This window comes from Anastrepha ludens, chromosome 2, assembly GCF_028408465.1.
Source record: "Anastrepha ludens isolate Willacy chromosome 2, idAnaLude1.1, whole genome shotgun sequence".
In the NCBI taxonomy this organism is placed as follows: Eukaryota; Metazoa; Arthropoda; class Insecta; order Diptera; family Tephritidae; genus Anastrepha; species Anastrepha ludens.
This window is the reverse complement of record NC_071498.1, coordinates 9,215,684-9,330,777: the sequence shown is the minus strand read 5'-3', so window position 1 is coordinate 9,330,777 and position 115,094 is coordinate 9,215,684. Positions and strand designations below refer to the sequence as shown.

General features: G+C 36.4%; 12 protein-coding genes across 15 annotated transcripts; 9 read left to right on the top strand and 3 right to left on the bottom strand.

The window, feature by feature from the left end:
* Nucleotides 1-1,201: 1,201 nt before the first annotated feature.
* On the top strand, nucleotides 1,202-9,723 carry LOC128862913 (thiamine transporter 1-like). The gene is made up of 6 exons (XM_054101741.1): nucleotides 1,202-1,896; nucleotides 1,987-2,572; nucleotides 2,638-2,720; nucleotides 8,335-8,636; nucleotides 8,703-9,279; nucleotides 9,348-9,723. The coding sequence occupies exons 2-6, from the start codon at nucleotides 2,447-2,449 to the stop codon at nucleotides 9,604-9,606; spliced, it is 1,347 nt and encodes a 448-aa protein (XP_053957716.1). The 5' UTR covers nucleotides 1,202-1,896; nucleotides 1,987-2,446; the 3' UTR covers nucleotides 9,607-9,723.
* A 3,909-nt stretch (nucleotides 9,724-13,632) lies between these two features.
* LOC128856386 (thiamine transporter 1-like) lies at nucleotides 13,633-17,883 on the top strand. Its single transcript, XM_054091686.1, has 5 exons — nucleotides 13,633-13,981; nucleotides 14,047-14,129; nucleotides 16,502-16,803; nucleotides 16,863-17,439; nucleotides 17,508-17,883. Exons 1-5 carry the CDS (start codon nucleotides 13,856-13,858, stop codon nucleotides 17,764-17,766), a joined length of 1,347 nt encoding a protein of 448 aa, XP_053947661.1. The 5' UTR covers nucleotides 13,633-13,855; the 3' UTR covers nucleotides 17,767-17,883.
* Nucleotides 17,884-25,105: 7,222 nt separating this feature from the next.
* LOC128862907 (transmembrane protein 141) lies at nucleotides 25,106-25,607 on the top strand. The gene is made up of 2 exons (XM_054101729.1): nucleotides 25,106-25,332; nucleotides 25,411-25,607. Exons 1-2 carry the CDS (start codon nucleotides 25,218-25,220, stop codon nucleotides 25,605-25,607), a joined length of 312 nt encoding a protein of 103 aa, XP_053957704.1. The 5' UTR covers nucleotides 25,106-25,217.
* Nucleotides 25,608-25,639: 32 nt separating this feature from the next.
* On the top strand, nucleotides 25,640-28,875 carry LOC128862887 (putative GTP-binding protein 6). The gene is made up of 4 exons (XM_054101695.1): nucleotides 25,640-25,992; nucleotides 26,976-27,575; nucleotides 27,637-27,916; nucleotides 27,986-28,875. The coding sequence occupies exons 1-4, from the start codon at nucleotides 25,640-25,642 to the stop codon at nucleotides 28,445-28,447; spliced, it is 1,695 nt and encodes a 564-aa protein (XP_053957670.1). The 3' UTR covers nucleotides 28,448-28,875.
* Nucleotides 28,876-28,977: 102 nt separating this feature from the next.
* On the bottom strand, nucleotides 28,978-39,267 carry LOC128862876 (dihydroxyacetone phosphate acyltransferase). Of its 3 annotated transcripts, none has more exons than XM_054101672.1 (6): nucleotides 39,081-39,267; nucleotides 32,823-33,401; nucleotides 32,207-32,754; nucleotides 31,541-32,125; nucleotides 31,283-31,447; nucleotides 28,978-30,308 (listed from the first exon to the last, which is right to left on the bottom strand). In XM_054101672.1, the coding sequence occupies exons 2-6, from the start codon at nucleotides 33,376-33,378 to the stop codon at nucleotides 29,955-29,957; spliced, it is 2,208 nt and encodes a 735-aa protein (XP_053957647.1). In that variant the 5' UTR covers nucleotides 33,379-33,401; nucleotides 39,081-39,267; the 3' UTR covers nucleotides 28,978-29,954. The 3 variants fall into 3 exon arrangements, with proteins under 3 accessions (XP_053957647.1, XP_053957638.1, XP_053957657.1); XM_054101663.1 differs by having other exon boundaries at nucleotides 39,190-39,217; XM_054101682.1 differs by lacking the exon at nucleotides 39,081-39,267 and adding an exon at nucleotides 38,581-38,794.
* A 116-nt stretch (nucleotides 39,268-39,383) lies between these two features.
* On the top strand, nucleotides 39,384-41,610 carry LOC128862896 (fatty-acid amide hydrolase 2). 2 transcript variants are annotated; one of them, XM_054101716.1, is made up of 3 exons: nucleotides 39,384-39,537; nucleotides 39,615-39,684; nucleotides 39,816-41,610. In XM_054101716.1, the coding sequence occupies exon 3, from the start codon at nucleotides 39,881-39,883 to the stop codon at nucleotides 41,450-41,452; it is 1,572 nt and encodes a 523-aa protein (XP_053957691.1). In that variant the 5' UTR covers nucleotides 39,384-39,537; nucleotides 39,615-39,684; nucleotides 39,816-39,880; the 3' UTR covers nucleotides 41,453-41,610. The 2 variants fall into 2 exon arrangements, with proteins under 2 accessions (XP_053957691.1, XP_053957682.1); XM_054101707.1 differs by having other exon boundaries at nucleotides 39,615-39,747.
* Nucleotides 41,611-43,972: 2,362 nt separating this feature from the next.
* On the top strand, nucleotides 43,973-46,573 carry LOC128862844 (transcription termination factor 5, mitochondrial). The gene is made up of 4 exons (XM_054101618.1): nucleotides 43,973-44,377; nucleotides 44,696-45,674; nucleotides 45,733-45,957; nucleotides 46,013-46,573. The coding sequence occupies exons 1-4, from the start codon at nucleotides 44,167-44,169 to the stop codon at nucleotides 46,326-46,328; spliced, it is 1,731 nt and encodes a 576-aa protein (XP_053957593.1). The 5' UTR covers nucleotides 43,973-44,166; the 3' UTR covers nucleotides 46,329-46,573.
* LOC128862849 (putative tRNA (cytidine(32)/guanosine(34)-2'-O)-methyltransferase 1) lies at nucleotides 46,555-48,124 on the bottom strand. Its single transcript, XM_054101631.1, has 3 exons — nucleotides 47,621-48,124; nucleotides 46,910-47,565; nucleotides 46,555-46,837 (listed from the first exon to the last, which is right to left on the bottom strand). The coding sequence occupies exons 1-3, from the start codon at nucleotides 47,739-47,741 to the stop codon at nucleotides 46,646-46,648; spliced, it is 969 nt and encodes a 322-aa protein (XP_053957606.1). The 5' UTR covers nucleotides 47,742-48,124; the 3' UTR covers nucleotides 46,555-46,645.
* A 600-nt stretch (nucleotides 48,125-48,724) lies between these two features.
* Nucleotides 48,725-49,965, top strand: LOC128862857 (ribosome production factor 2 homolog). The gene is made up of 3 exons (XM_054101643.1): nucleotides 48,725-48,857; nucleotides 48,913-49,128; nucleotides 49,181-49,965. The coding sequence occupies exons 1-3, from the start codon at nucleotides 48,838-48,840 to the stop codon at nucleotides 49,887-49,889; spliced, it is 945 nt and encodes a 314-aa protein (XP_053957618.1). The 5' UTR covers nucleotides 48,725-48,837; the 3' UTR covers nucleotides 49,890-49,965.
* Nucleotides 49,905-51,121, bottom strand: LOC128862868 (uncharacterized). The gene has a single exon (XM_054101651.1). It carries the CDS (start codon nucleotides 50,680-50,682, stop codon nucleotides 50,017-50,019), a length of 666 nt encoding a protein of 221 aa, XP_053957626.1. The 5' UTR covers nucleotides 50,683-51,121; the 3' UTR covers nucleotides 49,905-50,016.
* A 122-nt stretch (nucleotides 51,122-51,243) lies between these two features.
* LOC128862836 (ralA-binding protein 1) lies at nucleotides 51,244-55,121 on the top strand. Its single transcript, XM_054101606.1, has 6 exons — nucleotides 51,244-51,389; nucleotides 51,494-51,611; nucleotides 51,690-51,828; nucleotides 51,889-52,440; nucleotides 52,501-52,809; nucleotides 53,024-55,121. The coding sequence occupies exons 1-6, from the start codon at nucleotides 51,342-51,344 to the stop codon at nucleotides 53,973-53,975; spliced, it is 2,118 nt and encodes a 705-aa protein (XP_053957581.1). The 5' UTR covers nucleotides 51,244-51,341; the 3' UTR covers nucleotides 53,976-55,121.
* Nucleotides 55,122-57,398: 2,277 nt separating this feature from the next.
* On the top strand, nucleotides 57,399-66,769 carry LOC128862829 (malate dehydrogenase, mitochondrial). Its single transcript, XM_054101594.1, has 4 exons — nucleotides 57,399-57,600; nucleotides 57,854-58,061; nucleotides 65,659-65,855; nucleotides 66,019-66,769. Exons 1-4 carry the CDS (start codon nucleotides 57,535-57,537, stop codon nucleotides 66,556-66,558), a joined length of 1,011 nt encoding a protein of 336 aa, XP_053957569.1. The 5' UTR covers nucleotides 57,399-57,534; the 3' UTR covers nucleotides 66,559-66,769.
* Nucleotides 66,770-115,094: the final 48,325 nt, after the last annotated feature.

Genomic DNA, 115,094 nt, shown 5'->3' with positions numbered 1-115,094 from the left:
AAAACTGTATTGTATGGGCTCTTAATAATTATAATACTCAATACATTCAGTAAAATGTACATATAGTCACCACCGTTAGCTATAATGGCTTCACATCTTCGTTTCATACTTTGTGTTAATTTCTGCGAAAGCTGTGAAGGTTGATTGGCTCCAAATCAGCCAAATTTGCCTTGATTACTGTTTTATCGTCCATATTTGTTTTCTTCTAGATTTTTTCTTAACTATTCTCCAAAAAGTGTTCATCGCGCTATTGTGAATGCCAATCCCACATTTTAATCCCGTTTTGTTGCTTCCCCTCTACACACCTTCGGCTTCGATGCTTGAGATCGTGGTCTTCTTGTAAAATCCGAGGTTGGCTAGTCTTCCAAACATCTTCGCAGCTGACAGCAATAATGTTCACACACTTAATGTAATTTTATTTATCAAAACTGCATTCATTATGGCGGTAAACACAAATAAATAGCCAAATCTTATTTCGAAAGAAGCAGCCCCAAGCATGAACCTTAACAGGATGCTTAACAATTCGCTGAAGTTGTCGATTACCAGCAGTACACCAGGCCGAGGTATGCAACTATTCGTCCAAAAGGAAGATTCATCCGCGAACATTACGTATGCCCAATTCCGTTTCGAATTTGCCTAAGCCCATGTAAAAGTCTCTTTTCAATGTGTGATAATGGGAGCGGCGGTTTTTTCAATGTGGTCAGGAATTTTAGATCTTCTGCACGTGGGCGTACTCGAATCGTGTTTTCGGATACATCAAATCCACTTTTCCTTAAAACTGCCTATAAATGCACTATTGCCATGAAAAACGACAGTTTTCCCCCGATTTTCTGTGCTAGTTTAACTACGGTGAATATTTGAACAGCAAAGTCAAACTTGTACTAAAAAACTAGCACTAAGTAGTGTAAAAACGAAAGATTTAAGCGACAAACTAGAAATTATTTTTGTCCTAGGTCAATAGTAAAAAATCGACTGAACCAAATCAGTAGATCAAAACGTAACGAGTTTTTTCTTGGAAGCACAAATTGATTGATAAAATTAAACTCGCCGTCATCTTTTCTTATATTATCTTATTTTCCCCACTTTAGGGGATACTATTTTTTCAATTAGGTTAGGTGGATTCTACGAAGCACGGAATCGATACAAAAGACAGTGTCCAGTTGTGCCCAATATAGCCGAGTCTAATATTTTTCGAAATAATCGTATTTATATTCAACCAGAAATTGTCACTGCAGCAGCTTTACCTTTAAGGGATATTATCAGTGCTTTATAACAACAATAATATACAGTATGAAGTGCGCATGGCGCTTTCTGCGAAAGTTGTTTTGTACGTTACAAATCCCAAAGTAAATTTCCGTGAGTCACAAAAAACTTAATGAATTTAGGTAAGCCTAAAAGGCCAGCGTTTGCAACACTGCTTTTCATATGAAGTGAAAAGAAAAGAAAAACACTCTACTCGCCAATAAAACAAAACACTTTCTACAACAAATTAGTGGAGCCGAATCTAACCAACGGACTGGAGAAACACGTGAGAAGAGCAAATGAGAGAACTTTTCCCAATTTACCTTTAGCAAAGTATCGAGAATAAATAAACAATTTCCTAAGAACAAAACTCAGAGAGCAATGTGGTACATGCAGCTGGCAACCGTCACTGACATTTGTTATCTAATGCAAATTAGCAGCGACGGCAGGAAAAAAGAGAAATGCACTTCAATTGGTAACTGAAAAGTTCTGACTTAATCAAAAAAGTAATGCGAAAGTATCTTAAACAATAATAAACAACGTCCGCTCTAAAATAGCACAAATTACCTGATTAAAGCGCTGAAGTTGCTACATTCAATTATCAGCCAGACATCATGTCATCTGTTAAATTATGAAGTGATGTGAAGTGTGCAGGTATGTACGCACCTAAATAAACAATATATAATTCAAGTACTTATATTATGTTTGGCATTAAAGTATGAATATAATTCTATTTTAATATAGACGTGGTGGATAGAGTTTTTTAAGTATCGACGATATGCATTCATCTCCTTTGCACATGCACATTTCACAAGTGTACTGAGTCAAGTAAAAAGTAAACTAAAGTAAATTTAAAAGTAAATAAATCGCAAAACCGCTGAGCAGTTACTTTTGCAGCGTAAAAGAAAAAACAATGCTAAGTGTGAATATATTCTCATTATTTCACTTCTGGGAAGTAGTTATAAATATCTGCTAACGGATAAATAAAAGTGTGACATTTCGTATTCGTCTATTGACGCTAACACATGACAAATTTCCTTCCAAACGACACACTCGGCCGATCGCTCAATTCATTATTCATTCACACGCGGTCGATTGATTCAGTGATCGACGGTGGCCTTGCGGCTTAGGTATTATCTTAGCAGAACGGACTCTTGCGGTTACATATACAAGTACATAAACAACATAAACACAGTACGTCATTATGAAGGAGTGGTTGAGAATTTCGTGCCTATTGTGCATATGTGGCTTCGTACGCGAGATTCGTCCTTCCGAGCCATACATAACGGAGTATTTGCTAGGTGATGCCCGAAATCTTACACAGGACGAGGTAAAATATTGCAATTTATACAAAATATCATCGTATAGACTAAATTTTAATAATTCATTTTTCAGCTTAGCCGTGAAGTTTATCCTGTTGCAACCTACTCGTACCTTTCGACACTTGTGGTAATGTTTCTCATCACGGATTTTCTTAGGTGAGATTACTTTTTTTCGTTAACTAATACACTGGCCAAACAAGTATGTTTCAAAGCAGTAAAGCTGTTATATTTATTGCCATATATGTACATATACATACATATATGATAAGGCATAGATATTCGTATAAGGCATAGAGCAATATTTAATTCAACATTTTCTTGGAAGCTTTGTTTCCAAATAAAATATTTCGTTTTTAATTTCGCGTGAAATAATAAAAGTTTGTTGAACCTAAGTTGAGACTTCAAATATAGGGTGTTTTTTGAATGCATGAGAACTATTGTTATCGATAACTCTGGCTTGACGGTTGTGTATGACAAACTGTGTTTTCAATTCTGTTCCGCAAGGTTTGGCAAGTCATCATGAATCGTTTAACGCCAGAACAACGTTTCCAAAGTGTGGAAATTTACTTTGAAAAAAATAAATCTGTTCGCGAAGTGTTGAAGGAGATGCCGAAATGTCGATTCGTCGTCGTTCTCCACTTGTTGGCATTTGTCCTTCGACTACGTAGATAATTTTACACAAGGATCTTGGCCTATGTAGAACATGCATTCCAACAATATTTCTACTTTGTATTACCATTTCAAGCTCCTATACAATCTTGCTAAATTGCATTTTTCTGTTTGAAAATATTTTCTGGCTGAAAATATACGAGATGCCATTATCAGGCAAGTCACATTTCGTTTAGTCCAAAAACTACTAAAAAAACTTTTCATAATTTATACAAAATTTTATGGTGCAGCATTTGTGTGTCTGCGCAACGCATATTTATAAATAAAAATACCAAAAAATTTTATAAAAAAAATACAAAAACCAAAAGTATGTTGACATTGAGCTGTGACCTCAAATACATTCTATTAATTTGCAATTTGCTTGAGATCTCATTAACAGTTAAGTCGAATTTTATTTAGTATAATCTTGTAAAATACAAATAAACAAATACGGTGAAACCTGGATATAACGAACTTCGTTATAAGGAAAAACTCAACATAACGAATTTTTCTTTAAGTCCCTTGAAAAAACCTCGCTCTTACGAAGTTTTTCATACAAAAATGCTCTATAGTTATAACGAAGAATTTCTGAGTCTGAAAGTCTCTAAATAGCGAAGCAATTTTTGGAGCACCTCTATACAACGAAAATAAAATAAGGCAAAATCAAATTTGTGGCAAGCCGTTAAAGTTCCGTTATCCCAAACCTCAGCATAACAAAGTGAGAACAAAGCAAAATAAGCAGAAGTCCCGTAATTATGTTACGTGTACACAAAAATGTGTGAAATTGTAGTCACTCGTGCCTTGACTTTTGCCAAAATGAGTTCATTAAAACGTAATTCAATTTCTATTCACGAGAAAAAATTAATAATTGATGCCGTTGATCAAGCTGATAAATCGAAGCAAGAAATTGCTAAACAATTTAATATTCCGCCGAGTACTCTTTCAACAATTTAAAAAAAGGGGGATTATTTGAAACATAAAGGCATTAAGGGGTTATATACCTTGTGTTTTTCAAAAAAATCAAAATAAATTTTATTTCTTTATCGTAAAGTACAATCCCTTGAGAACATTTTCCAAAAATTTCATAGAGATCTGAGCAATAGATCGAAAGTTACAGCGTTTTAAATTGTGCGTCGTCACGTCCTGAGCGTACGGCCTCATGCGGCGCTTGAAACTTTAAACGCGATTATCTCAAAAACGTGTTTTTCCAAAAATGCTTTTGCGGTGGACGCGATTGCAAAAAAAGTATTCAACCGATTTTTATAATTTTTTTTTTAAATTGTTCGTAATTGATGTCGCCTCTTAGTGAACGATCAACTTTTTATGTATAAATTTTTATTTTGCAGATATGAATTTTTTAATGCCAATTTTAGGACTGTAGAAGTGGAGTTTTTTAAAAACATGTTCCTATTTTCACAAAAATCAAAATATTTAATATATTGATCGTTCACTAAGAAGATATAACCCTATACTAATGAAATCTTTTCGATTTTTTGATTTCAGTTGACTTGGTGGACTTGAATCGCGTCCACCGCAAGCCTCTTCCAAAAAAAGGGTCTTGGGGGAAAACGCCATAACTCCGCCATTTTTAAATATTTTTACACAAACAAAGCCTTTTTTTTTCTTTAAACATTGTAATATCCAATAATAAAAACTTTTATACAATAAAATTATTGCTACATATCTTTAAAAAAAACCCAACTTTCGCTAATTTCACCGGACCACAAGGTATATAACCCCTTAAGGGGAGCCTGGTTTATAAGGTCAAAAAAATCAATTTTTTTTTTCGTTTTAAGCAATTCCTAATATATTTCAGAATATTCACACAAAGTTACAGAGCCTAATTCTCAATATTTCCGTAGATACAAAGCCAAAGGTAGGCGAGCGTTAGGTAGTTTCGCTGTGACCGGGCAGCTATACGAGTAGTACAAACTTTATCTTCTTTTCTCGACTTTTCATTTTTATGATTTCTTTGAATTGGCGTACATGAATGAAAAAAAACGAATGAACCTTTTGAAATGAATCATAGCTTGTTCCCTTCAGTATTAAATTCTCTTCTATTTGAACTAACAAAATAGATAAAAAAAAATGTTTCAAGATTTTTATACCAAGTTGAAGTGAATTTTTTTTTTTATAGAAAGGCATTTTTTTCTTTAAAACCTCCAAAAAGTTGAAATTTTGGAATTTCTCTCAGTTTTCTTAGTTCATCTAGAATAAAAAATCATGATAATTAGAAATCCATTTGAATTTTTTGCTTTATAGAATAATTACGAGCTGTATCTTGTACGCCAGTTGGAAACTCCAGCGTTGCAGCGCTCTACTGATTTCTATGTTAAACATTTTTTTCAACTTATTTTAACCAGTACAAAAAATTTTTATACTTTTTAAATGTTCATTAAAAGATAGAAAAAACTTTGCAGTGCTAAATTAATTTTTTCCTTAAAAAAAAAAAAATCGCAAATAGATGCAATTTTTATACCTCATAAACCAGGCTCCCCCCTTAAAGATGAAAAGAATGCGGGCTGCTGAATATGGAGACATTGAGCACTGTTGGTTTAAATGGTTTTCACAATGTCGGACTCAAAACATTCCTTTAGGAGGTTCGTTAATTAAAGCCAAAGCTGAAGAATTCGCTGTACGTATAGGGCACAAGGAATTTAAGTCTAGCAGCGGATGGTTTGAAAATTTTAAAAAGCGCTATGATAACGGATTTCGAAAAGTGAGAGGGGAAAGTGCCAGTATAGGTGACCAAGTTTGTTCTGACTGGTAAACGTTTATACCATGTCTGTTGGCAGAATATCAGCCCCACAATATTTTTAATGCAGACGAAACTGGGCTATTTTTTAAATGCGCACCAGATCGAACAATGGCACTTAAATCTGAGAAATGTCATGGCGGAAAATTGCTGGCTAATCGGTTAATCCAAGATGTTTTAAAAATATTAAAAACTTACCAGTTGACTACCTTGCGAACAAAAAAGCTTGGATGACTACTGAAATATGGTGGATTACTTAGAAAAATTTGACAACGAAATGACTAAGGCTAACTGCAAAGTGTTATTGCTCGTTGATAACTGCATGGCGCACAAAAACCCTACATCACTGAAATCTATTAAATTACAATTTCTGCCGCCAAACGCAACATCGAAACTACAACCTCTAGATCCGGGAATAATTAAAAATTTCAAGCAATTCTATCGCAAAGAGATCGTCAAAATTTTAATCAATGATATGGAAGAGGGGCGCAAGAGTAATATCAACGTTCTACAAGGCATCAAAATGGCCCATAAAGCATGGGAAAACGTAAAATAACCAACGATTGCCAACTGTTTTGCGACATGTGGCTTTGTCGACAGTCCAAATATTTTGACCATAAATGATTGTGTTCAATACAGCGAAGAATGGCTTGTCGTTAAAAACCATTTCAATTTGGATGAACGATTTGATGATTTTGTTACTTTCGATGATAACGTCAGTACTACGGGTCTTATTACTGATGATGACATTGTTGATAGTGTTTTGAACAGAAATACAGTCGACATTGTTGAGGAGGATGAAGAGGTCGAGAACGTTATCACTGCCACAGAAGCTAAACAAATGGTTGAAAAGCTCCAAACTTTTCTTGAGGCACTGGAAGCTATACCAAAAAGTGCATTCGATAGCTTAGCATCTGTTGAGCGAAGTATTGATGGCTGCATTCGAAACTTGCACAAACAAACAAAAATAACCAATTATTTTAATAAAATCAAATTGAAAAAATGTATTGTATAACTTTTTATTTTTTATATCCACCCCACTTCAGTGCAGTTTTATCATAATTTTGATGTAAACAGGTAAAAACAATATTTATAACGAATTTTCTTTCAGATTTCTTTAAATTTCATTTTACCAAGCTTTTACCAATAAGCACCTATAGTGAATAAATAGATATAACGAAAAATTTTCTGGTTCCCTTCAGATTCGTTATATCGACTTTTCACTGTAAATACTAATCATTCTAGTTAATCGGGTATACATATGTATATATGTATGTACAGTCTGAGTTAAAAGAAAAGAACCGGTTTTTTTCTTGTAACTTCAAGATATATTTCGTTCTGTTTTTTCCCCGTAAACGCAATCAAACAAAAATGAGAGAGAAGTACGCGATGCTTTTCGAGGCGGTATTTTTATGCACGCATTCGAAGGGGCCGAAATTATCTTACGCCGCTGCTGCAAAAGAGAGTAAAAAATCAAAAAAGTTTGTTGTGATGTGGAATCAGCGGTATAAGATGCTCAAAAATGTTGATGACTTTTTCAAGCGCGGCTTGAAGCGAGTGACGACAAAAAAGCAGAATAAACTGATCGTCCAACTTTTTAAGCGGAACCCTTCTTTGTGACTACGACCAAGCACGATCAGTTCTTGCTAAAAAGCGAATAGATGTGAGTATCAACACCGTTGAACGCCGACTGAAGTAGGCGAACATATCCTACCGTCCCACATCATCAAAACCACTGCTCTCAGAAAAATACATTGAAAAGCAACAAAACAAAAAAAGGCGTCACAGTATTGGACTGGCCTTCCCAGTCCCCAGACGCCAACCACATTGAAAATGTGTGGGGAACTATGAAAACACATCTTGCTGGAAAGCCAGTCCATGATAGAGCAATTCGTGCGTTAAGTTCGCAAAATCTGGTCCTGTTTGTCGACGAGCTACGCAGAAGAGCTGGTTCAAAGCATGAAGAAGATGCCAGGCTATACTGGAAAACGATGAAGATTACGCGGCTTATTAGTAATTGCGACTCCTAGTTTTATACATACTTTCATGAAAAAAAATTTTAATATATATCTTGTATACTCCATGGATAATCGCGGTTCCTTTTTTCTGACACAGACAGTATTTTAAGTGAAGCATATATTTGCTGGAGTCATAAAATCTGGCGTCTTATCACGCTCCAATGCTTTTCTCAGATATCTTATCAGAAAATTTATTGTATTTTGTATTTATTTAACACACTTCGGTACTTGAATATCACGTTAATCTTTATGCAATCAGGTGTTTTGTGTATGCAAGCACGAATTTTGTAACTTTCAAAAGAATATGAAAATTAAACGACTTATTGAATTCTCTTATCTTTTCAAACAGATACAAGCCCTTGATCATTGTAATGGGTGTTTGTGGCACTGTGGTGTTTTCTATGTTGCTCTGGACCAAATCAATTGCCGCACTACAAACACTTGAGTTTTTCTACGGTCTTTATATGGCGACTGAAGTGGCTTATTACACTTATATTTACGCCAAAGTAGATAAACAGTATTATCCCAAGGTCACCGCCCACACACGAGCCGCTATGTTTTTGGGCAAGCTAGTCGCTGGCTCTTCCGCACAGATCCTAATTAATTTGAAACTAATGACCTATAAATCTTTGACTTACATAACACTAAGCAGTAAGTGTGTTAGTTATTATGTCAAAAAAAAAAACAAAACACTGAAGCTGATTGTTATTTTTACAGCTCAAATTTTTACCATGTTGTGGGCCTTCACTTTGCCAAAAGTCGACAAAAGCTTATATTTTCACCGTAAGAATTACTTCGATAATGCACAGTCAACGTCGGTTGTAGGTTCCTCATCAACGGATTTGCAGGACACAAAGTCAATTAAAAGTGGGATCAGTGAAAATATAACCCCAACCGAACCATTTAAGTTGCTCTGGTCACATTTCTACAATGCATATAGCAATTTGAAGGTGGTTCAATGGAGTATTTGGTATGCAGTTAATTTGGCTGGCTACTTGCAAATCATTTCATATATGCAAGTGTTGTGGATAGAAATTGAACCGCATTCGGAAATCGCTTGGAACGGTGCTGTAGATGCTGTATTGACTGCGTTGGCGGCGCTTATGGCTTTGGCAGCTGGTTATATACATGCCGGACGTTTGAAACCACTGCAGAGTTTATTGGTTTTATCCATTTTCGCGGCACTTGAGGGCGGCGCAATTTTGCTCTGCTGTCGCACATCTAATATTTATGTTTCTTATGTTGGTTATATTCTTTTTGGAGCGTTATATGCCTTTAGCATAACAGTTGCCAGGTATGTGTATTCCGTTAATTGTTGTTGCTTCTTAATTATTGATAAAAAAATATTATTTTTCCACTCAGCTCCGAAGTGGCACGTCACTTGGAAGAGGAAAGTTTTGGATTAGTTTTCGGAGTTAATACATTTTTGGCGCTCGTAATCCAAACGCTGCTAACGATAATAATTGTCTCAAACTCTGGTTTTGTTTTGAACACACGCGGTCAGTATACTGTGTATGCATTTTACTTCATTACGGCGAGCGTCATCACATTATTTTTTGTGGCTGTGGAATACTTAGTAAGCAGAAAATCAGAAAATCGCACAAATTTAGTTGTAGAGTAGTTTAAGTGATTGTTATTAAATAAAATATAAGCAAATATTTATGAAAAAAGTTGGCATTGTCTATATCTTTACAGTAGACTTTTAAATAAAGTGAGGGGCTTCCCTTCCCTAATAATACTTCATTATTTTAATTCTCGTCACTTGTTTTAATTCTCGTATAGAGTAGTCAAAGACAAACTGGTGCTAATATTGTTTAAAAAATGTTCACTATAACTTTTGATAGTGATAGTTCTTGTCTGAATAAAAAAATTGAGCTGTTGCGGTAACTTAATTTAGACTGTAGTCAAAGTTCGTCACTGATTTATGCTTAGTTGTTAATATCAGATCGACTAACCAGTTAGGTTGACAAATTTCGACTATACTGGAGAGTCTATCACAGAAAGTTTGAGTGACATACACACATACATACATATGTGCCGAGCACAATAAAGGAAGCGCATACAAAACACACATCTTAAAGTACGTTCACATATGTATTAATCAGCAATAAATCCACAAAATTACTCTAACCGTTCATATATGCCAGATAACGTGCAAAATTGACAATTAGCTGTCAATACTGCTTTGAGAGGTTTTTCTTCATAGAAATTATTTTGGTGGAATATTTCGGCGTTTTTGGTTTGGTTCTATTATTAAAAGATTAACGATTGCTAATTTAGAAGAAGATTGACCGCTAATAATAAACAGTTGGAGGATATACGTAAACGACGTTTACTGTGGTTTCAAAAAATTATGGCGGCAATACGCATTCGAAATTCGATATTACATTTTATAATAAGGTTTCTTTAGAGAGCTGGGTCTACATGAGGTGCAGTTACTTTTGCACTTTTGTCAGCATTAAAGAAAAAACAATGCTAAGTGAGAATATATTCTCATTATTTCACTTATGGGAAGTAACAGGTCAGTCCATAAGTTCGTGCGTTTTTTAAAGGTTGTTTTAAAATTAATAAAAAAGATGTTTAAAGTATTTATTAATCAATAATATATTTTCCTTCATTACTTACAATGTCTTCCCAACGTTTAGGCAAATTTTTAATTCCTTGCTCTAAAAATTTGTTTGTCCTTGGAGCCAAAATACGCTTCGATATCCCTATTTATAGCTTCTTTTGAGGAGTAGTTCTTGTTACTCATATTGGATTGATGTCCACGGAAAAGGTGATAATCACAAGGTGCAATTTCCGGAGGGTATGGTGGATGCGGCATTAGCTCCCATCCGAGCTCGTTCAACTTGCCTAATGTTTGCCTTGCGGTATGGTGAAAACAAAACTTTGCGTCTATTCAGTAAAGACGGTCGATTTTTGTTAAGTGCCTCCTTCAGGTTTGATAGCTGATGGGAATAATAAAATCAGCAGTTATCATCTGGTATGGTTCCAGAAGTTCATAATAAACAATCCCACCAAATAGACAGGAGAATCTTCTTAGGGAGTAGGCCATCTCTAGCGGTTGGTTCTGGTGTTTCATCTTTATCTAACCATTGCCGTTTGCGAACAGGATTATTGATATGGTTAAAAAAACTTTGAAACCTTTCCCAACTGAACCAGGTGCCTGTGAACTGTTCCATACGATGAATTTAACCTCTGAGCTATCATATCAACTGCCAAATTTGGCTCAACTTCCACGAGTTTGAGCAAGGCGTCGGAGTTAAACACTTCAGGACGACCAGCGCGCGGGGCATCCTCCACTTTTATAAAAAAATACAAAATATGCCTCTTATACGAGGTCGAAGATTACATTTTATTTTTTAACACCACTGTGGTTTCATCCGCGATTAAAATCACTTGTTGAATGCACAATACATCAAAAAAAATATAAATAGTTCCGTTATATTCCGCGAATAATTTTTTGTATGCAAAAATCGTACAAAAGTTAAATTATGGGTAAATTACGCACGAACTTATGGACTGAACTGATAGTTATAAATATCTGCTATCTAATAGACGGAGAGCTGGCGGCCGCGGAGGTACTACGATAACACCTGAGGCTAGAATTTTGAGAAGTGGTTGGGAGAACCATGAAACAGTGCCATTTGCAAGGATTTTGCTCAAAACCCCTGCAAAAAAGACGTCAGACGACTTAAAGTTGCAAAAAAAAGTTGCTAAAAAAATTTTCGTACCTCCGGCTGAAAATTTGTAGGCTTACTGTTTGAAGGTCACAAATGCTGTATATAAATCGTCAGACGTCTAGATCGCTGCAAAAGTAGTGTCAGACGACCCCAAATTTGTAAATTTTTTCGAAAATTTTTTTTTTTTTACCTCCGTCTGACGTTCTCACATATTATAGTAGGCACTACTTTAAGTGTATATTTAAATCGTCAGACGGAAATACCGCTGCTAAGTCATCCTACAATATCCGTGAAGTTCCGGTCTGCCTGAATTTTTTTTTTTTTTTTTCGGAATTTATTTTTGTTACCTCCGTCTGACATTTTTACATACTATTGCAAAAAGCATTTCAAGTACACATTTAAATTGTCAGACGAAAATACCGTTGCAAAATACTTATCTCAAGCTAGTATATACTTGATATAGAATGCGGGAAAAAACAGGCGAAAATCGCATTTGAAATTACGATGAAATCGTGTCAAATATATAAATACGGAGCGATAAATGTGTGTGTGTGTATATGTGTCACGAACATACGCAAATGTGTCTTAGGGCCTAGCCGCTATGCCCGCTTTGTATATTGAGACGGGGAGAGGAAAATAGGTTTGGGCACGCTTAGTGTAGAAATGTCGGGAAAAGAGAACGTTTGTCTGAAAATGGCGTCTAATAAAAAGTGTGTGATTTGTCAACTTAGTGACGAAAGTGATTCAATACCGTTACTAAATTCGAATTGAAGGGAAAATTTTACGCATGTGTCGTACATATAAAAAGTAAAAGATTCTTCGTCTGAATAAAATAAAAATGTTGATTTCGGTGTATTGTAGAGAATTATTATTGTGTGTTTCATTTATTTCCGCAGGCAAAATAACCTCACTATACTTCAATTTCAATTTTTCACGAACTTGAAGCACTTCTAGACACTTCTGCAGTTTATTCGAATTTAGTAACGGTATTGAATCACTTTCGTCACTAAGTTGGCAAATCACACACTTTTTATTAGACGCCATTTTCAGACAAACGTTCTCTTTTCCCGACATTTCTACACTAAGCGTGCCCAAACCTATTTTCCTCTCCTCGTCTCAATATACAAAGCGGGCATAGCGGCTAGGCCCTAAGACACATTTGCGTATGTTCGTGACACATATACACACACACACATTTATCGCTCCGTATTTATATATTTGACACGATTTCATCGTAATTTCAAATGCGATTTTCGCCTGTTTTTTCCCGCATTCTATATCAAGTATATACTAGCTTGAGATAAGTATTTTGCAACGGTATTTTCGTCTGACAATTTAAATGTGTACTTGAAATGCTTTTTGCAATAGTATGTAAAAATGTCAGACGGAGGTAACAAAAATAAATTCCGAAAAAAAAAAAAAAAAATTCAGGCAGACCGGAACTTCACGGATATTGTAGGATGACTTAGCAGCGGTATTTCCGTCTGACGATTTAAATATACACTTAAAATAGTGCCTACTATAATATGTGGGAACGTCAGACGGAGGTAAAAAAAAAACAAATTTTCGAAAAAATTTACAAATTTGGGGTCGTCTGACACTACTTTTGCAGCGATCTAGACGTCTGACGATTTATATACAGCATTTGTGACCTTCAAACAGTAAGCCTACAAATTTTCAGCCGGAGGTACGAAAATTTTTTTAGCAACTTTTTTTTGCACCTTTAAGTCGTCTGACGTCTTTTTTGCAGGGGCTTTGAGCAAAATCCTTGCAAATGGCACTGTTTCATGGTTCTCCCAACCACTTCTCAAAATTCTAGCCGGAGGTGTTATCATAGTACCTCCGTGGCCGCCAGCTCTTAGTCTATAATATCTTTTGTCAGCATTAAAGAAAAAACAATGCTAAGTGTGGATATATTCTCATTATTTCACTTCTGGGAAGTAGTTATAAATATCTGCTAACGGATAACTAAAAATGTGACATTTCGTATTCGTCTATTGACGCTAACACATGACAAATTTCCTTCCAAACGACACACTCGGCCGCTCGCTCAATTCATTATTCATTCACACGCGGTCGATTGATTCAGTAGTCGACAGTGGCCTCGCGGCTTAGGTATTATCTTAGCAGAACGTACTCTTGCGGTTACATACAAGTACATAAACAACATAAACACAGTACGTCATTATGAAGGAGTGGTTGAGAATTTCGTGCCTATTGTGCATATGTGGCTTCGTACGCGAGATTCGTCCTTCCGAGTCATACATAACGGAGTATTTGCTAAGTGGTACCCGAAATCTTACACAGGACGAGGTAAAATATTGCAATTTATACAAAATATCATCGTATAGACTAAATTTTAATAATTTATTTTTCAGCTTAGCCGTGAAGTTTATCCTGTTGCAACCTACTCGTACCTTTCGACACTTGTGGTAATGTTTCTCATCACGGATTTTCTTAGGTGAGATTACTTTTTTTTCGTAAACTAATACACTGGCCAAACAAGTATTTTTCAAAGCAGTAAAGCTGTTATATTTATTGCCATATATGTACATATACATATAATACATATATAAATATATGATAAGGCATAGATATTCGTATAAGGCATAGAGCAATATTTAATTCAACGTTTTGTTGGAATCTATGTTTCCAAATAAAAAAATTCGTTAATAAAAATTTGTTGACCCAAGTTGGGACTTCAGGTATAGGGTGTTTTTTAACTGCGTGAGAACTATCGTTATCGATAGCTCTGGTTTGACGGCTGAGTATGACAAACTACAAAATTCTCACACTACTCAATTCTGTTCCGCAAGGTTTGGCAAGTCATCATGAATCGTTTAACGCCAGAACAACGTTTCCAAAGTGTAGAAATTTACTTTGAAAAACATAAATCTGTTCGCGAAGTGTTGGAGGAGACGCCGAAATGTCGATTCGTCGTCGTTCTCCACTTGTTGGCATTTGTCTTTCGACTACGTGGATAATTTTACACAAGGATATTGGGCTAGGTAAAACATAAATTCCAACAATATTTCTATTTTGTATCACAATTTCACGTTCTCAAGCTCTTTAAAACAAACCCTATACAATCTTTGCAAATTGCAATTCTGTTTGAAAATATTTTCTGGCTGAAAATATACGAGATGCCATTATCAGACAAGTCACATTTCTTTTAGTCCAAAAACTACTAAAAAAAAACTTTTCATAATTTATACAAAATTTTATGGTGCAGCATTTGTGTGTCTGCGCAATGCATATTTATAAATAAAAATACCAAAAAATTTTATTAAAAAAATACAAAAACCAAAAGTATGTTGACATTGAGCTGTGACCTCAAATACATTCTATTAATTTGCAATTTGCTTGAGATCTCATTAACAGTTAAGTCGACAGTTATTTATTGTATTCTTGTAAAATACAAATAAACAAATTAAATGCTTGTCTAGTTAATCGGCTATATGTATATATGTCATAAAAGTCATAAAAACTGGCGTTTTGTCACACTAAAACGCTGTTCACAGACATCTTATCAGAAAATTTATTTGTTGTATTTTGTATTTATCTAGCACACTTCGGTTTTTGAATATCACGTGTATATTTACAATGTGCCACTTAAGTCACCGTGCTCTTGTTATATTTGCACAAATCACCCTGTAACTTGGGCAAATTTTTATTACCTATTCCCAATTTCTCGGCTCTGCTCTTAATTTTTTTTTTCAAAATATCAATATACACATATTGGTCTATCACTCCGTCGATAAATTCCAAATTTCCGACTCCTGCTGCAGCTATGCAGCCCCAAACCATAATACCTCCGCCGACGTGTTTTACGATTCTTATGGTATTTTTTGGATTTAGAGCTTCTCCTGGTCTCCTTCATACGCGAAGACGCCCGTCTGAGCCAAAAATATTGTACTTCAACTCATCTGAGAAGATGACCCTCCACCAGAAATCAATTGGTTTATCCACATACGCTTTGGAAAACTCTAAGCGCTACCTCTTATTAATTAAATTTACGTGCGGCTTCTTGCGAGGAGCGTAAGACCTAAAGTTATATGTTTTTATCGCTCTACGGACTGTTTCCGGGTGCACCTCCTTGTCAATGTTGCTACCTAACTCTGAAGCAATCTGCACTGCGCTACAAAACGGATCCTTGTCCACCAGATGCTTTATTGTGCGCCTGTCACGATCGGAAAGTGCAGGTGGCCGGCCGAATCTTTTGTTATTTTTAATGCGCCCTTCGTATTTGATTCGCCCAATGACAGTCTGAATAGTGGATTTGCTTCTACCCATAATCTTAGCTATCTCTGCATAAGATTTTTGCTCTTTTGTGTAGAGATGCGGGATCTCTCCACGATCAACGAGTAATAACTCTTCGAGGCATTGTATAAAAATCGAATATTTTGTCCAGCTCACGCAAAACACGCCAACTATAATGAATTTACTCATCACTGCACACATTTTTCAAAATCCCCCTTATTTCTAAGAAGAACGCTGGCGCTAGACAGCGCAAGAAATTAAGAGTACGTAGACTTTTGTTGATGCAAATATTTGAATATGTTTACATTCGTTAGAATAATATAAGACTAAAATTAAAAGTAATTGTTTTTCTTTTGTAGCTTAGAAGAAAATATATTGTTTTATTAGCCTACATCAAAGTTTTTTTAAATTTACAGGGTGATTTGTGCAAATATAACAAGAGTACGGTGACTTAAGTGGCCCACTGTATGCAATCAGGTGTTTTGTGTATGCAAGCACGAATTTTGGCTTTGTAACTTCCAAAAGAATATGAAAATTAAACGACTTATTGAAATCTCTTATCTTTTCGAACAGATACAAGCCCTTGATCATTGTAATGGGTGTTTGTGGCACTGTGGTGTCTTCCATGTTGCTCTGGACCAAATCAATTGCCGCACTACAAACACTTGAGTTTTTCTACGGTCTTTATATGGCCACTGAAGTGGCTTATTACACTTATATTTACGCTAAAGTAGATAAACAGTTTTATCCCAAGGTCACCGCCCACACACGAGCCGCTATGTTTTTGGGCAAGCTAGTCGCTGGCTCTTCCGCACAGATCCTAATTAATTTGAAACTAATGACCTATAAATCTTTGAATTACATAACACTAAGCAGTAAGTGTGTTAGTTATTATGTAAACAAAAAACTCTGCAGCTGATTGTTATTTTTACAGCTCAAATTTTTTCCATGTTGTGGGCTTTCACTTTGCCAAAAGTCGACAAAAGCTTATATTTTCACCGTGAGAATTACTTCGATAATGCACAGTCAACGTCGGTTGTAGGTTCCTCATCAACGGATTTGCAGGACACAAAGTCAATTAAAAGTGGGATCAGTGAAAATATAACCCCAACCGAACCATTTAAGTTGCTCTGGTCACATTTCTACAATGCATATAGCAATTTGAAGGTGGTTCAATGGAGTATTTGGTATGCAGTTAATTTGGCTGGCTACTTGCAAATCATTTCATATATTCAAGTGTTGTGGATAGAGATTGAACCGCATTCGGAAATCGCTTGGAACGGTTCTGTAGATGCTGTATTGACTGCGTTGTCGGCGCTTATGGCTTTGGCAGCTGGTTATATACATGCCGGACGTTTGAAACCACTGCAGAGTTTATTGGTTTTATCCATTTTCGCGGCACTTGAGGGCGGCGCAATTTTGCTCTGCTGTCGCACATCTAATATTTATGTTTCTTATGTTGGTTATATTCTTTTTGGAGCATTATATGCCTTTAGCATAACAGTTGCCAGGTATGTGTATTCCGTTAATTGTTGTTGCTTGTTAATTATTGATAAGAAAATATTATTTTTCCACTCAGCTCCGAGGTGGCACGTCACTTGGTAGAGGAAAGTTTTGGATTAGTTTTTGGAGTTAATACATTTTTGGCGCTCGTAATCCAAACGCTGCTAACGATAATAATTGTCTCAAACTCTGGATTTGTTTTAAACACATGCGGTCAGTATACTGTGTATGCATTTTACTTCATTACGGCGAGCGTCATCACATTATTTTTTGTGGCTGTGGAATACTTAGTAAGCAGAAAATCAGAAAATCGCACAAATTTAGTTGTAGAGTAGTTTAAGTGATTGTTATTAAATAAAATATAAGCAAATATTTATGAAAAAAGTTGGCATTGTCTATATCTTTACAGTAGACTTTTAAATAAAGTGAGGGGCTTCCCTTCCCTAATAATACTTCATTATTTTAATTCTCGTCACTTGTTTTAATTCTCGTATAGAGTAGTCAAAGACAAGCTGGTGTTATTATTGTTTAAAAAAGAGGTTGTCTGTAAAGTCGGTTTACTGACGATAGTTTAACGTGAAGAGAATACTGATGGAATGGTTGCATTTTTCAAAAGAAAATTTTAATTTTATTTATTTGATAGATATTTTGTATGGATATAGAGAAGGAGGTAAATGGAATTGATCAAGTTAAATTTATCAAATTCATGAAAGATATGTTGAATTCCGAATGTGCATCAGACGTTAATAAGTCAACAACACTAAGAGGCCCATCATCGATTAGATTTTTTCAAGACACATTACACTCGAAACACTACCTTTCATTTCCTACTTTTCCTATCATATTAGAGGTAAGATTCGTACATTTGATATGTCTATATGATTTGTATGTATCTTTACATATAGATTTGTTCTTTTTCTTTGGAAATGGCGCGAAAGTGTATATATGCATGTTTATATGTATTGGCATAGGACATATGTATATTAGACTATGAAAATTTACCCAAAGTATATGTATGTATGCATGTTTATATACATATATTAGTATAGAACAGTGGTCGCCAACCCGTCGATCGCGAGCTACCGGTAGCTCGCAAAGGCAATTCTGGTAGCTCGCGCTGCTCACGTTGCAAAAAATCCAAAAGTCTGAAAATCATACCAGTATTAGCAAATTTCAGAAATTTTCATAATAAATAGATAAACAACGGCAACACTGCGGTAAGCGATTTCGCGCCGACAAACACGACGCGAAGTCGCGTCTCCGTTCTAGGATCGGCTGGAACCGATTAGCGTGTTCGAGAATTTTTTGGCTTTATATATACGCAATGCACGTCGACATTACTGAACGGCATTATCAACGTTCTGCGTGCAGCGGTTGGGTTAGAGTTCGAAACATTATGGCAAGCAGTAGTAAGAAGGCGAAGACATACCATTTCCATTCGGAATGGGAAGAACAATACTTCTTCACAGAAGTTAAAGGCAAAAGTGTTTGTTTGTTATGTAATACATCTGTGTGAGTTCCTAAAAAAGGAAATATTGAGAGGCATCATAAAACTGTACATTCGAATTTTGAGAAGGCATTCCCGTTAAATTCTGCCACCAGAAAAGAAAAACTGAAACATTTAAAAATCCAGTTAATTGGACAACAGTCAATATTTTTGAAAACAATCGACAAAAATAAGGCTGCAACTGAAGCATCTTATCGTGTTTCCCAGATAATTGCACAAAAGAAAAAACCTTATGAAGACGGGGAAATCATAAAACAAGCATTTTTGGAAGCTGCAGATTCTTTATTCGCCAACTTTAAAAATAAAGACGAAATATATAAAATCTATGCAACTTTCTGCTAATACAGTGATGAGGCGAGTAGAAGTAATGAGCAATGATATTTTTTTACAGTTAAGAAGTGACTTAGATAACTATTTATTTTTCACTGCAACTGGATGAATCAACAGATGTAGTTGACACCTTGTCAGGATGGCTTTTAGTGATTTTACAATTAAAGAAGATATTTTGAAGTTTATTCCACTCAAAGGACATACTACTGGGCTAGAGCTGTTTTCTCATTTAAAAAATCTCATCTCTTCTGAGAAAATTCCAATATCAAAAATGGTAGGCCTGACAACTGACGGTGATCCAGCTATGGTGGGTTGTGATAAGGGGCTCGTGGCGCTATGTCATAAGGATGAAAGTTTTCCACAATTTCTTAGTTACCACTGTATTATACATCAGCAAGCATTATGTGGAAATTTTCTAAACTTGAACAACGTTATGAAACTGGTGGTGAAAATTGTGAACAAGATTAGAGCTCAAGCGTTACAAAGAAGATTATTTAAAACCTTGGCTGATGAAATTGACTGTCAATACGGAGAGCTACTTCTTCACTCTGAAGTGCGATGGTTAAGCAGAGGACGAGTGCTCAAACGTTTCAATGATGTCCTGCCTGCTATACTCCAATTTTTCAAAAAACGCGATGAACCGATTCCTGAACTGGAAAATTCGACTTGGCTCAGAGATTTTGGTTTTCTTGTGGACATTACAGAGAAATTAAATGAGCTTTACTTGCAGCTTCAAGGCAGGGATAAAGAATTAGCGGAAATGATTTCTGATATAAATGCATTTATTGCAAAACTTGAATTTTGGGAACAAAACCTAAAAAACCGCGATACTAAGCATTTTCCTATTCTTTCCGAAAAGATATCCAAAAATCTATTAGAGCCCTATGACAGTAAATATCATATGGAAATAGTTTCTAACTTGAAGGAAAACTTCAAAAATCGTTTCAAGGATTTCACCAAAATTGCTTTAGTGACGCAATTTGGACAATTTCATGGACATTGATATACAACAGTTTGCAACTTGTGTTATGAACAACTTTGGCGAAGACATTGCTGTGACAGAAATGGAACTGATTGCTTTTCAAAGTGGCTTGACTTTAAAATCTTTAGGTTCAAATACAAAATGTATATGGACTTTAGTAAGTAAAGATAAGTATTCAGTTTTAAGTCGTGTTGCGTTGAAAGTGAAAGCGTTATTCAGTTCAACTTATTTGTGTGAATCTTCTTTTTCCAATATGAAATTTATCAAAAATAAATACCGCAATCGGCTTACAGATATACATTTGGATAACTGTATTCGAATGACTGTATCAAATTATACTGCAAATATTAAAAAAATTATCGATGAGTCAGAATGACAACTTTCTCATTAAATATGCTCTTTTTAACTGTCCATATTTTATTTACAATATATAATAATGTACTATTACTGTTTTGTTGTTTTTTTAAGTCGCTTGTGATTTGCCATTATGACTGCAAAAAATTTTGTTACGATTGATAGGTGTGAACATGGATGTAGTTATGCATAAGTATAAGCACTATAACGTCCCCTTAGTATAACAATACCCAAAGTGCTCATAGGCTATTATCTTTTTATTGAATTTTTGGATTCTCCATCGCCGATTTTATATGTGGTCAAAATTTTGTCAAAATCTAGTTCCACAAAGTGGGTCAAAACGTGAGTCAAAAAATAAAAAATATTTACAGACATAACGAGATTTGAGTGAGAGCTACTTTCGACAAAAAGTTTGAAATTCATTTTCTCAAAACATCAAAAAATTGATAGGCTATTTTAATACTAAGGGGACGATAAGTCATAAGTTTATTATATATAGAACGTATATTAGTAAAATAAATACATGTATTGTAAGTCGAATATAACTGTGTATTATTTAATTTATGTTGGCTTGTACAAGTAGCTCGCTGTTTATTTCAAAATCTTGAAAGTAGCTCAACACATTGAAAAGATTGGCGACCACTCGTATAGAACATATCTTAAAAGTTATGTGGGAAATATTGCCATACATTTTTTCCTTCATATATAATAATAATTAATAATAAAAACATTAAAACAACAGGTACTATTAACAACTAGTCCTCACTAATTATAAATTCGGTATATATATATCATTATTTATATTTATATACACCAATAACCCATTATATAAATATTATTGTTATATTTATATGTATATAAACATAATAATAACATATATAAACATCATTATTATATAATATTTATTTTTATATGAACATAACAACAATAACATATATATATATATGTATATAAACATATCATTGTTATGTATATAAACATAATAACGCACACACGTACACAAACCAAAATACAGTGCACTCGCGGTAACTCGAATAGCCGCTAAGTCGAACGACGTGCTAACTCGAACACATTTTTTTCCCTATTGACTAGTTTGTAACTCGAACAATATTAAAGCGCTATAACTCGAACAAAAAAACAAATTTATTTGTACACACATTCTTTTCAAACATGTACATTTTGTACATACATACATATGTAATAGTATATGTATATAAATTATATGTATACTAGTGTATTGTCCATATGAATATTTCGACGTTAATATCCCGTTAGTTTTCTGGGAACAACATCTTGCATTGACCAAATTGCTTTAAATTTGTCATTTGTAGTGTATCAGTGCATCTTAAAAGGTTGAAGTGTTTAACATTAAAAGAGAGGGCTGAAGTCCTTAACAAAATTAAACGTGGATGTAGTGTTACTTCTCTAGCGAAGGAATATGGGGTAGCCAAGTCCACCATAAGTCTTATAAAAAGGAAAGACAAGGCAATTTTAAAAGCAGTAATCAACACGTTTTTGGGTCCTGGGAAGAGGAGAACTTTAAAAGCTTCTGAGTTTCCTAAAATGAAAGCCGCTTTATACAATTGGTTTCTGTCCCAAAGAAAAAAGAATTACCCAATAAGTGGACTCATCTTGAAAGAACATAACATGAAAAACATAATTTACAGGTCGAATTTACGCTTTATGATGTTAACAAATGGAATGATGGTGCCGAATTTACCGACACAGAAGTAATAATTGAAACTAGTGATTCTGAGTCTGAGTTTAACAACACAACTGAGACATGTGAGCGGATATCATCTGAGGAGGCAGTTAGCTCTATCAATAAGGTAATGCAGTGGGCCACAACTGAACAAGTAAGCCCCGCAAAGGTTAACACTCTTCAATTGCTGCGTGAAAAAGTCATATTCAACATTGCTGCAGGCAAGAAAAGACAAACACACATTACAACTTTCTTTTCGGCCTAACTTTTCTGTTAAAGCTGACTTTTTTTGTGTAACTGACACAAAGACTGCGAAATATTTGATGAAAAATATTGAAACGAATTAATTATTTTAAACATATTCATGTTCATATACATATGTAAATAAATAAATAAATTTAATTGAAAAAAATCGATATCGATGACTGTTTTTTTAACATAGCACACTCAATTGATAAGTCGAACAAATTCGATAAATCGAACAGCGCCTGTTTTAATTAGTTCGAGTTATCGCGAGTGCACTGTATAACAAAACACAACATAACATAACATAAGATAACATAACCATAACATAACATAACATGACATGCAGTTCAAGCAAGGTAACGCCGCATGAGCAAGATAACTACGCATGAGCAAGATAACGTATAGCAGAAATAACTCGAAGATTTGCCATTACCTGCCGAGTTATGACCTCTATTAAAAAGAACGTTTTCTATTATTCATGAGCATCGAACAGTGGACTGACTATAAGTATTTTTTTAAATAGTATTTTTTTGTTAGAGAGTTAAGGACTTCACGTAAATACACGGTGGGCCATCTAACCTTTGAAACTTTAACTACTGATTGTTTTTAATGTGTAAACTAAAATACATTGATGGAAGTCATTTGAGTGAAATAGTGTTCCAAAATTAACCGTAACGTTTGTAATTTCAAATAAAAAGACCAACATTAAAAAAATAATTTATTGAAAGTAAAAGATTGTAAGAATTTATTATCTATATATTATTCTATATATTAATACGGAGAACAACATTTTGTCGTACCTTTTTTTAGTATTTATAGTCAGAGAAAAAAGTTGAAACATATACCAATGGATAGCATATGTGGAGACGGTTTGCACAATGTATTAAAATAGAAACATAAGTGAATAGGTGCAGGTAAAATTAATCACACTATTTTACCTGTATTATGATATATCATGCTATAATATGTATCATGATATTATATAATATATGTATATGTATCATGATATAAAAGTTGATGAAACAGCTGGAAACTTACATATTATGAACCAATACTATTATAAATTTGATTGAGAAATTATGATTGTCATGGATTAATTAATGATTATTTTTTATTATGGTTTTTCAAAAAAACTTAATTTTTTTCCGTGATACATGAAATTGGAAACATTTCAATTCATGAATAAAAAAAAATTATGATATTTGAAATACACAAATATAGGATCGCGTAATACAGGTAAAATGGGATATTTTTCATTCATTTACTACATCTATTCACATATATCATTAAAAAGTTTCAACATAAGCTTTCCATTTATATATGTTTCAACTCTTTTCTGTGACTATGATTACTAAAAAAAGGTATGGCTAAATTTTGCTCTACTTATTTATATAACGTCGAATAATGTCAAAATTTCGACGTATGGCCGATCCTAGTTATTATTATTATTATAATTTATTAGCAAAATTTAATAAATTAACTTGCTAAACATTTACTAATGAGCATTAGCTACCAGGACTATCAGCTCTTCTTATATGAATATAATGCATATAATTTTTTTTAATACTAATTTTGGATTGGCTGTTAAAGCAGCTTGGATAAAGTTGTTGGTTGAAATTATGTTCACTTCATTTGGTATCTTGAGAAGTTCAATCCAATTGTGTTTGAGAAGACGGTTTCTGGTTTCTTCGAGAGCAGTGCATTCAGAAAAAATGTGCTTCAAAGTCAAAACATGTGGACAGAGCGGGCAAGTTGGGGGTAGATTGCCTCTTAGAAGGCGTTGATGGGTGCAAAGAGTGTGACCTAGGCGGCGTCTTATGGAAGTTTGAATGTGCGTTTTTGAAACTTTTGTTGGATAAGTAGGCGTCGCGAATTCTCGATTTATGGCTGTGTAATGGTGGTTGAAATTAAACGAATTCCGTACTTTTTCGACTGTGTTCTTTATTGTTACAGGTGTTGAGTTAGTCGATTTTGCGACACGATCTGCTGCTTCGTTGCCCATGATACCAATGTGTTCAGGTATCCATAGGAATTTAACGGTCTTTAACGCCATGATGATTGCGTTGCGGAGGGCGGTCGCTTCTGCGGTGAACGCAGATGCAATGTCTGGTAGTATTTGCATTTTGACCAAATGTGTTGACAACTGCGTAACTGAGGGACAAGTCTTTAGATTTGGAGCCATCTGTGTACCATAACGCCCATTTTTCCGCTTCATAGCTGGAACGTAAACCAAGAATAACTGACGAATTGCATCAGCAGAAACATCGGATTTTTTGAGTCTTGAAAGACTGAGGTCACGTGATGTTTTTTAATAATCTTTGAAATCAACAATGAAAACAAGTTTTCTATATTATTCGGGCAGTGCGCCAGTGCTCTATGTAGGATGGGTGACAATTATTTGTGATTGTTTGTCTTTTAAAATAGATAATGTAGAAGTTACATACATTTCCGGTACATACTCTTTGCACATCCGTTTAAATGACTACAATTAGAACAGCCCTAACCTTACAAATTGATATGACAGCATTGTTTATTAACATATTTTGACAATTCGCCCGTATCCGCGCATCAGCTGTTATCTGCTTTATTGCGATATAGCAATACGGACTTTGTTTATATAAAATAAATCGAACTTGCCAAAAGTATACAAAAATTTTTGTTGAGTATGAATGACATAAAACGCTTAAAGGATCAACAACGCGATATACATCCCGGATTCGACTCTTACTTGAATTGCATGACACGGGCTCTTTTCTCGGGTCTTGCTTCATTTTGCTTAAGTAAGTACCTCTGGGATAACACATATCTTTTATTAACTCCATCAGTTGCGTAATTTAAATTATTGTTATTATATCTAGCATTTTCCTGCTGTCATTTTACACAAAAGCTGTTGCGCACAAAAATCCACTACCCCGTTCAATATAGCGTGTTGGCGTCGGCTATAGTGGCAACTGGTGTATCCTACACAACCACCACAAGTCGCACTAAAGCTTGCCAAGCAGCTTGGATGGCAGCTGAGGATAAGCATACTATACTGAAAGAAGAGCATTATTAAAGCGGGGCAGTTACCACTTTAATAATTTATATATGTATATACATAGGCATAAGTGCATTATACGTAATTATATGAAAGTTAGTAACAAAATGTTGTTCAAAAGTATGACGAATATAGCAAGTTGCTTTACTATATGTCGAAATTCGCAATTAAGGGTGCTTGTTCGAGTAAATCGCTTAGAAAGCGCTTTTGAAAGTTATGTGCCCGACGTTAATAGGACGTTCACCCGTTGGAAATATATGCAGCACAAAGGTGTAAAAGGTATACGCAACAGAAAAAGTGCTTACGAGACACTTTCAAAAGAAGACAGCAACGCAGATATAAAAATGACTTCAGAAGCTGAAGATGAAGGCAATGATAATGGCTTGCTCAACTTGGATGATCGGTAAATTATTCTACATAGTACACATTTTTGTTTTTTAATTTTGATGTTGTTTGGCGGGACTGTAGATCCGCAAAGCGCCAGTGCATTATTTTGGGAAACGGTATCAAGGTTCCAACAGCGCGGAAAAAATGTGTGTTTGTTTCTTATGTGCACAATATAGGACAATTAAAAATGTGGTGAATGTACGAGTTAATTTCTCCACCAGAGCAGAGATCGATATCGCTAGCATTTATTTTTGCAAAAATAGACAGCATTATAAGACTTTCCAGTCAAAATCCTGTTAATTCTTTTCGTGGGTTCGCTGGCAGAGCCCCATTTTAGTCTAGCAAACGGGCTAGGGTGCAAATTAGAGAATTTCAAAAGGCCAGAATTCCAATCTCTGAATATGGCATTGCGTAAATTTTTCAGAGCCTCTTCAACAGTTCAATTTACTCTCACAATAGAGCCACAGTGGACTGCTTTCGTTGCAGCCAAATCAGTCCGTTCATTAAAACCGAATACCGACATGGTCAGGCGTCCAAACTATGTGCACATGTGCCCATACTCAAAAATTTTGCGACCAAAGATAGCGTCACATTTGTTAGAGACTTAATTTTTAACAGACTGTAAGCTGTTCAAGCGTTCGTAAAAATACAATTCCTTTCATATCCGCAATCATTTGCGATATCAAGAGCTTTAATAAGCGCCCAAAGTTCACTAAAAGTGGAAGACGTGCGCATCTCAGCTTATAAAAGTAATTGTACCTTACAATCGAATTACAATTGTCTCACCAATATAGACCTTCGTTGGGCACCCGTGTCTGGACTGAATTTTTCGACTTTGCACGTGAGTTTAACATATTTCTATTATAGCTAACGACTTAAGCTTCCAGATAGCTTCCTAAAATATAATTTTCTATCGATATAAACCCTTGTTCTTAGGAAAGCGACTCCTTTAATTATTATGCTATGTAATATTTATATACAATTAATTTTAAATTTTAGCGCATACGAAGAATTGGCCAACAGTGCAATGCATATTTCGCCCGGTTCCTCTAGTCAAAACGTATTCATTATACAGCCATATGTGAAATGGGGCAGTGAGCGAAACATTCTAACAACTCCCGATGGTCAGTTGGAAGAGGCGAAAGCGCTAGTGGAATCATTGCCTAATTGGCGCGTGGTTCACGCTATCAAAATACCGCTAGAAACACTCCAGCGCAAGGCTCTTTTTGGCAGCGGCAAAATTGAAGAATTAAAACAACAGTTGCAGGAACATAGTACTAAATATAAACTATCCTGCCTCTTTATTAGCAAAAGCACATTAACATTTGGTCAAAAACGATTTCTGGAAGATACATTTAAACTGCCGGTGTTGGATCGCTATTCTGTTGTCATACAAATTTTACGTCTGCATGCCTCCAGTGCGGAGGCGCGCTTACAAGTGGCCATGGCTGAGATACCGTACATCTGGTCCCAAGCCAAGGACGCGAGCCCATCGATTGCACGCAAACAAGGCTACTCATTTACTGACACACAACGAGAAATACTAAGAACACGCGAACGTAAGTTGAAACAAGAACTGGAAAGGATTAGGGATCACAGGTATGTCACATAGCGCATGTGAGCTTAATATGAATGAGAAATAAGAGAAAATTTTCAACAGGCAATTGCTGCGCAACAAACGTAAACAGAAAAACTATCCAGTGATTGCAGTAGTTGGATATACTAACGCTGGCAAAACATCACTGATCAAATCGCTAACGCAAGAGCAAAGCATGCAACCACGCAATCAGCTCTTTGCTACTCTGGATGTGACAGCACATGCGGGCGTGCTACCGTGCAATCTTGAAGTAATTTATATGGACACGGTGGGTTTTATGTCTGATCTACCCACTGGTTTAATAGAGTGTTTTGTGGCGACCCTCGAGGATGCTATGCTGGCAGTAAGTTCCCGCGTAGTTATATAGAAATAAAATCAAGTTAAATGTGTGTCCGTATGTTTTTTATACCAGGATATAATATTGCATGTGCAGGATATTTCACACACATGCAAACAAGCGCAACAGCAGCACGTAATTACAACATTGCAATCACTTAAAAATACTGTTGCTGCAAGTGAACAAATGCCACCCATCATAAATGTTGGAAATAAAGTCGATCTTATGTCGACGGAATTGCAGCCACAGCCAACAGAAAATATACATATGGTTTCCGCGACAAAGCTTACAGGTCTCAAGGAATTGCTATTCGAAATTGAACGACAAATACTAATAGCGACGGGGCGTCGTAAAATGACAATGCGTGTGCGCAATGGTGGAGCTGAAGTGGCATGGTTGTACAAAAATACTGCGGTAACAAACGTACGCGTCGACGAGGCTAGCGCTGAGCATTTGCTAATGACAGTCGTTGTTAGCGAACTCACCATTCAGAAATTTAAACGAACGTTTTTATCAACAAACCATGCGGATTTATAAGACAATAAAACGATTGTGTTAAAGAAATAGAAACTTTTTTATTTATGATTGCGGTAAAATCGTGTTATTAATATCTGTTATCTTGATATATATATGTATATATAAGTATATATGTATTTATGTACACATGTACATAAAATGGGTTGGTAAAATTTTTGATAGCTATTTGTATTTAGTACGCGATAAGAAAGTCTACAAAAAAAATGTATACAGAATTAGTAGCTAATTGCAGAAAATTACATTGCGAAAATGAAATACAAAAATCTATTTCTAAATATTTCTATCTTATTTTTCACTAAAAATATCAAAAAAGAAAAAACAACGCATTGTCTTTTTTGTACGCATTAAAGTCAACGTATTACAAAAATTGTTTACAAATTTAAAACATTTTTATCAATAAACCACTGCAGTTTAACGTGACAGAATTGCAATGGACATCAACTTTACTAAAAAATAACACTGGAAAAAGTAGCAAAACAAATTAAAACTAGGCAACGCTTTTTGGAATTTCTAAAAGTATTTTCTGGGCATATAATATAAATACGCTATTATAGCATTTATTTAACACAAAATATAGTCACTTAACTAAGCAAATAGTATAGATATAGTACGCACAGGTTATATCTGCTTGTTTTTTAAATTCGCTGCTTTATATTTTAATATACATATTTACCCCTGTTAAACAAGCAGCCAAAGAAACGTCGACATAAACTCGTATGGCACAAATAGACTATTTCAAGAATACTTATTTAAAGAAAAAAAATCTACCTTATTAGCAAGAATATGGAACGTAAAGTGTTTTTTTGTGGTGAAACATTTAGTTTTTATTTTTCGTTGACAATTAAATGCATTATTTAATATTGAACGAGTATTTGGAAATAAAATTGTGCTTGTTTCATTTTTGCGCGTTTGTTTTGGCAAAAACAATTAAGGTTCCAAAACCGATAAAAGCCAAAAATTGTCTTTTTTAAATATCAAAATAACATTTACTTAGCAGAATACTCTAATTTTTATAAGATTTAAACAGAACGTCTTCAACCAATGTCTTCAATATCTTGTTCATATTGTATTTTCAAATCACTGCTTGTTCTTCTTGAAAAGCACTCTCGATTTTTTGGCACACTTTGTGAGCGGAACCTAAACCTGTTCAGCGATTGCTCACGGTTAAGCAGCGTGTTTCCGCATTTGTCCATTCCCGATGGACTTATTTGAACAAGTTTGTTGTGCTTAGCAATAATTCACTCTTTTATGCTCTTACCCGAACACTACGCACTTTTTCCTTAAGACCACTGAGTTTTTATTTAAATGTTGCATCGCACTCAGAAGCTCACTCAACTAAAACTAACTTTCATTTTGTATTCAAGAATTTGTTTCCATAAAACTAAATGAACAAATCGATTAATAAACGCAGCATTGGTAAAACGAGAACTAACACTATAAACACAAAAGCTACGTGAAAATTCTTAGCCTGTGTTACCAGTGTACTTTTGCTACACTGTTTTAATAGTTATAACTTAGATGGCATAGAGTTCATTTGTGCACTGGCTGCGCTATAGTACTGTTTGAATGGCAATAATTCGCAGTAACGCAACATGTCCGCTTCCACTGTACGCAAAGGTTTCCCAAATGCGTGCTGTAACATGCCAGTATCCTTGTTTTTCATCAGATAGCCCACTTGCTGAAACGAGTGCAATGCAATATTCAAATTGTCTAGGGCCAGACAATAAGGATGCACATTGGTGACATGTTGCTGCTGCAAAAGTTTTTCTACACGTTGTTGCATATGTATGAGTACATCCTTCGTGCTAAATTCCTTGGATTCGTCACTTGTGGAAGAAGTAGCTAAACTGGTGGTGGGGAACTATGGAAAATATAAACAAGTTAATAAGTGCTCTTAATTATTAGGTCTGTTCATGAATCAACCAAATTATCAAGTTTTGGTTTTCATGTATCCAAAAAATTTGCAAAGTAGGGGAAAGTGAAAGAGCAAAATGACATTTTATTTTGTGGGGAAATTGCAAGTTTTGCTGGGTAAATTTTTACTTGTAAGAATTTGCAAGTGGGAACAGCTGATCGCAAAGCAAAAATAAACACAAATTAAAATTCCCACGACAGTTGGTTCTACGTAACCGGAACGACCCGAATTTATATCCGGCCAAGGACTGTCACTTCAGCAGCATTCCTCGCATATGCACGGGGAATGTTTATGCTGCTACAACAACAGCGAATTAAAATTTGCGAATTGAGCCAAAGTTCTAAATTAAAATAGAAGTGATGATTAAAATGGATAATGTAAGTAAATATATTTTAGATAAAATTTATAAAGTTTATTTGAAGTCATATATTAAATAGAGGTATGTCCTTCTGAACCACAGCGTCCAGTCATCGTTGCTGCAGTTTCCGAAATACAAGTCCAAAGGTTTGAAGGTATATTTTGTGTTTTATGCTTGTACTTTTTAGTCATTAACTAATTTGGCAATATATGTTTGTATATACATATATATATACATGCTTAGGAGGAAGCAAAGAAAGTTAAAGATGCTAATGGGATGTTCTTCATCTGACAGCGATGATGAAATGGAACAAATTATTTTGGACAAAATAAAATCATGTGATGCCTAAGCTCGTTATTTTGAATTTTATTTGCTTTATTTTGGTTTTTTATTTAATACGAGGTAGGTCATCTGAGTTTTTTTTTTTTAATTTTTGTGATTTTTCCCACCAACCATTTAATCAACTGTTCATAAAACTTGCAAATTGTTACTGACAAGTTACTGGATAATTTTTACATGAACAGACCTATTCTAAATAAGTCAAGCATTAAGATATTTTTACCTCATTGAGCGCCACAGCTAATTGATAATAGACACAGAGAAAAGGTGCTAATGCGGAGAGTATAACGTTACTGCATTCATTTTCGAGAAATGTGATTTGGCCGCCATCGGATGATATTGTTAGAATGCCAACATTTGAGAGTAGATTGAGATTTCGTTCGAACTCCTGAAGGAAGAATTTAAACAAAATATTGTAAAAAAATGTACAAACACATACAAATTCATATAATATAATTCATGTGAAGATTCGAAATCTCACCTCCAAATCTCGGTTTGACTCAATTATGAATTCATGTTTGAATATATCATCAAGTATAGCTACACGTTGCGACAAATACGCCACCACCTCGACATAGCTGCTAGGTAATGCCACGCTATTGACGTCTTTTTGGTTTTGCTGCTCTCTCTGCAAATGAAGTGCAGCTAATAGCAGATAAGCCGGACGTGCAAGCCAAAACATGCAGGGATTTATATACAGCTGCAATGTCAGCGCCGGCACAGCTACAGCCATTGTCTGTGGCAGTAGGGCATGTGCCTTCAGTCTTTTAGTATCGATATCCTGTGCCAGTTGTGCAGCAGCGACCTGCGTGAATTGCAATCGTGCATTGTGAAAATGTACAATGTTCGCATGTATTTCAACGGTTTCGATTATTTCAATTTTGAGGCGATTCAAATCGGTGGCAACATGTGCGCCTAACTCTTCGAATATATATTTTAACTTGGTAATTCCGCGTGCTAACTCCTCGATATTAACCGAATATCCTGCGTATAATTGACTAGCATAGTACAGACACAGTAGATTGAATGTACTTATAACGATGCGCCGTTGCTGTTGATAAATTACCTACAAAGTTACAGGAATTGTGAGTGAAATGCATGTATATTATGTGTGTAATCGAACGTTATTTCACATATGTGAACCAACCTCATTAGCCAACTTCTTAATCAAATCCAACTCGTGTTTATCTAACTTTTGTAAGTGTGCACCCATGGCGGCGCGCTGCATTCGATCAGAGGCCGTGTGACCAAAGAATTCACGCACAGATATTGGTGCACCAAAATCCAAGTACATTTTTCCAAAGCGTTCATCGATAATCTTCAGCGCCTTGAAGAAACCCTTCGTCGTCTCTTTCGGCTTTGGCACGCCCAACAATTCATAGACGAACAATTGTTCCTCGAGTAAACGTTCATAGGATATGCTCACTGGCACGATGGTGACATCAGACACCTCGCCGGTGAAGTAGGGAAGCAGTGCCATCGAAAGGAGGCCAATTTTTGGCACGAGCGCCTTAAAATTGCGGCTGCGTGTTCCTTCTATAAAGAATTCAACTCCTATATGATAAACAGAGATCAATGCGTACATATATTCGCGAAAAATGTCCCAGTAAAGCTCGTCTTTTGAGAAGGAGCGTCGCATAAAAAAAGCACCCGTTTTACGTAGCATTGTTCCCATACCAAACATGGCATGGAAGTCTAGATATATAAATAAGAAATTTAAATTTCTATATCCTGAATCGAATACACGCCATTTTGTTACTTACCCATTCCTGCCGCTATACCAGGTATTTCAATGTCATAATAAAAGCAAATGTATGACATTAATACAAAATCCATATAGCTTCGATGGCTGGGCAAATAGCAAACTGGATTTCGTCCCAGCTGTTCCCGCACGGTTCGAATGCTTCTCGCATTTACATAAATTCCCGAGAGGATGCGTTTTGCAATTGCCGTTATGGCCATACCGCACCAACGTATGATCGGCAGATTACGCTCCAAACCGATTTCATCGATAATCTCTTTCACCTGCTTTTCAATCTGCTTCACTGGGCAATTATTCACTTGCGCATAATGTGCGATGATTTTACGAACCTTCTCGCTACGAAAAACATGTCCTTTCAAAGTTTGTGGATTCAAATAACGCTCAAACTCATTAGCCATTTGGGGCTTGTACTCCTTGGTCATCACCGGTTCTTTACCCTTGGCAATGATATTCTCAAAATCATCCATGTAAGTGGTTGCGGCCGTCGATGCAGACGTAAAGGACTGTGGCCCAGGCCATAGTGGGAGTTCATATGGCGGGGATAGCCCCGTCTTCATTGTGCTTAGTGAATGTGTTTTATCTGTAAGTAAGACATGCAGAAATCATTTCGTGCGATTGAAGTTGCGATTCATTATACAAAGGTGACAATTACGGCGCCCCCCTCGAAACCCCGGGCTTGGAACAAGATTTTTTCTAACCTCCCAGAAAAAGCTCGTCATAAAAAGTCATCTACCGTTCGGGGGCGGCATAAAAATGTAGATCCCTACTTTGTAAAAAAACATCAAGACGCGAACACCATAAAGTGGAGAAGGAGCTCGGCCAAACAACCAACAAAGCATGTTCAATAGGGGCATTTATATTGAACTTATTTAGATAGAAAGAAAGAGCATTACGAAGAATTCCGGGAGTTGTAAGAAAATTAATATTCTCAAGCAGAAATGGGCAATCAATGTCAACATTAATAACATTGAAAACAGGCGAGAGAGCAAGAATCGAACTTCTAATTTCTAAAGGCTTCAAGTTGATCAATAGCAAACGGGATGTGTAAGATTAGATAAAAAACTTTACTGACATAAATATATACATATACCATATGTATGTACCTACAAGGTGAAGTCCAAAATAAACAAAGACTAAGAAACGACATGAGCTTTGTTTTGATAACTTCGAGTTTATTTATTCAAAATAGTCCCCTCTGGCCTCGATACACTGTTTTGCGCGATCTAAAAGCTTTTCGAAAGAGTGTTTCAGGTCATTGATTGGAATGTCCTTCAGACCGTCGGTACAAGCCTTTTGGATGATCTCTACGGACGCAAAACGTTTTCCTTTCATGGCCAAACGCAATTTTCCGAATAGATGGAAGTCACACGGAGCCATATCAGGCAAATACGGTGAATGATTGATGGTTAAAATGCGATTTCTAGTCAAAAAATCAGTCACAAGAGTGGATCGATGAGATGGTGCAATAAGCGCCAGCTTCCTGTTTCGCGGTATTCAGGGCGAATTCATGCGATAAATGCAATGCAATAAACGCTGCAAAACGCCAAGATAGAAAATTTAATTGATGATTTGGTCCTTTGGTACGAACACCTTGTGGACAATTCCCTTGGAATTTAACGCTTAGTTTCAGGTTCATGTTGGAAACACCACGGTTTATCACCCGTTACATGTAGTAAAGGAAGTTCTCGTATTTTCTCGCCTTAATGAGGTCTTTCGAATGTTGAATTTTGAGCAATTTTTGGTCCTCAGTTAACTTGTGAGGAATGGAACGTGCACAGACCAAATGATCATTTAAAATGCGATAAATCGATGTTTTGGAGATATTCAACTCCGATTCCAGGAATTTCAACGAAGATTTCGGTACATTTTTGATAAATTTACGAACCATTTCGATGAAGTTTTCGGTGATTTCTGATTTCATTGTCATTTATGTTCTTACAACCATCTCTGAAACGTGTAAACCACTTATTAACTCTTGCACGAGATATACAATCATCGCCATAAACTTTTTTCATCAATTCAAATGTTTCGGTAAACGTTTTACCGATTTTAAAACAAAATTCCATATTAGCTCTTTGTTCGAAACTAATTTTTGTACCGATGACACAAACATACTGACACTTTGGACGTCACCAAGCTTTCACTGAAAGTCAGCTAGGGATGTAACTTCCATCAAAAACATTTTTATGACGCTAGTATTGTTTATTTTAGACTTCACCTTGTATAATTGGCGCGTACACCCTTTTTGGGTGTTTAGCTGAGATCCTCCTCCTTTTGTGGTGTGCGTCTTGATGTTCCACAAATGGAGGGACCTGCAGTTTCAAGCCGACTCTGAACGGCAGATATTTTTTATGAGGAGCTTTTTCATGGCAGAAATACACTCGGAGGTATGGCATTGCCTGCCGAAGGGCGACCGCTATTAGAAAAAACTTTTTCTTCATTTTGGCGTTTCACCAAGATTCGAACCTACGTTCTCTCTGAACTTCGAATGGTAGACATGCACCAAGCCATTCGGCTACGGCGGCCGCCTGTATTTAGTATTTAGTAATAGAAAAGATCAACGTTACAAAAGCGTTTTTGTTAAAAACTATTAAACGGTTAAAAACGTCACTTTGCTACTTCAGATTTTTAATACTGGGACCGATACGCAACATTGTCACCCCCATCAACTATCTATAAGAACTGTAAGGTCTTGAACAAATTTGAAATAAATAAATTCATTCAATGAAAAAATGTACCAATGGGGTTTAAAGGAATGGTCAGTGTGTACTAGGCCGGGTCGATTTGTGGGGAGGCAAAAAAATCGCTCATTGCTCTGTGAAAATCATATTCTAGGGATCAAAATAAGAAACTTTGCCGAAGGAACCATACCTCTAAAACGAATTCTGATGTCCCCCAATTTGGGTCGAACTTTTAGGGTCTTTTGTGGGGAGGCAAAAAAATCGCCCATTGCTCTGTGAAAATCATATTCTAGGGATCAAAATAAGAAACTTTGCCGAAGGAACCATATCTCTAAAGCGAATTCTGATGTCCCCCAATTTGGGTCGAACTTTTTAGTTTCTTTTCTATAACTCAATTAAATTATTTTTTTCATTTACATCCATATGTTCTGACTAAATAAATTTCTTAAGAGAAAAAATTAGATAATAGGACTATGAATAAGTTCGTGCGTGAAACTTTATTGACGTAAAATGGTTACAAATTTAATATTCAAAATATTGTCCATCGCTTACTACTACTTTTTCCCATCTTTCTGGCAATTCACGGATTCCCTTTGTGAAAAATTCGGTCGGTTTTGCCGCAATCCACGAATCGATCCATTTTTTGACTTCATCGTAATTACGGAAGTGCTGGTCAGCCAGGCCATGTTGCATCGATCGGAAGAGATAGTAATCGGATGGCGCAAGGTCTGGACTATACGGCGGGTGGGGTAGGACATCCCATTTGAGCGTTTCTAAGTATGTTTTGACCACTTGTGCAACATGTGGCCGAGCATTGTCATGTTGCAAAATAACTTTGTCGTGTCTATCGGCGTATTGCGGCCGTTTTTCTCGCAGTGCTCGGCTCAAACGCATCAATTGTCGTCGGTAGACATCCCCCGTAATCGTTTCATTCGGTTTCAGTAGCTCATAATACACAACACCCAGCTGGTCCCACCAGATACACAGCATAACCTTCAGGCCATGAATATTCTGCGCCGACGTCGATGTTGAAGCATGGCCAGGGTATCCATACGTTGCCCGACGTTTTGGATTGTCGTAATGGACCCACTTTTCATCGCCAGTCACAATTCGATGCAAAAAACCCTTTCTTTTGTGCCGTTGAAGCAGTTGTTCGCATGCCATAAAACGGCGTTCAACGTCTCTTGGCTTCAATTCATACGGCACCCAATGGCCTACCTTTCGGATCATTCCCATGGCTTTTAAACGTTTGGAAATGGTTGATTGATCAACTCCCAAAGTTTTTGCAACCTCTTCTTGCGTTTGAGCCGGATCTTGATCGAGCAATTCCTCCAATTCGGTATCCATGAACTTTGGCGGCGCACCCTCGCGTTCTTCGTCTTCCAAGCCAAAATCACCACTTTTAAAGCGTGCAAACCTCTTCTGGCACGTTCGCTCAGATAGAGCATGCTCACCATAAACTTCCACCAAGATACGATGACTTTCGGCTGCTTTTTTCTTCATATTAAAATAATGAAGAAGAATTCCCCGCAAAAACACATTATTTGGCACGAAATTCGACATTTTCAAGTGTGGTAAAAATATTGTTGTTTACGCTTCAAATAAAAAACTTATACTGACGTTTGTGCCTTACGACAGTAGCTCTCCAATGAATGTTTGGAAATGTGGATCGATGGAATAATAATCAAGTTACGCCATCTGTTGTAAAACCGCACGAACTTATTCATAGTCCTATTATTATTATAAATAAATAATAAATATTATTATAAATAAATAAAAATTAAAAAAAATACATAGCCATTTAGCTGATTTTTTCATGTAAAGGTCAAAAATGGTGATATTTTGAAATTGGGGGACATCAGAATTCGTTTTAGAGGTATGTTTCCTTCGGCAAAGTTTCTTATTTTGATCCCTATAATACGATTTTTACAGAGCAATGAGCGATTTTTAAATCGATCCGCCCTACACACTGTGTACATAATTGGCTGTGGTCGGCGGATATGCAAAACAAAGAGTTCAAAGAAAACATGCACATACATAATTATCAAATACTAAGTATTTTTATACTGATTTCACAGGACTACATACAATTAAGAACATAAATACATTGAAACCTCAAATTCGTGTACAATGTATGTTAATATATACAATAGCGTTTATTTATGTGATAGGAAATAATCAACTAGGTATATTTATATTACTAAGTGAATAAGCTCAATAAAGATATTTAATTGAACTGCGGGCCAATAAATCAAAGGTTATGCAAATAACGTTTAAACATTAAATTCTAAGTGGTATTTGCTTCAAAGTATTGACATTGTTTAAACTTTCTATTAATTGGTCTGAGTAATTATATTACATGATTAACACTTAAGAGGTAGACAAGAGTTGTGGTTCAGCGCACTAAGCAAGGCTGGTTTATGACGGCGGCAACCCACGATCATGAAAACCTCTCGAGTCATTCCGGTACGCAGAACTGGCTGCCATGGGAATGACACTCTTCTACGTCCCCTATCCTTTTGCACCTACTCCGACGAAACAGCAAGTTTCTAGGGCCTACCCTTAAATGAGATTGACGACGGCTGGTGACTTCACTATGCTTAGCAGACCCAATAAGCTGCTACAACAACAACAGTAACGTAAGGGGTAAACGACTAATTCGTTGTGGTGGTTATTTTTTAATTCTATAAGACCATATTTTTGTCGTCAACCTACATTGTACATAGAAAATGTATAATAAAATATTTGCACCAGTTTTGCATAACCTATGCAAAAGTGTCACCAAATCAAAATTTCGATTGGATTCCGTTAGAAATTGATTTTTTTTGTATTTTCAGATTCATTTTATGAGAAGCTATGTTCACATTTTGCTAAATTATACACTATATTAAAAAACATTTGAATGCATTAATCAAGATTATTAAAATTTTTCCATCCCACGACAGTCGGAAGTATGTAATTTCAGCAACATTCCACACAAAAACTTATGAGGAATAGATTGTAATGTTAGAAACACAACAATAACATTAGATTAGATATACAAAAGATTTTTAAATAATCCATTACCAAGCTGCCTACCGTTTGCTTTTTAATAATTGAAGTAATGATTTTTCACCACTTCTTATGCAATGAGTTTTATCCTTTTGTATACATTATTTTTGGGCCAGAAAATTACAATGCGCCGGGCACAGATATCAAATGCTTTGCATACTGTGGATACAAAATTTGTTTGTATTGCGCGTAAAACAAATTTCTATTCAATGCCTTAATATGTCTCGAGTTAGCTTCAATGGGCCGATAACTTCCACAACTGTTGTCAAACAAAACACCTTTATTTTGTTTATACCCGTATGTACATACATATATATGTACGTACTTATGGACATGATTTTATGTCAACAAATACTAGATATACTTCACTAAAAACTAAAAACAATAAATATTAAGTAAATACAATTACGGACCTCATTTGACTGCACCCGATGGAAGAGCTCCGTCATGCACATACAACTCACGCCATCCCCCACCTCCACACAAACACATCATACATATAGTACACTTCAATCGTGTATATTTACCTGCAGTCGCTAAATAAAATACTTTATTTCTATTTGCTCAACTAGTTTGGATTTTGCTCATTTATCAATTTTTTATCACAAATATTGCCAACACTTTAAATGCACTTACTGCCAGCGAACATCAAATACTAGTTAATCGTTAAGCAATAGAAACATAAAGCAGTAGTAACAAAGAACACAAGAAAAATAAAACACAATAAGAGCACATACATATAAACAGCTCAACGTCAAATTGCGGCGAATTAAGATGTAAGTTCAGTGTTGCTTTTTTGTATGTTCGGTATATCAATTAATTCAAATAGAAAAGCTTTCCAATGATCAGCAAATAAACCAAACTTTACAATTGCTAATTGTAAACTGTTGTGTAATATTCAGTGCTTTGAGGTTTTATTATAGTTTGTTACTGTATGCAAAGCAAACACAAAACCATAGATGGCCACAAAACTGATACATCTGGGTAATGCTGACAACACTGTCAATTAACTAAATCTTAATTATCATTATTTTATATTATCATTTCTTTTTCTTGAGCAGAGTGAAACTGGTCAATTACCTGTATTGGAAGAAACGAAGCAGAAAAGTGCCAACATTTTATTTCACTAAGGTTTTTCTCCCTCCTTAACAAATACAATTTGTACTTATGTATATATATGCAGCTAACCGTTTTGTTAGTGCTTATCATTTATTTTCTTTCTTTTTACGCGCTTAATTACTTATATTATTTAAATTATACAGGCCGAGATTCGTTGAAGTTCACGTGTATCTTGCATTCCCCGTGTCGATCCAAAACTAAGACGACAATGGTTGTTCCAACAAAGTCGACATTATCTACACTTATACCGTTTATACACATACTTTTAGATCGATTTTTGGAATTTGTACTTGGTTGGCTTCTGGGTGTTTTTCGTTGTGTACCAGTGCCGCCAAATAAGAAACAGGAGGAATTACTGTCAACGGGCGCTGTGGAGCTTGCTCGCCTAATACGGGAACGAAAATTGAAGTCCTACGAAGTGTTAAAAGCTTATTATGACCGTATAGTTGCTGTCAACCGTGAGTTAAATGCTATTGTTGACGGTCCGTTCTTAGAGGCACTCGATGAAGCGCGAGCTATTGATGAGCGTTTTGAAAAAGGCGAGATCACAGAGGCCGAATTAAAGACAAAGCCATTTCTCGGCGTTCCATTTACCACAAAAGACAGCACTGAAGTAGCCGGCAAACTGCATACGCTAGGTTTGGTTTCTCGACGAAATGAACGCGCCTCAAAGGACGCTGAATGCGTGCGATTGATGAAGGAAAGCGGGGCCATTATTTTGGCAACATCAAACGTGCCTGAAGTCAATAAATGGATTGAGACACGCAACATGTTAATTGGACAAACTAATAATCCATATGACTATAGACGCTCTGTTGGAGGATCATCGGGTGGAGAAGCAGCGCTAATCAGTGCATGTTGCACAGCGTTTGGGCTAGGTACAGATATTGGTGGAAGCACTCGCATACCAGCATTCAACTGTGGAATTTTTGGTCACAAACCTACCATAGGTGCCGTTAACATGCGCGGTTGTACCTTTCGAAGTGGAGATGAAGAAAACACAATGGTGAGCGCTGGGCCAATGACTCGGTATGCTGATGATTTAATTCCATTAATGAAAGTTCTCATCGAACCAAAAATGGAAAAGAAATTACGTTTAGATGAACCGGTGGATCTAAAAAACTTGCGATATTTCTACATACCTTGTAATAACATGATTCAATGTAATCCCATAGGGTCAGAGGAGCAAATGCTCATGTTTAAGGTATGCCGCCATTTTACAAATTTATCGGGATCGGAAGTAAAATTAGCCCCCTTACCCAATCTTAATATGACGGGGAAAATGTGGCGTTACTGGATGACACAGGAACCAGCAAACTTTAACAAATTGTTAGGAAATGGCGCAACGCTGAACCCATTTTTTGAACTATTCAAAAAATTACTAGGCCGCAGTGAATTTACGATGGCTGCGATTTACTCATTGATAGATGCTTTGTTACCCGAAGAAAAGGAGCAACAAATTCGTGAGGCAACTAGGCATTGCAAGGAGGCGCTAATATCTATTTTGGGAGATGATGGTATATTATTCTTTCATAGTTCGCCCCGCACTGCTCCCTTTCATTACTATCCCTTGATAAAATTCACCGATTTTAGTTACTTTAGCATTTTTAATGTTCTCCAAGTGCCAGTAACACAAGTTCCGATGGGATTAGATAGCAGAGGAATGCCTATGGGCATACAAGTTGTGGCATCAGAAATGAATGATAGACTATGTCTAAACGTCGCCAAGGAATTGGAACGAACATTCGGGGGCTGGGTACGCCCATATAAATCACAGTAGTATAAAAATATGCATATTTACAACATGGCGTCATCAAGTGCTTTTTAGTAATGTAGAATGGGATAACGGTGTTAATTGAAAAATTTAGTTTTTAAAGCGGGTTTTAAATCTCTTGAGCAAAATAAAAAAAAACATAAATTTGTTGTTTATGAATTTCATATTATTTTATCATGATTTACATGCCGTTGAAAAACTAGGTTTATAATTTACTAATTAAAACTCAATATAAGCAGTCACATAGGAGCAAATATATGTATATGATTTGAAGGCAAACATACATACATACATACATACGAAAATACCATTCAACATACATTCATACTAGAAAGAGAAGGTAACGAAGTATACTTCGTCGAAAAAAACGCAAAAAAGGTAGTAAGGGTATTCATATGAGAGGAATAGCCAAAAAGGAGCTATAGTGATCTGGAGAGCGCCTCCGGGAGGTTCTCTTTTGAGCAGAGAACTTTTGAGTACTTCGGGAGAGCAGCGGGGCGTTACGCCAATTTGATCCTGTTCGTCATTGCTTATATTTGTGCATATTTTAAGAAGCTTTACCCAATTATTTGCTTTTTGATGAGCCATCCTTAACGAATGATGAAACGTCCCTTTGACAGTCGATTCTACATAACCGGAAGGACTCGTATTTATATCCGGCCAAGGACTGTAACTTCAGCAGCATTCTCCGTTTGAGCGAATAATATCTTAAAATTGTAGCCGCATAATCATTCCCCTACGTCGTCCTACATCCTTTCGTCCATACGCAGTCCTTGGCCGTATATAAATTTTTTAAGCACGTCTGTTTATCTCTCCATTAACATAACATACCTTTTTTTGGTTGTTTTTCAACGTTTGTTTATTTTGTTTTTTTCTTTAGTTCTATTTGTCGTATTGCTAATTCCGATAAGTTTCCGATAAAAATTAGGAAGGACAATGATTTGTTCGTAATTCGCAATGTAATTGAGACTAAAGTACGTTCACATATGCAGTAATTAGTAATAAATCCACAAAATTAATCTACCCGTTCACATATGTATTAATCAGCAATAAATCCACAAAATTACTCTAACCGTTCATATATGCCAGATAACCTGCAAAATTGACAATAAGCTGTCAATTCTGCTTTGAGAGGTTTTTCTTCATAAAACTTATTTTGGTGGAATATTTCGGTGTTTTTGGTTTCTTTAATTATTACTAACGATATAAAGAAAATGCAAGGAGATGAAGTAGCTAATTTAATGGCGCAATTGTCTGCTAATAATAAACAGTTGGAGGATATCTGTATGCCACGTTTACTGAGGTTGCAAAAAATTATGGCAGTAATACGCTTTCGAAATTCGATATTACATTTTATAGTAAGTAATAAGAGGACAAAACGTTTAAGGACACCCGCTTTTTTCTGTAAAATGAATCCCTAATTAATAATATTTAACAAAAATTTATTATGTTTACAGACCTGTTTTCTTTGCCGGCATCCATTTCATTTAGTTTTTATTTTAATGTTCCTCCTTACATTCGTAATAATAATTATCGATAACATAGAAAAACAGGGTTGTATGTCAAAAAGTATCGTTATTATCTATGTTTATTTTTTAATCTCTGATTTCGGGAGAGAAATTTGGTATGGGTAATCTCAGATTTTAATTACGGATTGGGAGTTAAGCACGAAAAAGTAGATCATCTACTTATATGTAAATGTATTATAAATAACTTACAATTGAAATAAATAGAAATCATGTTCACATATGCGATATTATCGAATCAGAATGCGATAATTAATCTACCCATTTACACATTCAGTCTTACGCCGCTATTAAGTCGTAATATATGGGCCTTTAGCGATGGAATCTATCACGGTCAAACCTTCTGAGTGTATTTCTGCCATGAGAAAGCTACTCATAAAAACCCATTTGCCGTTCAGAATCGGCTTAAAACTGTAGATCTCTCCATTTATGGAACAACATTAAGACGCACTCCCCAAATAGGAGGAGGAGCTCGGCGAAGCACCTGACAGAAGTCTACGTGCCAATTATTTATTTATTTTGTCAGCGAAATTTTTAGATTAAAAAACTCTAAAATAAAGCGAGGTTTGGTTTTCTTGAATATAATGTGTGTGAATTCCAATAAAAATAATTTGAATTAATAGCGAATACATTTACATGTAACGACGTATATTTTCTCGTTTATAACCAAAAAATAAAATAAATAACAAAACAGCCAACAAATTGAAACAAAAACCCAATCATTACGTCAGCAAAACCGCTGGTTTCGCCAAATTAACAAGCGCTTTGCGGATGTCTTCTGCAGTCCCACTTGGGGAAAAGTCACTTGTTTAGTTAGAAATCTGTGCCAAACTTGGACTGAAAAACTAACCCTAATTCATAACACTGGATTAATTTTTCTTTAGCTCGAAAATGGAGATGGTCCCGCATGAGAGAATTTAGCAATTTTTTTGAACGTGTATGGTAGCCTTAAAACACAAATAAGGAATGAATAAAGCGCAATAAATCCAGATATAAATAAAACAGAAACAGCTGTTTTCTTAGCGTTTTTAACTTTCCGCAAATGCGAACTAAAAAAGCCGAGTATTTCGTAAATTCCTTCTTCTCTTGTAAAAAGGGGTTATTTGATTTAACAATTAATTCCCAAATTTATTTACTTTGCCCGAAGCAAATTGGATAGTTATTGATATTTGTCAGCATAGCAAAAAATAAAATATGTTGCGAAACAACCAATATAACATATCCCGTTTGTTGTGTCAAATTAATGTGGTTGTGCAAAGGACGTACGTGTCCAAGATTCGAAGAACCAGGATGTCCGTGAACACAAAGACCGAGTTGTCAGTCCAAACTTCGCCGGAATGTAATAACGGATCGGATGTGCACTTTGAGGAGCCAATAAATGCTTATTTTTTAAAGTGTCAAATAGGTAAGCGGGAATAAAGACATATGATGCACGTTCCCACGACAGTCGGTTCTACGTAACCGGAACGACACGCATTTATATCCGGCCAAGAACTGTCACTTTAGCAGGATTTCCATTATATGTGTGGGGATGTATTATGCTACTACACCAACAACAACATATGATGTCTTCGTTCCACCGACTCTCGACTACGGTATTGAAACTACACCGATTTATGTCCAGCCAAGGATCATTGCCCAGAAATATATAGGGAATGTTTTATGCTGTTACAACATCGATGATATCTTCTGGCTTTAACAATTTTATTTTTATATTTTCAAGGCTCTCATCATCGCAGATGGAGTGGTGTCCTAGAGCAGCATCCCGAATTGAAAACTGTAAAGCGGCAAGATGCAGCTAACACGGTCAATGCTTTGAAAAAGCTAAATTTTGATGTCGAAGCAATAATCACAAAACCTTTAATTCTTTGTCAAAATGCCCTGACAATTGAGAATCGCTATGAAGTTCTCCATGAGTGTGGGTTTCAACCCATCACTCTGACGATGCTAACAAAATTCGTTACTGTTATAAATAAAACTGTTTCTATGCTAAAATCTTATGGATATATTCCCTTGGAAGTGAACATATTGGAAAACTTATGTAATTGTTTCAGTAACGCGGAGATATCTGTTAAAAATTTCAAAGACTTAAACGACGGTATGCAAATAAAATACTTGCGCGAATGCATACTTAACGCCTATCTGAAACAACGGTTGGATATGAATGAAGATGATATTAAAAAACTATGGCGAGTATATCACCGTGTTCGTCACCGCAGCTTCAAATCGGTGCAATCAGTAGTGCAGGTGCTACTCGAAGAGTTGGAATTTCCAAAAATGCGCATAATAAAGAATGCTTACTTACTACATGGCGATGCTGAAAATATTCGGCGCATAATTAATGAAATCCCAAGCATAGATGGACATGATATACGTGATATTGCCTACCGTCGTCCAAAGGTTTTGATGTCGTCATGTGATGGATTGTTGAAAACACTGGAATATGTAAAAGCGTATGGCATAAGTGAATCAGCAGTGACAAAGTGTTTGGAAATACTCACACTTGGATCAAATACAGTATTGGAACGACTGAAAGACTTGCACGCCATAGAAGAATTCAAGGTGTTAGGCACTAACCCGCGTGTGCTCCGCCTCGTTCATTACCAAAACAAGGCTCGTTTGCGCCTTGAGTACTTGAATCAACTGAAAATGCGCTGTGCTTCCCTACACATATTGTCAGGCGGCTCTGAAAAATTTGCAAAGTATGTTCGGCGCACAGTACTCGTGAAGAAAACTAATGCATATATTTGCTTCCCCCAGGTTTGCGCGTGAAGGTACAGATCACACAAAGGGTCGTGATGTAGTAGTATATTTGGCAAATATTTTAAAAAAAGATGAAAATGATTTACGGGCTTTACTTGCAAGGCATCCAAACTGGTGTCACATACCAGTTCTCCACGTAAAACAGTGTTTAGATTTTTTGCGCTCCAAAAAATTTAAAATCTCTGCAATTTATGAAAATGTACACCTGCTTTTATACCCCATGTAAGGCGATAATTTTTTCTAAATATTTTCTTATATATAATTTCATATTCTACAGACAACGCATTGAAGAAAAGCTTATGCAACTACAAACCCCAGAATTTCTTGAGGAACTGCAAATGCCTGTGAAAAGCATTCTTTATTTGGACAACAACGAACTGCTCACACTTATTCTCTACTTGATCGAAAGCGAATTTCACTTTACGGGAGATGGCATTTGGACAGAACAACAAACTCAACCTGTTGAGAATTTTAATAACTTACTCCCGGATTTTCCGGAAGGTGTAAAAAAAGTTTACAAATACGGAATGAAGCCCAGTGGGACCAACAATACTGCTGTTTGCAGAGCTGATACGATTTTTGCACGGAACTAATCATGATAAACATTTTACATCCAAATTATTGTTCATACCAGTAATACAAACTTGCACAATACATTATGAAGGAGAAATTAATTTAAATATATTACATACCTTAATAGCTAGAGATAATAAATTCTTCCAAGTCCGTATATGCTGCATAATGCAGCTACATTTGTATACTTTGAAATATTCGATTTCTTGGTGATATATGAATTGTAACATTGAAATTTTGTGAATATATATGCTTAAGAACACGATATTTATTGGAAGATAATTATACGATAACCCATACAATTTAGAGCAAATGCTATTTAATAGGAAATTCAATATCAATTCTGCTCTGGATCCTCCTTCGATATTGAAGGTTCAGAATCAGCCACTTCTGATTCAGTGTCATGTTTCACAGTGATGGCGGAATGTTTAATAGAACAATTTTTAAGTTTATCCAAAATTTCCTTATAAGCTGGTGAAATAGGCTTTTGAACCACTTCTCTATACGTATACTCCGAATCCTCTTTGAGCTTTAAAACAATAAATAAACCATTTTCTTTTTCATATTTGTTTTCATATATTCCATTTATCTCTTTACTTACATTCAAACTGTAAGACATGTCCGCATCGAAGCCTCTCAGATCCCCACAAACAATGAACGGTATGAGTTTATGGTTTACCTTCGAGTCCGTTGCTTTAGCTATCATTTGCACGTCATCTACCATAGGATTGATCATTTGCGGCACATAGCCCTCTGGGCATCGATAATTTTGGCACACGACAAACGCTTCGATACTAGAATTGCGGGAGCTAGCTGGCTTGGCAATTGAGACCTTCTCAAAGAATATACGCAGCTGAGAATATAGCAAACTAGTATCTTTGCCACGGAATATTTTGGCAACAAAATTTCCTCCTGTCATCAGCACATGAGTGGTTATACTTAGTGCAGCTAGTAGCAATTGACTTTGAATGTATTCATCGATGTCGTGAAGACCAGTTACATCAGGTGCACCATCGCAAATAACCAACTGGGCCTTTTGCGATTCTCCACCAAAATGTTCAATTATAGCCTGAGCGGTACTTAGTTTCGTTATATCGCCTTGAAGTTGCGTAACTCCAGGCAATGGTGCCATCGCTTGTAAATCTACCGCAATTATTTTTACCTCCTCATTGTTGGAGCGATTCTCATAAAGGCGTTTGGAAAGCACTTGAGTCCAGCTACCAGGCGCAGCACATAAGTCTACGGCGCGTGTAACATCTTAACGAACAAGTAAGCGTTGTGAATAGATCTTGAAATAGAAACTAATACAAACCTTTTAAAATGTGGAACTTTTCATCGATTTGCAGCAGTTTAAATGCACTCCGAGCTCGCCAGCCTTCTTCTTTGGCCAATCGATAGTATATGTCTCGTTTATCCTTAGAGGTCTTTCCCATTTTAAAAGTTGCGCCGAATACACTCTAACTTATTATTAAAATAAAAGAAATTATGTTAGTGCACATACACATACTTAAAATTTCATCAATGGAAATAGTTATTTGTTATTATCCACTTCTTTTACCGTCTGCACCAATTCCTTTTTGCACATCTACACAACACGAAACTGTCAAAGCTAACACAACAACAAAGTCTTTAGCCACGATGAACGGAAAACAAGGTGTGGCCAACATCAAACCGTTACTCAATGGATTTGACGCAATTAGTTGTTTTACGACATGACAGAGGTTATGGCAGCGGTTTGTTTGCGATAGAGGGTTATATACGCCGTCTGAACAACGATTGGTTTGAAGAGCGTAAAAACAAGGGAGATAGAATTCACCTAGGCGTATAAATACGTGTGACATAAGCGGGATCAATTCTGCTCGCAAAACCTCTGTGACGTAATAGCTACGTTACTCTTACAATTTTGCTTCGGGTGGCCAAATCTGGTATTCCATCATACATGTATTTTAGCTGCTATAATTCGAGTTCGATAACATAGAAATTTGTAATAGTTGTTAGCTGTTGTTTGTTCGTTAACGCCATCAAATTATCAGTAGAAAATTGAGAGAATAAAATGAAAGCAAAAATTATCCATTACGAAAATAAATAATCCAAGGATTGGGGAATTCTTCCCACAATGATATGATTTGTAAGCATCCGATTGAACTTTATTTTATATGTAATCTGGTATTTTGTACACTTTTGTCCTTGCGCACGTTTGAAATTTTGCAAATTATAGTCAGAAACGATAAAATGGAAAATGTATTAAAATAAAAATGTAATGTACATGTCAATGATGGTGTAATCTTTTTACTAACACTAAAATTTGTAATTCAGCTCAGCTGATATTTCTTCTTCTACCAGTGTTTGCAAGTGATGGAAATTTTTCCGTTCTTTAACTATTTTGCTTTCTCTTCTCTTTGGGAGAGAGTTTTCGCTTACGCTCTATATTTGGACAACTATATTCTATCACACGTGCGAATTGCTTGGTGTAATAAATAATTTGTCCGCTTTGCAAGTCTCATCAGCTAAATTAAATAAAAATTCATCATGTCACTAATGAGGATAAGGTAGATATTTTGATAATACTTATACTAACTCATATTAATGTATATATTTCTTCAGGAAGCCAAAAACCCGCAAGGGTAAACAGATTTTGCTGGCGCGCGAGCCACAGCTAATAGAGTCGACTCGAAATATGCTCTTTGTCGATGGGCGCAAATGCGGTGGAGATGTAAAATCATGCATGAAGGACTTGCAGCAGCTTCGCAAACCTCTGCTAAAAGTTTTAAATCGAAATAATGATATCACGCCATTCGATGATCCTTCCTCTTTAGAATTGTGAGTCAATCGTTAGTAGCAAACTATTAGTTTTTCAATTATTTTCTTTTAGCTTGACTATGAAAAACGACTGTGCATTATTTGCATTCGGTTCAACATCTAAAAAAAGACCAAACAATTTGGTGCTGGGACGCATTTTCGAAAACGAAATATTGGATATGATTGAATTGGGTATAAAACATTACACTGCTATGTCGGAATTCAAAACCGAAAAAATCGGCACAAATGTCAAGCCATGTCTTATTTTTAATGGCCCACGTTGGAATCAAACTGAGGAACTGCGCCGTCTTCGAAATTTACTTATCGATACATTCCATAAGGATAAAGTAGATGCTATTCGTCTTCAAGGTATTGAACATGTAATCAGCTTTACATGCACCGAAGATTTAGCCATACTGATGAGATCTTATAAGATAATGCTAAAAAAATCCGGTCAAAGGACTCCACGCATTGAGCTTGTAGAAATTGGCCCTTCGGCCGATTTCTCAATTCGACGCACAAAAATTGCTTCAGAGGATCTGTATAAGCAGGCAAGAAAACAACCAAAACAATTGCAGCCAAAGAAGAAGAAGAATGTCACCTATGATGAACTGGGAAATACACATGGACGTGTACATTTGGGAAAACAGAATGTGACGAAGATACAGACGCGTCGTGTCAAGGGTTTGAAGAAAACGCCCGAAGAAAAACGCGAGAGTCGGCAGAAGAAGAAAGAACTAATGAAAGCAGCTGCCCGAGAATTATTAAAAAGTACAGAATAGTAAAAATAAATGTAATTTGTTTGTGTTTACATCAGTTTAATTTGCTAGATTTTAATAAAATAATTATAAAATTGTATTAACTTAAGTTTCAAATGCATTAGAATATGTCAGCTTTAAATATCAATATTCAATGTATTGCGCTAACAATGTTGCGTATGCGTCTGCTCTTCGATTCATAAAGAGCGTTTTCTAATACTTGTATCATGTGCACCAGGCTATTCAAATCTGTCTGCACAAGTAAATCCTTTCGATTGCGCCGTTCATCAGGATGAATTGTCTGCTGATTTTCAACTTCGAGAAGATCTCTATTTTCATTTTTCGGCTCAGTATGTAGATACAATTTCATTGTTACCCGTATACTGTTTTGTCGTAGTAAGCATCGTGTTGCTATACGCACCTCCAAGCGCCATTCGATGTTCACTAGTCGGTAAGCTCTTATATTCGCAGACTTAATTGAGCCTTCAATAAAATTGCGTTTACTATACACAAATTGTGTTAGCACTTCCGTAATACCATCATTATAGCCTTCTTCCTGTTGCAAACGTTGCAGATCCATCTCATTGGCTTTGGCCTTAGTGGCATCAATGAGGAAGGCAATAAGCGCTTCAACTGCATGCTGCACCATTTCAGGATTTGTAGCATATTTTCTGGCAAGCTGTTGATAGCGTTGTAAGTTCGGGCCATGATTCAAGTACTCAAATGCTGATTTGCATAACTCAACAACATCCTCAGGAGATCGCTGGCGCAACAATTGTAAATGCTCTCGTTGATCTTTCTTTAAATTTATTAACATTATTTTTTATCCGTTGATCCAATATTTTTAAGACAATGATTATTATCCCAATTATTTATTTTGAAGAATGATAGGCGAATTTGCTTTGCACTAAAAGCTCAGTTAGGGAAAACTTTACTTAACAAAAATTAAGAAATTGACAACGATCACACATTGTTTTGGAATCTTCTATTACAACTGTTTAACAGTTCGTCTTCTATAATGCCACATCAAATTAAATCTTTTTCAAAACAATTTAACACAGATTTATTTTTGGAATTACAAAATCGATTAAAATAGGGTAAGATCGAAATCTTCGATCCTAAATGTATCCAACTTTCCATGTAACAGGTTAGGCAAAATCTTAAGTTATAGTACTCGTATGCTATACCAGCTGAGTTTTATGCGTAACGCTACACGATGGCAATATTTTCATTTTTGTATATACCGCCTCAGTCAACAGCTGATATATTCTGCGTGAAATATCGGGTATAGGGTAAAAACAAATCACAAAATATTAAAAAAGCGTTTAAAACAAACAAGAAAATTTATTTTTTATTTTGTATATCGAAATTAGTAAGTCGTTAGTAAGTTTTCGTCAGTACACTAAAACTAAAACCTATTATTTCAACGCTTAGTTTCCTTAATTATGCTGCAATCTTACCGATATTGCCAGAACTATGGTTAGGCGAATTCATGAGAGCAAAACAAAACAAGAACAAAATATTGTAAGCTGACAGCTATTCTGTTGACAATTGAGAAAAATGTAAACTGTAAACTGGTGTATCTTAAATACATAAATTATTATCTTGTTTGTTAATAAATAAAACAGTGGGCCAATAAACTGATCATGGATTTTGACAGTCCGGATGTGGAGAAAGATTTCCCAGGGTTATATGCTTCTGAAGGTGGAGACGGAAAATCGAAAAAAAGCAAAGAGGATAGTGATTGTAAGTGGATATTAGGATTTTATAATATATTATCAAATAAGTTAAGTCTGCTTAAATAAGAGTTTACCAAATCTGCAGATAGCGAAGGTGACCATGATAAATTAAGTAAAAAGGATTTGCTTATCGGCAGACGGAAGGATAAGAAGGATAAGGGCAAGGATCGAGGTTATGCCGCGTTAGAGGGAGAGAGTTCTCCAGAAGAGGATTTAGATGCAAAGTAAGTTATATAGCTCTCAGATTCCGTTGGAGTAAGAACACTTATATTATGCTTCAACAGAAGTCCATCGAAGTCCAAAAAGTCGAAAACATTCAAATTTAGCTCTTCTAAAAGTAAAGAGAAGCGTGAAAAGTCGCGTGATAAAGAAAAGTCGGAAAAGGAGTCGCGGGAGGAAGAAAAGCCAAAAGAAAAGGAAAAGACTGAGAAGGAAAAGGAGTATAAGAAGAAGGATAAAGATCGTAAGGAAAAGAAAGAAAAATCGAAAGATAAGGATAAGGATAAAGATAAAAAGGATAAAAAGGCTAAACAAATAAGCAATGCATCTGAAGAAGTACTTGAATTGGGAGATGTGCAACCTGTTTTCGGGGTTTCAATCAGCCTCGCTACAGAACGAAGCCGTTGTCATGATGGCGTTGATTTGCCACTTGTGGTGCGTGATTGCGTTGATTACCTTCAGGAGCATGCACTCAAAAGTGACCAAATATATAAAGTGGAGCCGTTGAAGACACGCATCCAACATTATAAACGATTATATAACAATAGAGAACGACAACCAGAAACAGATGAATTGGATATACCAACTGCCTGCGCGTTGCTGAAATTGTTCTTACGGTACATCATGCCCCATCTATTCACTGTACACATTAATTTTGTTATTGCGTGCAATTTCAGTGAATTACCTGAACCAATTTTGACCACAGATCTGATATCCCGTTTTGAGGAGGCAGCATCGATTAACCCGCTCAGCAAACAACAGGAGGAGCTAAAACAATTGCTTGAACTACTGCCCAGTTGCAACAGAACTCTGCTCACTTGGATACTACTCCACTTTGATGCCGTCATTCAACATAGCAAAAATAATAAACTAACACCTGAGTCGTTGGCAATGCTGTTAAGTCCACCTATGCAGATGTCACACCGGCTGCTGGTAGCGTTGTTATCTCAGAGTGGAGTTTTGTTTGCAAATGTATCTCTTATCAAGTAAGTTAATAAAAAGTAGATTAATAGATTCTGTGATATCTTGATAAGATAACGATATAGTAGGAATAAGTTTAGAATGACTTGTAGATTCATCCAAACAATATGTTGGCTAGACGCAAGTCTCATCGCCTATACAGAATAGCCAAAATAATCATTAAGTATAAAAAATTAAATTAATATTAAATTGAAAATATACTTAAACTTTTGCCTACAGATATGTGCCCCCGATAACATCAAGTCCAAAACTCCCAGAAACTCCGGAAGATATTCAAGTGGAGCTACGCAAGCAGGAAAGCTTACTAGCACAAATCCATTCAGAAATGAATGCTGGTTTTGTTTCGAAGAAACGCGAAGAACAACTATGGGAAGTGCAACGCATTATTACACAACTTAAACGCAAATTACGCAGCTTTGAGAAACGTCAGGACAAGTCAATTGAAGATTCACAAAGCAGCAGTACAAGTGTCATACCAAATATCAGTGGCACAACTGACTCAAAGACCCAGCAACAACAACCGCAGAGCACAGTTACGCAACTGGATAATAGTTCGGTTAAACCTCTCACGAAACTCGGGTTAACAGAAGAAGATACTCAGCATGCCAATAACGTTAAGCTTACTGAATCGCCTGAACCAACAGCGGTAAAGGATTCATTACACCAAGATATTGCACATAATGAGATTACACCCGCTATACAAGAAGAACAACGAAAAGTCGCCCAAAAGGAGCAATCGCCACTCGCCGTTGATGGTTCACATCCTGACGGATTTTACATTGATGAAGATTCTTCATTTCTAATGGTGCCTAAGTCACATCCCGACTACTCTCAACTAATTCGGTTACAATTAGAAAATCAGGAATTGCTCGCGTGGAAGGTGCAATTACAGGCACGTATTACTGCCGAACGAGCGGAAGTACTGCGGCTTAAACAACAACATCAACAACTCGTTACATCAGTGGCAAAGAAGAATAATAATGCCAATAAAGCCGCTGTGACTTCAGACGATGTGCCCGGTGGCGACGTTGAATACGAAAAAATAATAGAGCATTATATACGCGAGAACACTTTATTGGAACACAAAAAGCAAATGCTCGCCAAAGAGATATTTGATGAGCGGCGCGAATGTATTGATATGCAAGTAGAGTTGGAGCTACAAAAATTTTAAGTTTAGCCAACAAATGATCAAATTTAGATGATATGTATGTATATGCTTATATTTGTTAGAGAATATGCATTTACGCATCTGTATTTTGTGAATTGCTAGGTACATTTATTAGTACCTATAAAATCTAAATTCAAAAGTATTTATGTTTCCTGCTACAAGTTAAAGGTATTCATGCTTTTTGCTTTAAATTTTTTTCATTTAAAGCCTTATTAATAAGCACGGTGATTTTGGAGATTTTGAATAAAAGGTTTTCAGAGCCGATCGAATTCTATTCGATAAAATAATATACAGTACTATCTCGATAATCCGGACACCCTTAATGTTAGGGGTCGTCCGGATTATGGGGGTGCCCGGATTATAGATGATTTTTGTTTTTCAACTAAACGTTGTTTTTTTGAAATGAACATAACGCAATTCAGATATATGTATGTACATAAATAGTTTTATTAAATACAGTACAATCATACTTACATAATAATATGTACATCTGTACATAATCAAACATTTTTTTTATTTAGTATGTACTATTTCATTTTACATTTAGTCGCGAATTTTCTAATGGCATCACGTTTCTTTTTTATGTCAAAAACAGTAGATTTGTTGACACCAAATTCTGTTTCAAACCATCTTAATGATTTTCCTTTATCAAGGAGATCTAAAATGTCACATTTTTTCTGAAGAGTAAGGGTTTTATGAGCCCTTTTATTAAATTTTCCACTGCTCATAATAATAATGTCCACTCAATTCAGTTTGTCACTAAAGAATAAACACAACGCGTGATTTATGCTGTTGCATTTCGTATACATATATTGTTGTTAAAGTACCGCTATTTTACGAAAAACTCACAAAGCAAACTAAAATTTAAAATACATATGTATGTACATAGTGCGAAGCAAATTTGAAAAATGTCCGGATTATAGAGTAAAAAATGTTAAACTGTCCGAATTATGCAGTTGTCCGGTGATAGATGTGACCGGACTACCGCGTGTCCGGATTATCGAGATAGTACTGTAGTTCTATAAAAAAATGGAGAACATTGCTATTAATTATTAATTATCTAAATGTATTATCTACAAAAATAAAAATACAAGCTATAAATTAATTGAAAATAAGTGTTTGTTTTACAAAGTCGCAAAGCCCGTTTTCTTATTAACCAACAAATTAACGACGCGGTTAATGTTTAGGCAAACCACACTGGCCATGCTTAGCAGACTTAAGTTTGATTTATTAAAATGCAAAAACAGAAAGTCTATTAGAGTGTATTTTATAATCAAGAATAAATATAATGAAATTTTTGCTTGTTTCACTTGTAATTTGAGCTTCACTAAGTAATAGCATAGAATGTTTTGTCTTCGAACCTTTTGTTGTTGTAGCAGCATAAACATCCCCCCTACCTACATACGGGGAATGCTGCTGGAGTGACAGTCCTTGGCCGGATATAAATCCGGGTCGTTTCAGTAACGTAGAACCGACTGTCGTGGAAACGCAACGAACCTTTTCGCTTAGCTTGGTGATTGTTAACTCATAAACCAATACCTAATTAAAGCGGTGAAACCAACCATCGACGTCGACAATTTGAGGAACGGACTGTTTCGACAGGGTAGGTCCAAAAGGCGCAAAATATTAGATGAGAAGATTTAAATGAGCTTGCGAAGAGATGGTTGGTGTCATGCAGGGCACCTTCGCCAGCCGGACAAATGTTGAATATGATGGTGATTTATTTCAATTGAAGAAAAACAATACTTTCTACAAATGCGTTTTTTGATCACACATACTGACTTATTTGAATATGTCAATTTTATATAGAAATCCACTTTTTGTCAAGACGAATGTGTGTAATAAATCTGCAATGTTTACTTAAATTTTAGATCCTCCTAGTTCATCTAATGAACGAATCTATCGTTCACGACTTCAAAAATAACTGGTATAATAAATGGAAAAAGATAACCAAGACGGGTTCATATAAGGTCACCTCTCTAGAGCAACCACACCATTTACATGATTCAATAATAAAAGGTTTGCTCAGTAAGCAGCTTTCTCATTCCCTCTTGACAAATCGGCTCCCTTAGCAAGACACTGGGATGTTAACTCTAGAAATTTTTAGCAAAAGTGGAAGAAATGTAAAATTTGTAGGAAAAACATTTCGTTTTCAAAAGCGTGTATACGCACTTGCTCGGTATGTGAATAACCAAGATGATATGGAAAACATACTGACATACAGCTTAAATCAGGATATCATAAAACATCTTTTTGGGGCAATGAACGTGAAAGATGGACGTTTTGACAATTTGAGTCCAATGCGTTTCAAATACGGGTGGGGGAAGTACTTACTACGTTACTTTAAAGATACATAAGTTACCAACAAGAGCTCATTTAGCAATATGTAACTAATCATTGCCTCCTGATGGCAGATGGCTTTTTATGAGGAGTTTTTTCATGGCAGAAATACACTCGGAGGTGTGCAATTGCCTGTAGAGGAGCCTCTGCTATTACAAACAACATTTTCTATCATTTGGTGTTTCATGCCCGTGGTAGTGTGTCAAATAGCTAGGAATGAATAATCGCGACTTGGGCAAAGCATAGTAAAGCAAGGCGCAAGGAATTCATTAGGGCCATATTACTTAGGTAATATAATAGCTTCATATTGGTAAAACTTCCCAACTTCGTGATCAGTTTTCAATTTAAAAATCAATTCACTAAATATCAATCTGGGTTTAACTTAATAACATTTTTTTTAATATCATTCCTGGCAATTTCTGTTTGTACCAGTTATAATTTAAGTAAAAAGGAAACGTTTTTTGCTACCATTTTTACCAAGAAGGAATATAATTTTTCCACTTCCTACGCCCTTCTTAAATGCGACTTTTTGTAAGGGAGTGTCAAAATTCGAATGTCACAAGTGAGCAAACCTTTAATAATTGAATCATGCACCATTTACATATATTTTGTTTCGGCAATTTGGCTGCCCAAATGTCAAGATTTCGATGAAATAGAAAGAAGTTACTTGTTTGTAAATATTCAGTGAGCGCATAGCCACAGTGGATGGATTGGTAATATTGTGATTTTAAAATTAAAAAAACTATCGAAAATGCGGCATTGCGTGTTAAATTGTCAAAGCATGAATTATAACAAGACCTCTAAATGCATTTTTTTGTGTTTTTTTGGCGATGATACAGTGAAAAGAAAGTTGATGGTTCTCTTTAGGGCAAAAAAGTGCCGCCAACTTCAAGCAGCTTTGGCACCGTATGTGAACGTCAAAATCCCAGCAATCGTGCATAGATTCGCCTTGCGTTCATATATATGTAAGCGAGTTCTTAACTGAGAAGCCGACGTCGCTGTCTGCAGAAGATTCGCTGCCCTATATGTCAAATTGGCCTTTGTTTCTCTGCTTTCGTGCACTGTCTTCTGCTTCTGTCACGAATGAAAGGGTTGTTATCAAGGCGAATCTTTGACTTCGCTGCTTTGTTGCTTGCAAATTTCTTTTAGGCGAGAATCAGCAGCCATCGTAGCAGGAGTAGTTTAATAGCGAGCCCACAAATTTTGTAGAAAAAAAAACAAAATGTTGAAGCAAGTAACCAAACAGTTGGCTATCCAATCCGTGAGGGGGTTTTCCACCACAAAGCAGGTGGGTGCTAGTAAATTATTGTAATATAATGTAACCAGTAAAATAGTGTTTCGGATATGGCATGAGGGCAAGTGACCACATGTACATACGTATTTGGTGTTTACGTAATCAATAACAGCAAAATGAGGATTTAGAAGAAAATTATTAAATCAAGGTCGCAAATCGGAAAATTTCTTAACTATGATCAACTCGATCTGTGTATCGTATTTGTTATGACATGTACGATAATAAAATTGCTAACCTTATATTCTAGAACAACTTCAAGGTCACCGTATGCGGTGCCTCTGGAGGTATTGGACAGCCCCTTTCGCTGTTATTGAAGAACAACCCATTGGTTACAAATTTGGCGCTGTATGATATCGTACACACTCCCGGTGTGGCTGCCGATTTGTCGCACATTGACACCCAGAGCACAACTGAAGGTCACATGGGACCAGAGCAATTGGGCAAAGCACTAAAGAGTAAGTTCTTATTTGATTTTCGTATCTATACCGCTATGCATATTATTTAGATTTTACCAAGTTAGATTTTTAGATACAAAAAAACAACGGGCTACGTATATACATATGTATATAAACGTGAATAATCGTATGAATATGTACATACATATTGGATAATTACACAAAAGAACTTAATATTATAGGCTAGCAAAAATCTGATTGGTCAGTCAAATACAAATAAATTAAATTAAATTCTAAATTAAACTATTCCCAAATGAAATAGTTTGAAAACAAATGTCAGATATTATGGATATAAGAACAATGTGATAATGGATATTAAATAAAAATGTTATACTGTTAAATAAGCGCTCCTTAGCAGATCAAATAATTAATTGTGCATACATATGCACCTCGTTATCTAAAGTATGAAGCTCTTTTAAAATTGAATGCTCTTCACACTAACTTTTGGTTTTGTTTTTGTATTTAATCTTTATAAATCCGTCATGACATATTTTTTGTGATTTTCCATTTGCGAAGAAAAGAAGTCGACTTTGCATACATTTATTCAGCGTCGCCATTGCTGATGCTTTGAAAAAATGAGCTTTTTTAACTGGTTTTTATTTTGGTTCTGCGTATATCTTATCATTCGGGAGCAGGATGAAAATAAATAGTTTTAGTGAAAACAACTCACAAACGTACCCAACAACAAACTTAAAATCCATTCTTACTGGTCACTGCGGACTGGGAAGTTTTGTCGAAAAATACAAAAACAATTAAAACCATTATTTTGTAATGCATTATTGTATTACTATAGTGTTATTCTACCTATCGTAAAATTTAATATTTACACACGTTAAATGAGGCTATGTGATGTACTTGCTACAGTAAGTCTGAGCTCGCGACTTCAACAATCGGTAATGCATCGTTGCACATGTCGTCACAATGTTCGAAATTTACTGGGTTTTATCGATATAAAATCTCAACAGCGCGATTACGCTACTTGGGACTTAAATGATTAAAAGAACTGTACCTTATCGAAGTCATACCTCTCTTTTGATATTTATTTATCTCGTGAAATAAAAAAATATGCGATTACTCTCTTTTGCGCCCTATACTTGTATATATAATATACGTATAATATTGTATAAGTAGGTTTTTGTATATTCCCCACTACATTCACAAACAAATATAGAATTAACTAATGCATTGCATTTGAACAAATTTATAAATTTATTAAATTTTATATTTTCCAAAGAGCTGGTATATTCTACCCATTATTTAACTTTTTGTTCTCTAGAACGAGTAATAACGGAGTATAAAAGGCAACAAATTTGTTATTCAAGGAGTATGCAGGAAGTATAAAATCAAGAAATTTCGTTTAAATCTCCAAAAGTTTTTGTTAGTTATTATTTTTTTTTTTTTAATACGCTACTGAAAAGCTTGAAACTTCAGTTTCGGTGTTCCCAGTATATAAATGAAACCATAATTATCTAAACGTGACAGAAAAATTTGCTTTATTTATTGCTCAAATGGACCTCTGTTAATTTTATTACATTTGATAGCTGTTGTCAAGAAGAAAACTCAAATAATTTTGGGATAAACAATTCTAATTTCAATATATATATATATAATTGGCGCTTACACTCTTTTTTGGATGTTTGGCCGAGCTCCTCCTCCTATTTGTGGCGTGCGTCTTGAAGTTGTTCCACAAATGGTGTGTTTCATGAGTATCTTTCTAAAAAATTGTTAAACTTACTTCAAATATCTTATTTCGAGTATCTGGACATTTTCTGTAATTTTTTAAAACAATTTTTAAGCAGTTCGGTGAACAACTGCACGTAGGAACTTGGTATAAAAAAGAGGATTTTAAAAACTACATACATACATACATACATTTTGACGCATACTTTGTATTGTTCTCCTCCAATTTATGGAGTACATCTTGATGTTGTCCTACAAAGGGATTTTGCTCAGGTCAAAGAATGTGCGTAAATATACATATATGTATTTATGTATGTAAAAAAATAGCAAAAAAAAAGAAAAATCTTGGAAGTGTGTCATAATAAAAAGAAAAAAAAATTAAAAAAAAATAAGAAATAAAAAATTAAAATAAAATAAGAAATAAAACAAAAAATTTGTTTAAATAAAAATAAAATAAGAAATAAAAAATTAAACACAAAAATTTAAAAATAATTAAAAAAATTAATTAATTAAAAAAAATTTAAAAAAAACTGTTTGATATACATAGTAATTATTTACAAATGGCTGCTCTTTTTACTGTTGTATAAGAATTAAAGCGATATCTTTTAAATTTATCCCATCAGAAGGTTTTATTTTTTATTTTTATGCGTCTATACTTATATTTTTTATATATTATGCCACTCGATTTAAAGTCAATCTGACAGAGTTAACCGTTGAGGTGGCGTTAGTTTTTAGTTTTCTTTTACACACTATTTTTTTATATCTACTTTTCTTGTATTATATTCCTTGTTTACCTTAACCAAACCTAACTTAATTTGACTATTTCGACACTCTCTTCTTAGTTCTCTAACATACCTTATTTACGATTATGTCACGGAAAAGTTACGCCTATTTTTCCGCTTCAATTTTAGTATCTTGGATTATATCACTGTTCAATATTAAATTGAAAACTTTAAAGCTGGTTTTTTTGATTATGACACTCTTACGTTTTCTCTTATCAGCATATACCTGTAGCTCGTTCGATTTGTGGGACAAGTAAATGGCTCTTCACACATTTGATTAGAGGCTGTAAACACTTTTTGAGTAAAACTTTATACGAAAACTAGCTTTACCCCTCCCGCGTTTACTGCTAGCCATTTGCTTCCATATAAAGAATTATCGAATAAATTAATTCTCGTTGTATGAAAGAAAATGTGTGACAAAGTCCGCTAAACAAACTCTCAAAAATTTAATATTCCGTAGTCACTTTATTATAAAAAAATTGGATGGGCTATAAAACTGCCTACAAAAAATGATTCTAAGAATTCTGAATAAAAAGTGAAAAATTTTGGTGAAAATTTCTAGAATTTTCATAATTTTTGAACAAAGTTTGAAACAACGATTGAACTTTTATAAAAAATTAATAGACACTCAATAAACAAAAGTAGAATAGCCAAAATTGGTCCAAATTTCGCGCTCCTATTTTATAGTCCATGACTGTATTTACTGCATAAATAAATACTAAAACACTAGTCATGCGTCTTTGACGTAACGAAATAAATAAATATACGTAGGAATTATGGTTTTACGTAATAATGCAAATGGGAATATCTTATATAGATACATGAATGTGTGGGAATTCGTACAACTCGTGCATACAAACATACATGCTAAATATATATGTAGGCATGCTCAATACGTACGTAAGAGAAAAAAAGTATAATACATACTATATCAGTGTAGCTGTGCCAAAAAATTTACTTGAGTAGATTTTGCTTCCGGGGCAATAAATCATGGCACATATTTTTTGTGATCAGAAAGCTTGCTCCCCCCACCCCGTTGATATAAAATAAAGTCCAGCGACTTAGATATAAGATATTGGAAAAGGGCCCTGCAATGTTTCTATTTATGAAATAATAAATATCAGTATTAATAGTATATATGATTAATTTTTTCCATAATGAAAACCCATTTAGAGGCAGTTTGAACATTTTAATAAGCGCAAATCATTTCACGCTCATATTCCGTCTGATTTTTTTTGGTTTTGTTTTTTCGTTCAAATCAAACCAGTGTAATTTAAACAAAATTCCTAATAAAAAGAAAAATTGCGCTATTGCAATGTGAAAGCAATGTATGTTAAGTACTGACGGCAATCTTATTAAGTAAAGCAAATTTGTCTACACCTTGCTTACATTACATTAACCCATAAATGATCATTAATGAGATCTATTAAGAATCTACATAAGCTTTTATGCCATAGTACTTAATTTTTTTTTTTTTACATCAAAAAATTAAATTGTACATCAAATGTTTTTTTTTGATTCCTTTATAAAGGTGTGTATTTTGTTTTTTCGCTGATAGATGTTCTCTTCAATTTGAAAGATTGCTTATAACTTCCACATAAAATACACTAAACATATTTTGTACATTTTTTGTAGTTTGTTTATTATAAAGCCTGTTAACGTCTTCTTGAAGTGAACCCATTTTATCAATATATGTATGTATGTACTTATATATAATTTCAATTTCTAGAGAGAAATGCACACAGTTTTGGAGAGTTTGCGAAGCTTGTATTACACAAAAACAATGTTTTGTACGTTTGATTGTCACGGCAAAGTATTGGGAAAAGTAGAAAAGAAAAACTGGATTCGCCTTGTTTTATTCTGTGCTGACAGCCGCATGGACGCGGCGAAAGAAAAAAAAAAAACAAATCATCTGATTTACCGGTACCACATTTAAAAGATTCGCCTTGGCATGTGGCATACGATTTGCCCGCTGGAATTTTTGTTTATTTTTTTTATTCAGACAAAAATTAATTTGTAGTAAAGGGTGTTTTTTTTAGAGGTTAGGTTTTCAAGATGAAATAAAAAATTTAATGTTATGGCCAAGAATTTAGCTTTATTATAAAGATAAGGGTTTGCCATTATGTTTTAAAATGATTTCGGGCAAGTGGCCGCCGCGGCTGGCTCGAATAAATTCCAGCCGAGAGGCCCAATTTTCGACCACTTTTCGCAGCAATTGGGGCCGTATGTCAGCAATAACGCGCCGAATATTCTCTTCCAAGACGTCAATCGTCTCGGGCTTATCTGCGTAGACAAGCGACTTCACATAGCCCCACAAGAAATAGTCCAGCGGTGTTATATCGCACGATCTTGGAGGCCACGCCACAGGTGCACGGCACGAGATAATGCGCTCACCAAAAGTTTCCTTCAATAAATCGATTGTTGCGTTGGCTGCATGGCATGTAGCGCCGTCTTGTTGGAACCAAAGGTCGTCCACATCAACATCGTCCAATTCAGGCACGAAAAAGTCATTAATCATGGCTCTATAGCGCTCTCCATTGACTGTAACATTATGGCCGGCTTCATTTTTAAAGAAATATGGACCAATGATTCCCTCTGCCCATAGATCACACAAAACAGTGACTTTTTGAGGATGTAACGGCGTCTCAGCAATGGCTTGTGGATTATGTTCACTCCAAATGCGACAATTTTGCTTATTGACATACCCATTCAACCAAAAGTGAGCTTCATCGCTGAACAAAATTTTCTTCGATGCGTCGCGCGAACCGAACCATTATTTTCGTAATGAATTTGCACGATTTGCAAACGTTGTTCAGGTGTAAGTCTATTCATTATGAAATGGCAAACCAAACTGAGCATAAATCAAGTGACAGCTGTCAAAAAGACCATCTACGAAAAAAGTAGTGCCAACTTGAAAACCTAACCTCTAAAAAAAACACCCTTTACATGTGCAAGGTTAAATGAATTTGCCTATATTTAACACACTTTGCTCTCCTGCTACTACTTGTTCAATGTAATGCCCATTCCCTAGCTTGATTGCCGCTTTAAGCTCGTTGGTGTTGTCAAATTGACGATTGTTGGCGTAAACTCTTCTGACTTATATACCCCAAATGTTTTTTATGGGGCTTAGACCCGGGGAAAACGCCGACCAGTCCAGAACAATCGGTCAAATACTGCCTTGTTTCCCTGCTTACGTGGATTCGGGCGTTGTCTTGCTGAAAATCGAAGAGCACTTCCCGATTATTCTGAATAAAAGGAAGGAGACTATTTGTCAAAACGTGCACTCCAAACCATAACAGAACCTCCACTGAAGTTGCGCTTGGAAAATAAAAGGGGGCTCTTGCGCAAATCTCTCAATAATTTAAAAAACCATCAGGTCCATCAAGCTTCCAGTTTTTTCATCCGAAAATATAACCTTTTTAAAAAATAATATGAAATTGGGCAACATTAAAAATATTCCAAATATCTTACTGTGTCCCAGTTGGTGTCTAGGTGTTTTTCTGCAAACTGAAGACGCGCCAGATTTTGCCGTGGTGTTTTCTTATTCTTGATAATTTTAAATGATTGCACCTCGGTAATTTTGAACAACAGCGGCCAAGTTGGCGCAAGGCTTAGTCGAGTTAGGAGCTTTTCATATGATTGCTCGCTGTTTTCGACTTGATAGTGATAATTTTCTTCCAACGGGCTTCAAAATGTTGTAATTCTCAGGGCTCCGTAAAAAATTCCGGATAACACAGCGACTTTTGCCTGTTTTTTTTTTTTCAATTAATTTGATTGACAAGCCTGAATCCTTGTAGCCAAAAATTTTCCACGCTCCTCCTGTGATAAAATTGAACCTCTCGGCATTTTAGGTTGAATTGAATAAAATTATAATTAAAGTCATCCAAAACAACAATCAGCACGTTCTATTTCTTCATAGCTTATTTTCGATTAGTGTCTTATCATTATGAAATGCCAAAAATACTAGTAAAAGTGCAGCTTCTTGGAAAAAGATAACAGTTCTACAAAATAGAGTGAGCTTTCGCACCAGAAACAATTGATGGAAGTCTTAAGTGTATAACTGTTAAAATGACGCCAAATAAAAGCCACTCCGGAAAGTAAAAGCGAGCTTATGGTAGTTCAAAAATTTTATACCAAAGGTATCTTATTATTATGAAACGCACCTAATTTTTGCTGTCATATCATCACATACTAATACATTTAGATTCAGATGCTAGTTGCCTTGCTATTGTAATGTAATTATTTATAATTATATTTCCTATAAATAAATAAACTATCTATAGCCTAGGCAGACTTCGGGATTACAGGCGCAGTTAATTCTGATTATAATTGTAGAGTGACAGATGGTTGTTACGCGGATTAGTGAACAGCTGATTTGCTTACTGAATAGTTTTGCCAAAGGTGCACCACAGGCAACAAATACGGGTATTAGCTGCCCTTATACTAAGAAATATTTATTTATTTAAAAATATTTTGAATTGCAATTTCTCTAACTCTACGAATTAAAAGAATTAATGTAATTGCGAACATGTTAGTGTAAACTAGCATTGCATTCAGTCTCCCTTGTTCCGCTCTTTAAAAGTTTCATAATTGTCATCGGCAATGTTGCCATCGAAAATTCCCTTAATCCGCTGAAATTATGAGAATTAAGTTTAGGTGTCAATCCGCATTATATAATATATAGTATATATAATTGGAGCGTACACCCTTTTTGGGTGTTTGGCCGAGCTCCTCTTCCTATTTGTGGTGTGTGTCTTGATGTTGTTCCACAAATGGAGAGACCTACAGTTTCAAGCCGACTCCGAACGGCAGATATTTTTTATGAGGAGCTTTTTCATGGCAGAAATACACTTGGAGGTTTGCCATTGCCTGCCGAGGGGCGACCACTATTAGAAAAAAACTTTTTCTTAATTTTTTCATCTTTCACCGAGATTCGAACCGACGGCCGCCATTAGTTGCACTTAATTCCTGAGACCATTAAGACTACTTAAGACTTAAGACTACTTTAGCTTTAAAAATATTTTATCGAGTTTATGGTACAACTTTAAAAAACCATGTATTGTTTTAAGATTTCTTTATTTATAAAATAAAACGCCTATCATTCTTACCTTATTTTTGTTTCTGTTTTTCTAAAGATGCTGATGTCGTTGTGATACCTGCTGGTGTACCACGCAAGCCTGGTATGACCCGTGATGATCTGTTCAACGTGAATGCCGGTATTATACGCGATATTGCTAATGAAATTTCCAAGAGCTGCCCAAAGGCTCTCGTGGCCATCATCACCAACCCAGTTAATACTTGCGTTCCGATTGCTGCTGAAATTCTGAAGAAGGTAAAGAAGGCTATTTATAGCTGAGTATACAAAAAATTTACTTCATTTGTATGCAATGCATTATTACTTAGTCAACGATTCATCCTAAAAGTATGCTATGTTTACTTGTTGTGTAGCCTTTAGTAAATTAACCAGCTAACACTCAACTATTGTACATTTATAGGCTGGCGTCTATGATCCCAAACGTTTGTTTGGTGTCTCCACGTTGGATGTAGTGCGTGCACGTGCCTTCATTGGTGCCGCTTTGGGTGTTAACCCCCAGCAAGTAGACATCCCCGTTATCGGTGGACATTCCGGTGTTACAATTTTGCCCATCCTTTCGCAATGTCAGCCCGCATTCAAGGGTGATCAGGCCACCATTGAAAAATTGACCGTACGCATTCAGGAGGCCGGTACTGAGGTGGTGAAAGCCAAGGCTGGAGCTGGTTCGGCTACTCTGTCCATGGCATACGCTGGTGCACGCTTCGCCGGCTCATTGCTGAAAGGTTTGAATGGTGAGAAGGGTGTTGTCGAGTGCTCGTACGTGCAATCCGATATCACCGAAGCGACCTTCTTCTCTACCCCACTTATTTTGGGAAAGAGTGGTCAACAGGAAAATTTGGGTCTACCCAAATTGAATGATTTCGAGAAGAAGTTGTTGGCAGCTGCACTGCCTGAGCTGAAGAAGAACATCCAGAAAGGTATTGAATTTGCTAATGCCTAAGAAAAATTGCAGCCACAAAACTTAGCTATTACTAGTAGACATACACGTGTACTCTGCCAACTCAATCATCCCCACAAATAAACATTAAAGAAAATAAGGGCATTTTTACTGTGTGTGGAAAATATACATCCATCGGCAAACTTCCTTCATACAAATTGGCACTTAAAAATGCTCTTTAAAATAATAGTAAATGCTGAATACTAACGAAAAATATAGAAAATACTTAAATAATTCTAAAGTGTAGAGATCATCCAAAGATTCTATCAGATGTAAAGCTGCAGCAAAAAGAGATATCACTGCAGTGACACTGATAATTTTTATTAAGATAAAAAGTGGACTGTTGTTTACGAATGTTTAGGCAACAATTACTTGAAAATAAATACATAAATAAAATCATGTAACAAAATTCTACAACAGACAGAAATATAATATAAAAAAAGTAAAAATATAAAAAAAGCCATTGTAAGCCATTTTTTCTTATATTTACGGATATGTACAGGTAAGCAATCTATGTTTTGTTTTCTGTTTTTGTAATAGAAAATCTTACCGGGTGAGTCGCCAATAACTTTTGTAGATAAACTGAGCACGAATTGGAAATTTTTGTGGCGAACGGGAGAGTTTTTGCAGCATGGGGGAAATACTAGATCCAAAGAGTATAAAAGGGGCAACCAATTATAGAGATCGTGAGGATGGGACCGCCTCCGACAGTTATTTCTAGGGAATGTTTATATTGCTACAACAACAACAAGCGGAAGAAAGAATGAGATCTTCGCCTACTTTGCCTTTTAAGGCAGAGCAGACTACTGTAAATTCCCTACAGCTCAACGTTGCAAAGGTTGATACATCTTCCGCCGAGCCTTTCTCTTGTATATTATATTGCCGGCGCATTTTGTAGTACTTCAGAAAAAACTACCAGCCGTTACCATGACAATCGGTTCTACGTTACCGGAACGAGCCGGATTTATATCCGACCAAGAACTATCACTATCCTACATGTATGGGGAATATGTATGCTACTACAACAACAACAAGAGAACGTTACTACAACTGTCCGGATTTAAATACGTAGTCCTTATCGATGTGGGTTTCCAAAATAAATCCATTATATTGATATTATGTGGGTATTGTATCTTGCGGCTTAGAAAATATGTGAAGTAAAAATCCGTGTGGTAGCATTTCAGCTGCTTGTAAAACCTCATTTTCATCTAAAACTGTTGCCCCACAGCGCATGTTCCCACAAAAATCAGCAAGTACCGTTTGACCTATATTTAATTCAATGGTTCATCTGCAATCACTCTCTTTGAGTTATGACTGTCCCAGTGAAAAACTAATCAAATGTCTGCCAAAACTAACAGAATGAGAAACTTGGTGACTGCAAATTATGGAGTGAGGTAAATAAGTTCATGAGCACAAGACTTATGCCGTGAAACCTTTCCTTTTTTTATTTCACATTGTAGATATTTACTTATCACAATATACCGTTAATTTGCTGCAAGAGTGGCATAATCCGAATAACCAAAATGTATAGTAAAACAATTTCAAAGTTTTCAATTTGAGTCTGTTCTGCAACAATACCAAGTCACGCGTTCTGCTATCTGCTGCTCATACTAGCTAATCAAGCGCAATATAAAAGTTTCCACTGCGGAGTAGAAATGGAAAAGAAAAAGTATATTTTTATTAAAAAAACTGCTTTGAAATTTTATATAGTTTATTTATTATATTTAGCTCAAACGATTTGAAAATTATTATTGAATTCCCATAGGAAAAATGCACTTTTGCGTAACTTTGGTATAAAATATTTACAGATTAATACTAAAGGGAGACCAGATTGGAGGTACTTTTTCCAATAGGACTTTTTTGACAGATCACGCATGACTACCGTCAAACTAAGTACATAATTTTTTCAGTATTCATTGACATTTCTTCACGGAAAACTTACGCCTCAACAAAGCTTCCAAATCGTACAGTTGTATCACAAAAATCGACGCTCTATGAAAAGTGTTCATCGCGCGCTCAGGCCAACTTATGGTGTTCAGCGATGGGACCCATTTTTGGCTTAATGGTTACATCAATAAGCAAAATTGGACTGAAAAGCAATCCGAAACCATTCAACAACAGCCATTACATCCCTTTAAAATAACCGTTTGGTGCGGTCTATAGGCTGGAGGAATCATCGGCCTATATTTCTTCAACGACGAGGCTGACGCCAATGTAACAGTGAATGGCGAACGCTATCGCGCCATTTTTTTTTTTTTTTTTGTTTTTTTTTTTGTCCCCTTTATTTTATACATCTGTCCATTGACATTAAGTACGTTGTTTAACAATTTGGGCAGGATTTACATACATCGCTTAATGACCAGTGCCAAAGCGATAAAAATTAAAATAAACGAAATAATACTATATACAATTAAATAATATTCAATACAAGTTTTACTCTACATAATTACAATTTTACAACAATTTAACAGCAATTTAACCCCTTTGCACATTTATTATTTTTTAGCATTCATTAAGTCGCTTGGTCGAGTTCTCTTTAAGCGTCTTTCAGTGTTTTTTTCCCTTTCCAGAAGTTTGTTGATTTCTGCATTATTGTGTTCCTGTATTTTTTCAAAGTGGCTTCTTGCTATTTTTTTGGTCTCTTCGTCTACTGTTGCTATATTAAAAGTTCTGTGGATGTCATCATTTTTCGTGTACCTGTCAGACATGGTCAAAATTCGAAGAATCTTCGATTGCTGTCGTTGAATTTTTACTAGGTGAGACTTTTTAGCCGTTCCCCACACCTGTAGTCCATATAGCCAGATTGGTTTAATCATGGCTTTGTACAATAATAGCTTGTTCTGTATAGTAAGTCTGGATTTTGTGCTGACTAACCAATGAAGTTGTCGAAGTTTCTCTTTTATTTGTTTGACCTTTTGCTTTATGTGGTGATTCCAATTTAGTTTCGAGTCCAAATGTATTCCAAGGTATTTAGTAGTTGGTTTAATTGTAATTGCTTTGCCATTTATTTTTATTGGAACTGCAGTAAATTTTGTTTTGGTAGTAAATATAATCTGTCCGGTTTTGTCTTCATTTATTTTTAGGCACCAATTATCGAACCATTCCTTAACTGCGTTTGTGTATCGCTACAGTTTTTCAGTAGCGATAGTTAAGCTTTTATCCGATGCCAGTAGTATTGTATCGTCTGTGAACGTAGCAATTGATGAATTAGTTTCGTCAGGAGGTGGTATGCCTGCGGTGAATAAAACATATAGTAGAGGTCCAAGAACGCTTCCTTGCGGAACTCCAGCAGTTATTTGATGAATATCTGAACATTGATTGTCATATTTAATATAGAAACTTCGGTTAGTTAGGTAGCTTTTTATGATAAGATAGTAGTCAAAAGGAATAATTATTTTTATTTTGTGGAGTAAGCCTTTGTGCCACACTTTGTCAAACGCTTTAGCTACGTCTAAGAATACTGCCGCACAATAACGATTGTTTTCAAAGTCTGTTTGGATTTTATTTGTAATTCTGTGGATCTGTTGGATAGTCGAATGTTTTTTTCTAAATCCAAATTGATGATCCGGTATTATACGTTTTTTCTCCAGAAATTGGGTTAGTCGATCATGCAGTAATTTTTCAGCAATTTTAGATATTGTCGGTAGTAAGCTTATTGGTCTATAAGATGATACGGTAGTTGGATCTTTACCCGGTTTTGGTAGTGCAATAATCTCTGCCACTTTCCAGAGTTTTGGAAAATGTTGCAAGCGAAGCATGGCATTGAAAACGTTTCGCAAAAATATATATGCCTTGGTTACCGCGCCATGATAACCGACTTTTTGATACCGGATGTCGGAAACTAAAGCCCGTGATCTCCACAACATTTGGTTCCAACAAGACGGCGCTAATTGCCTCCCGTTTCGGATCAGTGCATTGACCACCAAGATCGTGTGATATCACACCATTGGACTCTTATTTGTGGGGGTATGTAAATTCGAAATGCTTTGTGGATAACCCAGTTTCGATTAGGGCATTAGAAGCCCACATTACTAAAGTTATTTCCAAGATACCGACCGAAGTCCTCCAGCGATCCTTTCAAAATTGGTGTTTACGATAGTTGAATTACGGTGCATTTGCGGCGAACATTTGAAAGGGAGTATCTTTAAGAAATAAATGTCATGAACGGTTCTACACAAAAATAATAGGTTAGGTTAGGTTGACCTGGCTGGCTGGAAGCCATCACATAGACCTATCCGAAGCTCTGAAGCTCTAACCCCGAGAGACATTCTAACCTTTAATATTGCAGAGCTCCTAAACAATTCATTTGAGTTCTAGCTAATGCAGGGCAAGAATATAAAAGGTGTTCAAGAGTTTCCCTCTCTTTTAGTTCATTTCAAAATCTGCAGCTATCATTCTTTGCAACTCCCATCTTGTATGCGTGTGCCGCTAACAAATTGTGGCCTGTCAGTATACCTACGATAGTTCTGCTTTCCTTTCTAGACAGGGCTAGTACGAATCTGGCGTAGTTGTCTGCATTCTGTGTATACAAGATTTTCGCGGTTTTACAAGTGGCTAGATTATTCCACCTCCTGTCTATCCGTGTTTTCATGTCTGCAGCGACGTCATTGTACGAGTATACCGTTTTTAAACGTTTTAGTATGTCGTTTTCTTATTCGAATTGTATGTAAACAGCGCTTTTGGCAATCTTATCTACAATTTCGTTTCCTGCTATGCTCTTATGTCCCAATAGATGTGTAACCGTCTGTCTGCGGCTAGTCTCTATATGGCTTCCCTGGCCCTAAGAACGCTTTTAGATGAAATTTCATGTGAATTTATTGCCTTTATTGCCGCTTGACTGTCAACGTATGTATATATTATGTTGGAGTGCTCGATGCCCTTGCTAGTGCTATTTTTGCAGCCTTATTATACAAAAATAATAAAGATTGTCCAATCAATTTGAATTTTCGTTATTTTTTTCAATTTAACATAAGATACCCCTAAATTGATCACCCTTTATTTAATCTCCTCTTTTAATTCCTCTTCACAAAAATGATATCCTATGCTTTATTGAAAAAAAAATTAAATTTATAAAAATCAAAAAAAAATATTTATCGCGTTTTTTTTATTTTTTTCGTTGTGTCGTTTTTCGAATATCTCAGTCGCCTGTGGACCAGTAACATACAGCCCTGGCCACAAGTACTAGGCACCTCATTAATTACTGAATTTTTCGTTTTAAAAAGTCCTAACATTAATATTTAGTAGGTCCATCCTTTGCTTTGATAATAGCAGCAGTCCTCTGGGGCATACTGCGTACAAGCTTTTCACATTCGGATGTACTAATGGCACTCCACTCTTGAATTAAAGCGTTTTTCAGAGCTGTTGCAATGCTAAGTTCCTTTATATTTTGTTTTAAAATAACCCGCGTGTGCTCTATGAGGATGAGATCTGGAGGCTGTACTGGCCAATCTAAAAAAGCAATGGTATTGTCTCGAAACGTAGTCGCTGATTTGGGTCAAGAAACATTGTCTTGTTGGAATTGAACACTACAATAAATTAGTTGCGCCGAAAATACACGTTAACGAAGGCAAAAGTACAGCTTCCAATTCATTTATGTATGTACGTTTGACTACCTACGCGACCCGACACCATCAGCAGCCTTACAGCCTCAGATCATATTGCCGCCTCCCCCAGGCTTAACAGTATACACAAAACTAAAAATAAAACTAAATTAAACTAGGAAACCCCTCGGAAGTTCGTTTCATCAGGCCACAGAACATTCGACTAATCTTTTTCCGTAAAATGTTGGTATCGGGGAGCCCATTCTACACGCTTTTTCCGATTTTTTTTCTGAAAAATTTACATTTTTTTATTCCAAATTATTGCTATATCCGAAGCATCTTCGAACAAAACGATCCGACTAACAAACTCTTGTTGCTCCAATTGTAATAAAATTTCGCATGGACTACAGTACTGGTCCCACTCACAGAGAATATAAAACTTACGAACACGTAAATGCACATACGTATGTATGTATGTATGTATGTCAGAGGGGCATACTTTTTGTCAAAGTCCATCCGATGCCGCGAATGTGGTTAAGAGGAGACCACTTGTGGGTAGTGCGCTATTTCCACATCTACAATACACACTGATATATACCGACATACATACATACATACATACATGTACTTATGCATACCATACTTAATCACGTATCTATGTGTGTGACGTAGCAAATAGTCTTCATAACAAACATATGCATTTATGTGCAATTATGGGGTTGTTTATTTTGAGTTCAATAACCCCCAAAGAATTGAAATTTAATATAATTTTTTTTAAGTCTGGAACTTATAATACACTTCTTACTCATAATCGAGAGTTTTTTAAAGTACGTAGTTATATGTATCCTAAATAATTTATTTCGATCATCACGGTCGAACATTTCTTTGTAGTCCATTTTGTAGTAGTCCTAAAATATGTGTTGAGATTCAAATCTGCGCATGAGAAGCATTATTTAGAGAAAAATTTTAACACAAAAAAAAAAACATTTGTTCTTCTATTTGTTCTAGACGTAAGGTTATAATCAGCATATAAAGTAACGAAGCACTAAGCCCCTCCCAAAACGATTTTTTTGTTCCGCCCATGCATAAGCTTCTGATATGTTAATACCCGACCATACACAGTAAAAAAATGTATGCCATACCTACATACATATCTACATAATAAACTCCTGTAATGAGGAGATCAAATCTTTTGGGTGTGCAGGTAACATTTCTCTGATTTGGGTTCCAGGACATAGGAACATAGAGGGAAATGAAATTGCTGATGAGCTTGCCAAGAAGGGGATTGAATTGGCCTCAGAGACCTTCTACCCGGGCATCGGCATCCCCTTGACAGTTGTTAAGGGGGGACTGCGCAAATTATTTCTCAGGAAAGCGCAGAAAAGATGGAGCTCCATTTCTTCATGGGCTATTTCGAAAACCCTTTGGCCCCAGTACAATATATCGAGGACTCAGAAAGTCCTTTGGACTCCTCACCACTCAATTTCCAAATTCGTAGCTGTGTTTACCGGTCACTGGACGATCGGCACACACGCGGAAAAGCAAGGGTTACCATTTAACCCCCATTGCACATGCTGTGGGGACCTTTCAGAGAAGGAGACTGTTGAGCTCTTTCTCTGTAAATGTCTGTGTTTGGCAGCTAGACGGTTAAGATCACTGGGTGTTCCTTTCTTCGTCAGCCTGGAAGAGTGCGCCAACCTAAATCCCATCAATCTTCTCTATTGTATCAACAGCTCTGGCTGGCTGTAGATATCTGCCTGTTGGAGGTCTCATAATGGTATCAAAACGCGCTTTAGTGCTACTTGAGGAGTGCTAGACCGGCACTTCAACCATTTCACCTACCTATACATACATACATATATAGTGTTTATTTAAATCTGCATATAATCAAAATATATACTGATATTATTATATAAATCGTATATTCTATTCGCCATTTCCCCACTCGCTATATCTACAGGGTTTGATTGAAAAGTAATGAGCCTTCCCGCGCGGAGCGTCTGCCAAGCGATCTTCCGAATCAGCTGGTGGGGGAAAATGATCGTTGGACTTTCCCCTAGAAACCGGAGCCAGTTCGCTGGCAACAGCGGTGCAGTCAACATCGGTCCGCGCGTGAAAGCTGTTTTAAAAGTTTGTTAGGATTTTGCAGTGGCGAAAATGCAACGATCGTTGGAGCAACGTTACTCGATCAAATTTTGCGTAAAGCTTAACAGTTTGTACCTCCAGGAAGCACTGTAAACGCGGCATTTTACAAAGAAGTGCTCCTTCGGCTGAAAAACCGCGTTGCCCGGGTTCGGCCCGACCTCGTCAACAATTTGACCCTTCATCACGACAATGCTCCGGCGCACACCGCCTTCCTCTGCACCTCTGCATTGGCCAAGATGGGGGTTCCGGTGCTTCCCTACCCTCCCTACAGCCCAGACCTGTCCCCCCCGGACTTCTTCTTGTTCCCGCGCCTGAAAAGAAAGCTGAAGGGGAGGCGTTTCGACTTATCGAGGCGATCCAAAAAAATGTGACAGCCGAATTGAACGCGATGAGTTTAAAAAATGTTTCCTGCAGTGGAAGGACCGCTACCAACGGTGTATTGACGCTCAAGGGTCCTATTTTGAAGAATATTAGTTGTATAAGCCCAAAGGTTTAATAAAACTGCTTAAAAATAAGGCTCATTACTTTTCAATCAAACCCTGTATGCTCGATTACTTGACGAAAAATTTGCATGCAAAAGCAACTACAAAGTTATCGAGTAAGATCATCCGCTAGCGAGTATGGCTATAGCTCATTAGGTCCCAACACTCGTAATTTAAGGCAGCTCTCTTCCCGCGTTGTCGGCCTACATATGTTCATTTGTGCCAGTTGCTTCATCTATTCGCCCCTTGCTAAGGCTTGGCGAAAAGAAGAGGCCCATTATTTTTATAAATTATTGTTGGTGCGTGACTACCATTCGGAGTGTGTATGTTCGAATCTCCGTTTTTTCCTAATAGCGGTCGTCCCTCGGCAGGCAATGGCAAACCTCTGAGTGTTCTGCCATGAAAAAGCTCCTCATAAAAAATATCTACTGTTCAGGTCGGCTTAAAGGTGTAGATCCCTCCATTTATGGAACAACATCTAGACGCACACAATTAGAGCGCTGAATAACAAAAATTATTGATAGCACTCGCCGATCGTATAAAATCCTTAGAAAGTCTTGAAGTAGCACTGGCCTTTTCCTTGCTACATACAAACTGACTAAGGCGTCCGACTTAACAGAATAGAAGGCTGATTCGCCTAATACACAGTTATTTAATAAAAAAGTCTGTGTAAACTTGCAAATCAATGGCAAACAAAATTTAATATTTTCCTCTAGCAACAGCTGCCAGCTGATGATTTAGTTGACAGCTTACCGGAAATTAACCGGCAGCTCAGCTTTCCGTAAACATTAGCAGAGGTTAACCGACTGGTGTCCGCTGGTCAGACATTGAGAAATCACTTTTTAACCTCCTACTGGTTATTTTCTTGTGGAGTGTTGGCAAACTGTACAAATTTAATTATGTGCACCTAAAATACAAGTACAGGTTGAAAACAGAAGCCTTAAGCAAAAAGTTAGAATTTATTACTTCGTTATAAAAAAGTTGCGACCAAAAAATTGTAATGATTGCATTCTTGTTTTGATCCTAGAATCCCAAGAAAGATAGATAACCAGGTTTGGACATTAGCTAACGTGGAAAACAAAATTGGGAGAGTAACTTCGGCTGCCATGTCATCGAGGCAGCAGAGTTTTGCCCCTCATTTCACACGTATTCACACACTCGTCCAATCAGGCGTTGTTTAGACGGCAACGAAGCAGCAAGATTGATGTTTTTCGTATATTACCACCACAACCACATTTTTTCATAAACAAACTGCTGTGATGACCAGGGATACGTCAGTCTATCAGCCGATTCTTCCAAATTAGCTTAGAGCCTGTTAACGATCTAATGGCCACACCTCTAAAAATCTTTTCTCCATGTTAGAATTCGCCAAGATACACTATTATGTAGATTTAAATCATTCAATTTATGACTACCCTCAAAGTTGGCATTCCAAGTTAATATTCTACCAGAAAATTTGCTCTGTGTATCAACTTATACATACACCGCAAATACCATTGCAACCAATTAAGCTTCGTTAAAATCAATTAGAATCTCCTATGGAGTGCTTGTTTACCCGCTCACTGCCGGCATGCCGGGTACCGATTGTCGTACCGATTAACGCGAATGCTATCGTTTGTTCAAGTAAGAGTTTTGGAATTTTTCAAAAGCCATTATTTTTTTTACGATTTACATATACATATATGTTTCTATGTACTTATGCGTATATTACTTTTTATACTAAAATAATTTATACACGTGTATTCATCTCTCATATAAATGTATAGCTGAAAGATATTCGATAATTTCACTATGCCTGCCTTTAAGTGCAAATGTGTGTGTGTGCGAATGGTGAAACGAAAAATTTCAATATAAGCGATGCAGTGAAAGTTTTTAACTCATTCATAAGTCTAAAAAATCGTTCATAAAATATTAAGGAATTTTATCATATTAAATTATTATTTAAGTTTAATATTTATTACTTCATCTTTTTCCTATTTTCGCTCTGTTTAAACAATTTTAATAGTATTCTGATTTCGGAGCTGATTTTAGACCTGACCGTCGAATAGTCTTCTTCAGGAACTTGAAAAAGTGGGAGGTAGGATAATTTCATATGCCGACGATATTGTAATAGCAATCTCGGGTAAACTCTTTCCAACACTGTATAATCTTCAACAAAGAGCTCTTAACATACTATCACTTTGGTGCAAAAAACGGAACTGATACTGTTCAGCAGAAAACATAAAACAGCTGCTCTACAACAAATATTTTTAGGGGGAAAACTCCTTAAAGTAACTGAAAGCGCTAAATATCTAGAACTCGTACTGGATAGGAAGCTAAATTGGGGGCTCACAGTCGCAGATAGAGTATGCAAAGCTACGACGCAGTATAACTCCTGCGGAAGGCTCATTGGGAAAAAAGGGGTTTGAAACCCAGAATGATACACTGGTTGTACACAGCAGTAATTAGACCAATACTACGGTATTGCAATATGGTGTAATGCCCTTGAGAAGGGCGTGAACATTAAAAGAGTTGACAAGTTCCAAAGCCTTGGTGCAATGTCAACCACACCATCGAAAGCACTGTATGCGATATTAAACTTCCTTCCGGTAGACCTGCAGGCAAAGTACATTGCGCGCAGTCCGGTAATGAGGCTGAGCACTTTAAATAAATGGTGAAACACAGATTATGTCCACGGTACAATCCTGGATGGCATGTTGGAGCTTCCCGGACAGGTGAACTATATAGTCCCGCCTATACTTGTCATTACAACGTTCACGACCTTCCTACCCTCGAGGGAAGAGTGGGAACGGTACGTGGTAAGACAGGGCGAGTCCATCCATGTATACACAGATGGCTCAAAGCTCGAGGGCAGGGTGGGCGGAGGTGTATATTCCGAGCATCTGGGGATCCCCTTCAGTTTTCGACTTCCCTACTACTGAAGTGTCTTTTAGGCTGAATTGTGATGGTACAGTGTGATGCGATACCTGGAGTTGATATGTACATTTTCACTGATAGACAGGCGGCGATAAAATCTCTCACAAATCAGTTGACAACCTCCAAGGTAGCCATGAAATGATGCGCATCTCTTAACGAGATGGCTGAGTCATTTCACCTAATGACATCATAGGTTCCTGGCATTGTGACATTGATGGGAACTGCAGAGCCGATGAACTAGCGAAAATCAGTACCAAATTAATTGATGAGTAAACGCTTGCAAACATGTAAACTGCATATCATCGACGAAATTGTAAGAGTAGCGAATGAAAGATGACGTAATGAAGCCACTTGCAAAATCGCCCGACAGCTCTGGCCAACTCTCAATACTAAACGTACGGAACTTCTACTAAGAAGATACAGTGTGTTAACCGTTATTACGAGGCACTGCTTAATCGGTAGGCACGCCCAGAAAATGGGTGTGCAAGCACAAGACTTCTGCAGAAGCTGTCTAGACGAGGAAGGGGATGAGACGATCCCGCACCTTCTGTGTTACAGTCCTGCTCTATCCAGACGTATGAAAAGTTTTGACGTTTTGAAAAGTATACATTGGTTTAGGAGAGATAAAGCCTAGTTCCCAACGCGGCCATGAGCCTGAGTGTATCCCACAGTGGGCAACCGCTTCAACCTAACCTAGCCTAACCTGATTTTTTTTGTTTTCCGTTTACCTTCTACATGAAATTTTATAAAAAATTTAAAAAATTTTCATATTCTTATAACTTTGAATGATGGGTCCTATCTGTTATGGAATAAATGAAATATTAATATTATTAATAGTAGCTATGATAAATAATGATTTATTTTTTGCACTCAAACATTTATAAATTTTTTCATTTGAATTTCGGAACAAATCTGATAAATAATTTTCTCTAACAGCCGAAGGTCTCAGTTTATGTAGAAATATATTAAAAAAAAAATCTCTACTTGCTGTACTTCACCAGGCATTAGCAACCAATGGAGCACCATTATACTTAATATAAATAAAAAAGGATAAGACCAGTTTTTGCATCCACTTCAGGTATTTCTTCGAATTCTCATTAGGGGAAATAAAATGTCACGAGAAGACATGTCAGGTGGTTTTTAAACTTATGGAATGTTATTAACGTTGTTTTACACCAAATTGTCGAATATACAGTGTCCGACACTCGAAGTGTAACCAACTTCAGACCGCTCCCGTAGCTGATACACGGGCATCAACTGTCTGTTAGTTGGCTAAATGACAGTCTAGAGTATTGTTTACAAGCGCGCGGGAGCATTTTCCGAGAGTAAACGCGAAAAAAGAAAATCAGTAATGGATTGCAAACGTAATAGTGTGATTACATAATATTTGGCTGAAAAATCACAACTTTCGTTCGTGAGCTCGAGCCCCTTAAACAAGCAACGTTCCGAACTTCATAACGTCCACACAATGGCTCTCGAATTCACCAGACGCGAATCCGATGGATTATTGTCTTTGGGCCATTTTGGAGAACAAAGTCCGAACTAAAAGATTCAATCGTTTCGAGGCGCTGAAAAAAGCCATTGTCCGCGAGTGGGCTGAAATATCTGCAAATCACATTCGAACAGCTTGCGATTCGTTTCTGGACCGTCTCAAAACCATTGTCAAGGTAAAAGGTATCATATCATAAACTTAATTTATGGCCTATTTAATTGGTTACACTTCGAGTTCCAGACCCTGTAAGATGAGATGCGTGAGCACGAGGTATTGTCGGTTGAATAAAAACGTCATTGTTCCTTAACAATTCCGACCGCTTACGACGAATCTTCACCTTCAACTTTACACGTTTAAGGGTTTATATACAGTTAGAATTTTCAAAAAATCTATTTTTTTATTTTATTTTTCCTTAATGTAGGTATGTACATATATGTATTTCAGAATACACACAGAAAATTTAACACCGTGCCGGTGAATATTTTCGAAGTTACACGCAAATTTGAAAAGGCGTTTCAGAGTGCTTGAGTTTAGTGAGTGCAAACTTTAAACGCGTTTTTTTCAAAAAGGTGTTTTCAAAGTCGGTGACCAACATTACTCGAAAACGGCTAAGCCGATTAGTCTCAAATTTTAACACGAGCTTCTTAAATATATTTTTCAGTAATTAATAGAAGATTTTTTCTCACCGATAAATATATTTTTTTATAAACAATTTAAGGCCGAAATTTTGGTCAAAAATCAATTTTTTTTTTTTGAGAAACCGCCGTTTTGTGAAAAAATTGTATATTGCTTATTCCTTCGATTACTAGATAAAACATTACTTTAACGAAATCTGTTTGGTTTTTTAATTTCAGAGGATCCTGTTCAGAGCTATAGTGATCAACCCAAAACGTCTTTTTTGAGAGGAACTCCCGGAGATCAGCTGTTGTAGCTCCTTTCCAAATAAATGTTATTACCAATACCAAGTCTTAAAATACAGTTAAAAGATAATATAAAATGTGTACAAATTTTTAGATCAATAAATTTAAAAGTTTTCTCAAAAAAAATTCTGGAAAATTCGCTTTTTTTCAGCCGTCTAGCTGTATATAACCCCTTAAAGAAAGATTTTATGACGGCTGATGATTTTTTATGAGGATTTATTTTTTTTCCATGGCAGAAATACATTGCCTGCGGAGGGACGACCGCTATTAGAAAAAACTTGTTCTATCATTTGATGTTTAACGCCCGGAGATGCAAACTTGTGCGCCAACTCATTCGGATCCGGCGACCGCCTAGAACTTGTGCAAGCCAAGTAAAAAAGAAATGAATGTTACGCTCCGCTGATATATTTGTATTACAGTATTTTTACGAGGCGACTTAACTCTGCGACCTGAAGTATTTATTAAACGCTAGCGTGTGAATAAACAAATTTGCTGAACTAATCCATAAAATCAAACTTATTCAAATTTTAGAAAATTTTAGAAGATTTGAAGCTAAGAAAAACTTGTATGATTTTACGTCTCTCTTTCCCAAACCCTTTCGTGTGCATTAGGTACAAAAACTTAAATGAAAAATTATTTAATATGAAAATCAGAAACTTTCCTAACATATTAATTGACCATTAACCCCTCTCCCACACTCGATTCTCACCAACAACTTTTCCAAGTTTTAAAAGGCGGGGAAACAGAAAAGGCGTACCGATTTAAAACCGCTTCCCATGTTTTGAAGGTTGTTTGCTGACATTTTATTCAATATTTATCAATTAAGTGAGGCAATTCTCAAGCATGTTGGCTAATTCGATTACAATATTCGTGGGATTTAAACTTTAATACCAACATCCACACATATGTACTTATGCCCCTATATCTTTACAAATCATTAAATTTCGCAAGCAAAATCAAAAGGGATTCAAGGATAGTGTAATTATTGTGTGTACAAATTAGATCTGCATTACTACGCTACAAGTTTATATAACATAAAACAGAAATGCACCAATGCAGCCCATTAAAAGTACAACAGTTTAGTCATTTTGCGGATAAGAGCACCTAAGGGTGGTTGTGCATTTAATGCCCACGCTATTTGACAGTGACAGCCGACCCGAAAACATGATACGCTTTTATTCATCTTGTTTATATTGAAGTTTCAGTACAAAAACATATTGCGCGGGTTAAAGCACTTATGAGAGCATATCGGCTGATTCGATTTGTAATGAGGTTTTCGCATGAAGTTCAAAATCAACAATAAGGGTGAAGTTCCAAGCATTAAGTTACTGGTAGCAAGACATCAAAACACATTAGAGTGCTATTGTTTAAAATAAATACCAAATGACATAACCGCATTTGTTGAACGTTAAAACTAACACAATCATTTTAAACCCTTTTCCCTAAATTTCGCTGAATGCCGTTCGATAATTATGTAACTGTTTTTTTTCTATTTTACAGCGATTATTAAATTTTTGTTTCCAATTTTCGCATTGACGGTGAATAAAAATTATTGATGGGAACAACGTCCGCAAAAATGAAAATCCATACATATGCATATGCATACACCCATTCATATATATGTATATGCACAGATTAAGTTAGGTTAGGTTGTAATGGTTGCCCAGAAAGTGGGCCCACTTTGACGAAAAAGTTTAGTTCATCCTTCGTGATACCATTGCAAGGGGGAAAAGGTGAAGGAAAGCGATAGGGCGAAAATGAGAGGGGAGGGGGGTTGAGCATTTGGGACTATGAACGGTGACTAATTTGCGGCTGTGTTAGCCGTTTTATGCTGCTGATGAAGTTCATCAGATTCATCAGCAGGCGCAGAAAAGAAGAGAGAACCAAGATGCTCAAATCTTAATCCCGCGAGATCGGGGCAGCTAAGGAGCAGGTGCATAGATGATTCCACCTCATCCTCCATACAGCTGACGCAAAAAGGACTCGAAGTAATTCCGAGTCTCACGGCATGTATGCCCCGCGGATAGTGCCCCGTGAGAATGCCCACAAAATTTGAGAGCTGAGATTTTGTCATCCTCAGAATATCCCCCGAGCGCCTCCGATCCAAACCTGGCCAGAAGGATTTCGCGACCTTACATGTTCGTGTACTTGCCCGGCGCTCGCTGAGTTGGTGCAAGGCCCATCCTTCCAGGAGTAGAGCGCAGGTTGTTAAAGGCATCCCAATCTTCTCCTTTCGCGGGAGCGCTACCTCACAGGTCCTTTTCTGGCCAGCTTGTCGGCTTCGCAGTTTCCAGCAATGTCGCTATGACCAGGTACTCAGATTATCCTTATGTCGATGAATTCTGATGCAATCAAAAGGGAGACCAGGCATTTCCTGACCAGTTTCGAGTGCACCATAATAGATCCTAGGGCCCTAATTGCCGCTTAGCTATCGGAGTAAATATTTACCTTCTTAACAGTTATTACGCAAGTAAGTAGCCAGTCAACTGCTTCTTTGATTGCGGCCACCTCTACTTCGAACACACTGCAGTGATCCGGTAACCTGAATTTGAGTTTGATGGGGAGCTCTTTGCAGAATACTCCTCCAGGTTAACCAGGCGATGACCCAGGTGTGGCCCCCGGTCCACTCCTCGCTTGTTGGAACATATGTACGGTATTTGAGGATAACTTGAGAGTAAAACTAATTCGCTTTCATTTTCAAACAAAATTTAATGATATTTCACGAATTTTTTGCACTACATTAATTGAATAAAATTTTCATTAGCTGCAACAACCCCCTCGATCCGGATTCGGGAACGATTGCATGTCCAAATCAAATGCTCCTTTTCATATTGGCCATAACGGCATTAATTGCAGCCTTCAGAGGACAAATGGATGCTTATTGGTTTCACGTTCAACTACCCCACATTCGTAGTTATCCAGCGAATTAAGGTCTGGGGAGCTAGCGGTTATAAGCTCGGTGTTATGTGGTTTTGGAAATTTTCAGCCTTCCAATCTTTTATCGCCACCGCCATGAAAGATGTATGATCTGTGATCGCGTATCAATCTATCAATTCAGGGTTTCACTATACATATGCAGCAGAATTCAATCGAAATCCTTGAGTAACGAAATGTGGTGACTTGACATATCCTTTGTTGCTCACAACACTTAACACCATAACAGTGGCTGTAGACCTCGTGTACATGACAACAGGAGCCTCTGTAGAATTGGAACATAGATATCTGTTATTCTGGTCATTCCTGCAGTTGATCTCTTGCTCTCGGTCGACATTTTTTTGTCAGAAAGACCCCACAACATCTCAGGCGCTTCAGTCTGTTCAATTTTGTTTAGAAGCTCCGACAAAAACAGTCTTTTGCGCTTAATGTAGGACTTATACCGAAGATCTTCATGGACAACTCGCTTGCACTTGTTGAAAATATGCCGCAGATCAGACAGTCTCGTGTTTTTGCGTTTGTAACAGATTCTGCATCGCCGCCTGACGCTTTCAACCCACGGAGAACCATATGAAGGAATGAACGGGCGAACTTAAGACCATTCGAGATTTATTAGCCAGAGTGATTTGCACATATAGCGAAACTAACTGCATATCTCTTCCTTTCTTGAGTTAAGTTGGAGTTCTCCATGTCTAGTGCTTTCGGGAGAACAAATACGAGTCTCAAATACCGTATTGTATGTATATGCATTTGCACGTATGTATGTATGTTCCTTCACTGACGCCAAGTTTTTAATACCTACTTTTTATGCAGATTTTAATATTTTTTTTTTTATGATTAGAGCAGTGGCTTCATTTAAAAAAGTAGGTATTAATGTATGTGCGTATGTACGTAAACAGCAGAGTGACGGGGTGCCAATATCAAAATATTAATATACTAGCAACCCGCCCAGCTTCGCACGGGTATAAAATATATACCCTATGTCACTCACTGAAAAAATGATTAAAATCGATCCAGTAGTTTTGGCTTATTCATTATTGCCCGTGGCCCGCACGCGTTAAATTTGGAGTAAAACAATTCCCCTTTCTTTATAGCATGAAGATTTCTTGCTATCTTTGGGATATCTAAATTCATACCCTACATTTTTGCATATTCACTTTTTGCATTTTTACATATGTATTTATTTTATTTTTACAACAATTACTATATTACAGAATGTCTTTATATACAACGTTCATAGCCTTCTTGTCATTAGACAATACAAACATGTTTTCTCTAGAGGTTACTCTTGAAAGAGCGACATACAGTTGGCCATGTGAAAAACAGTCAACACTCAAATCTAAGCCAGCAACATTGAAGGTTTGACCCTGAGATTTATTAATGGTCATTGCAAAAGATGTCTTTACCGGAAATTGTAAGCGTTTAAATTGGAATGGTAGATCCGATGGTATCAGAGGGATTCGGGGAATCAATACATCTTCTCCGGTACCACATCCTGTGAGTATTGTGCACTCTATTATGAAAGTTTTCAGTGATTTTACCAGCAAACGCGTGCCATTGCAAAGTTTAGGTGGACTTAGGTTTCTTAATAAAATAACAGGACAACCTATTTTCAGCTCCATTTTGTGAGGAGGGAGTCCAGACGGTTTCAAAGAATTTAGAAATTCTGAAGGAAATTGAACAGCTTCTTCCAAATCGAGAACAGTATCGACCGAGTAGTATATTTTCGTCGGCGCATCAATCTTTGAAATAATCAAGTTATTTACTTTATCTACTTGTTCGTTAGTTGGTGACAGAATAGCTCTTTCTTTAAACCAAGATATTGTCTTATAACTTATGTTATCAATGTGTGGATAGACATTGTTGACTAACTCTTGGATGTTGTCTATCAAAACACAAAGGTTTTCTAGGTTAATCCTTCCCTCACTTTGTGTTAATTCTCCATTGCCAACTTTTAGCAGCATCTCTGGAAATAGCCTGTTCTCACGTGAAGATGACGAAATCCTCATATTAGTTTTAAGCTCTAATTTATTGACATACGACTAAAGGTGGGATCTTTTTAGCGAAGCATTTATTTCGTCAGCACGTGTTCCTCGAGTCACAACTGGTAGGATTTGACGGAAATCTCCTGAGAACAGAATTGTACATCCACCCATAGGTGCATTTTTGTTGCGCAAATCGCGCTTTGTCCTATCCAGTGCTTCCACAGACGTCTTGTTTGACATGGTAGCTTCGTCCCAGACTATTAATGAGCAGTCACGCATCAATTTTCCTGTATTGCTCTGTCTAGAAACACTACAGACGCTGTTATCATCATCGGTTCCGATTTTCAGCGGGAGCTTGAATGTAGAGTGTGCGGTTCGGCCTCCTTCCAAAGGAGTAGCGGCAATGCCGGATGACGCAACAGCTAACGCAATTTTTCCGGTAGATCTCAATTACTAACTACTGATGTAATATCTTGAAAAATATTGTTTTTAATTATATGCTGTAAAGAGCCATATACATAGATCTATATGAAAACAACAATGTATTTAAGGTATTTAATTGGATAAGGATTAATGTTGTACCCATTTGTTGAAATCGCTTCGAAAATAAGCTATTAGTTGTCGTAAAAAGTAAATGACAAAAAATGTTATTGTATGGAATTGATAGCAAACTAAACGCGCTCCGAATCAATAAAAACTATTCAAAAACTGTATTTTAATTATGTGCGATTTACTAATATAGAACCTGAAAATAGCGTTTTATTTCGCTGTAAAATTGTATGTACATATAATCACATGGAATTCAGTACATACATAGATACATATGTAATATACATTATGTTTTTTTGCCACATTTTGACCGATTGCCACGCCCCCTTTATATATTTCTTCACATTATATAGATATAAACCTTCCTCTTCAATCAATCTATCTTTAAAAAAAAAACCCCATCAAAATCCGTTGCGTAGTTTTAAAGATTTAAGCGTATAAGGGGACATAGGGACAGAAAAAGCGACTTTGTTTTATAATATGTAGTGATTATGCAAGTATTAAAATTTTGCTGGAAAATGCTAATACTCTTACACGGCAGTTATAGAATAGAATATATAGAATATATCTAGAATTGCCTAGCATGGCCTCCATGCCTCAGTATACACAACAATTACACCAATTAAGGTCGCCTACACTTTCAGACCTGAGTTGCTTGCAGAAATGAGCAATGCAACCAAAAATACCCAAATCGATTCGCAGTCGAGCCTACCAACAGATTGGAGGAGAAAAAAGGAGAAGACGGGAGTACACTTGGCTGAATTGGCAGTGAGGGTGGCGGCATAACCCGAAACTATTCATTGCAGGGAATAGTCGAAATTGACACCGAAAGCCATATCTGAAAGGCAACTGCTGCCAAAGTTTTGAGGCGTGGAGGCAAAAGTTGATCTCTATATATGACTATATCCGGACGTATGCAAGCGAGAATTCACTGCTGTATAGCGAAAAATGGTGTTGTTGGTGACAATATTTTCGGCCCCAGCAGAAGCAAAGCAGGATAGCGTGGCCTACACTAACAAGTACCTTCGGGTTCGATATCACGCCTTTGATCAAGGGCAACAACTGCGGTGCACACAATTCCTTGATTTCCAAGAAATGATCGGCTGGCACCATGTGACAAGCGAATTTCTGGTGAGGGCGAGAGGTTAGCGTCAATGTATGAAACAGCAGTAGCTCTGACTGGAGCGGTTTGGGAGGGGGTCGAGCTAAAAACTGTGGAAAACAGCATCTACTTTTGCTTGCATGAGCATTTCTCCCCATTTTAACTCTCCCGTTTTACTGCAACCCGTACTTATACTTATATTTAAAATATGGCACAGCTCAGCCCATTAGCGTTTAAGAATTACTAAATTAGAATTTTCTAAGACTCAGAATAAAAATTCAGTTTTTTGGGAGCATCATACGATTTCTGATTTATATAATATCTGATATTATGTTGATATTTCTGGCGTCGGTTGCGGCAACACGCATATCAATGAGGAACAAACATACACACGAAGCATTAGTTGAAGCAACACTTTTTGGTCTCCTCAAAATTTGTCTCGTACCAATTCAGCGTTAGGTAGAGAGGTTTTTAATGATATTTCTACTATATATATAAATATATACACTTACATACATATTAAGCCATATTCGGCCTTCCCTAATGTTAATTTGTAAACATTACATTTCATTAGTTGATAGTTTCCTTTATGAGTCGGTATCACATTTTCCAAAATCGCAACATCACAAACAATTTAAATTAATTGCTATCAATTATGACTTTTTCAACTCAGCGCCATTCAAAGTCCGTTGCTTGCAGATCTACACGTTTAAAAATACAATAACAATAACTCGTCATGTAAACGATTTAGAGCCGCGCCTATGCTGCTTAAAGCTCCAGGCAAGTGATTCCGAGCGCGATTTCATAGGACTTCATCAACAACAGGCAAATGCCTGGATGACGTATATATTTCCCATGTATGTATGTAGGTATGTATGTTATCATTGTCTCAGTTTGAAATCATTGAAATCGATACACTTACAATTATGCCACTGTCAATTAAGAGTCTTTGACCTGGCTTTAACCAGATATGTAATATTTGGGCGAGGCGAGAAGTGGGTGTTCAGTGTGATTATGACGCGTGGTTGTGGGCTCGTCTCAAGCCATCCAAATTGTCGGACACCCGCACTACTCAAGTGATTTAAATTCAACTGATTGTGTAATAAATTGAACTGAGTCCATTTTTTGCGGCCGTAGCCAACTTCAGAATGATTCTTAAGCCCAGTAACCTAATTTAATTTAAGATATAAGCGCCAATGATGGTGAAACGCTGCTGGTTGTAAGGGCTTTAATTTAACGCAATTAACTGTTGCTGCTGATAGTCGTACTGCAGGTTATTGACGTTGGCACTAAATGAAATGACTGCAAGCAAACTGATTGGAAGTACTCGAAAATAAATATTTGAATCTTGGCAATGTCCTTAATCTTTATTTATACGAAACAGTGTTGCCGTTTTGGTTAAAATAAACTAAAATTACATATAAAAGAAATATGCTAACATTAAGAATGGTCATAAGTAAAATTTCTGTTTCTGGGCACCTTATTCATAGTGGGTTTCATACATAACAATATAAAGAGTCTTTCAAACGGGACGCCTAAATGCCAGTAGCGAGTAATTCCTAGACGGTACCTTTTTTATGTCATCTTTGACATTTGTCAGGTAGACAGGTGCACAATTTTTGATAGATAAAGCGTTTTTCAAAAGGTGCGCTTCAACTTTTTTCCGATAGGGAGGGCGAACGACGCAATATTTTTTATTTTTCGCTTGTCATTTGTAAACTTCATTAGTATACATTTCATCATGGAAAGCTACACACTTGAGCAACGATTGCAAATCGTGCAAATTTTTGATGAAAATAATCGTGCAAATTTTTTATGAAAATTTATAAATTTTCCAAAAAATCATCTTCAGTGATGAAGCTCACTTTTGGCTCAATGGCTTTGTCAACAAGCAAAATATGCGTTACTGGGCAGAAAGCAATCCACACGTGATTCATGAGGCACCGTTGCATCCCGAAAAAATCACTGTTTGGTGCGGTTTACATGCCGGCGGCGTAATTGGCCCATATTTTTTCGTTGACGAGAACTATCGCCACGTTACTGTGAATGGAAATCGATACCGCGACATGATAAACGATTATTTTTGACCGCAATTGAATGGTATGGACTTAGACGACATGTGGTTTCAACAGGACGGGGCCTCAAGCCACACAGCACACGCTACAATTGATTTGTTGAAGAGTAAGTTCGATGAGCGCATTATTTCCAGAAATGAACCGGTCGAATGGCCGCCGCGTTCGTGTGATTTGACGCCTCTAGACTATTTTCTTTGGGGTTATGTGAAGTCATTGGTCTACAGTAACAAGCCGGCGACGATTTGTGAGCTCAGAGCCAATATTGAACGCGAAATTGCTGGAATTTCGGCCGATTTATGCAAAAGAGTGGTCGAAAATTGGGTTCAACGATTGGACTTCGTAAAACGTGCACGCGGTGATCATGCAAAAGAAATCGAATTTCATACTTAAATGTATATGTTCAAACTCGACAATAAAAAAAAATTAGTTAAAAAACTCAAACCGTTTGTGTTTTATTCAAAAAAAAAGTTGAAGCGCTCTTACTGAAAAACGCGGTAGAAACATACGTTAAAACTAGTTAAACTCATTATGAAAATGGACGATATTTAAGAGCAGTCTATCGCAATACTCGTAACTTTTTTTGGTGGAAATAATCGTACAAATGAGTCGACAATTCACAGGTAGGTGAAAAAATTTCAAGAAACTGCTTCTGTCGAGGATAGAAAACTGACTTACAGACCAAAAATTGGACGTTCTGTTGAGAATATCGCTGCTGTGCTGCCTTAGCGCAAAGCGTTGCTGAACAACCTTCAACATCGATATCTCGACGTTCTCAACAATTAGACATTCATGAATCGGATTTTACCTGTAGACGTACTCACGGTGGACATTCAAACGATGTCATATTTCGCGTATAGTTGTTATGAACTTCTTTGCATAAAAATAGTGAAGATATTAATTTTCGCAGCTGGCAACACCGCTGAAAATTTACTTGGAAACACTGAAGTATGAAAATGTTTGCTCACTGGTAATTGTAACTGACGAGTGCTGGAATTCCCCAAGTTTTTTTGGTTGCTGTTCCGCAACCTGTGCAAAGGAAATTAAGACTCATTTAAGATTTGAAGAAAATCTGGACTCTATTAAATTTTAGTAACTTTTCTAGGTTTAATGGAATGAAGATATTGACCTAGAGATAAATGTAAGTTGGTAATTAAACTCAATTAATTTTCTAAATTGAGCCTTCGCCTTTCAAGTGCCGATAAAAATTGAACCATCAATGGATTATGAAAAACGTCTCTGCATACATACATACATATATGTGGATATGAATGGGCGAGAGACGTCATTGAATTATTCTACACGACCTTGCACAATTGGCTCAATTATCCGATAATTAAACAGCGAAAATAGACACAATACAAACACATATACATACATTCGTATAAAAGTAGACACTTATAAGTATGGGAATAAAAACAAACACTTAGGGGTCATTACAATGCAATCACGTCTTAGTCTGCAATTGAATGTTGTAAGGTGATATTGTTAATGGTAGGAAAGGAAATAGGAGTTCGAAATATTGCATTAAAATTTTTTTTAAGAGAATTATTCCTTAGAAAACTTAAGCTGTCTCCACCATATAGGGCTACGCCTAGCAAATAAATTAAAAACTTGGAATTCAAGCATCCCGAAAATATCCCTAACGATAAACTAAGAATATTCCCAGGCATTCTTACTGGTCACTGCAGACTGTGAAGTCATCTGCAAAGGCTTTGATATGTTCTAATAGCTCCTGTCGATTCTACTACTGACCACCACAGATATCATCAGATTTCCTTATCGAATGCGATGCCAAACCGAGGAGAAGAAGAAAGGATCTCGGGCTAGTGCGGATGGAAGAGAGGCAGTGCCGTACGTTCAACACATCTTATCCATTATACATCCATTACATCCATTATTTTTGAATGCCGGTAAACTTCGATCATTTCTGTGATTTTATCGAAATTTTCGATATTTTCGACATTTTTTTAACAACAAAAATGTGCGAACGGAATCGACGAAATCAAAATTGCACGTAGTAAGGCTTTACAGTATCGGCACCATAAACACTATCACAATTTCAGCGGCCTAGTGGCCTGACTTGCATACTCACCTTTATCAAAGAAAAACTGTAAAGTGTACCGAATTTTCTTTTTGTTGACTTCCATTGGCACCCTGTAACTCTCAACTGAATGAAACAAACAAAAAACAGCAAAAAAGCAAATTTTTTTTAATGTGAAATGTCACCTTGACAACGGACATCAACTTTAAATTGTTTGATCGATACTTTACGAGATATCTATCTCGACAGCCATTTACCGAGAAAATAATGGATTTATTTTCCCCCAAAATAATATATGCATGTGTTTATATACGATCATAATTTTTCGGGTAAGAGACGCAAACAATTTTGTTATCCTGGCAGTATTTAACTGTAAAACGTATTTTGTATAGATATATGCATGCGAATTTTTTATTTGAAGGCTGTGTAGCAAACCTCAACTTACATACATATTTTATCACATCCCATTTATAGATTGCACATATTGTTATACACATATACATATGTACATATGTATGCATGTATTATACAGTCCTTCGTAAATGCAATAATTTTTCGAAGAATGCATATAATTTACAAAATATGAATATCTATGTATGTACGTACTATGTATGTATGTTTACGAAGTTACTCTGTGCACATTATACGTACTCGTATTTCTTTTGATCCAACTAACTTGAGTGGGGGTCGTAAGTCAAAACGCGCATCCGCAATATCACAACTTAAAAATAAGAAAAAATACAAATCCGTAAATAAATAAAAAAATAATAATTTTATACCCCCGCGGCACTTATGACCAAGTGTGTTATATTTTGTTCACATAACGGTTATTTGTAACAGCATAAAATAATCGAGATAAATATAGACACACAGGTATATATTATATGTACATGTACTTTATACATACATATGTATTCGACGGCCGTAGCCGAATGGGTTGATGCGTGACTACCATTCGGAAGTGCAGGTTCGAATCTTCGTGCATGAAACATCAAATGATAGAAACGTTTTTTCTAATAGCGGTGGCCCCCGGCAAGAAATGACAAACCTCCGAATGCATTTCTGCCATGAAAAAGCTTCTAATAAAAAACCATTTGCCGTTGGGAGTCGGCTCAAAACTGTAGGTCCATCGATCCAGAGTGGAGTAATATCAAGACACACACAGTAGGAAGAGGAGCTGGGCCAAGCCATATATAAAGCTGAGAATGAGCAGGGAATTTGTTTTAACCATGTCCGTCTGTCCCTCCGTTCGAGCAAAAGTTTCGTTTCGAACGAAAATTAATACATGTATGTAATTAGTGAAACATGAAAATGGGGGCAATCGGTCAATAACCAATAACGCTCAACTCCCATATAACTGTAATAAAAAAAAAAACGATATCACATTTTCGTTTCCGTTATATGTAAATGATAAAAAAATTATGAAGCCCAAAACTTTAAGATGACGCCAATAAAATTTTGAAAAATGAACGCTACCGTGCCCAATTTTGGATAAATGCGTGTGTCTTGGTAATGACATAATAAAACTCGAAATGGCAGTCGGTCTCTAAGCCAGCCTTAGATAGTTGTCGATCCATTGTGATACCACAGAAACAGTTGACCTGCCACTCCTCGTAAAAGAATTTTGTTTTAAGTGCAAGCCCATCTGGTTGACACTTAAGTATATCTCTAAGGTCATCAGAATGAGGAGCTTAATGGCTTGCCACACGGGACAGTAACCGAGATGATGTCTGACAGACTCTTCCTCCTCCTCATTCTTGCAGCTCTGCAATAGTCGTAATCAAGTCCGTTCAATCTTTGAGCATCTCGATCAAGGAAACAGTGGCCTGTGACCAAAGCAACTAACTAACATAGAACAATTTTACCTTTACCGATTATGTTAAGTAGCGCCTTTGAGCGCCTGACGTCCCATAATGACCAAATTCTTTTTGTAGCATTACATGTCAGACCATCAACCCATCTCATGTTGGCTGAAGTGACAATGCTACTTGCCCCACGCAGTTTGTAAGTTGATAGGCGTATGCTTATAATCTCCAAATCAAGCGGGAGCCGAGTGGTACTGCCCTCTCTCACTAATTTGTCTGCCTTACAATTTCCTGGTATGACCTATGCACCCATCGTTGGCACTCTCGTTAAGAGACGCATGGCATTTGCGAACAATGATGGAATTAGTGACATCCCTACCAAGAGATTTAATCGCCGTTTGACTATTGGAGTAATTACTTATAGACTTCTGTAAAGGTAGTCACATTTTGGCCTAACCAGACAGCTACCTCATTAATAGCCTCGCCCAAACTTGGTACATGTTTTTGACTGTTACTGTTATTTTTATTTTAAAAACGTCAACTCCACTCATGGTTCTTTTTTTTCATAGATACATGAATTCCAAAAAATTCTGTAGCTGGATACAACATAAATATTATTGAGATCGCATGAAAACCACGCGCATTTTTTATGGGTTAAGACTAAATGTCCGTCTGTCCGTTTGATGTCACAATCTATAACACTCAGGGTCTATGAGTTTGTTTAATGCGAAAAATTAACAGCCAGTCCAAATTAGATTTTACTAAAATGTGTGTGGGTATATAAAATTCGGTGCGGACCGCGTTTCGTCGTCCTTACTTTTTTGTTTTCATGTTATTGGGGGAAAGAAAATTTCCATTAAAATTAGCTATGAAACTATTATAAATACATATATATTCACACATACATAAATATATATGTATGCACTCGTACGTATGTGCTCACAATATCTACATATCTTTGCAATAGAATGTCATAAGAAGTAACAATAGCAACAACAGTAAAATATGCAATAGCATCAACAATAACATCATTCATTTAATAAAGTCCCACACGAGACCACACGAGAAACCAAATGAATGAAGAATAAAAATGAAAATGAAACTAAAATATGCCAGCAAGTACAAATGTTTGTATGTACATGTATAGGTGCATATGTACAAAAATACAAAATAGGAGTAGTTATAAAGGAAAAACAACTGATCGTTGATCGCTGATCGTTGTTGTTTGGTTGAAAACGCTTCTTAATACGCAACATTGTTGTACTTACTATATATTCGCCACAATGCTTCATATCCAAATGTAATACAATGAAATATCACGAAGTTGAAGGATTTGGCAAATATTTTGTTATATTCATAACTTTCGAAAAATCGATATAAAGAATTTTGCAGAAATTCTAAGACGATTCGTTTTAATTCCACTTCAATAATTATTTGTATTTTCCATTTTTTATGCAAATTGGTTGGTTTTTTATTACTTATTTGATATACAATTAAAATAAAGCTAACTTTTATATGTATCACTTGCGTCCTGACGGTAACATTCAGTAGAAATTTTGCCACTCTCTTTCCATCTAGGAAAGAATGGAATAAGGGATTTTTGGATTGGAAATATGTGGGTCTCCCTAATGCTTGCAGTGTATTTCAGGCGGAAGTACTGGCATTTGGGGAAGCTTGTAGGCTACTAATCGCAGATCCCTCTTTTAAGGGCAATATCGCTATTCTTTCGGATAGCCAAGCTGCAATCCAGGCAACTGGATTCGGCGACAACCTAGCCTTACCACCTTGAGCGAAAACCATAAAGTTACCTTAATCTGAGTCCCGGGGCATCGGAGCATTGAAGGTAATGAAAAAGCAGATGAACTGCCAAGAAGGGGAACTGCCATGATATACGCTTGGTATTCACACCAGTAAGAGCAGTTAAGAGTGCAATTTCCCTAAAATACCTCCGAATCGCGGATTTTAGATGGAGAGACCATGTACGAGAGTCTTGAACAACTGTCTGACTTAGATGTCAACATCCTGAAAGGATTCCTGAACCGCACAGACTGTTTATAGTCATGCTGTAAATAACTGGTACACAAGTTGGTAACGGGGATGTGGCAACAAATTGGTGCGGAAGAGCTAGTTGGATTCTGGACGAATTACCACTTAAACCAACCAACCAACCAACCATGTATCCCTTGTAAATCTATTTATAAAGGGTCTTTCAAAAGTGACCCCTAGACGCCTCGATGTCAGTTTTTATGTCACCTTTGACATTTTTCAGTAGACAGTTACAATTTTACACGATAGAACAACGCATTAAAATTATTGAAATTTATTATGAAAATGGTGGTTCTTTAAGAACAACATATCGCAACTGAATGAGTCGACAATTCAAAGGTTGGTAAAAAAATTTTAGGAAACTGGATCTGTCGAGAATAGAAAAAGGGTTGGCAGACAAAAACGGGATGTTCTGTTGAGAATAAAGTGCAAATAATCTTTAAAAGTAGGAATAAGAATGATGCTGTAGACCTATTAGGAATTGACAATTTCGAAATTATTTGAGAATGTTATTAGGAATGCGTTAGCCTGCCATCCCAGAGGTTGTGGGTTCGAATCCCACGTAAAGCACGCTCCTCGCACTTCCAAATCTACCTACTTTCCCTGTTTCTAAAAACAAATCTCATTCCTCGAACCCAAACACTTATCCTTTACATCATTATTCCTTGCTAAAATAAACAAAAAAATAGTTACACATTGCATCAGTGGCGCCTGCAAGAGGAAGCAGGCAAGCGCAGACGCACCAAATTTAGCGAAGTCCTCAACCATCTGTGCGATCGTTCAGGCAGAAAAATGTGAAACACAGATGGCGTTCCAAACAGTAAGGAGGCGTTGTTCCTAAGCAACGACAGGTGGGCGTTCCCACTATTTAGGACTGGTAGCGGCAGAAATCAAATATATTAACTAAACCAACGCAAGACAAGACTTGTCGAGGCCGTATGCTCCCGAGAGGAGTGTACAAGGAAAATAAAAATAGGACAAAGTTGATTTTGGCTGTGTCTAGCCTCATGAGCCTGAATCAACTTGGTTTTATGAGTTGGAAGGTCCACGGTGTCTAACCGCGCAATTTTTTATGAGGACTGTATCGATAGCTTTAAGGCTGGCTATCAAGTATTTAGATGCTATCTACACTGCCTATTCAAAGGCTTTTGATAGCGTATCTCAGAAAATATTACTAAGCGTATTTCTATTCCTAACTTGAATAGCATCATATTTACCAAGTAGGACCTACTTAGTTGCACTGGAAAACACAACTTCCCATCATTTTCAGGTTTCTTTTAGTGTTCCTCAAAGTAGTAGTGTTCTTTTTATAATTTTTATTAATGATATAGCTCATGTTTTCACTTTAAAAAATGTGTCCTCTACGCTATGCTCTTAAAATTTACTCCGCCATATCGAATACTGAAGATTCAGTTTTATTGCAATCTAACCTAAACTGAGTTTATTCTTGGTGTGAGAAAAATCGTTTATATAATATTAGTTTGGGCAAAAAGAAATCCATTATTTTCTTGTTAGACTGATGGCTTTTTTGTTTGTTCCATTCAGTTGTGAGTTACAGGGTGTTAATAATGGAAGTCAACAAAGAGAAAATTCGGTACTTTTTACAGTTTTTATTTTATTAAAGTCGAAAATGCAAGCCAGGCCGCTGAAATTGAATGATGTTTGTGGTGGCGATAATGTAAGATCAATTACGAGCAATTTTGGTTTCGTCAGTTCCGTTCAGAAATGTTTGATGTTAAAGATGCACCTCGTACAGGCAAGCCCGTCATCAAAAATGTCGATAATCGAATTTGACCGACATGTTAGTAGTCGTGGCATCGCCCAGGAGCTAAAGATCGATAAAACAGATTTAAAACATTTACACAAAAAAAATAAAAATAATGGATTTTTTTTCCCCCAAACTACAGGGTCCGGCACTCGAAGTGTAACCAATTAAAAAGGTCTTAAATTTAGTTTGGAAAATTACCTTTATTCAATTCAAAGCAAAAAATTTGTGAAAATAATAGAAAATTAAGAATTAATTTGCTTTTGCTCGATATGACCACTTTTGCCTTGACTATGGCCTTGAGAAGGTGCAGAAACGCATCGCAAGCTGCCCGAATGTGACTTGCAGGTATTTTGGCCCACTCGCAGACAATGGCTTTTTTCAGCGCCTCGAGACTGGTTAATCTTTTAGTTCGGACCTTCGTCTCCAAAATGGCTCAAAGAGAATAATCCATCGCGTTCCCATCGGGTGAATTTGAGAGCCATTGTGTGGACGTTATGAAGTTAGGAACGTTGTTTTTTAGCCATTCTTGGTTCACTCGAGCTTTGTGAGACGGTGCGAGTCCAGTTGAAACGTCCATGGTCTGTCACCGAAATGTTTGACTGTCCCCGGCTTCAATAGTTTCCCGATAATATTTCGCATTTACCTTGACGCCAGGTTCGATAAAAACGATTGGAGAGCGCCCATCTGCGGTTACAGCGGCTGAAACCATTTGCGTCTTTTGCTGACCACCTCCATGACGTTTCGCGATGGTACCAGTATCATTGTCACGAGTAATGATCCGATAAAGAAAAACTTTATTTACTTTAAGGGGCTCGAGCTCCCGACCAATCGCTGGTGGTAATTTTCCAGCCAAATATCATGCAATCACACTATTACGTTTGAAATTCATTACTGATTTTCCTTTTTCGCGTTTACTCTCGGCAAAATGCTTCCGCGCCTTGTAAACAATACTCTGGACTGTCATTTAGTCAACTAACAGATAGTTGATGCACGGGCATCAGCTGCGCGAGCAGTCTGAAGTTGGTTACACTTCGAGTCCCGGACCCTGTAATATGTACTCGTATATATGTACATACACATGCTTTAGCTGTTTTGATGTAAAATTCCAAAAAAAATATAGAACGTTTGTTGAAAATTGTAATTTATTTATTAAATGAGTTTTTAAAGTTTTTAATAGCCTTGAATTAGAGTATTTTTAAAGCAATACTTTTGCTGTCTGGTAGTTGAAAATAGTTTAAGGAAAAATTATGGCCTTACCAAATCTAACTTTAGCGCTAATTTTGCGCAGAGTGCAGTTTTTGTGAAGTGAGGCTTTGATTTTAGTTTTATCACATTCGCTAATTTTTTATGGTTCGGATCTCAGTATCCGCCAGTATACATACACTTAAGACAGAGCTTTTTACTTCACGAAATATATCGTTGCTATTGCTATAATAAAACCAACTACGGCGTTGCTATTGATAATAAAACTCCTATGGTTGGTTACAAATCTATTACGAATTAGTTTGTAGGGGATTTATAACCAAAAGCTTCCCCACTTATAGGATACCAATGCTTGCTATGGGGCATTTTTAAATAAAAACAATATGCTATATACCATAGAAGGGGCCGTTCAATGATGATAGAATACAAGGTTTGGTATCCAACGCAAAATTGTGAGAGTAACTTTATCTTCTACGTTCCGAGAGCTTTGTCTGCATAATTGTAGGCACTCATTTCATACAATCGTTGTTCAGAAAACAAACAAGTGAATTGAGCAGGCCAATCTCAGTTTTCGCGAAACTCTGCCGTAAACAAATCGCTATCAAACCTATCGCTATTATTACGTCAGCAAACCAGCTGATTCTTTTAAATTCGCTTAGAGCCAAGTAACGGTTTGATGTTGGCCACACTTTTGCATTCTATACACCATGGGTTCCGTTATATCCAGATACCACTGTATATTTGGATATCTATTTACTTATGAGTTTTGAATGTATAAGAAAATTAGGATGGGCTGATTTCAGATGGTTAAGATAGTTGCAGTAACCGAATGAGTTGGTAACCAGTAACCATTAAGAAAATCTGGGTATTTTTGGAAGTTGGTTGAAAAATCAATATTTTTCCCGGAAAAGTTGTTGAAAATTATGTATGCGACAATTTTTATCGCTTTTGCTTCTAGAATGACTAGTCTAACATTTGTGTTTATACATATAATAATCGACCCGGCCTATCATAAATACACTCGTACGAGTACATGCGTATGTATGTAAGTTGCAATGGCCACTCTTTTTGGTTATGTTGTTGCTTTTGAAAGTATAAAATACTTTTATATTCATACTTCTATGCAGTTTTGTAATACATAATTGTATTGTTAGTGATGTATTGTGACGGTATTTGCAACTCTGGCCGGGACAAGGGTGAGCGACATCATTTCGAAATTTTGTTGTGATTGTTTCTTTTGTTGCGGTTGGAACTGTTCTTGTTGATATTGTTGTTTTTATTTACTGATTTTGGTACTTGTGTTTTATGAGAATAGACATCCTACTCCAAGCCATCGCTACTCAACTACAAACCGCTTATTACTACAACAATATTGCCGCAGTGAGGGTCAAACGCGATCGGCAGTAACAGAAATGAAAAATTCATGTTAAGCGATTTTTTGTAAAAACAGTAAAGAAAAAACAACGCAAATACTACTGCCTATAGGCGTACGCTTATATTTAAATGGAGGGGTACATTGAAATACTCATTGGACTAAAATTAAATAATTGAAAATGTTTATAAGATTGCCTTTCATTTATTGTTTATAAGGCTAAGTAAAATAAATATGCGCTTAGTACATAAAACAACAAATTATTCGAATTCAGGAATATTATCCCTGCAAATCAGTTTTTCTACAGGCTTCTACAGTGACTTTTTACTTGACTAGTTTCCATTTTATGTATATACTCGTAGCTCTTTATAATAAAGGGGTTTCCAATAAGAGGTGTTATTTTGATATTCAAAGAAAAATGCTATTTTTTAATATAAATGATCGGGTGTTCATTTCATTATAGAGGAAGGTATGCCGTTAATAGTGAAAAATAACATCAGGCAAATGACCACCACGACCACAGGATTACAGGACAATATCCTTTTCATGAAATTTTCCATAACCGAATTGCAAAGTGCCTGCCCTATGTCCTCAATAGCCTCACGAATTCCATCTTTGAGATCTTGAATCGACCCTGGGCTGTTGGCGTAGACCTTCTCTTTCACGTGGCCCCAAAGAAAACAGTCTCAAGGTGTTAAACCACATGATCTCGGTGGCCAATTCTGATCATCTCTTCGAGAGATAAGACGGTTCGGAAACTTTTCCCGCAAAAAATCAATGGTTTCGTTGCTTGTGTGACACGTAGCGTCGTCTTGTTGAAAATAAACGTTGTCCAGATCAATACCATCCAATTCCGGCCATAAAAGATCGTTAATCATCTCTCGATAGCCTTTTATATGTTTAAATAAAAAACCCTTTACACAAGTAGTTGAGCTTCTGCGCCACATTAGGGTGTGCAGCAAGTGCAAATGTCTGAACACTGATTAGAAATAAAAAAAAGAATTATAAAAATTTATTTTTTTTCATACATTCAAATATTTTCTACTGTTGTAGGGTCAACTAAAAATCTTTTCCCACCAATGGTGTTACCAACTTCACAACGAAAAATACAGATTAATAACTGAAGTGGCTTTTTTATTTATCTGGGTCAATTAGTTCTTACTGTCTTGCTCCTGATTTTGTACCACTGTAATTCTTCTAATAAGTAGTTGTTAGGTTAAGGCGTCATAGAACAGCACATACATATATACTAGGTTGTTCAATAAGTTTTGCGGTTCAAACAGATCAAGCATCGTGTAGTGATTGTATTTTTATTTTTCGAAGGTTTAAAAGCAAAGCAAATTTATGAACGAATGTGTTTTTCTTATCGAACCGCAAACCTATTGAGCAACCTAGCATTTATATAAATAAATTTGTTGGAAAAAGAAATAGAAGTTCAATCTATACTTTATACAATATTATCCCTCCAAGCTTCATCGAGCACATTTCTGCAGACGCCTCGGATCACGAAACATATGTACATATGTATGTGCACGTCTGTATATGTACATACATATGTAAAATACTCGGCATGCTCGCTAACCAACAACTACATATAACAAATATTATTCGGCATTTTAAGCACAGAAAAATAGCATGAAATAACAAAATGAGAGGCAACAACAAAGGCTAGGTTTTGAAAAAATTCATGCGGGACTTTTTAAATTGATCTTAATGAAGCTTAATTGATTGCATCTGTATTGGTATGGCGGCCAGCAGAATGACTTGAATGCCCACATAGAAACTGAATATGCACATGTATGCAGGTTTATATGTTACCTACATATGTATGTATATGAATTTCTACACACACGAACCCACACTCATAAGAAAATCACATACCAACTCATGTTCCCATGTACGAGTACTTCAGTCCATTAGTGCTTGCATTGATATGGCACACAAGTGGAGCTTAGCAAAATGACGTATCGTTGGCGTAGAAGCCTCAAGCCAACTGAGTCTTTGACACCAGCCAGCAAGAGAAAGACACAAATCTACATAAATACTTACATATGTATGTGTACACTCGCATACGTAAAACTGCTCTCTTCGACTCTTTCCGACTCAACTTGGCTTGACTTTGCTGACATCGAGTGCGCCATTAAGTGGAATGGCGGCGACGCCATATTTGAAATGTGTCTTTGTCATCCAATTTCTATCGCTTTTTATTTATTCTAATAATTTTTGACAGCCTCACTTGTGTTTACCCATCATCGTTGCTGACGCAGTTTGAGTGGCATATGTATATCACAATAACCATCGCTGACGCTGGAAGCTTACATATGTACGTTGGTCGCCCCAATGTGGATCCGTTAGATCGCCTTGGACCTTTCAGTGAACTCAACAAAGAGATGTATACTTATGAAGTTAGAACATATAAACTGAAAGATATGGGTATGTATTCACTTACTAAATATGCATATGTATTTGTATGCATACATACATACGTATGTATGTTCACTAGTTCACTCCACACATCATTTATATATACTACTTTGAGTTGCTTAAATAAATACTTATTAAGTAAGTACACATAAAAAAACTACTGAACCTCGTTTGCGTAAGGCATGACTAATATAAAAGCTCTCTAAATATTATATTTAACTATAAATTTATTGTAACAAAAATAACACTAAAAGGTTTACTTAGATTCCTCTAAATTCTAAAAGAGCTTTTGCAGCTCCCACAGGGACACCACATAAATGCATAACGGTTTGTAGAAAACTATTTAAATTGTATTTCTTGCTGGAAGCGAATCTTTATGTCTTCGATCATTCCGCAATAAGTTCAATAAGTTATTATTGTGGATAATATCGAGTGTTTTCTAATAGCTTAAAATGATATCACAAAACAAAATATTGTTGGAATGAATTACTTGTATTATAATCCGGTAGATACTATACTTACTTGGCGACCGCCTGTTCAGGCGTTAAGTCACATAAGGAGTGGTAGACACGTTATGTGGCCACGTGTTGCTCCCGCCACCAGGCCACCAATGCCTCAACGGCTACTACATCCCCTCATAGGCCGGCACTACCAACCGCCAGCGCAACCCATACCTCCACGGTAAGGAGCTTATCGGCGCAACACAACTCCCCAAACATAGTCTACCCTCGTCCCTCCTGCTCCAACCCCAGTGCGGGATCAAACCAGATGCTCTTGGTCCCCCGCACAGTCGGTTCCGTGTGTCAGACCAGAATCAGCCAAATTCTATTTTTGCAATGGCTGGTGCCACTTTCAGAGATGCTCTGGCCTGCGCACCACCCGTGAGTGAACAACTGACTACGTTGCCGCCTGCTGGAAAGCTCTGCACCGTCAACCGTCCCCCGTGGCGTGGCCGCCCACCACCATCAGGCCGCAACAACGGAACGCACAACAGGCCCAACGTAGAGAACCACACGCGTCCCTCACACCCCGAGTTACAAACAATCTTATCGAGAAGCTTCAAGCTTCTACAATTTAACTATAAAGGACTAACGAGCAAGGAAGATAAGATAGTCGACTTTATGAGCCGACATGGAATCCCAATAGTTGCGGTACAAGAAACAAAGCTGCACGGTCTTCTCTGATAACCAGGGATGGCTATAACGTGCACAGACAAGATCGTGAGCGAGACAACGGTGGTGGTCTAGCATTCATAGTCCACCACACAGTGCAGTATCGTCTGATCGACGAAGGCATCGACCGTAAGGACAACACCTTATAACTGCCCGTTCAGGTGATACCGAGCTCGAAATTTTTAATATATGTATATAGCCCCAGTCACCTGCTGCCCGGCTGGATAACACCCTGATATTGGTGCGCTCATCAGAGGTGAAAACCGATTGGTTAACGATCGTAGGGGATATCAATTGGCAGAGCAGATAGACGATTCGACATTCAACACTGTGAACGACGATGCCCCCACCAGGGTAGTGGGCAATTGCAGCAGCTCGCCTGATATAGCAATAGCTAGCGCTGGTCTTATAAATACCATAACCTGGCGACCTATGCTATCTCTTGAATCAGACCACTTGCCCATTATCGTCTCGCGACTTTATTTCCGCGAATCACCGGTCTTATATTAATTTTAACAAAGCTAATTGGGCCGGCTTCGCGGAATTCATCGAGGACACCTTCGCCACTTTTCCCATCCCCATTGATGTGAACGTAGGCGAACGCGCATTCCGCAAGATGCTCACAGCTATTGCGGCTCGTTTCATTCCTGCTGGAATGATCAGGGACATACGTCCTAATTTCCCAGCCGAAGCAGCCGTCTTAGCAAATGGGCGTGACCACCTATGCCAGGTGGAGCCCGGGGATCCCCGCATAAGGGATCTCAATTCGGAGATCCGGCAACTGGTAAATAGACACAAGCGAACCAAATGGGTTGAGCACCTGAAGACTTTTAATTTCACCACTAGTATGAGTAAGCTCTAGTTCAGCGTAAAGTCCCTGTCGAACCCGACGAGGCATCACCATCACCTTCAACGGTTGCACTTCGTCGGACCCGAAGAGATGCGCGAGCTATTTTGGCCGTCTATTCTCACTGCATCCTCCGGCCGACAGATCGTGCCACCAGACGGCTAACGTATCACCAGGTGGTCCGCCAACTATCTGAGCGGTCGACACTCGTCAGTGATTTTTAGAGACTAAACATCCAAACAGAGGAAGATAAAGAAAGGTGTTCCGTTGGGTGGTGTCCTTTCACCCTTCCTATTCAACTTCTATCTATCGAAGCTCCCCCAACCACCAGAAGGAGTCTCCCTGGTCTCATACGTTGACGACTGCATGATAATGGCGTCGGGCAATGACATTGACGGCCTGTGCGCTAAGGTAAACGACTACCTCGTCTGCCTTTCTCGCTTCTCTCTACAACTTTACCCCACGAAGTCCCCGGCGACCCTCTTCACCACCTGGACAAAGGAGGTTAAACTGCAACTCAAGGTGAAAGTTGATAACACACTGGACAATAATTTAAAAAAATGTATAGTATGAAGCGTTGAATCCATATTTTATGCCTTCTGAAATGTCGGTGCACTTGACGTACGGATGATTTTTCTTAGCTTCGAGTCTATTCAATTACAGAAAGAACTTAGGAGCTTAATAAAAAAAGGATGAAAGGTTAATAGGTTTGGCCACCGGGAGCAAAATTCTTCAATCTCAATTTTTGCGTAAATGTCAGGACTTCTGATACGTGAGCCAAACAGCTGATTCTATCAAAATCTCTGAGAGCCGATCAACAGTCTAATGTTAACCACACCTCTGGATTCTTTTCACCATGTGAATAAGAAGTTATTGAAATAGAACAGTTGGTTTTCTTAATTATGAAAAGGTTCATTTAGCTCATAATTATTTTACAAGGTTTAAAAATATTATTAAATACCTAAAGTTCCTTGCTACTCGCGAGGGAATATTAAAGTTAGCTTCAGAATAAATGGATTCGACATTTGGGATCATGTGAGTAGTTGAACCATAAATTCAATTCCTAGCCTGTCTCTGCTACTGACCAGAGTCGGAGGATATGGAGATGCATTTTAAAGAATTTTTTAGGGGAAATATAATTTAAGGAATTCCATCAAAAATGACCTCTTAAGGCGTATAGATTATAGCCTGTTTTTAAGTAAATGATAGCCTAGCTTTGTATTACAATAAATAAAGGGTGTTTCAAAAGTAGCGCCTAGATGTCAGTAGTGAATAATTCCAATTCATTTGTCACGATAGAACAACGCCTTAAAATTATTGAAGCTTATTATGAAAATGGTCGATCTTTAAGAACAACACTTTGCAAAACTCGTGATTTTTTGTAGAAATAATCGTCCGAATGAGTCGAGAATTCAAAGATTGGTAAACAATTTTCCAAAAAGTGGTTCTGTTGGGGATATAAAAAGGACTAGCAGGCCAAAAACTGGAATTTGGATTTAGAGTATCGCTGCTGTGCTGCCTTAGCGCAAAGAGTTTGTGAACAACCTTCAAAATCGATATCTCGACGTACTCAACAATTAGGCATTCACGAATCGACTGTTTGACGGATTTTACCTGTAGACGTGCTCACGGTGGACATTCAAACGAAGTCATTTTTCCCGTATAATTGTTAAGATCCGTATTTTAAATAAAAATAGTGAAACTTCAAAGAAGCTAAATTGTTATATTTCTATTTTAAAACAACGTCTTGGCGCGTCTCCCGAACGGCCCTTTATCCGTTTAAGTTTTTTTATTATGTTGTTATTTTAAGTCCGCACGGTAAGTCAAACACAAACAAACTTCGCTAGGGTGCCCAGCATTCTTGAAAATATATTCCGTAGAAGAAAGGTGAATTTACAGCAACTATACAAATTTTAATAAGCAAACAAGACTTTAATTTTTATCATAGCTTGAAAGAAATAAATTCAAAATTTATGATCTTTTCAAAAGTAAAGACAAGTTAAGTCATTATCGATTTCAGTTTTTTTTTCGATTATCATCTACATCCCTTCTTCAATTAAAAAGTGTAAGTTTTCTTTCAGGTAATTCTCTGGCTTTCAGTGCTCAATTAAGATACATATGTTTCGCGAATTACACACATATTTTCTGTTTTCTTTATTCTTTTGGAAACTGTGAAAAGTTTATCTTTGTTCCCACCACACCCCTTTCATTTTCGAATTTTAAATATTTTGGTAGCGTGAAGAAAATATTATCTCTACTTGACTTCGATTGATTGACGCGGCGCGTGTAATTAACCAGCTTGAATTGTGTGAAGATGATAACTACGAAATTTCATACTGCAATTTTCAAGACCAACCTAGCCCAACCCAGCCTAACCAACATTTCACACTTCACCTTCGAGAACCTTTTAAACCTTCATAAAACATTTACCCCTGTCACATTAATACCAATATACATGTGAAATGCAACAAACAGTGTCCACGATGCTTCGCTTGTGTCCCTCATTTGACGATCTGCAGAAAGCGCATTATCAAATACTCAAACGAACCGAAGCACTTCGAGCCGAAGTAAGGCTACTGGGGTGCATTTTTCTCTTGCCCGTTCATTAAGCGACCAACCGCCACAAAAGTGTTTGATAGCGTGTGACTAAATGCGCGTTACATTTATATTGTATTCAAGTACTCGAATGTAGATATGTATATACATATGTGCGAGTATATGTCCTCGTGTGTGTGTAACTATGTAGAAAAGGTCGAAGGCGAAAAGGCGCCCGCATCGTTGCAAACTGCGGTGGATATGTACGCTTTCACTCGGTCGGGTCGAGAAAGATTCTGCATCATACCGCGAAATAAAGTATCAAATATTATGAGATTTTATCTTGTTTCTGGTTGTTTTTTGTTTTTCTTTTTTTTTTTGTTTATTGAATGGTTTGTTTGCCTTAATGTGGGAAATTTAGCGAAATTGATTGAGGTTGTTGTTATAGTTAATAGGAGCATGGAAGGAAGGAAGTAAGGTTAATCCAAGTGTTACTTTCACGCAGTGAGGGATTATTAATGCGACTATAAAATTAACTTATTCTTCTAAATGATATTTTTCTCCCATTTCAGTTTGATGGTTAGATATTCATGAATGTATGTGCATACTTTGTACATATATAAGTACCTACATGTGTATGTGAAATCGCAATTAAGGTATTGTTTACTCTTCACTTCTTTATAATGTGCATCATCGGAATGTCAACAGCGTGAAGCTACGTACTTATGTATGTATGCTAAAAATTCACATACAAAATTTACCCTATTTAGTGTAAAGAATATTTGCGCATACATTTGAATTATATATACATATATGCAAATGTTACTTTAAATATTTGATCTGCAGTGAATACCAGAGTTATTACTGCTTCGGATTCATTGTTTCCCTGCAGGGAACGATTGGAGTTTTACTACTAAAAATTTACAATTGTTTCAATCTCTGAAATACATGGCAAGTCTGAAGTGCATCTAAAATTGCAACATTGCAAAATATTATGTTACCACCCACATCTCCTCAACAAGCTACCCGCTCACGACTGATGGTGGGATTCGCTGTTATCCGAAATAGCAGCTATAACTTCGTAAATGTATCTGCGCTTAAAATTTAGTTTGAAGCACAAATGGTGACCTAAAATTTTAACTTGCCTCCGAATGGTAGATGGTTTTTTTGAGGAACATTTTGATGGTAGAAATACCCCCGGAAGTTTGCGACTGGATGCCGAGAAGCGATTTCTAATAGAAAAAAAGTTTGCTACCATTTGCTTCCTGCGCTAAAGGTCTCTAGATACTTCAAGATATCTATTCCGGATCTGGCTCTCAGGGATGCATGCAATTCATACATTGAACCTTACTTGGAAATCTGGACAGAGCTCGATCCAAACTTTTGGATGCTAGGTTCGATTCGGGTGTTTTTGGGTTGAACTTCAAAATATCGATACCAATGGGCAGTTATCCCATAGCGTTACCTTGACGAATTTACAGCTACTTCAACAGTTTCTTGCTCACTTTGTAACCAATATTTTAGATAAGTTATTATCCAATGAACATTACTGCCATGTCAACGACCTTGTTTGCTGTTTCCAAGGAGCTAAGGAGCAAATGTTTTTTTTTAGCTCCATGCACCAGCTCCGCTTTGAGTCCCTGCTTACCACCTTTATCAAAAAGTTCCTTGAATATATTCAGAAAATTCAAAATACAAGTTTATTCCTCAAAGTGACATTGCCGCCTTCATCATACTTCCCATCAACTGCAAGCAACTCTATTTTCGGTATCGTCATCAGAGCCGTCTTCGATTTTTCCATTACTTCTTTCGATGTTAACACATTGACGCCCTGGAACGAGATTTCTTGTTTTCATCCAACATTTGAAGGTGACTGGGAACGTGAAATCTCGTCTATTAGACTTACTCTGAAAAAATATTTCTTCAAATATTATATATATTTGATTTCAAAAAGTTTTCGCAGTTTTATTACACGTCTCCCAAAGTAATATAATTTTCAGGTCTAAAATCTCCGGTCTTCTAGTAAACTTCAGCAAAATATTGCCGGGCGGAAATGAGTTAAAACGCGTTCCCCGTAGTGGTTTTTTGACTCGATGAAACAGAAAAAAATCGCTTGGAGGCATATCAGTTGAGTTCGACGGCTGTTGAATGCTATTCGTTCGTTCTCGGTCAAAAATTCACGGATAATGATGGTACTGCGCGACGGGCGTTATCCTTTCGTTTTTGGTGAACTGTTTCACGTAAACGTCTCATAACGCCCAATCAAACTTCTTATTACTTCCGGCAGACGACCTTAGAGGACATTGGCGTATATTCTTTATTTATTTGTCTAAAAATTCTATTCTTAGTCTATAAGCAAATATTTTTAAATAAAGAACTACTCTATTCTAGTTCTTGTTAACTGTCTGACCTTTTTTTTTGGTATTGGTTGATTCGGAGGTCTTCACTCATCCACCAACACGACTTATTCAAAAGTTTTTATTATTTATTTATTTATTTAAATATTTTTTATTTAATTATTTTTTTTTACAAAAATATAGTCCATAGGAGAACAAAAGCCATATATTCAGCCATGGTTATATAAATAGCACATTTAAATTTGAAAGCAAAGAGTTGAATATGTTTTTAAATAATTATTGTTTATTGTGGAAAAAAACAACATAAAAAATAAAAAACTTCTTTACTTCCACTTTAAAACAAAAAGATGGTCAAAGAGAATTTCAGTTCTGAATTAAATTACGAGAACGTTGATAATTCACGAAACCCCCTGGATAAATAAATAGCACATCCTAAAAAAATCCAAATAAAAGCAAAAATAGTAAACAAATCAGATAGTTAAATAATAATATTGTTTTACCAGATTAGTACTTTGTACTATATCCACCGTTTTTGATTACTTTTTCAAGCCGTCGCTCCACGCTTTCTACAAGCGTGTGGCATCTTTCCTTCGGAATCGAGTACCAAGCCTCCTCAACTGCGGCCCACAAATCATTACAATTTTAAAAATTTTTTGTTAGCGTCACCTTAACGTCATTTCACAAATTTTCTATTGGATTTAGATCAGGGCTCTGCTTCATTGTCTTTGCAATATGCTTTGGATCATTGTCCTGCATAAATGTCCAATTTAATGGCATAAACTCAAACAAAAATTTACTCCATTTTATTCTGAAGATACTGAAATCTATCCATTTTACCAACCACGCGAACAATCGGCCCAACACCATGCCAGGAAAAAGCTCCCCAAACCATGCTGCTTCCGCCGCCGTGTTTGATCACATTTTTTGTGAACCTAGGGTTTAGCGCTTGATTTTTTGGACGGCGCACAATAGTTTTCCCATCTGGTCCCATCCTATTTATTTTGGTTTCGTCGATCCAAAGTACGTTTTTTCCAAAACTGAATAGATTTGTCTTTGTGGGCTTTTGCAAAGGCAAGTCGGTGTTTGATATGTGTTTTTGAGAGGAGTGGTTTTTTTCTGCTTATGCGGGCAAACAGCTGGGCTTCGTTAAGTCGCCTTGCTACAAGCTTTCTGGAAACCTGTAGACCAGATTTTTGGTATATTTCAAGCATTATTTGCCGTGCCGACTTAAAAGAATCTGCTTGGATCTTGCGTGTTATAGCTCTATCCACATTAACATCAGTTTTTCGCGGCTTTGGTTTTCTTTCCGTATATTTGCTTAGATAGGATGAATTTTTCTTAACTAAATTATGAGCATTATAAACCATTTTCTGAGAGCACATCATCATTTCAGCTATTTCTGCATAGCTTTTTCCGTTTTGACTCATACGATATATAAGAGCTCTTTTCTCCGGCGTGCAATGTTTTCCACGTCCCATTTTTAGTAATTACTTTAAAATTTTATTTAAGAAAAAAAATTTATACTAAACATCGCTGAAACAGTATTAAAGTTTTACTCTCCGCTGCACAAGTTAAAATGTGCTATTTTTGTGCCCACTTCAAAACAGCAATAAACATAAATAAAACAGAACGCAAAAAATTCCATCGAAAAAAAAACAACGGTAAATTCCTCGCATAAATGTTAGCTTAATAATGGTAATAAATGTAAACAAACAAATTTATTTGATCAAAGCAGAGTTCGTACTAGAAACTTAACTTAACATATGAGGTTCACATTTGTGCTATTTATCTGTTCATGGCTGTATATATATACTCAAAATTCCAACCCATTTAAGAAAATTTAAAAGATTTTAACAAATTATCAGCAAAATTTTAAACTTTTTAGTCTGAATTTTTAGAAAAATTTTGTATAAGAAATTTGTGTAGTTAGTGCAAGTTTGAAGTCGCTTAAAATTCCCATTGATTTTTAACAATTCTTTGCTCATGTTGCGCCTTTTTTCCATACAAAAAAAATTTTGAACATCCGTTATATGAAAGAAGCTATATATGTACATATGTTCATGTTCAGATTAGGGGTCCTTTTTCCAATAGGGGTTTTTTGTGGAACAACAAGACGGACACCACAAATAGGAAGAGGAGCTCGGGCAAACACCCAAAAATGGTGTACGCGCAAAAATATATATATATATATATGTATGAAAATACACGTACATACATATGCAACAAGTGACTTCTTGATTTACACACAAGTCGCTTAAAAGCGTAAAATAATTCAAATTCACGGATTAGAGAATTTCCGTAACATAAACGAAACAGCTAACTTAGATTTTGCACAATACTGTACTTATTTACATGAGTTGTTGTTGCCATTAACATTGTTTACATTTGATAATACGTGAATTGAAATAAAATAATAAAACTGCAATAAAAATTATACACAAATAGCGTACCAATCTTGGTATGATAGAAAAAAAGTGTCATAAAAATTAAGTTTATCCAAAGTTGGTTGTGTGATTCTCACTTTGCACCTCTTCTTTTTAACACACTTTTATTAGGTCGGGTTGTATGTATGTATGTATGTAACGGAATCTTTGAGCTTAATTTTCACTGGCTTCTAAAAATCTGATCGACTTGGAATTTTGCACACCTATCAAGGACCGATGACAATGCAATAATTTGATAAAAGTTTTCCATTATCCTTATTAGGATTGCCAGGATTAATATTTTCTTTTTTTACCTGTGGGCAAAAAGTAAGGTGAATTTGGTTGTAAAATGAAAAATCTTTATTTATTCTTGTAAATCATTTTCATCCCCTTCAAAACAATGCCCTCTCGATGAAATACACTTATGCCAACGATTTTTCCAATCCCCGAAACATGCCAAATAGTCCATTTCCTGTATAGCCATCAGCACCTTCTTCGATTCAGCTTTTATCTCCTCAATCGACTCGAAACGCATTCCCAGGAGTGCTCTCTTGAGTTTTGGGAATAGCCAGAAGTCACACGGAGCCAAATCAGGCGAATATGGTGGTTGGGGAACGATATGCGTGGAATTTTTGGCGAAATGGTCACGAAGAACGAGTGCAGTGTGAGATGGTGCATTATCGTGATGCAAAAACCAAGAGTTGTTGGCCCATAATTCTGGTCTTTTGAGACGAATTGCTTCACGTAAACGACGCATAACGCTCAAATAATATTCCTTATTAACAGTTTGGCCAGGTGGAAGGAATTCATAGTGCACCACGCCACGAAAATCGAAAAAAACTGGCCAATGGAATGGGGTAGCCGTTTCTCAGGCTCCCTCCACGAAATAAGTTCACGGCCGATAACTGCATAGCTTTAGACTCACAGTCGATAAGAAAGGAATTAAATATAACACGAATATATCGAATCATTAATTCACTGACTGCAATGATAACAATAATTTTCATTCATAATAAAAAATAGTTTAAAAAAAAAAAACTAAAAAACACGCTTTTTTGCTAATCGAACTAAAAAGTAGAAAATAAAAAATAGGTTAAAAAAACTAAAAAACACGCTTTTATTGCTAATCGAACTAAAAAGTATAAAATAAATTTTAATGACAAAGAGACCTATAAGGAAGTAATAGCAAATCGAACGATCAGTCATAGTCAACTACCTCAGAACAGAATTATAACAAAAATTAAGATACAAATAGAGTAATTCAAATTAGAGTTAAAAGCGTGGGTTGCTTGATATAGTAAATATTACAATCATTCTATTGGCAACTACCTATGTACAGAAGGTTATGAAAGTGAAGCAAAATGCATCACACGCTTTTAACTCTAATTTGAATTACTCTATTTGTATCTTAATTTTTGTTATAATTCTGTTCTGAGGTAGTTGACTATGACTGATCGTTCGATTTGCTATTACTTCATTATAGGTCTCTTTGTCATTAAAATTTATTTTATACTTTTTAGTTCGATTGGCAATAAAAGCGTGTTTTTTTAGTTTTTTTAACCTATTTTTTATTTTATACTTTTTAGTTCGATTGGCAATAAAAGCGTGTTTTTTAGTTTTTTTAAACTATTTTTTATTTCCTTATTTGCTTTTCGTTGTTGTTGCAAATATTTTCAGACGCGTTCAATGCTTCAAATTCTTCGCGCTACTTCTATTTTTTCTCACCATTGTCAAGATGTGCCTTCATAAAATAAAGAAGTTAACTAACTGTTTCACGGTATATAAACCTAAGATACTCATAACACTTTCGCCTGCCTGGCTGCAGGCATTTGTCGGTAAATTGTGGCATGAAAGAATTTATTTTTCCCATTCCAGGCAACTGGTAGTCGATTCGAAAATTGCATGCAGCGTCGACACCAACAATATATGTTCCTAATCAACTTAGCTATGGTGACCTATCATTACAACTTTAACTTTTATAGCTGCTGCCCTTCATTCCTTGATAGTCCCACAAGTCATTCAAATTATCACCCCACCCCAAATGAGCGGACAATATTCAAATCGTTTCATTGATCTTCAGAATTGATCTTCCAAAAAAAAGCGAAAAGCAGAAATTACCAACTTAAACACAGTGTGAGGCCCATATGTCACACAATATAACTTTTAAGATAAACTCCCCCTATGCAAAAATTGCATACATTATAAGAGTTTGCTCTTATATGGACGAGTACCCTTCGCGTGAGTACTGTGTGAGCGACTGAATTGCCCCTTACATCATAAATATTCCCTTCAACGCAGTTTAGTATTACATATCACCAGACAGACCAGCGCCCAACAAGGAAGATCACACGAGAAATGTAATATTGGAAAAAGGTTGCGATCGCTCGAATCCCGAAACGTCGTCAGTCAATCAAACTCAGCATGACACGCGCTACTTTAGCTTGTGAGGAAGGAAAATGCGATTTCCACCCCTCTAATGGTGTGGTAAGCGCTTGTGATGGAACGTGAAACCACCAACCAAAAGTGACGGCACGCAAGAACAGTGCAGCGTATGCGATTATGTTTGACGAAATTTTATTCTCCTTATTAATAGCAAATAGGTATAACAAATTGAGGGAAAGGGGTTTTGCTAAATTTATATTAAATTAAATTAAAATTTATAAAACATATTACACATATCACATATGCAGTGATTAGCAATAAATCCACAAAAACTAATGTACCCGTTTCCATATGGCAGATTAGCTGCAAAATCAGATCAGCTGTGAATATTTTTTTGAAAGGATTTTCTTCACAGAAATTGATTTGATGGAATATATATGTATATATAAAGGGTGGTTAAGTTTCAGGGGCCGGTGTTGATTTTGAATAAAATACATTTTTTTTAAGAAATTATTGTCATTTCTCTTTATTATGATAAAATTAGTATTGCTCAATTACGTACGGAATAAAATATCATCCGATGGTCCAAATTTTCGATGACGCTGAGGCATAATTGAGGTTCTATACCGTTAATGTGCCGAATTATCTCATCCTTTAGCTCTTGAATTGTTGCTGGCTTATAGACGTACACTTTTTCTTTAAAATAACCCCAAAGAAAGAAGTCCAACGGTGTCGTTGAGGTTTAGGTATGGTTCACATTCAACATCGGCCCTTGAAATTTAACCACTCTTTATATATATATTTTTTTTTTGGTATGTTTAAATATTATTAAGGATATGTAGAAAATGCAAAGAGAAGCCATAGTTAATTTAATTGCGCAATTTAGGGCTAGTAATAGACAGTTGGAGGAAATCCATAAACGACGTCTACTGAGGTTGCAAAAAATTATGGCAGCATTTCGCATGCGCGAATTGTTATTATTTTATTTCTTTCTGTATTTCTTTCCTTCAACTACTATTGGAGTATACAGCGTCTAAACTCGATATTATATTTTAAAATAAGCAATAAGAGGACAAAACGTCTATGGACAGAGGCTTTCTTTTGTAATGTGACTGCCTAATTAATAATATCTAACAAAAAATGTATTAGAATTGTGTCTAAAAACCATTTTTCTTTGCCGGCGTCTATTTTATTTAGTTTTCATTGTAATACTTTGAAGTTTCTCTTTACGTTCGTAATAATAGTAATCGATAACACAGAAAACACAGGGTTGCGTAGCAAAAAGTATATTTATAATCTTAAATTTATATTTATTTTGTATTATTTTATTATCTCGGATATCGGGAGAGACATTCCGTATGCGTAATCTCGCTTTTTAGTTATGAATTGGAAGTTAAGCTCGAAAAAGGAGATAATCTCGTTATATGCGAACCTGTTGTTAGGGCTCTATAATTATAAAATATATAAATATAGCCAAATAAGTAATGTGTGTGTATTAAAAAGATAATTCGAATTAGGTATGTTTCGCTGTACGTCCGTATGTTCGTCTGTTTATCGAAAAAAGCAATAACTCGAGTTAAACTAAGGAAGAGCTTAAGCATAGAAATGTTATTCACACACAAGTCTGTAAGGCGATAAAATCAGTATAGCCCTCTTTAAATGCAAAATTGCAAAGGTTTAACTGATTTTTCCTTAAATAAAACCGTGGGTGAAAAGAGCAACATCCATTAAAAATGTCTCAGATTTTACCAATAAAGAAAGGTAAATTCATATCGATTTCAGTTAATCTCTCTCAAAGATGGTGCTATTTGAGCTTTTCAGTACCATTTATGAAAAAAATATGGTAAAAGGTCTTTCAAAAGTGACGCCCAAAATTTCAGTAGCAAAAATAATTCCTGGACGGTATCTCTTTTATGCCATCTCTGACATTTGTCAAGTAGGCAGATGCACAATTTTTCACGGCTGAACAACGCGTTAAATTTATTGAAACTTATAAAAATGGTCGATCTTTAACAGCACATCGT

Excerpts from the sequence above, each read along its gene's own strand:
- LOC128862913 (XM_054101741.1), top strand. The coding sequence starts at position 2,447 with ATGAAGGAGTGGTTGAGAATTTCGTGCCTATTGTGCATATGTGGCTTC. Across the intron at positions 2,573-2,637 it reads GAAATCTTACACAGGACGAG|CTTAGCCGTGAAGTTTATCC; the intron begins GTAAAATATTGC and ends TTCATTTTTCAG. Across the intron at positions 8,637-8,702 it reads GACTTACATAACACTAAGCA|CTCAAATTTTTACCATGTTG; the intron begins GTAAGTGTGTTA and ends TTATTTTTACAG.
- LOC128856386 (XM_054091686.1), top strand. The coding sequence starts at position 13,856 with ATGAAGGAGTGGTTGAGAATTTCGTGCCTATTGTGCATATGTGGCTTC. Across the intron at positions 16,804-16,862 it reads GAATTACATAACACTAAGCA|CTCAAATTTTTTCCATGTTG; the intron begins GTAAGTGTGTTA and ends TTATTTTTACAG. Across the intron at positions 17,440-17,507 it reads TTTAGCATAACAGTTGCCAG|CTCCGAGGTGGCACGTCACT; the intron begins GTATGTGTATTC and ends TTTTCCACTCAG.
- LOC128862907 (XM_054101729.1), top strand. The coding sequence starts at position 25,218 with ATGAATGACATAAAACGCTTAAAGGATCAACAACGCGATATACATCCC. Across the intron at positions 25,333-25,410 it reads TCTTGCTTCATTTTGCTTAA|CATTTTCCTGCTGTCATTTT; the intron begins GTAAGTACCTCT and ends TATTATATCTAG.
- LOC128862887 (XM_054101695.1), top strand. The coding sequence starts at position 25,640 with ATGTATATACATAGGCATAAGTGCATTATACGTAATTATATGAAAGTT. Across the intron at positions 27,576-27,636 it reads GAAAGGATTAGGGATCACAG|GCAATTGCTGCGCAACAAAC; the intron begins GTATGTCACATA and ends AATTTTCAACAG. Across the intron at positions 27,917-27,985 it reads TCGAGGATGCTATGCTGGCA|GATATAATATTGCATGTGCA; the intron begins GTAAGTTCCCGC and ends TTTTTATACCAG.
- LOC128862876 (XM_054101663.1), bottom strand. Across the intron at positions 32,755-32,822 it reads TGGTATAGCGGCAGGAATGG|ACTTCCATGCCATGTTTGGT; the intron begins GTAAGTAACAAA and ends TTATATATCTAG. Across the intron at positions 31,448-31,540 it reads AGTCAAACCGAGATTTGGAG|GAGTTCGAACGAAATCTCAA; the intron begins GTGAGATTTCGA and ends TTCTTCCTTCAG.
- LOC128862896 (XM_054101716.1), top strand. The coding sequence starts at position 39,881 with ATGGTTGTTCCAACAAAGTCGACATTATCTACACTTATACCGTTTATA.
- LOC128862844 (XM_054101618.1), top strand. The coding sequence starts at position 44,167 with ATGTTGCGAAACAACCAATATAACATATCCCGTTTGTTGTGTCAAATT. Across the intron at positions 45,675-45,732 it reads GGCTCTGAAAAATTTGCAAA|GTTTGCGCGTGAAGGTACAG; the intron begins GTATGTTCGGCG and ends TGCTTCCCCCAG. Across the intron at positions 45,958-46,012 it reads CACCTGCTTTTATACCCCAT|ACAACGCATTGAAGAAAAGC; the intron begins GTAAGGCGATAA and ends CATATTCTACAG.
- LOC128862849 (XM_054101631.1), bottom strand. The coding sequence starts at position 47,741 with ATGGGAAAGACCTCTAAGGATAAACGAGACATATACTATCGATTGGCC. Across the intron at positions 47,566-47,620 it reads AAAGTTCCACATTTTAAAAG|ATGTTACACGCGCCGTAGAC; the intron begins GTTTGTATTAGT and ends TTGTTCGTTAAG. Across the intron at positions 46,838-46,909 it reads ACATGTCTTACAGTTTGAAT|CTCAAAGAGGATTCGGAGTA; the intron begins GTAAGTAAAGAG and ends ATTGTTTTAAAG.
- LOC128862857 (XM_054101643.1), top strand. The coding sequence starts at position 48,838 with ATGTCACTAATGAGGATAAG. Across the intron at positions 48,858-48,912 it reads ATGTCACTAATGAGGATAAG|GAAGCCAAAAACCCGCAAGG; the intron begins GTAGATATTTTG and ends ATATTTCTTCAG. Across the intron at positions 49,129-49,180 it reads GATCCTTCCTCTTTAGAATT|CTTGACTATGAAAAACGACT; the intron begins GTGAGTCAATCG and ends ATTTTCTTTTAG.
- LOC128862868 (XM_054101651.1), bottom strand. The coding sequence starts at position 50,682 with ATGTTAATAAATTTAAAGAAAGATCAACGAGAGCATTTACAATTGTTG.
- LOC128862836 (XM_054101606.1), top strand. The coding sequence starts at position 51,342 with ATGGTTAGGCGAATTCATGAGAGCAAAACAAAACAAGAACAAAATATT. Across the intron at positions 51,390-51,493 it reads CAAAACAAGAACAAAATATT|TGGGCCAATAAACTGATCAT; the intron begins GTAAGCTGACAG and ends TAAATAAAACAG. Across the intron at positions 52,441-52,500 it reads TTGCTGAAATTGTTCTTACG|TGAATTACCTGAACCAATTT; the intron begins GTACATCATGCC and ends GTGCAATTTCAG.
- LOC128862829 (XM_054101594.1), top strand. The coding sequence starts at position 57,535 with ATGTTGAAGCAAGTAACCAAACAGTTGGCTATCCAATCCGTGAGGGGG. Across the intron at positions 58,062-65,658 it reads ATTGGGCAAAGCACTAAAGA|ATGCTGATGTCGTTGTGATA; the intron begins GTAAGTTCTTAT and ends GTTTTTCTAAAG. Across the intron at positions 65,856-66,018 it reads CTGCTGAAATTCTGAAGAAG|GCTGGCGTCTATGATCCCAA; the intron begins GTAAAGAAGGCT and ends GTACATTTATAG.